This window comes from Dendrobates tinctorius, unplaced genomic scaffold, assembly GCF_039654945.1.
Source record: "Dendrobates tinctorius isolate UK_male_01 unplaced genomic scaffold, ASM3965494v1 ptg000060l, whole genome shotgun sequence".
Classification (NCBI taxonomy): Eukaryota; Metazoa; Chordata; class Amphibia; order Anura; family Dendrobatidae; genus Dendrobates; species Dendrobates tinctorius.
The window spans coordinates 24,743,554-24,887,732 of record NW_027361728.1 but is presented as its reverse complement, the minus strand read 5'-3'; the positions used below and the strand labels follow the sequence as shown (position 1 = coordinate 24,887,732).

Here is a 144,179-nt window from a genome sequence, read left to right as displayed (position 1 = left end):
TACATTTCTGACCATAAATGTATTTTCCATGCATTTCCCACATTCCCTTTGACCATATGGTCCAATGCAATATTTACTAACCCAAACCAATGGCTTTCGCAGTACTGCTATCCTCTACCTGTATATGTTGATGGCCAGGTAAACTGTGTCCTCTCTAATTCCTCCATTATTCCTCTGTATCCAGAAAGTAGGAAGTTTCATGTGCTACTGCTTCTACAGTTTAATGGTAAGTTATATATTGAATAATTGTCACGTCGCAGCCAGACTCAGGGCCTGCTGTTCCGGCGTCGGCCACTAGGAGGCGCCGGACGTCACTGCCAGACTCAGGGCCTGCAGTTCCGGTCTCGGCCACTCGGGGGCGCCGGACCGTCACGTCGCCGTCGGACTCGGGGCCTGCTGTTCCAGCGTCTGCCACTAGGAGGCGCCGGACGTCACTGCCAGACTCAGGGCCTGCAGTTCCGGTCTCGGCCACTCGGGGGCGCCGGACCGTCACATCGCCGTCGGACTCGGGGACGGCTATTCCTGCCTCAGCCACTGGGAGGCGCCGTGGTTCGCTCCAGGGTGAGGGTGGTGGCAGAGAGGGGGCTCCTGCACAGGCATCTGGTGGGCGCAGGCTCCGCCCCTCTGTCAGTCATGTAGGGCTTACTGCATGTCCATCTGGCCTGGTCCGGGGGCGGTCCTGGTTACATCATCGGGCCGGGAACCTGTGAGGGAGGACCTGATCCCTCAAATACCTGGGGACTGGTCTTGCAAGCCGCCGGATATATTCTTGGTTCCCCTGCGTGTTACTGTGTGAATTGCTATAGTGTATACTCTGACCTCAGCCTGGATTCTTGACCATTCTATTGCCTGCCGTTTTTGTACCTCCGCCTCTCTTCCGACTTTTTGATGCTGACCTTTGCTTGGATTCCTGACTCTCCTTCTGCCTGCTGATTCTGTACCTCGCTGCCCTCCTGGTTTTACTGACCCTGGCCTGGACTTTTGACTCTCCCTCTGTCTGCTGATTTTGTGCCTCTGCGGCGCCCTGGTCTCAGACTCCTGCATCCTGACCTTGATTACGGGTTTTAGTTTTGACCCCTTGGTGGCCGTCCTGCTCTGGTCCACTGCTAATCTAGACAGCTACCTCCTGGGCCTTGCTACAATTCCAGATCCCTGTATAGGGGTTAAGGGTCTCGGGGTTACTCGGGGTGCTGTCCCCACTGCAGCCCAGATTCGCAGACGGCCGTCACAATAATATTCTTGAAGCTCATCTTTAGGTAAAGATAATGGAATGGTTTTATAATCTACCAATATAAATGTGGTTATAGGGAAAAATTAAAATACATTTGGCCATTTTAATAATACATTAAAAAAAACACTTAAAGTTCTGATACATTAGAAATATAGACCTTTTTTGTGACTCATTTTCAGCACTTACACGCTTTCCCAAAACTCAAGTGGAAGAAATTTAAGGTAATTTATTGGTCCTTTTTATATCTCAATGACAAAGATACAATATGGTATCTGTCCGGGAAAGTGGTCATTTCAGACTTCATTAAATTACCCCCAAAGCCGTATAATTCATGCAGAGCTACCGGAGGGCTTCTTATACCATTTGCTCCAAAGAAAAATGTTTTGAGAATTCAGAAATAATCTATTTCATCCCTAGAATCAAGGGTTTATATGGAAACACCAATGACTCTGGGGCATGAGTGCATTCCAACTTTCAGACACTTTTATATTTGCCGCTAATGGGCAAGAATCACTTATTAAATATTAAACAGCAAAATTCAAAATTAAATTATACAAAAGCTAAAATTCCCTATATTTTATATATTTGTTATATACAGCATATATGCACGGTGTTTTTTTGCCAAAACATATTTAGACGTATATATATTTTATTTGGGGGTTTTATTTGCAGGAAAAATCCAGCAAACCCGCTTTTCCCCTCATTTAGCTTTGTAGCTATTATCACATCAATTTTCTTGTTATTTTTTCCATCGTTGATACTTCTGCTGGGATAACTGCAAGTTATTTTTTATTGAGATCTGTAATGAAGAAAATAAGTTGAAAGGCACAAAATAAAACAATAATGGTTATTTACGGAAATCTAGGAGTGTTCTGGGCAGATGATCATTATTTTGAGTTATTACTTTTCTCCCAGATATTCAGAATAACACAGTTTATTTACTGATCCATCATGCTTTTTTGCTTCGGGTCTAACAGTTTGGATATTTGTCATATTGAGAGTTTCTCTGCAGGAAAGTAATGATTATAATTTATCCTTTCCAAAGGAGTTTGCTTTACCTTAGTATTTACGCTCATCCATTTTGGACAGGGAATTAAAAATAGTGTTCATTCGAAGAGAAAAAAAATAAATGCTGGGATTGATTTTTCATAAACGCCGGGCAGCTTCTATCAATATGTTTTCTTTCGCATTCCGCAGCTAAGTCTTTTGACTTTTAATATGAAAGGCACTGTTATAAATCTACTAAAAAGCCAGTATGTTAAATACATGATCTAAAGGCCATTTTTACTCTTAAAAGTCTCTTTTGTGTCACAAATTAATGTTTTATGAAGAATTGCTGTAGCATGTCACTTACTCACAGACGAGAATCTTCAACATATTTGCTGAGTCTGACCTTTTTGGATGATAACTTATTAAAATCGGTCACCAGATCAGGAAGATTTGGGTCCCATCATTTACCCTGGCCACAAAACTATGGCCAGGAGGAGTTGAATGAAGTGGCAGGTCACCCATGTGCCCTGCTGCTCAGTTCAAGTCTTTGACACTGTCAGACATACCCAAGCACAAAGCTTGTCTATATTCAGGTAACTTTATTATCATAGAATTAAATTAAGCATCAGGGCGCATGTGCAACCTGCAGCCTATTCATCTTGAGCCAGAGAAGAAATAGCCAAAAAGGTAAGACACAATTCCACTGGTCTAGCCACTGTGTTTCCAGGGAATAGGTAATAAGGAACTCCCATTTTTAACATGTTTTCTACAGCAGTAATGCAGTTCCAATTTCATATATTCAATGTTTACATGTAATAGCGTTTCAGAGTGCATCTTTGGTTTGTCAATTATATACAATGGCTCACTTAGCTTGCACCTGTTCACACTTGTCTTTTTCTGTTTGGAAGTGACGCTTTTGATATTTCTAGCACACACCCTCTCACTGTGCACTTCCTCCCATCAGCCTAAGACATTTTTAAATAAAGCTTGATACTACCTGCCTATATAATTGTAGGCTTTTAGCCCAGGAGAGACATCAGGTAAAGTTTAGGGTCCCAACAAAGGGGTACACCTTGTCGTTGGCTGTTGGGCTAACATGATTCGGCCAATTTCTGCTCTAAGTACCTACATTTTTTTTAACATGTTTTCTATAGCAGTAATGCAGTTCCAATTTCATATATTGAATGTTTTCACGTTATAGTGTTTCAGAGTGCAGCTCTAGTGTAGCTTCAGTGTAATTTGTTAGTTATGTAGAGTGGCTCTCTTAGCTTGCACTTTTCACACTTGTCTTCTGTTTGGAAGTGCAAAGTTTTTTTTAATATTTATAGGTAAGGGTAGGTAATAACTTGTAAAAACAGAATACCCTTACAGGTAATTTTGATTTACTCACCAACATATAATCACAAATCAAAGCCTCCTATTTACACCATCAAATCATACTTCATGTGTAGTTGCAAAATTCTAACTGGATTTTACCATGATAAGGGATAAATTTATTATTACTGTGGGTACCCTAGCTTAGATCCCCACAATCAACAGCTCTGTTCAAACCTACTCAGGTTGACTCTAGCAATGTGTTTTGGGAGTGAAAAAACGCTTCAGGTAATTGGGTTTCCTCACATCAGACCTCTCCACTAGAGTTGGTCAAAAAGATTCACAGGACCCTGCTCCAACGGCCAAACCAGTAGTCCCCGAGTGCCCGACTATGGCACTGTGAACATCTGCCTGCCAATTGACCTACTTTACTTTATTTGACTAGTCAACCTGGTACATCAAGTAAGCCGACTAATCAAATGAAGAGTTGTGGCTGCCGAAAGATAAGGGGAGGTTTGCAGGGCCATGGTCCAGCAGTCATGGACTACCAATGTGGTTGCTGGACCAAGGCCTATGGAATCTTTTTAAACAATTGTACTTATTACATGCAGCACTTTATCTCAAAATGGATTAAATGTGTTTTACAGAACATTAATATTGATGACCCATTGGAGTCTGAATCAGCTGACTACATTTAGGTAGATATGTTATGGTGAAGCAAATTGCGACGATTTTTAATTGGCACAACCATCACACGCAATAGATGTCTTCCTCTATTTTCTATCAAATTTTTATAATATTCCATTATAGTTATAAACATAAAGTCAGTATAAAGTCTTTAGCAGATGGAGGTTGTTGCAAATCTCTTTTATATGCACCATAATGCTGCTTAGCAAAATACTTACTCTCCAAATATATTCCTCTAGGCATCCCTTAAGCTCATTTTCTAACTTTTATTTTAGTAAGCACTATGTTAGTTGTCATTTGTAGACATTTTGGAGAATACCATCTGTACTACTGGGATTTGTTCAGCTCTGCTATGTGTTGGCCCTATAGGCACAATATGATTTGGAGACTGTACTGCATTGGTGTCATGGTTTATTACTCATTTATCCTACTGCCCCAGAACTGCCCCAGACTTGATGACATAATTATAATGTAATGCTCCCAAGGGAAGAGTGAGAAAAAAATGAACCTGTTAAAATGACTTGTAACTATAACCAACTGGTGCACACTACTGCTATTGCATAGTTACACCAGACTTCTGCTGGCTGCGGAACGGAAAGTCTCCAAGTTCATAGGGAGAATAATCAGTTGTGAATAAGCAGGTAGGTACACAGCCAGCTGTATTCAGCAGCTCGATTCATCAACCCACAGAGATGTCAAGCTTGTATCAACTCAAAATATCACATAAATAAATGAGATAGAGGTAAAAAAACAAATCTATGATACTATATACTATGCTATATAATGTTTCTATGTTTTAAAAAAAAGCCTGCTCCCCCATTATTACTCACTGGAGTTTCATTGTCAGTACTAAACCTTGGACTAGTATAAGGAATTTCAGAACTTTTTTTAGCCCATTTCCTCTAAGTACATTGTGTCTTCTGAGAGATTTTTTCTACTGATTGCCTCTTATCCTATGACTAAGGCTAGGTCCACATTGCGTTTGTGGCATTAATGATAATGATGTTTCTTAGATTGGGAGGTTGTCTGTAACATAGCAAGGGGGGGTCTTTGAATAGTGTTTTTAACCGGTCATCCTTGTGTAGGATATGGTATTGAGTCCTGTGTGAATAGAATCAAAGATAGTAATGAATTTATGCTCCCACACTCTCCGATGAGTCTGTGATTTAAAATTATTGAGTCCTGTGTGAATAGAATCAAAGAGAGTAATGAATTTATGCTCCCACACTCTCCGATGAGTCTGTGATTTAAAATTAAGGATGACCGGTTAAAAACACTATTCAAAGATCCCCTCTTGCTATGTTACAGACAACCTCCCAATCGAAGAAACATCATTATCCGAAGTTCAATGCCCTCAGATTCACCAAGAGGAACATATCCTTGCAATGGGAGAAGATGCAAAACCTGCATTCATATAGAGACCAAAGACAAAATCCAAATTCCCAACACACAGCAGGACTATAAGATCCCAGGGACATTCACATGTTCCTCTTCCAATGTGGTGTATTTAATTCTATGCAATATATGTCCTGTGGGTGGCCATTATGTTGGAGAAACAGGACAGAGACTGAGAGCAAGGATGAGGTCTCATTGTCATACAATTACAGACAAAAAAACCCATTTACCTGTGGCTAAACATTTCTGTGGTCCAGGACACAACATAGGCAATATGAAAGTTGTCATTTTAAAAGGCAATTTTAAATCACAGACACATCAGAGAGTGTGGGAGCATAAATTCATTACTATCTTTGATTCTATTCACACAGGACTTAATTTGTCAGAAGGTTTTATGACCCATTACCATATCTGAGCTATCTACTCCAAGTAGCCCTTTGATCTTCAGAACTTTTCACCCTATCTAATCTTACCTAATTAAGGATTCTCTCTTCAAGCTCATTGTTTGTTTATTGAAATGTTGTGCTTTAAACTGTATATAAATAAGGTTTCTTCAAAAATTTTGTCAAATCAGCCTGATGAAGGGACATAAGCAGTCCCGAAAGCTTGCTTTGCGACAACATTCACTAATATTTGTTAGCCATTAAAAGGTATCATACCCACAAGATTCTTATTTTGTTTCTCTCACTGAGAGCACTTTATATATTTTTTTTCTACTGGCTAACACGGTACCAAACCACTTTTTTCATTTTAATAATAACCAAACAACTCAAAATGTACAAAAATACATTTCTTACGTATTAACCCCTTCATAGCATGCAAGGCACGTGTATGGTGCATGTCGGGTCTCCCCCTATGATGTGGGCTCCGGTGCTGAGTCCACACCTTTTCTGACACGTCCTCTGATTTCAGCAGCTGTCATGTGCCCCTAACAGCCACAGGTGGATTCGCGATCCACCTGCAGTTGTTAACCTGTTAAATGCTGCTGTCAATCTCTGACAGCAGCATTTAACATGATCGCGCCAGAAGCGCATCACTAATTGCTCATTGGAGCCCGTATTATATGACCGCGGGTCGTGATAGGTTGACATGACAGCATGAAGTTTGCAGGAGACCCCTGTGGTTGTCATTGCCGAATAATATAGCAAGTGAGCATTGTTATGTGTGGCAAAGGCGATGATCGCAGCTTATAGTCTGCCATAAAAAAAGAACCTAGACATGTTAGGTATTTACGAACTCGTAATGACTTGGAGAATCATAATGGCAGGTCAGTTTTAGCATTTGGTGAACATGGTAAAAAAATACACAATTGTGGAATTGCACTTTTTGTGCAATTTCAACGCACTTGGAATTTAGTTTTCCAGCACACTATATAGTAAAAACAATGGTGCTGTTCAAAAGTACATCTTGTCTAGCAAAAAATAAATCCTCACATGGCCATATTGACAGAAAAATAGAAAAGTTATGGTTCTGGGAAGAGGGGGAGCAAAAAAACAAACACAAAAATGGAATATAGCCTGGGGAAGAAGGGGTTAAAACAACTATCAGTAACCAATATAGCCACCCTTCTTTTCAATAACAGTCATAAGCTGGCGATCTACGGAGTCTGTCAGTTTCTTAATCTGTTGATCAACTTTTTGGGCAGCAGAAACCACTGCCTCCCCCCCCCCAGTCACTGTTCAGAGAGGTGTACTGTTTACTGTTTCGCCGTAAATCTCCCGATTAAGAAGGGCCTTCAAGTTCTCAATAGGGTTTAGGTCAGGTGAGGTAGAGGCCATGTCATTATTCGTTCAACGCCCAGTTGAACTACACTGTGTGCAAAATAATTAAGTGAATATTTTGACCATATCATCATTGTTATGCATATTTTCCGAATGAGAAACGACCAGGACGTGTTATTTTCCAGTGCTGTCATATTCTAGAACTGCAACCTCCCTGGAGTGCCTAGAAGTAACAGGTGCTCAGAGAAATGGCCAAGATAAGGAAAGCTGAAATCCGAAAACCATTGAATGAGACACATAAGTTGAAACATTAAGTGCTATGGACTGACCTGGGTTGGAGTAGTGGTATTGCCACCACTAGGGTCAGCAACGGCGGGTAACGTGGTCAGGTATAGCCAGAGGTCGGTACACAGGAGCAGCAATGTAGTTTGAAAGAGCAGTACGTAGCGTAGTCAGGGATAGCCAGTTGGTACATGGAGCAGCAGCAGAATCTTGAGGATAAGCAGCATGTTAAAGGAAGCTTGACTAGAGGCTGGTAGCGCAATAATCTTACAATGAAGGGAGGGCAATGCCAGGTTTAAATAGTGTTCAATCAGGGTGAAGCCAATCAGAAACTCAGGGTGGGGACCATCATAAACAACATAGGTACAAGTATTTGGGTTAGCAAAGAACTGTCCAACAAGCTGAATAGCTCAGAGGGAAGAGCTGCCGCCTGGTGCACAACAGCTGCTGGGTTCGATCCCTGACATTAAGACTGGGGCAAGAAATATATGTTTTGTTTTAATGTTTTATTTATTGAAATCTGCAAGTTACATCCGAAAGAAAGCAATCAACAGGGTAGCTTACAAAATTATTATATAACCTACAAATTCCACTTTTCGGGAGTTAAACAGATAGTTTGAAATATCAATTCATGGCAAAAACTATTGATATATAGAGGTTTAAGGACACCAACAGCCTTAAAGGAACTTCCAGCAGCAGGATTATCTGGGTTCAAATCTGGGTTCTTCCCATCCACACGCCCCTGCTACATCACATATGCCATGATTTCAAACAAAGATGAAGAAGAACAAAAAAGAAGAAAAGAGAAGAGAAAAAAAAAAAAAAAACAGTATAGGGAGTAAAGGGACAGGAGGTCAAGTAATTAGAGGAAGAAGTTGGGATATAGGGGCGGAATATAAGGGAGATAAGGGGAGGGGGGGGGGGAACACTAGGCAACAAGGATTTCGTCCACTCTGATAAAGCCAAGCAAGGAGGCCACCATAGCCTTATCAACTTCTACTAATGGATCTGAATCGGGTCCATGGGTGCCATACTCTTTCAAAAGCTGAAAGTGAGCCATTCACCAAGGCAGCCAGTTTGGCTACTTGATATAGCATATCTACCTTCTCTTGCAATTGGGATATAGATGGAATGGTAGTTGACTTCCAGTTCATAGGTATCAAAAGTTTCGCTGCTGAAAGAATGTGTTGAGTCAACAGAGCAGTATTTTTATGTCCAGTCGGTGACAGAAAATTTAAAAGCACTATCTCCGGTGTCAATGTAAGCTTTTTGCCCACAATTTCCCCGATATAATCCTCTACTAGTCGCCAGAACTGCAGCAGGGGTGGACAGGACCACCACATATGTAAGTATGTTCCCTCCGAATCACAGCATCTCCAGCATCTAGCAGAAGACCCCGTCCGCCAATAAGTGTTCTGCTGTGGTGTAATATACCATCTGGCGACTATTTTAAAGGAATTCTCTTGTGCTCTAACACATTGTGATGGGCCATGAGATGAATTATAAATGTGTGATATTTGATTTGGGGTAAACTTGAATCCCAAATCCTTTTCCCAATGTGTTATATAAGCTCTTTTGAGACAACAGTCAGTTATATTTAAAATCTGGTAAATAGACGACATTATCTTTTTGGGTTTATCCTTTGTTGCACAGAGAGTCTCAAATGCAGTCAGTGGGCGGGTAACGTCCGCTCCTAAAAGATACCGTGCCAAGGAGTCTCTTATAGAGCCGAATTGTATAAAGGTCAAGTTGGAAAGCCCTGGTTGCTTCTTCAGTTCCTGAAAGGAGGGGAGTGCCCCGTCCGCCAAGAGGTCATCAACCGCTACATTTGCCAGGGAACCGGGTTTGATTACATCATTGTCTCGGGAATAAGATGCATGTGGCATTATATCTGCCAACTTGAGTAAGGGGGACAAAGGGGGAACTAGAGTTTTCACCAATCCCTTCCATAATTTTAAGGTAGCTTTGGTGTGTATATTAGGTAGATTTTTGTTTATGTTTTTACAAGGATATGCCAAAAGGATGGATCTCAGGGGATAAGGTGCTAGGGCTTCCTCCACCTCAATCCACTGCTTATTGTTAGGAGACCGCAACAGGTCTACCACTCTGGTAAGCATTGTCGCTTGGTAGTACCTCATTATGTCTGGTGCACCCATCCCACCCCTCGATTTGTTTAATGTTAATGTCCTGTATGCTAATCGGGGCTTTTGCTTTTTCCAAACATATCTGCGGAATAATGTATTAATTTTAAAAAGATACGATTTGGGGATGGTTATAGGGAGCATTTGGAAAATATATATGAACTTGGGTAAGATTAGGCTCTTCAGTAAATTTTTCCTTCCCATCCACGACACATACGAGTCCCTCCATGATTTCATGATGGTTTCTACTGAGGCAATTAGGGGGGGAATATTCTGTTGAAAAAGGTCTCTATCCGATCTTCCTATCTTTACACCTAAATATTTGATATATTGTTTTGGCCAGGTGAATGGGTATGTACTTTTTAGTTTAGCTAAGGTATTCGGGGATATATGTATGTCTAGCGCTTCCGACTTAGACATATTTACTTTAAAATTGGAAATTTTGCTATATTGATCTATAAGAGCCATCAATGTTGGGAGTCCCAGCAAAGGATTAGTCATCAAGACTAAGAGATCGTCAGCAAATGCCGCTATTTTATAGTGTGTCTTATTGATGCGAATACCCTCTATTCCCTCATGTACTTGTATGGCCTTTAAGAGAGGTTCCATTGCTAGCACAAACAACAACGGGGAAAGGGGACAGCCCTGTCTTGTTCCGTTCTTTATAGTAAATGCATCTGTTGTAAAATCGTTAATCCTAATATGTGCTGTGGGCTTATCGTACATTGCCATTACGGCTGCTATAAACGCTTCGGGTATCTCAAACTTGATCAGCACTTCCCGTAGGTATACCCAGTCCACCCTGTCAAAGGCCTTCTCTGCATCTGTTCCAAGAAGCATCAATGGTAGTTTACGATTTTTTGCGTATTGAAGAAGGTGCAATACTTTATGGACATTATCCCTTCCCTCCCTTCCACCCACAAACCCGGTCTGATTTAAGGAAATCAAATTTGGCAATGACTTGGCCATTCTTTTTGCCATCAGCCCTGCTAGGATTTTTAGGTCCACATTAAGGAGAGAGATTGGTCTATAGCTACTACATTGTTCAGGATCCTTCCCCTCTTTGTGTATTAGGGATATTCTGGCTGTAAGCATTTGGTTTGGCAATGGGTGGCCTTGTAGAACTGCGTTGCAAACGTTCAATAAATGTGGGAGTAGGAGGCCAGAGAAGGATTTATAGTAAAGTGCTGAGAATCCATCTGGACCGGGCGCTTTCCCCTTCGGGCACTTTGACAGGGCGGACTGCAACTCCCCCAGTGAAAAAGGTCTAGTAAGATATTGTTTTTGGGAATCAGACAAGACAGGCAGATCTAAAGTGCTTAGGAAGGACCTAGTGTCCATGCTTCTTTTAAGTGCGGAATCGGCGTTATCTTCCGGACGGAGATTATATAATTTCTTATAGTAGTCAAGGAATGCCCGCTCCATGTGCTCAGGAGCTTGCGAGCTGAACCCTTGTTCATTCTTAATTGAGTTAATCAGCGTACGTGACTGCCGCTTCCTTAGTTGCGATAACATTAATTTGGATGCTTTGTCTCCATGGACGTACATTCTGTTTTTCCATGTTGCATATAGCTTAGCAGATCTCGAGTTTAATATGTCTTTAAGTTGCTGTCTTTTTTGTTGCAGCTTCTCTAAGCTATGTTGATCTATTTTATGTTTATGTGTAAGCTCCAGCTGTGATATACTATCATAAAGATCCTGGATTTCTTTTTGTTGCAGTTTATTTAGAAAGGAAGTGATAGATATCAACTCCCCTCTGACAACTGACTTATGTGCTTCCCATAGTATCTGTGAGGAAATTTCTGGTGAAGCATTTTGCTCAAAATATTGGGAGAGCACTTTGTTTATACGTGTCTGTACCTCGGTACTTCCAAGTACTGACTCATTGAGCCGCCATACTCTATGTCGGGGAAAGGCTTTAGATAATGAGAATTTTAACAAAACCGAAGAGTGATCGGAATAAATATTCGGAATTATTTTCGCCTGTTGTATATTGGCAAGCATTTTACTGGATATAAAAATATAGTCTAAACGGTGGTAAGATTTATGAGGGTGGGAGTAGAAGGTGTAGTCTCGGTCAGAGGGGTTTAGATATCTCCATGTGTCAATCAATTGTAGAGATCCCAGTTGTGACTTTATTCTGTAAAGATCTTTAGGTGAGAGCGAACTTTTCTGTTTAGTCGTGTCTAGCAAAGGCTCTAATGCAACATTCAAGTCCCCACCCACTATCAATGCACCCTCTCTAAAGCCATCAATTTTTTTCAGTGTTGAGAGTACCCATCTCAATAGTTTTTTATTTGGTGCGTATAAACTGCACAATGTTACCAGGGCACCGTTTAGTAGACCTTTGACAAAGATGTAACGACCCTGAGGGTCCGCCATAGTTTCTCTTAGCTGGAAGGGCACTCCCCTTGCCACTGCTATTGACACTCCTCTGGAACCGGACTGGGTGGTTGTCGCATGAAACCATTTATCATAAATCGAGCTTTCAAAGGAGGGCAATTTATCCGGTTTGAAGTGCGTTTCCTGAATAAGCAATACTGCTGCCTGCTGTTTTTTGAATAGTTGTAATGTGTGGCGTCTAGTGTTTGGAGAGTTCAGCCCATGTGCGTTAAAAGAGATGAATGTGTGTACCTTATCCGAATCCATCATGTTTCTGTACACAGCAGCATCCTTGCAGCTCACGACGGGGACGAATCCTTGTGCCTATAGGTGTGGGGAGGGGGTCTAGGACAAGTAGACCAGACGAAAGAAAGAAAAGGGTAGAGAAAACAGAAAGGTAAAGAGGGGGAGAACACAATATTAACATTATCCATGTTATTAAGTTGCACAATATCATTGACCAATATGCCAACGTACCATAGTTACCTACTGACATTGTTTCATAGAATGCCAGCTTGAGGAAAATTCCAATCAACCTTATAAACTAAATATGAAATATGAAATGCTCCATTCTAGGAGAATGCCCAGTTTGGGCTGTAACTAAATCTAGGTTGAAACCTTACAACGAATTATTGGATAGATGTGGCAGCAGTGCTTACCCATATTTGGAAAAGCACGCCAACCCCATCAGATTTGCTTCAACCACATTCAATACCCCAACTGGGGTAGACACTAAGAAAACTTAACTGCAAAATCTGGGTCTAACCCAAAGATCAAGTATTGTCTCTGGAGTCCTTAGGAAGCGAGGTCTTTGTCAGCTTCCTTTTCAGCCTTTGTGATTTTGGCGTCAGGGCTATCTGCCACGCCGAGTCATCTGGCAGCGGATGCAATAGGGTCGCCGAATGGAAGGACTCCAGGTCCGGGTAGGCCTCCAGCTCAATCCCCAAGGACTCACATGCCTCTTTGATGTCTTGTGATGTTCTTGCTGAGATACCTTTGTCTCCATTTGTGATATGTACTCCAAACGGGAACAACCATCTAAAACGGACGCCTTTTTTTATCAATGCTTCAGTGAACGGTTTCAAGATCCTCCGCTTCCTGAGAGTGCTGGCCGATAAATCCTGGAAAAGTTTAATTTGTGAGCCTTCATACGAGATCTCCTGCGCCTCCCGCGCTCTGCGAAGAACTAAGTCTTTTGCTCGATAATCGAGGAAGCGACAGATCACATCTCGTGGAGTTTCCCCTTGAGAAGGCCTCGGACGCAATGCTCTGTGTACTCTCACCAGTTCGATTTCCTGCGGATCTGATTCATTAAGTAGTTCTTTGAATATCTCTTGTGTTGCTTTCCATAACGCCTCAAAGGCCACCGTTTCAGAAAGGCCTTTAACTCTTATGTTGTTACGACGTTCTCTGTTCTCATGATCTTCTAGCACCGTGTGAATTGTATGTAGTTGGATTTCATGGACTTTTAAAGAGTCTAGTACAGCGTTCGAACTTTGCGTCATGGCAACTTGCGAATTTTCCAATGTCTCAAGTCTGTGGCCTTGAAGTTTTAGGTCGTGTTTTATCTCTGCAAGTTCTTGTCCTATTGGCTCAAGAGCTTTAGACAATATACGTTTGATGAACGAACGAGTGACTAAGGCCTCTCTCGCTGTGCTGCCCGTGTCAGAGTCACTCTCCGGTTCAGAATCTGAATCTCCTAATGAGGTCAAATCACGAAGCTTGGATGGTTTAAGAGAATCTGACGGAACCGTTTGTTTTGTAAGAAAGTCGTCCATGTCTGTTTGCGTAGTGGACTTTGTAGGTTTGGGCATGCTCTTTTGCGTTTTTACGCTGGATCTCCCCATTTTTGCAGTTATCTAAAGCAGAGAAGAATAGAGCAGTTTGAAGATTAGAATTCCTCTCGCTGGCTATGAATTTAGCTAATGTTCCATTTTATGCCCAATCTTATAAGTGATAAACAATGGAAAGAGATGTCGTTCTGGCTCTGGTCACTAGATGGCAGTCTATAACCTCTTTCTGCTGGTTTTCCAGAAAATCCTCTCTTATATTCGTACAGCTAGGTATAACATGGGTTAATTAGAAAGCAAATAAGGGGGGGATGAAAGATGTAGGGACAGCACTGGTGGGGGGGGAGCGCTTAATACAGATCTAAGGCTCCTTATATTACTCCCTTCTCTCCTCGCACCCCTCGGGTCAGACAGTCTCAGGCCCCCACTTGATTAATTGATTATCTCCTTTATTGCTACGGAGTTAGGGAGAATGACCATGCTCTCCTGGTCCTCTGTCCCCTGAATCAGACCCCTCTGCTTAAGACACTCCGTCACCTTGCTTCTGTTATTTCAATGTTACCTCAGCTCCAGGAGACGCTTGAATTCCTCAGATCTCTCTCACTGATTGCAGAGAGGGGAGGAGGCTGAAGCGTGCCGCTGCACGTCTATTCTAGGTCCCGGGCCGCGTGTCTTCTGCAAGCCCGACGGGACTATTTTCAATGCTGCGGCGTGATACACACTCTCTGTAGCCGTCCCCCAGCTATGAGAATAGTAGCGATTTTATGTGTCCTGGTCAGGGGGTTTCGCAATGGTACCTTATTTGCAGGGGAGGGTTAGCTCCGGGGTCTCTCTTATCTGACAGCCTTAGGTCAGGGGTGAAGTCCTCTACCCGAGGCGATGGTGCTGTTAGCAGTATATCCTTCCGCCACTCCGGCAATCTCCCGCCTGCAGGGCCACAGTTATATGAATCCCTTCTTTATCCCGAACGTGACTTGCCACCCAGGGTCTATGCGATCCAGTGGGGTCCTGGTTTGGGTTGTAATGCGGGGATGGTATAAAAAGAAGGCTCTGATGATATTAGAGCCCCTTTTGGTGCATTTGTCCGGGAGCTCAGGTTTCCTGCTTCTTGCTCCACCAACGTTCAGGCTCCGCCCCCCCGGGGCAAGAAATATATGAAGACAAATTTTCCAAAGGTTTTATGGACTGATGAAATGAGAGTGACTTTTAACATCAGCAAGGTGTGAGGTGGGGTACTGCTACTGGCTGGCATTATGAAAGATGAGCAAGTTAAAGATGAAAATGGTCTCAAAATCAACTCACAAACCTACTGCCAAGTTTTCAGAAAACATCATTTTCAAGCAGTCTGCCTCTTTCAAGAAAACCATGATTTTTATGCAGTACATCGAAGTAACCACTGCTTGGCTAACCTGAAAAGGCCTTACACAATGCTCCAATGCATACATCGAAGTCACCATTGCTTGGCTAACCTGTAAAGGCCTTAAAGTTGAATGAGCTGAGATCTCATCTCCCGAGATATTGGTGCCGAGATCTCCATCTGCGCATGTGCATACCCCCGACAGCCATTTTCCCGGAGTCCACCGCTCAGTAAACCATGTAAGCCCATGTAAGCACGGGGACTCTGGGCTTTAACAAAATGTCGGCAGAGCCCCCGCACCACCGAACACCCGCAGCGGCACAAATAGGAACACCCCCTCACCCCAGCCTGCGGCCTGCAGCAACGCTCCACTCTTATAATCCGCAAAATATGGTGTATATGGTATATACAGCTCTGGCAAAAATTAAGAGACCACCACATCAAAACCCTGTCATGGGCAGCCCCATTCTCCAGACCTGAACCCCAATGAAAACCTCTGGAATGTAATCAAGAGGATGATAGATAGTCACAAGCCATCAAACAAAGAACTGCTTAAAGCTATCAGCCAGAAGCAGTGTGAAAGGCTTGTGGCAAGCATGCCAAGACGCATGAAAGCTGTGATTAAAAATCATGGTTAGTCCACAAAATATTGACTTCAGAACTCTTCTTGATTTAAAACATTAGTATTGTTGTTTCTAAATTATTATGAACTTGTTTTCTTTGCATTAATTGAGGTCTGAAAGCACTGTTCTTTTTTATTTTGACCATTTTTCTTTGTCAGAAAACAAAATACAAAATTTATTGCTTGGAAATTCAGAAACGTTGTCAGAAGTTTATAGACTGAAAGAACAATTTACATTTTATGCAAAAATATACCTATAAAGAGTGAAATCAGACAAACTGAACATTTGAAAGTGGTCTCTTAATTTTTGCCAGAGCTGTATGTATGTTTATGTGCATTTATGTATGTGTACGGTATATGTATATATAATTATGTGTGCATGTACAGTATATGTATGTATGGTATATGTATGTGTATCTGTGTGTATGTCTATGTACGGTGTATGTGTATCTGTGTGTATGTACAGTATGTGTATCTGTATGCATGTGCTGTATATGTACTGAATGTGTATCTGTGTGTATGTACGGTATGTGTGTGTAAATACGGTATGTGTACGCATGTATGGTATACTGTATGTATGTATATGTATGTGTGTGTATATGTACGGTATACTATATGTATGTACGGTGTATGTGTGATCACTGGGGATTTGACCCCTGGGCCCCCCAGAGGTTCTGAGAAAAGGGCTCTGCAGTCTCGTCCTTGTTGGAGCAGAGTTGTGCATATGGCCTCTGCTCTATTCATCTAAGGAGCTGCTCTCAGCTATTTCCACCACTTCCATAGACAATGAATAGAGTAGATATCAGATGATACAGACACCACACACATGTAATATAATATATACATGGTTGGGCTCTGCTAGTTCCAGCAGTAATCACAAAACCACGAGGAGGTGCTCTGCACACTTGCTGTCATGTGCCAACTAGAGTGTCAGCCATGTCTACAGTGTTCTATTCACTGATAGTGAACACTAGTTATCACCTGACTGCAAGTCTGACTGCAATGGAGGCAGCAGAACTGAATGCTAACAGATTTTATATATATATATATATATATATATATATATATATATATATTATATATATATATATATAAAATCACACACACACACAATACATATCTCTATATCAGTGAGTGAAAAAATCTAAACATATATTTTTTTCTTTTTTAGAGGCGTGGGAGGCCCAAATAGAACTTTTGCTTTGGGGTCCTGTGATTCTTATGTATGCCCCTGCTTGCAGGGCAGTATTAATGAGGGCACTCTGCCTTGTTTCTCGGAGCCCGAGGCTCCAGGGTCCCTTTGCCAGATTGTCATCATCATAAGCAGCGTACCTGGCAGGGAGGGGGGCCCAGACACATTTCTTGCACAGGTGGCCCAAGCTATTAGAGTCGGTCCCTGCCATCTTTGGAGGGGATTTGTCTACTTTAGTGATTTTGAGGCGGCACCGTACTTCCTGCTGTGCTAAGCAGGTGACATTTAGTGGAGAATTTCTAGTATCCCTCATCATGCCATCTGTCATGGGATTTTCTTGTATAAATAGTGAAAAGAAACAGGTGTTTAGCATATTTTGATCAACCGCTTTAATTAAACCTGAAAGTGTCCATGTCAAATGCATCTCAGTTGTTTCATTTTAAACAAAAAATAGCAGCACACAGAAGTCAAATCACGGAGATTCGGTCACTGTCCAAATATTTCTTGACCTCACGGTGCTAGCAGGGATCTCACCGAGGTCACGGCAGTTCAGCCCAGCTGGGAACGGATCCTCAGTGATCGGAGGTAACCTCGATGACGTCATCTCCAGTCACTGAGGCTGCGCTCGCAGTTCAGTCACCAGTGGTTCTCAGCCTGGACGGTTGAACCTTGGCACTGTCCAGGTTGAAAACTGTTTTTCCTCCAGACATGGATTATGGCGTGGGACAAAACGACTGAGAGTTGAGGGACATTGTTGCTTTTTTAATTTTAGTTTTATTACAGGAGAACGAGGGCTTTGGTGGAATAGGTGTTTGGTGAGTATAACTGTGTTTGTTATTTTTAAATAAAAAAGTAAAAGTATGTTTTGCTTTACTTCTAATAAATGACTTTATTCTTGCTGTGTCTTTATTTACCATATAACTATAGGATTAGTAATGGATGGGTGTCTTATCGACGTGTCTTCATTACTAAGCCATTGGCTTGATGTCACTGGACAATACAAAGGTGACATCAACCCCACTTGTCACCACTACAGGGCAAGTGGGAAGAGTCAGGCAAATCACCAGAATTGGTGTATCTAATACATGTGCCTTTTCTGGGCAGCTGCAGGCTGCTATTTTTAGGCTGGGGGCAAAAAAATGGGCAGGACCCCAAGTTTTTTTTAAATTATTTAAATAATTAAAAAAAAACAGGATGGGGACTCCTCTATTCTTGATAACCAGCCTTGCTGAAGCTGACACCCGAGTATTGCAGCTCCCAGCTGTGAGTTTTGCCTGGCTGGTTATCAAAAATACAGGGAAAACCACGCCGTCTTTTTTTTTTAATTATTATTTATTTACAGAGCAGGAGTGGCTAATGAATACACACATCAGGGACTTCTGCTCTTGCTCTTATTAGCGGCAGCAGATGAGCAGGTGTCGGATGATGGGAGCTGTAGTCTCATCAGCTGACACCAGTGACCAGAAGTAAATTTTATACCTCCGATCACAACTGAGTGCTCATGCTGTCTTTTTACAGTGTAGGAACTGCAGCTCTCCTACTGGCAGGGATGATTTCATCGCCTATCAGAAGCGGTGTTTGCCGCGCTGTGATGCACATGACAGCGTGGCAAACACTTGATGTTCTGGCCCCCCATTCAAGTGAATGGGGTCCGGGTATTGTTCTGGTACCCGAACCAGAACTTTTTGTAACTGTTCGGCTGAATCCGAACGTCCAGGTGTCCGCCCATCTCTAATCACCATCTGTTTCTGATTCACAGGACTAGTTAATAAGCCAGTTACACAGATCTTCCCCTAGTTTCATTACTCTTATTTTATGCACCAATCCTTTGCATGGCACCTTAACAAATACCTTTGAAAAGTCATGAAAGACAACAGTCACGGCATTACCACTATCCTGTCTCAAACTAACCTCCTCATAGAAGCTGATCAGACTAGTTTGACAGGACTTATTCTTCACAAACCTATGCTGATGTTGGGTTATGAGGTTATTGTTACTGAGATACTCTCCAGGATGGTATCTCTTAGAAAATCCTCCAAGATTTTACCCAAAGTTGAAATTAATTATACTGACATAATTTCCAGGCTTAGATTTTGTCCCCATTTTAAATATTGGCACTATATTTGCTATACGCCAGTCCTGTGGTACAATGCTATTATTATTATTTTCTGAGTTCTAATTAATCGTCTCCTGTGTCTGGCCAGTCTCTCTACTGCTCCTCCCTCCTGATCACACCTGGTTTGTTTGATGTGCAATTGACTTCTTATGAATTCAGACTCAGAGGTCTGTCTGTCTTTCCAAGGATGTCTTCTAAGGATAATATCTGAAATAATGTCTGAAATGAGCCTGAAGTGACCAGAAGGTACGACTAAACGCAGCGTTTAAATGTACTAAATTTCTTTTGCCTTCTAAATTACTCTCACCATGCTGACATATTCTCTAACAGTTTTGGCTCCTTTAACCCTCACTCTCCAGCTATCCACAAACCCCAGCACCCGCTAACCAATAATAATCTCTCCTTCCCTCTTGCCTCCCCACCTGACCTCCTCTGCTGACCTGCTCCTCAACCTCAGAGCTCTCCTAATAAAATACAAAACAAGCCGCCCACTCTCCTCCCACATGCTCTCCCTCTCTCTGCTTCTCCTCACTGCTGGCGACATATCTACCAACCATGGACCCCCACAGCTCATACCTCCCATTATTACCCCCTTCTGTCGCTTCCAACCCAACACAAACACCAGAAATCTTTCCCACCTACAATTCGTGCCCCTGACAACCACCACCCTGCTCCCACTCTCTGGATCACTCTGGAATGCTCGCTCCGTCTGCAATAAACTCCATGTGATTCACGACTTCTTTACCTCGCGTAACATTTCCTTCCTTGGCCTCACCGAAACATGGCTGACACCCTCCAACACAGCCTCTACTGCTGCGCTATGTTACGGCGGCTTCCACTTCACCCACACTCCTCGCCCTGGCAACAGACATGGCGGAGGTGTGGGTCTTCTCATTTCTTCCAACTGCACCTTCAACCCAATTCCACCTCTTCCCTCCCTTGTCCTCCCCTCTTTTGAAGTCCACTCCGTCCGCATCTATTCTCCCTCCAACCTCCAAGTGTCCATCATATACCGACCTCCGAGCCAGACCACTGCCTTCATTGACCAATTCTCTACCTGGCTCCTTCACTTTCTCTCTGCTGACATTCCCACCATCATCATGTGTGACTTCAACATCCCCATTGACACCCACCAGTCGGCAGCCTCCAAACTCCTGTCCCTTACTTCATCCTTTGGACTTACTCAGTGGTCCTCCTCAGCCACCCATGCAGACGGACAGACACTAGACCTGGTCTTCACCCGCTTCTGCTCTCTTTCTAACTTCACCACCTCCCCTCTCCCTCTATCTGACCACCATCTACTCACTTTCTCATCTCTGTCCTCCTCTCCTGTCACCCAAGTCCAGCATCATGCGCACCCCCGCAGAAACCTCGCACATCTAGACAGTCGCACACTCTCTGACTCTATTCTACCACTGTCCTCCATAACTTCACTCCACGACACTGCCACTAGTTTCTACAATGCCACTCTTGCATCAGCCATCGAATCAGTCTCCCCTGTCATGCATAACAGAGTGCGACAAATCAATAGACAACCCTGGCACAATAACACCACTAAAAAGCTTCGGCAAGCATCCAGAATTGCAGAACGGCGCTGGAAGAAAACGCATTCGCAAGACGACTTCACTGAACTCAAACAAGCAACACTTGCATTCAAATCAGCTCTCACCTCTGCTAAACAGGCCTTCTTTACATCCCTTGTATCTTCCTTATCCCACAACCCCAAACAGTTGTTCAATACTTTTAGCTCCCTCCTCCGCCCACCACTGCCCCCTCCAAATTCCCTAATCTCTGCCGAGGACTTTGCCACACAATTCAAAAACAAGATAGACCAAAAACGGTAAGTCTTTATTGCCCAACCACCACAACCCCTTTGTATACCAGACCAATGCCCAAACCCCATAACCTCCTTATCTAACATCACTGAAGGGGAGCTTGCTCATCTCTCCAAATCACACCTCACCACTTGTGCACTTGACCCTATCCCATCCCACCTCCTCCCCAACATCACTCTTATCCCATCCCTAACCCACCTCTTCTGCTTTCAAACATGCCACAATCACGCCTATCCTCAAAAAGCCAACCCTCGATCCAACAGCAAAGTCCAGCTATCGCCCAATATCGCTGCTCCCATTCGCTTCTAAACTCCTGGAGCAGCATGTCCACACTGAAATTTCCTCCCACCTCTCATCTAACTTGCTCTTTGACAATCTACAATCTGGCTTCCGCCCCCATCATTCCACTGAGACAGCCCTGACCAAAATTACCAACGACCTACATACAGCCAAAGCTAACGGACAATACTCTATACTCCTCCTTCTATACCTGTCCTCTGCTTTCGACACAGTTTACCACTGCCTCCTACTACAGATCCTCTCCTCCTTTGGCATCAAAGACCTCGCCCTATCCTGGATCTCCTCATACCTTTCCAACCACACATTCAGCGTCTCCCACTCCCACACTATCTCCTCATCCCACCCTTTCTCTGTTGGAGTCCCCCAAGGCTCTGTTCTAGGACCCCTACTCTTCTCAATCTACACACTTGGCCTGGGGTAACTCATAAAGTCCCATGGATTCCAGTACCACCTTTTTGCCGATGATACTCAGATCTACCTCTCTGGCCCAGACATCACCTCTCTGCTCTCCAGAATCCCAGAGTGTCTATCAGCCATATCCTCCTCCTTCTCCCCTTGCTTCCTCAAACTCAATGTGGACAAATCTGAACTGATCATCTTTCCCCCATCTCACAGATCTTCCTTACCCGACCTTTCTATAACAATTGACAACATCACGCTTTCCCCCGTACCAGAGGTCCGCTGCCTCGGAGTAACCCTTGACTCTGCCCTTTCCTTCAAACCGCACATCCAAGCTCTCCACCTCCTGTCGCCTCCAGCTCAAACATATTTATAGAATCCGTCCCTTCCTCAACCCTCAATTTACTATAATGCTTGTGCATGCCCTCATCATTTCTCGCCTCGACTATTGCAACATCCTTTTCTGTGTCTTCCCTGCTAACACCCTTGCACCTCTCCAGTCCATCCTCAACTCTGCCACCCGACTAATTTATCTCTCTCCTCGCTACTCCTCCGCTTCTCCCCTCTGCAAATCTCTTCACTGGCTCCAATTCTCTCAGCGTATCCAATTCAAATTACTAATACTGACCTACAAGGCCATCTACAACTTTTCTCCTCCATACATCTCTGAACTAATCTCCCGATACCTTCCCTCACCTAATCTCCGGTCCTCCCAAGACCTCCTTCTCTCCTCCACACTTGTTCACTCCTCACCCAACCGCCTCCAAGACTTCTCCCGAATAGCCCCCATCCTATGGAATTCCCTGCCCCAACACGTCCGGCTATCAACCACACTTGGATCCTTCGGACGGAACCTGAAAACTTCAGGAAAGCCTACAGCCTGCAATGATCCCTACCACCTCACCATCACTGGAGCTGCTGCAACCCCCCAACCTACTGTCTCCTTCCCCACCATCCTGTAGCATGTAAGCCCGAAAGGGCAGGGTCCTCTCTCCCCTCTATATCAGTCTGTGATTGTTAGTTTGTTTACTGTAAATGTTATCTGTAATTTGTAAGGAACCCCTTCTCATGTACAGCACCATGGAAGCAATGGTGCTTTATAAATAAATAATTATGGAATGCTTGAATATTAGAAACAATAGTCTGTTTATCACAGCACTTAATTCTTACAGTACACGAGGCTGTATGCCATCCGGGTCTGGTTAATTGTCTACTGTAGTGATTTTGATGTGGCGCTGTACTTGCTGCTGGGTTAGGCAGTATGACATTTTATCAAGAATTTCTGGTATCCCCGATCATGTCATCTGTCATGGGATTTGCATCACTCGTCTCAATCATCGCAGTATGTTGTCACCTCTAACAGCGACATCAACAATTTGAGTGACTATTCTATACAAAATAGTAAGCCTAATCATAAAGTGGGATAATTTTTAGACCATTTCTTAATTTTAAAAATCAGTCATTGTCTCAAGTTATGAAATGGGCTGTTTATTAATAAAGCTTACTATCTGTTCTATGGTGAAATCACTTGACATTAATATGGCTAAATTTGTGTGAAAAGGCTTGAAATGGATTGGATACAGTGTGAGGAGACCTAACAGTTTTATTCCCATTTATTCAGGGAAATTAGAGTATTTGCGATTCATGGCAAATTTAATTGCCACAAATCAAAATTTGCTGAACCTGGCAAATTTGAATTTTAAAAGATTGGATCATCTGTAGTCATTACTATGGAGAATGGATTTTGGTTGATCGCTGACATTTGTATTTGTGTATACAATGAACAGCAGATAAAATTAAAGAAAAAATTTGTTTCTATTTTATTACTTTACACAGAGCCACAAGTCCAAACTAGTAGTTTATTCTTATATATTTCTGTACGTTATAAAGAAAAATATCATTTCATCAACATACATGAACAGCAAAACTACACATCCTATGAATAGACAGACCATATGGTACAATAATGTGCGGTAAGGTTAAAGAGAAAAACAGGTTGATGTCAAAATCCTTCATTTTGTAAGATAAAGGTATTACGCACTTGAGTGATATGTTAGATAAATCATTCGGGCCAGGATTATGCAGTCATGTGCAACAGAAGCAGCAATATTTTATTTGGTTGACCTCAAAATTTCTGCATTATAAATTGTGGATAAAAGAAGAGGCAGCCCATTGCAACCTTGTATCGCTTATAATGTGGTAGTCTAAGCCAAAAGACAGATGGGAAAATTCATCAAACTCCTCTATGAGTTAATACCTGATGTGACCATACATGATGATGTGACCATACATGACACAAGTCTTAATAGGGTTAAACAAGAAAGAACAGGTGCAACAGCAGAGCTGGTCATTTCAGCCCCAGCATTAAGAGACTGCGGGTAAGACAAAGTAGAGGAGGTGTTTAGAATATAAGTATATTATGCATTTCAGACATCACAAAAATAGGAAAGCTGTTTTATATAATGACCAAAATAGGCATTGTAACTTTTATATCACAAAAAAAGGAAATATAACCTCTCTTAACTGACTGGCTAAAGTCCCATAAAATTTTTCTGTCATTGATACAGTACCTACAGCAGCAAAAGATTTAAAAGGACTCTGTCAACACAGAATGACTGTTCAAACCAAGCATAGGCCACTGGATGCACCCTTGTCATGACCAATTTAGTACACCTTCCCAACTACCTTCGCCCTTCCTTGACTTTATAAAGCCAGAGCTCTCAATCAAGGAATGGGGGATGGGAATAGAGGGAAAATAAGTAGATGGCAAGGTCATCTTAACCACTCACAACCTATGACCTATATATACATCATAGGTCATGTCCTCGCATTCCATGCAGGCACAGAGGCTGAGACTGCATGTTTTCCAGCACTAGTCAGTTGATTTCTTCAGCTGAAATGTGCCAACAGCCGCTGGTGGAACTGTGATCCACCCGCGGCTGTTAACATGTTAAATGCCGCCGTCAATCTCCGACAGAGGCATTTAACATGGCCGCATCGAAAGCGCGTCACTAATCTCACCCCCTGAAAGCCTGCTTATGTGTAGCACAGGCGATCGGATGATCGCAGCTCAAGTCTCCCATGGAGACTATTAAAGCAAATGAAAAGTAAAACAAAAGTGTTTTTAAAAAATATTTAAAAAATTAAACAAATATAAAAGTTCCAATCACCCCACTTCTGCACCTTTCAAAATAAAACAATTAAAAAAATCCAAAATACACATAGTTGGTATTGCCATGTTCAGAAATGCTTGCTCTATCAAAATATAAAAATTTATCTAAATCGGTAAATGGTGTAACGAAAAAAATAATCAAAACGGGGCAAAAAACGGAAAAGCAAAAATGAAATGGAAAACCCCAAGTTCATGAAGGGATTAAACATTTGGCCATGCCAACGGTGCACCAAGAACCTATTCTTTGTGTGAAAAGTCATTCTGTGATGACAGAGTCCCTTTAAGTGCAAAGTGAAGAATATAAATTTAACCATCAAGAGACACATAAAATACAGTTCATTGCACAGTAATTGATTAAATGCCCAACAGCAACAATCCATTAAGAGAAATTATCTATTAAGGTTTGTTGGAAAACAAAGTGATGAGTTCTGGAGCGTTCCACAGGAATATACAACATACACAATTTTCAGAACCATGCTTAGATCTACATGCTATACATGTCTGTGCTGTCTCTGGTCATCTCATGGTCCATTTAGAGCAAGTAGACATTTTCCATCAAGGTGTTCATCATTTTCCAAAATGCGGTTCTTTGGCTACTAAGCACACAGTGTAAATAATAGTGTGCAGCGACAAATCGTACAATGCAAACCCAATAATCACTAGATCCATAGTGAGATCTCTACAGCAGACATATTTTGTACACATTAAACCCACAGTACATTTACTAGGTGTAAACTACTGCTTAAAGAATTTGGCTAAATCCCTTTAATAGCTGCATCCATTCTGAACAGGCCTTGACTGTAGTCAGGGACTGGGGAGTACAGAAGAAGCAATTTCCACAGTGAAATACGGTCTATCTCACCAAAGCATTGTATCTTATGAGCAGCTCGAAAAATATTCTACCCCCAGTAAAAGCACTGCAGGAAGACTGGCCGCCTTGGCATACCCTCATGAAAAGTATATGACAGTATATTGTCATGCTAAACCTACTACCCCTGGGAATGGTACAACTTTGCCTCAAGTTAAAACCAAAGATAGTAAAAGCAAGTCATCCCCCATATCTGCCAATCAAAGTCAGTATCTGGAAGGCTTCCAACTTGTGAAATGATTACAAGATAAATTTGTAGTAACAAAAAAGGATTAAAGCAACAGCTTAGAAACACCATCTGATCTATTTACTACATGTATCCCAAATTCTCCATCTCGCTGCGGTAGCGCTGCTCGGAAACTTTGCTTTTGTGCTGCTTGGTCTCCAGATGTTGCCTGAACTCCAGCTCCTCACTGGCTCCTGCGTTGCACATTGAGCAATAGAACTGTCCACTGGGTGTTACACACATAGCCAGGTCCCTAGGAATCCGCTGGCGAGAGCGAGGATTAAAATATGGACCTAAAGAAAAAAAAAAAAAAGAAATTATTTTATAGCAGTAAAACCTCAAAAAATATAACATAATATCTTGGGAAAAACTAGGAAGTGACTTTTGTAGAAAAAAAAGTCAATGACCTCATAAGTTTTCATCTGCATGCCCTACAACAAAGACAATTTGGATTGTTTGGTCCATTAACTTTGTCTATTTATTTGTAATTAGGGAAACCTTCATTTCGTGACACACGACTTTGATCTAAAGTGGCCTAATATTCTGTGTCACTCCAAGGAGCAATCTTATGAGCCTGATAGATTTGTCAAGACATTCTTTATAAAGACAGGTTTTAAGAGTTCCCATCTTCATAAATAGATATTTTCAGAGAGCACTTTTGCTGTTTACTGCATATTATAAATTGCAGACATCCTTTAGATACAGTGCCTTGTGAAAGTATTCGGCTCCCTGGAACTTTTCAACCTTTTCCCACATATCATGCTTCAAACATAAAGATACCAAATGTAAATTTTTGGTGAAGAATCAACAACAAGTGGGACATAATTGTGAAGGTGAACGAAATTTATTACCGTATATACTCGAATATAAGTCGAGATTTTCAGCCCAAAAAATTGGGCTGAAAGTCCCCCTCTCGTCTTATATTCGAGTCATATACAAAGGGGGTCGGAGGGGGCGGATGTGTCAGGTCATACTTAGCCGTCCTGACGCTGTGTCTTGAGCCCCCAGCTTCTCCCCGTGCTCTCTCTTCCTGCCTTCAGAGGTCACGTGGTGCCGCTCATTAAAACTCATGAATATGCGCATATTCATGAGTTTTAATGAGCGGTACCACATGACCGCTGAAGGCAGGAAGAGAGAGCACGGGAGAAGCTGGGGGCTCAAGACACAGCGTCAGGACGGGTAAGTATAGCGATACTCACCTGTCCTGCGTCCATGGCTGCTTGCTGCTGTCTGTCATCGGTCAGTGACTTCAGACAGCAAAGGGTGCGGTGACGTGGTTAGTGCGCGTCGCACCCCCTGCAGTCTGAACGTCACTGACTGATGACGTGGCAGATAGTGGTGAGCAGCCATGGACGCAGGACAGGTGAGAATCTGACACCCAGCGACGGAGAGGTGAGTATGTCTTCTTTTTATTTTTACATGCAGCAGCAGCATGGGGGCAGCATATGGGGGAACAATCTATGGAGCTTTTTCTGGGGTCAGCATATGGGGGAACAATCTATGGAGCTTCTTCTGAGGACACGATATGGGGGAATAATCTATGGAGCATTTCCCACCCTAGACTTATACTCGAGTCAATAAGTTCTCCCAGTTTTTCGTGGCAAAATTAGGGGGGTCGACTTATACTCGGATCGACTTATACTCGAGTATATACGGTAGTTATTTTAAATTTCTGTGGAAATACCAAAACTGAAAAGTGGGGCGTGCAATATTATTCGTCCCCTTTACTTTCAGTGCAGCAAACTCACTCCAGAAGTTCATTGTGGATCTCTGAATGATCCAATGTTGTCCTAAATGAGTAATGATAAATATAATCCACCTGTGTGTAATCAAGTCTCCGTATAAATGCACCTGCTCTGTGATTGTCTCAGGGTTCTGTTTGATGCACGTAGAGCATCATGAAGACCAAGGAACACAACAGGCAGGTCCGTGATACTGTTGTAGAGAAGTTTAATGCTGGGTTTGGATACAAAATGATTTCCAAAACTTTAAACATCCCAAGGAGCACCGTGCAAGCGATCATATTGAAATGGAAGGAGTATCATACCACCGCAAATCTACCAAGACCCGGCCGTCTCTCTAAACTTTCATCTCAAACAAGGAGAAGACTGATCAGAGATGCAGCCAAGAGGCCTATGATCACCCTGGATGAACTGCAGAGATCTACAGCTGAGGTGGGACAACAATCAGTCGTACACTGCACAAATCTGGCCTTTATGGAAGAGTGGCAAGAAGAAAGCCATTTCTCCTAGATATCCATAAAAGTGTTGTTTAAAGTTTGCAACAAGCCACCTGGGAGACACACCAAACATGTGGAAGAAGGTGCTCCGGTCAGATGAAACCAAAATCGAACTTTCTGGCAACAATGCCAAACGATATGTTTGGCATAAAGGCAACACAGCTCATCACCCTGAACACACCATCCCCTCTGTCAAACATGGTGGTGGCAGCATCATGGTTTTAGCCTGCTTTTCTTCAGCAGGGACAGGGAAGATGGTTAAAATTGATGGGAAGATGGATGGAGCCAAATACAGGACCATTCTTGAAGAAAACCTGTTGGAGTTTGCAAAAGACCTGAGACTGGGATGGAGATTTGTCTTAGAACAAGACAATGATCCCAAACATAAAGCAAAATCTACAATGGAAATGGTTCACAAATAAACGTATCCAGGTGTTAGAATGGCCAAGTCAAAGTCCAGACCTGAATCCAATCAAGAATCTGTGGAAAGAGCTGAAAACTGCTGTTCACAAACGATCTCCATCAAACCTCACTGAGCTCGAGCTGTTTGCCAAGGAAGAATGGGCAAGAATTTCAGTCTCTCGATGTACAAAACTGATAGAGACATACCCCAAGCGACTTGCAGCTGTAATCGCAGCAAAAGGTGGCGCAACAAAGTATTAAGTTAAAGGGGCCGAATAATATTGCACGCCCCACTTTTCAGTTTTTGAATTTCCACAAAAATTTAAAATAACCAATAAATTTTGTTCAACTTCACAATTGTGTCCCACTTGTTGTTGATTCTTCACCAAAATTTTACATTTGGTATCTATATGTTTGAAGCATGATATGTGGCAAAAGGTTGAAAAGTTCCAGGGGGCCGAATACTTTCTCAAGGCACTGTATTAACACTTTTGTTTATAGCTCGTTGCACAGGAGACCGACCACCGCTGCTGTTTATCTTGCAAGCATTGCACTGGAGCTGGCCAGGATTAGGAGGCTACGGCGATCCTGGTCATCTTAAAAAACATTCTTACAAGCTCAATAGAAAACAGCTTGTACTGTAAGTACTGTGAGTGTTCTGCTACCTAGCAGGTGTGGCCGGTCTCCAAGGCAGCAAGCGGTGAACAAAAGAAACGTAATATCTATAGAACAGCTTAAATTTTTTTATATGTAGGAAATTGCAAATTTGCTGGTATTTACAAGCACGTTCTAACACTACCCATTTATGAAGATAGGAATAACCAATTAATCTACCAATACATTGATTTTGGAGAAACATTTCCAAATGTCTAATCAGCTTTTTTTTTTAGCTTTTCTTTGAACCTTCTTACTGTATATCACATCATAGGATCCCTTTTAACTTTATGACCCATTTATTATAATTCTCCCTCATGTTCTAGATGGCATATGTTCACACGGTAAAGAGCTGAAGCAAGCTTTAAAGCATCCAAACGTTAATAAGATTATACCCAAGTATCTTCTGTATATGTCAGTGCTTATTGGCTTTTAGTTTACAGATTTAACTAAAAGCTGATTAAAATGGACAAAATAGGGAATACATGCCATAAATACCATGTGGGTCTTTCTCACTATGTTGTTACTGGGATTTTTTATGAATCCCAATAGCTTCAATATGAAATCTTTCAGTAGCATTTTTGAACAAGTGGGTGGAGAGGAAACATGAGAACATTTGATCTGCAGCACTTGGTGGGGGCTGCTACACATTGGAACAGAGCTGTGCAATACAGCTCAACCAATGTTGGCGATCAGATAACCTCTAAAAGGTAAAGCAAGTGTAGCTGAGTATATGAAGCCCAGAATTAATGTTTCTAAAAAGATAAAAAAGACAAAAAAGGATAAATAATACAGGATGTCTAGCAATCTTAGCTCCTCAGAGAGTAGGCCCCATTTAACAAAACTGTGGGTTCCTTTTACATCCCAAATGCCTCTGATTAATATATTGGTCAATAATATGTTGTATGACCAAAACTCAGCAACTGATTTTTTTTTTCTTAATGGCATTTACCTTATGGGTTAAATAATTTTATATTATTATTAGTATAGTATATACTACAACAGTACGGTATTGCAGTAGGTAGTAAAAATCACTGTCTCCTATGAGGTTCAATCAAAGGAACACCAGAACGGCAAAAAAGACTTTCAGCAGCCATGGCACTCCATCTGCACCGCTCAGTTGTGTTGTGCAAGTTCCAAAGTATTTTGACAAATGAGAAAAAAAAATGGATCCTAATTTTATACTCCTTTTATATAAATATATTCTTACAATTCTCACATTCACATAAAAATCCATTGTCTGCTTTGGATAATCCCCACTTGTTACAAGGGTTCCTTAACAATACGCTGATCAAAATCCCCCTGGTCAAGACCCTCCGCTTTCATCAGTGCAGTGAAATGTGCTGGAAACTATTAGTGATGAGCTAGTATACTCGTTGCTCGGGTGTCCGCCGAGAATTTTGGCATGCTCGGAGATTTAGTTTTCGTCGTCTCAGCTGCATGATTTGCGACTTGTAGACAGGCTGAATACATGTGGAGATTCCCTAACAAACAGGCATTCCACACATATATTCAACCTGTCTAGCAGCCGCAAATCATGCAGCTGAGTCGACGAAAACTAAATCTCCGAGCATGCCAAAATACTCGGACACCCGAGCATGCTCGGGAAAACCGAAGCAATGAGTATACTTGCTGATCACTAGAAACTATCAGTAAGTAGGAGTTTAACTTCTCACCATAGTGGAAAGTAGGTCTTACATAATACCCATTTAAATAATTTTTGTGTGTTAGCCAGGATAGGTCCATTAAGCGAGAGATGATCTTTGTGCCGTTGGACATCCCTACATTCCAAATTATTAAACAAATGCCATTTTTCTCTGATTTTCTTAAACAGTCGATGCAAATGACAAATGAAAGTATAATGTTCAAATCATCAACCGTTTGTGTATAAATAAAATTATAATGGACAAACCTCCCAATGACAAAAGTATTTTTTTTTTCAAAACTTCAAAATGCACTGTTCCAAATATGCACAAGAGAGTTTCCAAACATTTTAAAAGTTGTAAAGAACTGAAAATGGTCATTTGTTTAATTTGAAGCAATACGAGGTCACAACTGAACTGAACTCAAAAGCTTTTTCAATCAAAAACATCTTAACAGGACAACTTACATGTTAACATAGGACCTAGTGATGAGCGAACATGCTCGAATAAGGTGCTAACAGAGTGTCTTTGGCGTGCTCAAAAAATATGTACGGGTCCCCATGGCTGCATGTCTAGCAGTTGTTCGACAGCCGCAACACATGCAGGGACTGTTTACTAGGCAATTCCTGCATGAGGTGTGGCTGTAGAACATATTATTCGAGCACGCCGAAGTCACTCGGTTAGCACACGAGCATGCTCGGATAACATCTTATCTGAGCATGTTCACTAATAGGACTCCTTTGATATCACCTTTACAATTCTTGCATCCATTGAACCTGTGAGTTTTTGGATCGTTTCTGCTTGAATTTGTTTGTAAGATGTCAGAACTGCCTCCCAGAGCAGCTGTTTTAATGTGAACCTCAAACCTTCATGTGGTATCCCGGTACTCGTTCTACTGCTGCTGAATGAGTCAGTTGTCGTGTGGCAGTAGATTTGTTCCAGTGTGTCAAAATTAGTTGGGGCACTGAGAGATGTAATACATTGCATTGTATACAGACGATTCATAAATGTGCTTTGCTACCAGCTACAGCCCAATGTGTATATGAAAGTTAAGTGATTATTTGCCTCACAGGCTGCCATACAAATCATTGGGAGGAGCCTCCCAGCTTAGGGCCCACACTTCCTGAAGTAACTTCCAGTTCTGAGTGGTTCAAGCTGATGGAGGGAGCAATCACTACTGCTCTCATCATAATTTTCCATGCAAGTCCTTGCAGAGGGGATATCTTTCTCCACTAGGATTGATCAAATAGCTTCGAACAAGAGCTTATCCGAATAGCTATAGCGCTTACCAAATAGCTGCATCAGGAGCCCGGATACCTGGAGCACGCCCGAAGATCAGCTGTTCAGCTCCGCAGCAGCATGTGCCGAGGCTGTGTGACAGTCACAACACATGCATGGAGAGCCTGTTTATTGGGCTCTCCATACATGTGATGTGACAGTGAAACAGCCGCTACACATGTAGCTGCGGAGCCGAACAGCTGATCATCGGGAGCGCTCCAGGTTCCTGATGCAGCCATTCGGTAAGTGCTATAGCTGTTCGGATAAGCTCTTATCCAAAGCTATTCACTCTTCCCTATTCACCACATAATCTCCTCCACAAAGGAGAGAAGTCTTCTAGTCAGGAGAGAAATCTGCACATGTGCTCTCCTGCATGCTGGTTATCCTGTTTGCTTCTAGTCAGGACCAGACCCACGTGGCTGCCACGCCACCGACTTTGTTTAATCTACCCCCTGCGATAGGGAACGGTAGGCTCAAAACTGTGAGTACTTCCACACCTTAGTGTGTTTCCACAGAGAGCCAATCTGTGAATGTCCCTCCATCAGTGTAATATTTCTTGGACATCGCATAACACTTACTCTAATAGGAATTGAAGAGATCTCTGCTCCAGTAGCCCTGAGAGGCCATAACCTCGCTTGTCTCCTGAGGAGAAAATTATTACTTTCATATGAACAATATACTGTAACTTTTGCCTTTAAGAGAAAGACTGTACCCAGTTACCTCTTTCAGTAAAATTATGTTTACAAGTTCACCTGCGTGTCTGGCTGATTGAGACTGCACAAACACCACAGGCGCTCCAAAACATGCACCGACACCACCGCTACAGGAGTGCCCCCAGGGGGTCCTATAACATCCACAAATGCCACCTCCTGCTATTGACAATTGTTGTGGACATGAGGGAAGTGTTGAGGGGTCCAGCGACCACTTCAGCTACCGTGACATCATTATCTGCTGCCAGTGGGACTACATTCCCCAGCTGGCCCTTCTGCAACATCTGGCGCCTCAACAGTGGCTCACCACACTCCTAGATATTTTGCTGGAGGATATTCCAAAAGTTCTCAATATGGTCGATGTCAGGGGAGGATGGTGGCCACAGCATGCGTTTCTCTCCTTTTATGCCCATAGCAGCCAATGACTGCAGATGGTGCACTGTCATGCATGAAGATGATTTTGCTACAGATAGCACAGTTCATTTTGCACCATGGAAGAAAGTGGTCAGTCAGAAAACTCTATATAATTTGCCATGGTCATTGTCAGACCTTCAGGGACTCTAAAGGGGCCTTACCAACTCTATTCCCATGATTCTGGCCAAAAACATGACTCCGACACCTCCTTGCTGACGTTGCAGCATTTTTGCGACATCGTGGCCATTCACCAACCATCCAGGGTTGCACAGAACTTATCAGTAAAGAAGACTATTTTAAGATTAGTCTTCATGTATGCATGGGCCCAATGCAACTGTTTCTGTTTGTGATCACTGTTCAAGGGTGGCTGAACAGTAGGTTTATGCACAACTGCAAGTCTCTGGACGGTCCTTCAAGTTCGCAAGATTCCAGAGGAATCAGCAACTTCAAATATCTGTTTGCTGTCTTTGGCATTTTAGCAGCTGCTTTCTTAATCTGATGAAATTGTCTGTCAGAAACCTTCCTCATTATGCCTTTATTTGCATAAACCCATCTGTGCTCTGTATCAGTCACAAATCTCTTCACACTACAGTGATCACATTCACAAGGCATTGACTGATGGTGAAAGAAATTTTAATCTAAACCCCCATCTATTTAACCCCTTCATGACCCAGCCTATTTTGACCTTAATGACCTGGCCATTTTTTGCAATTCTGACCAGTGTCCCTTTATGAGGTAATAACTCTGGAACGCTTCAACGCATCCTAGCGATTCTGAGATTGTTTTTTCGTGACATATTGGGCTTCATATTAGTGGTAAATTTAGGTCGATAATTTCTGCGTTTATTTGTGAAAAAATCAGAAATTTGGTGAAAATTTTGAAAATTTTGCAATTTTCAAATTTTGAATTTTTATTCTGTTAAACTAGAGAGTTATGTGACACAAAATAGTTACTAAATAACATTTCCCACATGTCTACTTTACATCAGCACAATTTTGGAAGCAAAATATTTTTTTGTTAGGAAGTTATAAGGGTTAAAAGTTGACCAGTGATTTCTCATTTTTACAACAAAATTTACAAAACCATTTTTATTTAGGGACCACCTTACATTTGAAGTCACTTTGAGGGGTCTATATGGCAGAAAATACCCAAAAGTGACACCATTCTAAAAACTGCACCCCTCAAGCTACTCAAAACCACATTCAAGAAGATTATTAACCCTTCAGGTGTTTCACAGCAGCTAAGGCAATGTGGAAGGAAAAAATGGACATTTTTATTTTTCCAACACAAATTTCCTTTCAGCATCAATTTTTTCATTTTCACATGGGCAACAGGATAAAATGGATACTAAAATTTGTTGGGCAATTTCCCCTGAGTACACCGATACCTCATATGTGGTCATAAACCACTGTTTGGGCGTACGGCAGGGCTCAGAAGGGAAGGAGCACCATTTGACTTTTTGAATGGAAAATATGCTGGAATATTTAGCGCTTGCCATGTCGCGTTTGGAGAGTCGCTGTGTGCCTAAACACTGGAGCTCCCCCACAAGTGACCCCATTTTGGAAACTAGACCCCCCAAGGAACTTATCTAGATGCATAGTGATCACTTTGAACCCCCAGGTGCTTCTCAAATTGATCCGTAAAAAAAAAAAATACTTTTTTTTCACAAAAATTATCTTTTAGCCTCAGTTTTTTCATTTTCACGTGGGCAACTGGATAAAATGGATCCTAAAATTTGTTGGGCAATTTCTCCTGAGCACACCAATACCTCATATGTGGTCATAAACCACTGTTTGGGCGCACGGCAGGGCCCGGAAGGCAAGGAGCACCATTTGACTTTTTGAATGGAAAATTAGCTCCAATCGTTATCGGACACCATGTCGCGTTTGGAGAGCCCCTGTGTGCCTAAACATTGGAGCTCCCCCACAAGTGACACCATTTTGGAAACTAGACACCTTAAGGAACTTATCTAGATGTGTAGTGAGCACTTTGAACCCCCAAGTGCCTCACAAAAGTTTATAACATAGAGCAGTGAAAATAAAAAATCATTTTTTTTTCCTCAAAAATGATTTTTTAGCATGCTATTTTTTATTTTCACAAGGGTAACAGGAGAAATTGGACCAAAAAAGTTGTTGTCCAGATTGTCCTGAGTACGCTGGTACCCCATATGTGAGGGGGGGGGGGGCACTGTTTGGGTGCACGGCAGGGCGCAGAAGGGAATGAGCGCCATTTGACTTTTTGAAATGAAAATTAGCTCCAATCGTTAGCGGACACCATGTCGTGTTTGGAGATCCCCTGTGTGCCTAAACTTTGGAGCTCCCCCACAAATGACCCCATTTTGGAAACTAGACCCCCTAAGGAACTTATCTAGATGCATAGTGAGCACTTTGAACCCCCAGGTGATTCACAGAAGTTTATAATGCAGAGCAGTGAAAATAAAAAATCTTTTTTTTTTCCTAAAAAAAAATTTTTTAGTCTGCAATTTTTTATTTTCACAAGGGTAACAGGAGAAATTGGACCCCAAAAGTTGTTGTCCAGTTTGTCCTGAGTACGCTGGTACCCCATATGTGGGGGGAAACCACTGTTTGGGCACACGTTGGGCCTCAGCAGGGAAGTAGTGACATTTTGAAATGCTGACTTTGATGGAATGGTCTGCGGGCGTCATGTTACATTTGCTGAGCCCCTGTGTGCCTAAACAGTAGAAACCCCCCAACAAGTGACCCCATTTTGGAAACTAGACCCCCCAAGGAACTTATCTAGATGTATGGTGAGCACCTTGAACCCCCAAGTGCTTCACAGAAGTTAATAACACAGAGCCGTGAAAATAAAAAATCATTTTTTCCCTCAAAAAAATGATTTTTAGCCCGCAATTTTTTTTTCACAAGGGTAACAGGATAAATTGGACCCCAAAAGTTGTTGTCCAGTTTGTCCTGAGTACGCTGATACCCCATATGTGTGGGGGAACCATTGTTTGGGAACACGTCAGGGCTCGGAATGGAAGTAGTGACGTTTTGAAGTGCAGACTTTGATGGAATAGTCTGCAGTCGTCATTACGTTTGCAGAGCCCCTGATGTGCCTAAACAGTGGAAACCCCCCACAAGTTACCCCATTTTGGAAACTAGACCTTCCAAGGAACTTATGTAGATGTATGGTGAGCACTTTCAACCCCCAAGTGCTTCACAGAAGTTTATAATGCAGAGACATGAAAATGAAAAAAACATTTTTTTTTCACAAAAATAATTTTTAGCCCCCATTTTTTTATTTTCCCAAGGGTAACAGGAGAAATTAGACCCCAAAAGTTGTTGTGCAATTTTTCCTGAGTACGCTGATACCCCATATGTGGGGGTAAACCACTGTTTGGGCACACGTCGGGGCTTGGAAGGGAGTGAGCACCGTTTGACTTTTTGAACGCAAAATTGGCTGGATTCAAAGGTTGCACCATGTCGCGTTTGGATACCCCCTGATGTGCCTAAACAGTGGAAACCCCTCAATTCTAACTCCAACCCTAACCCCAACACACCCCTAACCACACCCTAACCCCAACACATCCCTAACCCTAATCCCAACCCTAACCATAAACCTAACCCCAACACACCCCTAACCCCAACACTAACCATAACACTAACCACAAGCCTAACCCTAATTCTAACCCTAACTCCAACCCTAACCCTCTTTTCAACCCCAACCATAATTCCAACCCTAACCCTCTTTACAACCCTAACCCTCTTTTCAACCCTAACCCTCTTTCCAACCCTAACCCTCTTTCCAACCCTAACCCTCTTTCCAACCCTAACCCTAACCCTGATGGAAAAATAAAAATAAAAATATTTTCTTTATTTTATTAGTACTGCCTACCTATGGGGGTGATAATCGGGGGGTTCATTTACTTTTTATTTCATTTTGATCACTGTGAGAGTGATCAAAATGAAATAATGGAATCTGCAGCCGGCAGATTCGGGCGGGCGCACTGCGCATGCGCCCGCCATTTTCCAAGATGGCGGCGCCCATGAACCGGTCCCGCCGGACACCGGGAGCGACGGGGAGACTTAGAAGGTGCCGGGGGCGGTGAGAGTGGGTGAGGGGGGGGATCGGAAGCTGGCGGGGAGCGAAGGGAATGGGAGGGGGGGCAGATGATGACAGCGGCGGCAGATCGCCGCTGTCATTCAGTGGCAGGGGGGGCGATCGCCAGTGGGGGGGGTCAAATCTGTGTCTCCAGCCATGTCCGATGCTACTGCAGCATCGGCCATGGCTGGATTGTAATATTTCATCAATTTTCATTGATGAAATATTACTATCGCTCTGATTGGCTGTTTCACTTTTAACAGCCAATCAGAGCGATCGTAGCCACGTGGGGGCGAAGCCACACCCCCTGTGGTGAATTACAAAGCCCCCTGTATCTGCAGGTCAGGTGACCTTTCATTGACCCCGGTCACCCGACCCGCAGGGGGGCTTTGAATTCATGACACAGGGTATGCGTCATAGGTCGGATTGGCACCGACTTTCATGACGCATACGCTGTCACAGGTCGGGAAGGGGTTAATGCCATAACCTAAACTGATTTCTAATATGTTTGCATTAAAAATTCTCTACCATACCCTAACTACATTAACTCCTATTGTACCTTCTTCTCTACTTCCTGTGTGATGGCTCTTCATTTGACAATGACAGTGCATGCTAGGATATTCAAAGGAAGCGCCATTAAGGGACAGAGGCTGTGGTCACTGTGCCACAGCCTTTGCCCCTCCCAGAAACAAAGCGTCATCAGTGGCGGGGCAAGTCCCTGCTCTATCCATGCGTGCGGTCATTGTGTGATGTGCACAATCACAGAGCACGCTCTGTGTTGCCTTCTGAGATCAGTAGTAACAAGTTGACAACACAGAAGAGAGCACACTGTCAGAGCGCGGTATCAGAATACCCAGGAGCGTGCAGAGAACAGCATGCAGAGTTTAGCCCCGCCCCTGAAATGAGCGTTACAGTGACTGCAGTGTATATAACATCAGAGCTTTCTTAAAGGTTATACAAAAAGAGGTCTTCTAAACCATATAACCCCTTTTTATTGAGGGTTTTTTCACTAGAAGACAAGGACAATTTTTACAACTCTGACCAGTGTCCCTTTATGAGGTTATAACTCTGGAACGCTTCAACGGATCCCATGGCTTTTCATGACATATTGTACTTCATGAGAGTGGTAAAAGTTATTTGATGTGACTCGTTTGTGAAAAAAAATTGTCAAATTTGGAAAATTTTGCAATTTTCACACTTTGAATTCTTATGCTCTTAAATCATCGATATATGTTACACAAAATAGTTAATAAACATTTCTCACGACTACTTTATATCACCACAATTTTGTAATCAAATTTTTTTTGTTAGGAAGATATAAAAGGGTTAAAAGTTGACCAACGATTTCTCATTTTCCAACAAAATTTACAAAACTTTTTTTTTCTTTTAGGGACCACATTAACTTTGAAGTGACTTTGAGGGGTCTACATAAAATACACAAGTGATCCAATTATAAAAACTGCAGCTGTCAAGATGCTAAAAACAACATTCAAGAAGTTTATTGACTCTTCAAGTGCATCACAGGAATTTTTGGAATGTGGAAAACAAAAATGAACATTTAACTTTTTACCACAAAAATGTTACTTTAGACAGTTTATTTTCACAAGAGTAACAGGAAAAAAAAGGACCCTGAAATTTGTTGTGTAATTTCTCCTGAGCATGCCGATACTCCACAAGTGGGTAAAAAAAAACACTGCTTGGGAGCACGGCAGAGCTCTCAAGAGAAGGATCGCCACTTGACTTTTTGAACGCAAAATTTACTGGAATCATTAGCGGACATCATGTCCCGTGTGGAGAGCCCCTGAGGTGCCTAAACAATGGAAACCCTCCACAAGTGACCTCCCCCTTCTGGAAACTAGACACCTCAAGGAATGTATTTAGATTTGTGGTGAGCACCTTGAACCCACAGGTGTGTCACAGAAGTTTATAACGTTGAACCATGAAAAAATAAAAAAAAATAAAAAAAAAAATCACATTTCCACACAAAAATGTATTTTAGCTCCAAATTTTCATAAGGGTAATAGGAGAAATTGCATACTACAATTTGTTGTGCAATTTTCCCTGAGTACACGGATACCCCATATGCGGGAAAAAACTACTGTTTGGGCTCACGAAAGGGTTCGGAAGGGAAGAAGCGCCATATTGGAGTTCAGAATTTGCTGAAATGGTTTTGGGGTGCAATGTCACATTGGCAGAGCCCCTGAGATGCCAGAACAAAAAAACAAACCTCATATGTGAACTAATTTTACAAACTACATCCCTGTTCTGTCCAGCCATATAATTGCTGTCTAGAAGGTCTAGTCATTTTTTATGTCCTCGATTATTACAGACATTGTATTTTTGTGTGTAGTAATCCTTCATATATTTCATACTGTAAGGTAACAGCACCACCTGCTGGCCGTTTAATGCATAGATTCTAGTTTAATTTGCAATGTATTGTGGGATTGTTCCTGTTACATCATAGTCTTGTTTATGACACTGTGAGGGGAACAGAAGCCATTATTCCTCCATGTGTCTTAGGAGAAACTACACCATTCGTGTTCTTCATGCTTCTTTAACAGCCTGCTCTAAGCATAGTTGGTAAGCACTATCTAGGTGTTATAATCCTGTGTTTATAACGTTTGTTGTATTAAATAGGTAATCATCAGCTATGTATTACCTCATGTTACCTATGTATTACCTCATGCTACCTATGTATTATCTCATGGTACCTATGTATTACCTCATATTACTGTGTGTTGCAGACTATCTGTATTTTATGCTTTGTGCAGTTATATATTCTGAAATGCTCCTGTTATTGCATCCTATAGTTTCACCCTTTCTTGTCTCATCTGCAATCAATAAAAGGAGGTTACAATTTTACAGCCTCTTTTCTTAAAGAAGACAGGGGGTTTGGCTACATGTCTCATTGCACACCCTGCTAACGTGTATGAGGACAGTATAGTGAAACAACTGCTGAGAACAAGCTCAGAAGATCTGACGTTACAGAGCCCGCCATTATCCAATCATACGGTTATTGCACACGGATATTGCAGCAACCTCCTAACGGTCGGACCGAATAATCGGACCATACGGAGCACGCCATTATCCACGCAGAGCCGACAAAGGGATATCACAGCGGTCGCCTAACTGTTGAATCATGTCTAAAGGACGAGCATCCTCTTTCAAGACGAGATCACGAGTTGATTCCTCCAAGACATCATCCGTCAGCAATGCCGCCGCTTTGCCCGCGCAAAAGCTGAAGCGGCAAAAGCAAGAAGCACCTTTGCTGAGCAAGAGATAGAATTGAAACTACAACAAGCATCCCTGGATGAAGAAAAAGCATGCCAACAAGCATGCCTGGATGCCGAAAAAGCGTCACTGGATGCAGAAAAAGCGCGCCAACAAGCATGCCTGGATGAAGAGAAAGCGCGCCTTGAAGCAACATTACAGAAACTTGCTATTTAAAAAGAAACAGCAGCTGCCATAGCAGAAGCAGAAGCCTTAGAAGCTGCCGTATATTCTGACGATGAACCGAGCAGACGCAGCAGTGTGCTAGGCCTACAGCAAGTTACTCACGATCAATTGCAGCGTACTGCAGAGTACGCCCATCAGCATTCTAAATCAAATGACGATCCAGACCCACAGGTGAAGACAAAGCATTTTGTCAACAAGTCAAGCCAACCAGATAATTCGGACCCCCAGAAAGTCAACTATCAGTCTCCCTACCAAAAGCAAGGAAATACACATTGGGATGATACTGACTACAATAATCGTTCTCCAGAACAGAAGATCCGGAATCTGTCCCGGCTTAAAGAGAATCCCTTCACTTCAGAAAGGTACTACAGCAGTTGGACCAAACCAAAGACATCTAACAGGTATGATCGCACAGCACACATGTACTCTGACAACACTCCATCAGCTAGCATCAGTGCCAATCAAGCCACGATGGACTTTGCCAAGTTCCTTGCTCGACGTGAGTTGGTCACTAAGGGACTTGTAAAGTTCAGCGATCGCGCTTAAAACTACAGGGCTTGGCTACCCTCCTTCAAAAATACCATAAGAGACATAGGTCTATCATGTAGTGAAGAAGTGGATCTCTTGGTAAAATGGCTAGGAAGTGAGTCTGCCGAACACGCAAAGAGAATCAGAGACATTAATGTAAATTATCCAGATGTCGGCCTCAAAAGAATTTGGAATAGACTTGATGAATGCTATGGCTCAGTAGAGGTTATAGAAAGTGCCTTGTTTAAAAGAATAGAGGACTTTCCAAGAATAGCGAACAAGGATTATTCAAAGCTCAGAGAATTAACCGAGTTGTGTGTAGCAAAAGCAGAAGGAGATCTTGTGGGGTTGACATATCTCGACACTGCTAGAGGTGTGAACCCCATAGTTCAAAAACTCCCATATAACCTGCAAGACAAATGGGTTACATATGGTTCTAGGTATAAACAGACTTACAATGTACCATTTCCTCCATTCAATGTGTTTGTAGATTTTGTCTCAGAACAAGCAAAAATTAGAAATGATCCTAGCTTTGATTTCATGCTGTCATGTGCCAATAACTCTGTTAGTAAACCTCGTAGAACAACTGTAGAGGGCCACAAAACTAACATTTCTTCCACAGGTTCAGTTCGCAAAGAGTTCAGCTCCGGTCAAGGAGAAGACAAATCCAAGGACCCAAGCAGGCAGTGTCCCTTACACAAGAAACCACATTCCTTACTTAAGTGCAGAGCTTTCAGAGAAAAGTCATTGGAAGAAAGGAAGGCCTTCCTTAAGGAGAACCGCATCTGCTACAAATGCTGCTCTTCAACATCCCACTTCGCCAGGGACTGTGAGGTTAGTGCAAGGTGTACCAAATGTGACAGCACCGCACATAATTCAGTTCTACACCCTGGACCACCATCGGATGCTTTGCCCCAAGAGCATAGCGGGGAGCTGATTGACTCAAATACTGACACTCCAGCCATTACTTCTAAGTGTACAGAAGTTCGTGGAAATCTCATAGGAGGCAAGTCCTGCTCTAAAATTTCCCTAGTGAGAGTCTACCCAGCAGACGAAAAGGACAAGGCCATCAAAGTATACGCGATTTTAGATTATCAGAGTAACAGGTCATTAGCCAAGTCTGCCTTCTTTGATAGCTTTAACGTCAGAGGACCCAGTGCCCCCTACTCTTTGAAAACTTGTGCCGGTATAGTAGAGACAGCTGGTAGAAGAGCAACAGGCTACGTAGTCGAGTCTATAGACTGCCAAATGTGTCTGCCCTTACCAACCATATTTGAATGTAACCAGATTCCTGACAACAGGTCAAAGATACCAACGCCTGAAGTGGCATCGTATCATTCTCATCTGAAGCGTATAGAACGCATGATTCCCAACCTCGACCCAGAGGCTCAAATAATCTTGCTCCTAGGGAGAGATATTCTACGAGTCCACGAGGTTAGGCAGCATATCAATGGCTCTCACAACGTTCCATATGCCCAGAGACTCGACCTTGGGTGGGTCATTGTAGGAGAGGACTGTTTAGAAGCACACAAACCGACAGTGGTTAACAACATGCTTACCAGTACGCTTGATCTCTCTCTCCTTCAACCATGTGAAAATCACTACTTCATAAAGGAGTTGCTACACAGCACTTCAGCACCAAGTATCTTAGTGAGTCGTGCCAATGATGATTGCATTCAGAATTGCGACCAAGATCACCTTGGGTGTACGGCCTTCCACAAGACCAAAGAAGATAATAGCACAGCAATGTCATTTGAAGATAGACTGTTCCTAGCGATGATGGAGCAAGGAATGGTGCAGGACAAAACGAAGAGCTGGATTGCATCTCTATCCTTCAAGCCTCAAAGACAACGCTTGCCTAACAACAGAGAACAAGTTTACAAACGATCTGTCTCCCTCAGGCATAGCTTCCATAATAAACCAGAGATGAAAGACCATTTCTTAACCTTCAAGGAGAAGATATGTAAGAACGGTCATGCAGAGTTAGCACCTACACTTCAAGACTTTGAGGACCACTGGCATCATGGTAAACACGTCCATACAACTCTACAGCTAGAGCAGTCGAAGAATATAATTATCCGAGCTGTACAACGGGAAAACTATGCCAAAGAAATCGACTGTTTAGCCAATCAACGACCAATACCAAAAGATAGTGTTCTGAGGAAACTCAGAGCAGCAAGAGAACTGCAACTCTCTTCCAACTTGGATATGAATGACGTAGAAAAATACCTAAGTGTACAAGGGTGTACTTGGACTTTTAACCCACCACATTCTTCACATATGGGAGGTGTATGGGAGAGAATGATAGGTGTCGCAAGGAGAATCCTCGCTGTAATCTTCTTACAGGAAGGATCTGCAAGACTGACACACAAAAGCGTGACAACATTCACGGCCGAAGTGTCAACCATCATAAACGCCAAACCGTTGACTCCAGTTTCCAGTGATCCTGATGACCCAACTGTTCTCACCCCAGCCCTGCTGTTTACGCAGAAGACCGACCCTAATTGCTCTCCACCTGGAGAATTTAATGTTAAAGACCGTTACAGGAGTCGATGGAGACAAGTACAGAGTCTCTCCAATGCCTTTTGGGACAAGTGGAAAAAATAGTACCTGCCTACTCTGCAACAGAGGAGAAAGTGGCAAACCAGCAAGCCTAACCTCCAGCCTGGCGATATAGTACTAATGAAAGACTGTCAGTCTCGAAGAAATGAATGGCCATTAGGTCTCATTACCCAGACATTCCCAAGTAAGGATGGAATCGTACGTAAGGTGGAAGTAAAAATAGGAAAACAAGGCGAGACCAAATTGTTCCTCAGGCCAGTAGGGGAATTCGTTCTGCTGTTCTCGTCCAATAAACACAATAGTGACGTCGGCTGACGTCAAGCGGGGAGTGTTCTGTCCAGCCATATAATTGCTGTCTAGAAGGTCTAGTCATTTTTTTGTCTTCGATTATTACAGACATGGTATTTTTGTGTGTATTAATCCTTCATATATTTCATACTGTAAGGTAACAGCACCACCTGCTGGCCGTTTAATGCATAGATTCTAGCTTAATTTGCAATGTATTGTGGGATTGTTCCTGTTACATCATAGTCTTGTTTATGATACTGTGAGGGGAACAGCAGCCATTATTCCTCCATGTGTCTTAGGACAAACTACACCATTCATGTTCTTCATGCTTCTTAAACAGCCTGCTCTAAGCATAGTTGGTAAGCACTATCTACAGTAGGTGTTATAATCCTGTGCTTATAACGTTTGTTGTATTAAATAGGTAATCATCAGCTATGTATTACCTCATGGTACCTATGTATTACCTCATGTTACCTATGTATTACCTCATGGAACCTATGTATTACCTCATGGAACCTATGCATTACCTCATGTTACTGTGTATTGCAGACTATCTGTATTTTAAGCTCTGTGCAGTTATATATTCTGAAATAATCCTGCTATTGCATCCTATAGCTTCACCCTTTCCTGTCACATCTGCAATCAATAAAAGAAGGTTACAATTTTACAGCCTCTTTTCTTAAAGAAGACAGGGGGTTTAGCTACAGTTGTGGCCAAAAGTATTGACACCCCTGCAATTCTGTCAGATAATACTCAGTTTCTTCCTGAAAATGATTTCAAACACAAATTCTTTGGTATTATTATCTTCATTTAATTTGTCTTAAACGAAAAAACACAAAAGAGAATGAAGCAAAAAGCAAAACATTGATCATTTCACACACAACTCCAAAAATGGGCCAGAGAAAAGTATTGGCACCATCAGCCTAATACTGGGTTGCACAACCTTTAGCCAAAATAACTGCGACCAACCGCTTCCGGTAACCATCAATGAGTTTCTTACAATGCTCTGCTGGAATTTTAGACCATTCTTCTTTGGCAAACTGCTCCAGGTCCCTCATATTTGAAGGGTACCTTCTCCAAACTGCCATTTTTAGAATCATAGAATCATAGAATCGTAGAGTTAAAAGGGACCTCCTGGGCCATCTGGTCCAACCCCCCTGCTCAAAGCAGGATTCGCTAAATCATCCCAGTCAGATGTCTGTCCAGCCTCTGTTTGAAGACTTCCATTGAAGGAGAACTCACCACTTCTCGTGGCAGCCTGTTCCACTCATTGATCACTCTAACTGTCAAAAAGTTTTTTCTAATATCTAATCTGTGTCTCCTCCCATTCAGTTTCATCCCATTGCTTCTAGTCTTTCCTTGTGCAAATGAGAATAAAGTTGATCCTTCTACAATGTGACAGCCCTTTAGATATTTGTAGACAGCTATTAAGTCTCCTCTCAGTCTTCTCTTTTGCAAACTAAACATTCCCAAATCCTGCAACCTTTCCTCATAAGACAGGGTTTGCAGACCGGTCACCATTCTGGTCGCTCTTTTCTGAACTTGCTCCAGTTTGTTGATGTCTTTTTTAAAATGTGGTGCCCAAAACTGGACACAATATTCCAGATGAGGTCTGACCAAAGAGGAGTAGAGGGAAATAATGACTTCACGTGATCTAGACTGTATGCTTCTGTTAATACATCCTAGAATTGCATTTGCCTTTTTTGCTGCTGCATCACACTGTTGACTCATATTCAGTCTGTGATCTATTAGTATACCCAAGTCTTTTTCACATGTGCTGTCACTTAGCCCTATTCCTCCCATTCTATATATGCTTTTTTCATTTTTATTGCCCAGATGTAGTACTTTGCATTTCTCCCTGTTAAAAACCATTCTGTTAGTTGCTGCCCACTTCTCCAGTTTATTTAAATCTTTTTGAATCCTCTCTCTCTCTTCTCTAGTATTAGCTATCCCTCCTAGCTTTGTGTCATCAGCAAATTTAATCAGTTTACCCTCAATTCCTTCATCTAAATCGTTGATAAAGATGTTGAACAATACAGGGCCCAGGACAGAGCCCTGTGGTACCCCACTTGAGACATTCTTCCAACTAGATGTGCAGCCATTTACGACCACTCTTTGGGTCCGATCACTAAGCCAGTTATGAATCCACCTAACAGTTGCCTTGTCCATTCCATACTTAGTCATTTTTTCAATAAGGATTGTATGAGAGACTTTGTCAAATGCTTTGCTGAAGTCAAGATATACTATGTCTACAGCATTTCCTTGATCCACCCAATCAGTGATACCGTCATAGAAGGAAATTAAGTTAGTCTGACATGACTTATTAGTTACAAACCCATGCTGACTCTGTTTAATCACTTCATTCTTATCCAGGTATTGACATACATGTTGTTTAATAATTTGTTCAAAGATCTTTCCTGGTATAGAAGTCAGACTCACCGGCCTATAGTTGCCTGGGTCCACCTTCTTCCCCTTTTTGAAGATAGGAACAACATTTGCTCTTCTAAAGTCTTCTGGCACTTCTCCTGTTCTCCAAGAATTTTAGATCTCTCCACAGGTGTTCTATGGGATTCAGGACTGGGCTCATTGCTGGCCACCTTAGAAGTCTCCAGTGCTTTCTCTCAAACCATTTTCTAGTGCTTTTTGAAGTGTGTTTTGGGTCATTGTCCTGCTGGAAGACCCATGACCTCTGAGGGAGACCCAGCTTTCTCACACTGGCCCTACATTATGCTGCAAAATTTGTTGGTAGTCTTCTGACTTCATAATGCCATGCACACGGTCAAGCAGTCCAGTGCCAGAGGCAGCAAAGCAACCCCAAATCATCAGGGAACCTCCGCCATGTTTGACTGTAGGGACCGTGTTCTTTTCTTTGAATGCCTCTTTTTTTCTCCTGTAAACTATGTTGATGCCTGAAAAAACACAAAAAGAATTGTCCTAAAGCCTGGCTGCAACCAAGTATTAGGCTGAGGGTGCCAATACTTTTGTCTGGCCCATTTTTGGAGTTTTGTGTGAAATGATCAATGTTTTGCTTTTTGCTTCATTCTCTTTTGTGTTTTTTCGTTTAAGACAAATTAAATGAAGATAATAATACCAAAGAATTTGTGTTTGAAATAATTTTCAGGAAGAAACTGAGTATTATCTGACAGAATTGCAGGGGTGTCAATACTTTTGGCCACAACTGTACGTGTCTCATTGCACACCCTGCTAACGTGTATGAGGACAGTATAATCCCCAATGAATTAATCTAGGGGTGCAGTGATCATATTGACACCACATGTGACTCACAGAATTTTACACCATTGAGCCGTGAAAGAATAAATTACATTGTTACCATTAATTGTTTTAGCAAAGAAGAAAGAAATGTGCTCCAGCGACGAAAAATCCACTTATGGAGTGAATAAAAGCAGTAGTTTATTCAATTCTTTAAAAACTTGCATAAACCTTTTCAGAAGTACACAAAACTGTGGCGCTTTTACACACACCTAAAAAGATATACACTGCCGGATCATAGGCCTCCATCTACCTCATTATAGGGAGTTGCGGGGGTTTCCATCTGAATCACATATTTCAGATATTTACATAGAAACCCCGGTGTAAGTGAGCAGCATAGAGCACAGGATATATGTGAGCATAGCCTTACTGCAATCTTTGGGAAGCAGAATAAACAAATCAACAGCAGGTGAAGCATTGTTTATTTTTTATTCTGTTCCTCGTCCGGTTTAAGTGATTAGGCAACTTTATTCTTTGGGTCGGTGCGATTATAGTGATATTAGATTAATATATCAGGTTTTTATGTTTGGCAGCTGTCACACACTAAAAGACACTTTTAATTGCAAAAATTAATTTTTGCATCACCATATTTCGGGAGGTATAACTTTTCCATATTTAGTCTGTCAGAGTCATGTGGTGGATTGTTTTCTTGTGGGACGGGTTGACATTTTTATTGGTACCATTTTCAGGCACATGGCAATTTTTTTTAAATCACCTTCTATTCCAATTTCTGGGAGGTAGAATGAACAAAAGCCAGCAATTCAGATTTTTTGGGGGGGAGGTTTTGTTCCGCGTGTGGTAAAATTGAAAAGGTAGTTTTATACTTCGGGTCAGTACGATTACAGTGATACCACATTTTTTAATATTTAATATTTTGGCGCTTTTACACAATAAAAACTTTTATAGAAATATAATTATTTTTGCATCGCTTTATTCTGAGAGCTATAACTTTTTGGCGCTGTATGGCGGCTTGTTTTTTGTGGGACAAGATGACGTTTTCAGCGGTGCCATGTTTATTTATATTTGTTTTTTATTGCGTTTTATTCATCTTTTTGTTCGGCGGTATGAAATGGAGCATTGTTTTTTTGCCTTGTATTTATTCATTTATTTTTAACGGCGTTCACCAAAGGGGTTCACTAGTGGGACAGTTTTATGGGTCGGGTCGTTTCGGATTCGGCGATACCAAATACGTGTACTTTGATTGTTTCTACATTTTTTTTCCATTTAAATAAACTGTGTTCCAAATTATTATGCAAAAAGAGTTTAGGAGTGATAAGGTTAGAATTTTTTTGTTTGTCATTTAAACTCATTGATGGTGATGTGTGTCAGGGCTCTTTATATCACTGAAAGCAATTGCAGATACCTGTGCAAATTAGTTTGGCAGGTGTGTACAAATAAAGGCAAGACTACTTAAGAAGGCTGCTCCACATTATTAAGCAGCCTACATTTTTTGCCAAAATGGGAAAGAAAAAGGATGTGTCGGCTGCTGAGAAGCAACAAATTGTGGAGTATTTAGGTCAAGGCATGACTACAATCAACATTGCCAAGACGCTTCATCGTGATCATCGCACAATCAAGAAGTATGTAGCTGATTCCCAGCACACACGTGTGCGTGCTGATAAGGAAAAATTGAGGACTCTTTCCAACAGGCAATTGCGTCAGGTTAAAAGAGCAGCTGCAAAAATGCCTTGTCATAGCAGCAGACAAGTTTTTGAAGATGCTGGTGCCTCCAACGTCCCCCGAACAACAAGATGCAGGGTCCTTCAGAGGTTTGCAGCTGTGCGGAAGCCATCCTGTCGACCACCTCTATCCACTGCACACAAGCAGAAACGGCTCCAGTGGGCCAAACGATACATGAAGACTGACTTCCAAACTGTTTTGTTCACCGATGAGTGCCGTGCAACGCTCCATGGCCCAGATGGATGGAGTGGAGGATGGCTGGTTGATGGACACCCCATGAAAACACGGCTAAGGCGCCAACAAGGAGGAGGTGGAGTAATGTTTTGGGCTGGAATCATGGGGAGAGATATTATCGGCCCCTTTAGGATCCCTGAAGGGGTAAAGATGATCTCCATAATCTATGTGGAGTTTCTAAAACAGCACTACCTGCCATGGTTCAAGAGGAAGAACCGTGCATTCCCCAGTAAGATCATTTTCATGCATGATAATGCACCGTCTCATGCTGCAAATAACACATCTGCATCTCTGGCTGCTATGGGCATAAAAGAGGACAAACTTATGGTGTGGCCACCATCTTCCCCTGACCTCAACCCCATTGAGAACCTCTGGAGCATCATCAAAAGGAGTGTCTATGATGGCGGGAGGCAGTTCACATCTAAGCAACAGCTCTGGGAGGGTATTCTGTCCACATGCAAAACAATTGAAGCACAAACCATCCAAAAACTGACAAATTCAATGGACGAGAGAGTTCAGAAGCTTCTTTCGAACAAGGGGTCCTATGTGCAAATGTAACATCACCTAGAATAAAGTTTTGACTTGAAAACTGTTTGATTTCATTTTGTAATAAGCTGATAATGCTTATAATTTCACAATTGACCATTTTTTTGTTCAAAATAAAAATAAAAATGTTAAACTCTGCTGTGCATAATAATTTGGAACATGCATTTTGAGTGTTTCTTATTTTTAAAAATATACTGATTTCATAGGCAGTTTGTTCAAAAACATTGCAATTATACTAGAATATTAGATGACTGGAAAATAACAATGACTGCAATTCATATAGATAATTTAGAGAAAATATGATGAAATATTTTTTGCATAATAATTTGGAAAACAGTGTATTTATTTATGGGTACAATATATGTGTATGTATGTATAATATATACACATATATATATATATATATATATATACCGGGTGAGTCATAAAGGACGGACGTTTTTAAACTAATCATAAAATCGTTAAATATTTATTAAATATAAATGTATTCACAGATTTGGTTACGTATACTAATAGCATTTGACAAATTCAAGTGTGGAAAACAACATCTGCCATGTGGTGGCCATTATCAGTGATGCATTTCCAAAGGCGTTCTTGGAAGTTGGCATCAACACGTTCCAACACAACTCTGTCGATTTGGGCAACTTCCACTCGAATAGCTTCCTTCAGTTCTTGTAATGATCGAGGCTTAAGCTTGTATACACATGATTTGAGGTGACCCCATAAGTAATAATCGCACATGGACAGGTCTGGGGACCTAGGAGGCCAATTAATATCGCCAAACCTGGAAATGATGCAACCAGGGAAGAGAGGGCGAAGAACGTTCATTGTTGCTCCGGCTGTGTGGGCCGTTGCCCCATCTTGTTGAAACCACACACTAGAGATGGGGATATGTTGCCGTCGTAACTCAGGAACAAAGAAGTTATTTATCATGGCGATATAACGTTGTGAGTTCACGGTAACAGTATTGCCATTATCGCCTTCGAAAAAGTACGGACCGATCACGCCATATTTGCCCATAGCGCACCACACCGTTACCTTAGGGCTGTGCAGCGGTACGTGCCGTTCGTGGAGCCCCCGGTGGTCGTTTGTTCATTAGTGTACCTCGTGTACGGAGTGCTTCAACCCAACGTAGGATAGTGTTACGAGCGGGAACAGCTTGATTTCTGTGAATATTGAAATGACGCCGAAACTCACGCTGAACGGCTGTGATACACTCATTATTCTTGACAAAACTGTCGTACGCAAAAACGCGATGTTCTATCGTCCACGGCACCATAGCTTAAACTGAAACTAAAATAAAAACAATGCTTTCACCTCACAAACATAACCCCGCCTCCCACACATCTCTACCTCCACCTGGTGGTGAGTTATAGCCACTTCAAATACATCCGTCCTTTATGACTCACCCGGTATATATATATATTTATTTATATTTATATATATGTATATTTATTTCCTGGGACATGTCAGCTGTTCAAAAAACAGATGTCCCAGGAAAGATGTAGGCTCACCGCCAGAGCCCACATAAAACGGAGGGTGTCCAACAAGGGCGTACTATTATGCCCAACATTGGAAATGGGTTAAAAAGACTTCTTTTGTAACTTTGCGGGGTCACTGCCTCATCACTGCACAGCGTGGATACCGCTGCACTACATATAGTGGAGAATGCGGGCAGTGTGAACTGAGGCATACCCCAAAGCATGCTGCATGTCGGTGAGCAAGTCGGCTGGAAAAATGGAGGAGCTTTTGAAACAGATGGTCCTCGTTCGATAGCAGTAGGAGCTGCTGGTGCAGCAGCCGCAGCAAGAGATGCTGCGGTTTCAACAGCAGCAGCAAGAGGTGCAGCAGTTCCAGCAACAGCAGCAAGAGGTGCTGAAGTTCCAGCAACAGCAGCCAGAGGCACTGCAGTTGCAGCAGGTTGTGGCCCTGCGAGAGGAGACGTGTAATGTGAGGGGTGATCAGCGGTGTCGAGGAAAGACTTCAAAGGTAAGGGGCGATCAGAGGGTGTACCAGTGGTCCTTTGCAGACTCATCCTGCCAGGTCTTAGACGTATGACCTTTTGCACTTGGTGGAGGAATGGCACCAGCATGAGACTTTGACCCTGGCCCAGATTTTATAGAGGGCGGTGGTCGAACTGCTGGTGAGGGCTCTGCCAGCTGCCATGCAGCGTTGAGTGGGGCACTCTGGACCAGCTGATAGTATTGATTGAGCAGTATACAGTCACTCAGGACTTTGTACAGGAGCACGGGAAAAGTCCACAAACCACTGTTGGGGCTAAGCAGGACCGAGCACGTGATGAGGGACTAACCCGAAGTGAGGGTGACAAAAGTTCCCTTTCCCCTTAAGCGGCTCCAAGGTATAGTCGCGTCACAGTGATTAAGTGTTGGCGTTGCCGAGGGCCCAGACATGTGGCTGCCAACTGCCCCCTGATATCTGAACCCATGGACTGCAGGGTTACTTGCAGTGTGTCTATGTATGCCCAGCCGGTCTGTACCGCCACTACAGGCACTGCCAGCGGCAAACTGCCGCTGTGCCGGGTACTCGTCAACGGGTGCCAAATGGATGCTCTCCTGGACTCAGGGAGCAGAGTGACTTTGGTCCATGGGACCTTGTTGCCAGGGACAACCCCAAAGGACGGAAAGTGGAGGTGATGGGTATACATGGGAAACTTCGGGAGTACCAGACTGCGGAGGTTAATTTTTCCACACAATGCGGAGACATTAAACATGCAGTGGGAGTGGTGAAGTCTCTTCCATATGGGACTGTGTTGAGAAGAGACTTGCCCCTGTTCTGGTCCCTGTGGGAGATCAGGGTTACCCCTCCCAAGGTAATAGTTGTTACGGGCGCAGACCCCGAACATCTCGAGTCAGGGAAACCTGCCATAGGGGTTGCCAATCTAGGGACAGAGTGTAACCCCTGATAGGCTTCCTCTACAGGTATTGGCACGAGAGGTTATGGAGACCCCAATGAACCCCGAGCTGGAAATGTCGCCTGGTAAGTTCAGGACAGTCAAGTTCCAGTGACCCACGCAGAAACGCGCAAATAAAAAGAAAGCCTGGAGCAACCGGGAGTGTGTGGTTGTGGAGGCGACTAGGGACATATGCATTTTTTCTGTGCTGTGTTGTGCATAAATGTGATTCTTCAGATTTTGTATTAGTCAGTGCCTGATGAAGAGACCTGAGTAGTCTCGAAAGCTTGCAATTTGTTACCATCTTTTCAGTTAGCCATTAAAAGGTATCAACCACTGAGGACTCTCAATTCCGAATATTTTTCGAGGAACCTTCTGGCACCGACAATGTCGGTGGTGGGCTCGGGGGGTGCAAAGTAGTACGGATGTATGCCTGGAGTTGCCAGGGCCAACCTTGGTGTTTCGGCGGGACGTAGTCACTGAGGCACGGGTAAGGGTACGGAGGAAATGGTACCAAGTGCCCGAAGGCAGGTACTTAGGTTACGGGATGAGCTGCGGGGATAGTGAACCCCAAATAAACTGGGTCGAGGCCACCCGAAACTGGCCCAACTCTACTGTCAGTAAGGAAAGGGGGCACGTTGTCTGCATCGAAGAACGGGGAGGTGGTTGGTCACATAACGAAGTATGGAGGAGAAACACAAAGGGGAGGGATGCTTGTGTCAACCGATGGTTCCAGTCCCTACTTTGGTTTCTCAGTACAGCGTCGGGTGGGGGTTACGCAGGGTCATGTGGATGTCCTGTCATGCGCCCACGGTGTCACATGTAAGGGTCGCTGTGTGTTCCCCCTAGGATGCGCATGGAGGCGCATTGAGGCCATGGGAGTGCACCACTGTCACAGGCGTAGCTGTGATTGCAATGCAGAATAAAAGTGAGCATAGGTCTTGGACATGCTATTTGTCCAGGGCAGATTTAGGGAAAACCTGCTCAGGGCTTTTGTGTTTTGAAACAGACTACAGGATTGCAGTGGTGCAGTCTATTTCTTTCCTGGTCCGGGTTTTCCATGTGCACCATGGCCACAGGTTCCAGTTAAAAGCCCTGCAGTAAAGGGTTTGGGTGTGTCAGGGTTAGTTTGGTGTTTGCAAGAGTGCAGAGCAGAAGGCTACGCAGAGCTCCACGTGTTTGAGGCAACATAGGCAAGCAGAGGCAACAGCCAAGGGAGCTGAAAGGCCTGGCACCCACAGCTTACAAGGCGGTGCAGTCCCCAATGGCGACAGGTCTCGGAGATGAACTATCTTTGTGCCCAGCTGTGAACCGGAGGTAGACGGTCCAGTGCACGGCTGCGATCTGGAGGTGGACTGGCCTGTTTATCGACTGCAATCCAGAGGATATTTTTTCCCGGCTGCGATCTGGAGGATACCGAGTGCTGTGTTTATGTGAGGTGAGCATTAAGCTCGACTGCAGTATTTAGGGGGGGTTGAAGTGCCAGGAGCAGTGCGGGACCACTCCTGGGACTGAGTGCCTGGGTAAGAATCAGCTGACACCTGGCGGCAATCGCACGCACAGAGTCTGAGTGCAAAATCGCCTAGACGTATCCATACGTCCAAAGAGAGTAAAGAACCAGGCCACAGGAACATATGGATATGTCTAAAAACGGAAAGGGTTTGTCCAATACAGGACAACTCACCATTAATTGCTTAAGGGCCCCACCAAAAAAAAAAAAAAAAGTTCCCAAAGTGACAGTGCTCTTGCGATGTGGGCACCCTGATTCAGAGATCACATGAGATTATTATGTGACGTGACCACTACAGCAAATTTGTGGTAGCCTTTTTGTATTCCATCAGAGTGGATGTCTACTTTGATAGGATAGTGAAGGCTGCAGCCAATTAGTGGCAACTGATTGGCTGCAGCAGTGCCATGATACAACAATGTCATGCAATGCACTGTATAGCCTTCATCTTGTTGTCAAGACTTACTATACAGAAGTACAACTGAAAGTCACAAGAAAAAGTATATGGCAAGGCAGAGTTTATTACGGTGATCTGTATCTGCTCTCTTACGTTATGCATATATATTTAGAATGAGAATGTGATAGTAGTAACTATAAAATCCACAAAAGTAATGAGGACTGTGAAGAGCTAAAGACTCTTCACAACTTTGACAATTAAAACCTAGCATAAATGTAAAGCGCGTCTGTCTCTATGCTGCGTATCTCCATTTGTAAGCGGGGAGAGAGCACTTTGGATCCCTGCCGTGGCACATACACAATATGGACTATAGGTTTACATTGTATTTCGTTCCATCAGTACATTTCATTTCCGCAACTTAAAACTCAACTTAAACAATAATGTAAAACCGATAAAAAATACTACCATGAAACAGCGGCCTGCCATATGGTATCAGCAGTGGAAAATAATTGTGATTAAGCTTGCTCCTGCAGACGCAGCATAAATACAGTACGCTTACTTCAGGTCCTGGGGATTTCAATAATGGTGATGTAAGGCGATGATTAGTTCAATTATCCTGGAGATCGTTACACAAAGGTAACAGATTGCAAAAGAAAAATCAGTTCTCACCAGCCAAGAAAGTTTACATCTGGAATAAAGATCGCTTCCTCTGAAATCTTGATTGAAACACGATTTGGGATTATATTTTAGTTTGTATCAGGTAGATGTAGCTCATTGAAATTCTATTTAATTCTACAGAAAAGTGCACCTCACTATACACTATGCATGTAACATGGCCCCAGCAAACACATTCATCATCTGTTACCATGGTGACCATAATCCAGTACTCCATCAGGCCTATTCTATAAACCAGCCTGGACAAGTCTCCCTCATAGAATACCTGTATTATTCTGAAGAGAGCAGCCATTTCTCCGATTCTGCATCATTTTATGCTCATTGCCTTCTTTCCGAGCTCTTCTCTTGCATTCAGAATCCCTAAGTGTGACAAAAATCACATTACATGGCATCTCTGATGAAAATACAAACAGCACATCATACGTGTTTGTATACCAATCAGAAGGGGTAATATTCATATTAGATGCAAATTAGTAAAAACTAACCAAGCACCAAGTTTTACTCCACGACTAGTATATACCGTATTTTTCGCTTTATAAGACGCTCCGGATTATAAGATGCACCCCAAATTTTGAGAAGAAAAATAGGAAAGAACTTTTTTTTAATAAAATGATGGTGCTTCTTACAATCCAGGCGTCTTATTGCTTACCGGGGGTGGTGGGAAGTGGGGTCCCAGGGTTGCTCCTGAAGAGGCAGGAGTGGAATGTTGCTGCTAGGATGAGGGGGTGTTTTGATGTGCGGCGCGCCTCTGTGGGTGTCCGATGCTGCCGCTGTGCTAAGTCCCCAGTGTTGCTGTCACCAAGCTCTGTACCTGTTGCTTCCGTGTGCTGACGCCCGCTCTGTCCCCCGGTGCTGCCACTGCGTTCTGTCCCCCGATGCTGCCGCCGCCCTCTGTCCCCCGGTGCTTGCCGCCGCGCTCTGTCCCGTGCTGCGTGGGGGGGCTATGCCGTTCCATCTATGCTTGCTTGCCTGTGCGGTGGATTCCTTCCGGGAAAATGGCCGCCGTGCAAGCGCAGATGGAGATCTTGGCAACTCCATGCCAAAGGAGATGAAAAGAAAAGTCTTGAGTGAGGAAAAGAAGGGCTCAATTCCGGATTTACTAGCTGAGGGATACAGTGAGCATCATGTTGCCTCCATCCTTAAAATTTCTAAGACGGCAGTCCATTACAACAAGGTCAAGCAGCAGACATTGGGGACAACAAAGCTACAGACCGGCAGAGGGTGAAAACGACTCTCCACTGACTGGGATGATCGCCATCTTATTCGAATGTCACTCAGCAACAGCAGGATGACATCAAGTGACCTACAACAGGAATGGCAAATGAAAGCTGGGGTGAAGCGTATGGCAAGAACAGTTCATAACCGGCTAGAGGCATGGCTCAAGTTATGTAAAGCAAGAAAAAAGCCTTTCATCAATGAGAAGCAAAGGAGAGCCAGGCTGAAGTTCGCCAAAGACCATAAGGATTGGACAATAGAGCACTGGACTAATGTAATCTTCTCTGATGAGTCTAATTTTCAGCTTTGCCCAATACCTGGTCATCTAATGGTTAGACAAGAGACCTGGAGAGGCGTACAAGCCACAGTGTCTTGCACCCACTGTGAAATTTAGTTGGAGGATAGGTGATGATCTGGGGATGCTTCAGCAAGGCTGTAATTGGGCAGGTTTATCTTTGCTAAGGACGTATGAATCAAGCCGCATACAAGATTATCCTGGAAAAACAGTTGATTCCTTCTGCTCAGCCAATGTTCCCCAACTCTGAGGACTGTTTTTTTTTTCAGCAGGACAATGCGCCATGCCACACAGCTAGGTCAATCAATGTGTGAATGAAGGACCATCACATCAAATCCCTGTCATGGCCAGCCCAATCTCCAGACCTGAACCCCATTGAAAACCTCTGGAATGTAATCAAGAGGAAGATGCATAGTCACAAGCCATCAAACAAAATAACTGCTTAAATTTTTGTACCAGGAGTGGAATAAGGTCACACAAAAGCAGTGTGAAAGACTGGTGGAAAGCATGCCAAGATGCATGAAAGCTGTGATTAAAAATCATGGTTATTCCACAAAATATTGATTTCTGAACTCTTCCTGAGTTAAAACATTAGTATTGTAGTTTCTAAATGATCATGAACTTGTTTTCTTAGCATTATTTGAGGTCTGCAAGCACTGCATTTTTTTGTTATTTTGACCATTTCTCATCTTCTGAAAATAAATGCAAAATTTAGTGCTTGGAAATTCGAAGACATGTTGTCAGTAGTTTATAGAATAAAAGAGCAATTTACAGTTTACTCAAAAATATACCTATAAAGAGGAAAATCAGACAAACTGAAAATTATGCAGTGGTCTCTTAATTTTTGCCAGAGCTATATACTGGTCAAAATTACTGTTATTGCGAACAGTTAAGCAAGTTGAAGATGAAATGATCTCTAAAAGGCCTAAAGTTAAATAAATATAACACATTTCCTTGGTATTTCAGGCCCATAACACAGTCTTTTTTTTTTTTCATTTTAAAAATTACAAAAAGAAAAATTGGCTGATGGAAAAGTTTGGGCACCCTTGGAGATTTGAGTGCTCAGATAACTTTGACCAAGGTTTCAGACCTTAATTAGCCTGTTAGGAAAGGCCAGGTGATGCAAATTTCCCAGCTTTATAAAAACCCAGCCAACAAATAAACCAACAAAAACATAGCCATGGGGTTTTCTAAGCAGCTGCGTAGCACACTGAAAATGGTGGAGGCCCACAAAACAGAAGGCGGCTATAAAAAAGATAGCAAAGCATTTAACTGGCAAAATGTAATTAAAAAATGGCAGTTAAAATGAACAGTGGAGGTCAAGATAACATCTGGAAGACTAAGCAAAATATCAGTGTTAGAGAGGCAAATCAGAACCCCAGCTTGACTGCAAAAGGCCTTCAGAAAGATTTAGCAGACTCTGGAGTTGTGGTACATTGTTCTACTGTTCAGAGACACCTGCACAACTATGGCCTTCATGGAAGAGTCACCAGAAGAAAACCTCTTCTGCGTCCACACCATAAAATTCAGCATCAGAAGTATGCAGAACGTCTAAACAAGTCCTGTGGACCGATTAGGATAAAATAGAACTCTTTGGCCACAATGATGAAAGTTATGTATGGACAAAATGGTACAGAATTTCAGGAAAAGAACATCTCACCAACCATTAGGCACGGGGGTAGATCAATCATGCTTTGGGGTGGTTTTGCAGCCAATAGCACTGGGAATATTTTACGGGTAGATAAAAAAATGGATTCAATTAAATTTCATCAAACTCTTGATGCAAACATCATTTGTAAAAAAGTTGAAAGAGTATGGCTTCTACAAATGGATAATGATCCTAAACACAACCACTAAAATCCACAATAGACTACCTCAAAAGGCGCAAGCTGAAGAAGTTACAATAGCCCTTACAGTCCTCTGATCTGGTCATCATTGAAAACCTGTGGGTAGACCTCAAAATAGCAGTGAATGCAAGATGACCCAGGAAGCTCACAGAACTGGAAGAATTTTCCAAGGAAGAATGGATGAAAATCCCTCAAACAAAAACTGAAAGACTCTTGGCTGGCCACAAAAAGCATTTTCAAGCTGTGATACTTGCAAAAGCGGGTACTGATAGGTACTAACAGTGCAGGGTGTCCAAACTTTTGCATGGGCCCATTTTTCTTTTTGGAATTTTTAAAATGTAGAAGATGAAAATATATATTTTTGCCTAAAATACAAAGTAAATGCGTCATCTTTAACATTAGGCCTTTTAGAGATCATTTCATCTCAAGTCTTTAATAAAAGTTTATGCTACACTATATAGGTTCAAAAATTGCATGAGTGCTTCTTTAAAGCCTTCTGCCACATATTCTGAAAGCGGCATAATGTAGACACAGACCCCGAATCCAGCATTGTGTCACTTACTGGGCTGTTTTCTGTAGTTTCGATAAATTCACAGTTTTATTGGCAGGAGTTTGTAAAGGACTCTGTATAGCTGTGCCTTCACCACTGGTAGTTTTCTGCCTATGCACAGTGTAAAGCTGCCTATCAGTGGTGTGGGCGGGGTTATACACAGCTAAGTATTCAGAGAACTGGTAGATCTGCAACAGATAAAACAGTGATTTTATCAAAACTGCAACAAGAAGCTCAGAAAGTGAGGCTTCACTGGAAACAGGGTCTCTGCCCCTGCATCATAAAGCTCTCAGATGAGGCAGCTAAAGCCTGGTAACTCTTTTAAAAGGAATCTGTCAGCAAGTTTTTTTCCTATCTCACCTGAGAGCAGCATGATATAGGGGAGACACTATGAATCAAACGATGTATCACTTAGTTTACTGGGTGCAGGCGTTCTGACACAGAGTTTTAAGATTTAGCAATGCAGCAGAGCTGAGAAAGCTAACTCTACCCACTCCGGGCTCCCTGTGTACATAGCTATAGATAGTGAGGTGCGTATCACGTAGAGGGTGCGGAGTCAGACCATGAGGCACGTGGTTCTGTAGTCCTGCAATGATAATCACAAGGTGATAAAACCTTGAGTCTAAATAAGCCCCAGCACACAGTGGGACATGTGACACATTGTTGAATTCTGTGTTTTAACCCCTACCTCATGCTGTCCTCAGATTACATAGCAAAATCATGCTAACAGATTTCCTTTTAAGACATGGTGATTTTTCATTTTTGCACTTTTGCTTCGTCATCCACTTCCCTCAAAAGCCATTTTTTTTTTTATTTTTCCATCCTCTTAGCCATTTGAGGGCTAGTTTTATGCAAATCAAATTGTAGTTTTGATTGACTTCATTTCTCTTACCATATAATGTACTAAAAATTAGAGAAAAATGTCAAGTGGGCTGAAATGGTGAAACAAAAGCAACCCCGCATCAATTGTTTTTACGGTGCTAATTGTGCAGTAAAAATTACCTGCAATATGATTCGCTAGGTCAATATGATTATTGCAAGTGACACTAAACCTATTAGGTTTATTTAAGTTTTAGTGGTATAAAGCATTCAGAAACCTGTAAAAGATGTTTTCTTTGTGTTGCCAGTTCATGAAACCTGTATCTTTTTTGATTTTTGCGAGATGAGATGTAGTTTTTATTTATGCTACTTTGGAGTACATATGTTTTGATTGCTTTTTACTTTAATCTACACTACGGTTCAAAAGTTTAGGGTCACTTAGAAATTTCCTTATTTTTGAAAGAAAAGCAGTTTTTTCCAATGAAGCTAACATTAATTGATTCAGAAATACACTCTATACATTGTTAATGAGGTAAATGACTATTCTAGCTTCAAACGTCTGGTTTGTAATGCAATATCTTCATAGGTCTATAGAGGCCCATTTCCACCAACCATCACTTCAGTATTCTTATGGTACTTTGTGTTTGCTAACTGTGTAAGAATGCTAATGGATGGTTAGAATACCCTTGAAAACCCTTGTGCAAGTAAGTTAGCACAGCTGAAAACAGTTTGGCTTATTAGAGAAGCTATAAACCTGACCTTCCTTTGAGCTAGTTGAGAATCTGGAGTATTACATTTGTTGGTTCCATTAAACTCTCAAAATGGCCAGAATAAAAGAACTTTCATGTGAAACTCGACAGTCTATTTCTTAGAAATGAAGGCTATTCCATGTGAGAAATTGCCAAGAAACTGAAGATTTCCTACAAAGGTGTGTACTACTCACTTCAGAGGAGAGCACAAACAGGCTCTAACCAGAGTAGAAAGAGAAGTGGGAGGCCCCACTGCACAACTGAGCAACAAGACAAGTACATCTGTAGTTTGAGAAATCGACGCCTCACAGGTCCTCAACTGGCAGCTTCATTAAATAGTACACGCAAAACGCTAGTGTCAATGTCTACAGTGAAGAGGTGACTCCGGGATGCTGGCATTTAGGGCAGAGTGGCAAAGAAACAGCCATATCGGAGACTGCCTAATAAAAGGAAAAGATTAATATAGGCAAAAGAACACAGACATTGGACAGAAGAAGATTGGAAAAAAGTGTTATGGATAAATGAATCCAAGTTTGAGATGTTTGGATCACACAGAAGAACATTTGTGAGACGCAGATAACTGAAAAAATGCTGGAAGAGTGCCTGACGCAATCTGTCAAGCATGGTGGTGGTAATGTGATGGTCTGGGGTTGCTTTGGTGCTGGTAAAGTGGGAGATTTGTAGAAGGTAAAAGGGATTTTGAATAAGGAAGGCTATCACTCCATTTTGCAACGCCATGCCGTACCCTGTGGACAGCGCTTTATTGGAGCTATTTTCACCCTACAACAGGACAATGACCCAAAGCAAACCTCCAAATTATGCAAGAACTATTTAGGGAAGAAGCAGGCAGCTGGTTTTCTATCTGTAATGGAGTGGACAGCGCAACCACCAGATCTCAACCCCATTGAGCTGTTGTGGGAGCAGCTTGACCGTATGGTACGCAAAAAGTTCCCATTAAGCCAAAACCAACTTATGGGAGGGGCTTCTGGAAGTATGGGGTGAAATTTCTCCAGATTGCCTCAGCAAATTAGCTGCTAGAATGCCAAAAGTCTGCAATGTTGTAATTGCTGCAAAGGGAGCATTCTTTGACAAAAGCAAAATTTGAAGGAGAAAATTATTATCTCAAATAAAAATCTTTTTTTCGAACCTTGTCAATGTCTGGACTAGATTTTAAATTCATTTGGCAAACTCATGTGATTAATAAAAGTATGAGTTTTCATGGAAAACACAAAATTGTCTGAGTGACCCCAAACTTTTGAACGGTAGTATATATTAGGAAGTGCAGCTATCGAAAATGGCAGATGTCATTTCAATTTGTTTTTCTTTTCACTATTTAACGTTCGATTAAAATATTTCTATTTTGATAGATTGGACATTTACAAACACAATGATACCAAATATGTTTATTATTTAAAATGATTTAATTTGCTTTTGAAGGGGAAAAAGGTCAATTAAACTTTTATATATTTTTTAAATTTGTTTTTTATGTTTTTTTCAGACATTTTCTGTATATTTCATTTATTATTTTAGTACCCTTAGGAGGATTTAAGCCTATGATCATTCAATCACTTATGCTCTGTACTTTAGCATAAATTATGTTCTCCTCTGTCTGAGCTTCATCAGAATGCCAAGATGGCAGTAATGGGCTTCATAGGGGAACGAAGATGGCAGCCATGGAGGCCTTCAGTAGGCATCCAGCTGACCTGGTAACCCGTCAGTTTTCTGCAATCCTGTCGATGGGAGCCAGTACGCATGCGTACAGGCAATCACTACATTTAAAAACTGCTGTTAGTGATTGGCATCGGCATCTAAACGGTTAAACAGCAGTTATCGGAGCTAGCTCTGGTTACTGCTGTTACAGGCAAATGCCGGGCAGTGCAACACAGCCAGCATTTACTTGGTATGGAGTGAAACTACCCCACTCATGAGTGACCAGTGACGAAAATGTATATCATAGGTCATCAATGGGTTTAAGGGTCAAGGAAACTGCAGCACAATCATGCCAAGCTGCAGTTGTGCAGGGGAAACAGAGCGCTTTATCCATTCCATTAACAGGATCAGTGATGGCTTGGCCCTGGATGTCTGCCGCCACCTGTGCACAAAGCACAAGAACGATATGTCCTCACTTATAAGTTCCAAGTAGGAAAATTGCAGGATGTGAAAACATCCATTTCATAACGCTACTGCACAAGTAATCTTATCGATGGAAGTCCTCCACACATCTTTTGAGCAACTATAGACCCTCCTCTTCCCAGGTTGCGATTAAAGTTTTATCCCTTCCACTCTTCATCCACACCTCTTTTATGCCCACTCTAAGTCACGTCTATGCCCCCTGAATGTGCATTTGGAAGGAGCATCTGGCATCAAGCACAAAAAACTACAGGAAGCCCCGCTTTCTGGGAGACCTCGGCAGCATGTGGAGGACTTGCCAGCTCTTCCACGTGGACTCCCCTTTGTACGTGGCATTCTGGGAGAGTTGGAGTATGTTGTGTAGAAGGGGAAGTAGACCAGAACAGAATTGTAACACATCTGCTACTCTACTTCTAAAGTTCTGGCCTTGTCACATTTAACCCTGCGACGATTGCAGTAGGAGAACAAAAAAATCAATTTTGACACAGGTACAATATGTCAAGAAATCCACATATCAAAAAGGAAAACAAAAAAGAGCCATCAGGCTAACAGGGTGGGTGCTGTGTCCCACAATGAGCGTCACAGAGAAAAGGATTTTACGGTGGGTACCACAAAAATCCCTATTTCTCCTTCTCATTGGGGGACACAGGACAGTGGGACGTCCCAAAGCAGTCCCTGGGTGGGAAACTGACCCAACGGATTAAGCCACAAGTACCAACTGTTTATTGGGGTGCTACCGCTGCCTGGAGAATCCTTATCACCAGACTCACATCTGCTGAAGTCTGAGTGTGGATATTGTAGTGCTTTGAAAATGTATGTAGACTAGACCAGGTTGCAGCCTTGCAAACCTGTTTTGCTGATGCCTGGTGCCAAAGGGCCCAAGAGGCACCCACCACCCATGTGGAATGTGCCCTGATCCCTGCTGGAACAGGTGTTCCACCTGAATCAATCAATCAATTAGCATAAAAGAAAACGCACGCCCATCCAACAACTATGTCATTAGAGACTGCTCCTAATCTGTGTCCCCTGATGAGCCCTGATATCTGGAGGGGGTGAAACGCGTAGGGACGATGCTAATGGGACTGGATTCAGATAAGTAACCTATTATGGTCTGAGCTGGGCATGCGTTTTCTTTTATGCTAATTGTGGACTTTCAGATTATGATATAGTATCCCCACATTCAATGGGGACTATGTGCCATTGAGAATGCTTAGATATTTATTGACTGAGTGGCTTTATACTTTGGGTTTATTTATTTCATGTGCAGTTTATTGCAAAAGCCCATTTTTTGACGGAAAGCTTTAGACTAGTAATCTTTCCAGGTAGTGGAACTCTTGGCCAATTAGTATTTTATATGGCCCAGTTTACGGGATAACTACTTGGCGAAGAATACCTCTGATTGAGGGTCAGTCTTTATGGGCACGTCTAAAATTGATATGTGCAATAAATAAGTAAGCCATTTTTGAACTCACAGTGTCCTATTTTTGGTAAAAGCATTGTCTTTTTCAAAAAATCCTCATTGTCCACTTAGTCTTCCTCTTTTTTGTTTGGGTGGTGATAGGTTTGTAGATTTTGTTTTGATCGCATCCCAACAGGATTTTTATATGATGAAATAAAATTACTGTTTTTATGTAATGGAGAGGGTACATTGTGCTAAATTTTCCTGTTGGGTTAGTATATATTGCTTTTGCGACCTATCCTAGGTGGTCTTAGTTAAATATTTGGTTCTATATACATTCAGTCTATTAAGGTAGGAGAATTTTTTAAAAATAAAATTTCATGGGTTTTCGTTATGGTAGTGGAACAGGTGTGCCCCTGACCCGGTAAGATTCCTGAATAGCTAAATGAATCCACCTGGCTATTGTCGACTTTGAGAAAGAGAATACCTTCCTGCGACCCTCGGGGGGCACAAACAGCATCTGTCTGGCGAAAACATGCTGTCCGTGACGCATACCTCCTGAGACCTCTCACTAGATGCAACGTATGAAGGGCCTTTTCCAAGCAGTGTACTGGTGCTGGCCAAAACGAGGGCAAGACGATATCCTCGTTAATGTGAAAAGAGGAAACGACCTTTGGCAGAAAAAGAGGGGATGGCCTGAGAACCACCTTATCCCGGTGAAAAATCAGAAACAGGGCTCAACAGGATAGGGCAGCTAAAGCCCCCGTCACACATAGCGATTTCGCTAGCGAGATTGCTGCTGAGTCACAAGTTTTGTGACGCAACAGTGATCTCACAAGCGAGATCGCTGTGTGTGACACTGACCAGCGACCGGTCCCCCTGCAGGTTATCGCTGATCGTCCTGGAATGGCCAGGACATTTCGCTGGTCTCCCGCTGGCCAGCACACATCACTGCGTGTGACAGGCGGGAGACCAGCGAGCAGGAACTGGTAACTAAGGTAAACGTCGGGTTTCTAAGCGGCGCGCAGCTCTTAGAAACCCAATGTGTACCTTAGTAACCAGCGCGCTGGTGCAGGGAGCTGGTAACCAAGGTACACATCGGGTTTCTAAGTACCGCGCGCTGCTTAGAAACCCGATGTGTACCTTGGTTACCAGCTCCCTGCACCAGCGCGCTGGTAACTAAGGTACACAGTGGGTAACTAAGCGACGTGCGTCGCTTATTACCCTCCTGTCGCTGGTGCTGATCGCTGGTGAAGCTACCTGTTTGGCAGCTCACCAGCGATCATGTAGCAACACACCAGCAATCCTGAGAAGGTCATATCGTTGTCGGGATCGATGGTGCGTCGCTATGTGTGACGGGGCCCTAACTCCGAAACCCTCCTGATTGACATTATAGCAACGAGAAAAAACACTTTCCAAATGAGGTACGTTAACGAAACATCCTGCAGTGGTTCAAAAGAGATTCCTGCAGAGAACTTAGGACCAGGTTAAGGTCCCAGGCATCCAAGGGAGCTCTATAGGAGGTACCATGTGGGAGACCCCTGAATGAAAGTCTTTACCTGCAGGTTGGAAGCAATCCTGCACTGAAATAGGACGGATAAGGCTGAGATCTGTCCTTTGTGGAAGCTCGATGCTAGATCAGAGTCCAGGCCGGCTTGTAGGAAGTCTAAAATGTTGGGAATGGAGAAAGTGAGGGGAGGACGACCGCGGTCTCTGCACCACGCAAAGACTTTCCAGGTGTGGTGATAGATACGCGCTGAGGCGGGCTTTCGGGCGCTAATCATTGTAGTAACCACATCCCGGGAAAACCCGGCTTGGGTCAAGATCCAGGACTCAATGGCCAGGCCATTAAACAAAGGGGCCCTGGGGGGCGTGGCTATGTAGCAGAGGAGTGAAGATGCATATTAGGAGAGCTCCTGGAATCCTGCCTTTATCTTGCTGTATGGACTCCTGTTACCGCGGCATACTTACCAGCTTCAGGACCCCCTAGACGCCGGGACATCTCTGGGCCCCTGCGGGAGAACGTGGAAGGACTTTGGTGATCCGGGAGCTGAAGAGGCCTGGGCGGGCGGCAGGGCCTGCATGAGACGGCAGCCATCTTCTAAGGCGCGCGCTCTAACAGAGGGAGACATGGCGCCAGCCCCCATCACTGCAGCGCTGCTCGGACGGTGAGCACACATCGTGAGGATCTGAGGGGGACGCGTGGTGAGTGCTCAGAAAAATTGGTCCCCGCGCTCCCCCACTGACAAGTCACTTAACCTGCCGGCGCCATTACTTTAGGGGCCCCTGGACCCCAACATCCCCCTCTGCTGCTGTCTCTACGGGTCCTGTAGATCTCTCTGGCCACATGTATTCCTGGTAATGACTCAGTACCTGTTATTATCGCCACAATTTACATGGCCCATCTGCTTTGAGCTGTTCTTGGGACATTAATATTGCATAATAGACCTGCTGTGTTTATAACTGGGAGTGAGAGATCACCAGAGCGTATAATTTCAGTCATCTTGCTGTGCCATATTGCTATTGATCATGAATCGCCCCAGGGGGTCAGGAGCAGCCGAAAAAATTAAACACAGGGCCCCTGAGTTCTGGTGGTAAATCGGACCTTGGGAAAGTAGGTCCGGACGATCCGATAGCCGCCAAGGGACTTCGGCAACTAGTTGCACTAGCTCTGCGTACCATGCCCGACAAGGCCAGTCTGGGGCGACCAGGATTACTGGGACCCCTTCTGACTTGATCTTCCTGATGACTTTCGGGGGAAACAAATAAGGCGCAACTGTTTCCACGACAGAACCAAGGCGTCCACGGCGATGGCTTCTGGATTCCGGAACCGAATTACAAACTCGGGCTCCTTGGCGTTTAACCTGGAGGCCATCAGATCCACATCTGTGGTTCCACAATGTTGACAAATTTGTCAGAAAACCTCGGGAAGGAGAGACCCCTCCCCGGACGCAAGACCCTGCCGGCTGAGAAAGTCTGCCGCCAAGTTCCTTACGCCTGGAATATGAACTGTCGAGATCACAGTGATTTTTCTCAGCCCAGCGGAGAATGTGTTCCACTTCGCGCATGGCCGCCCTTCTGCGGGTGCCCCCTTGGTGATTGGTGTAAGCCACGGCCATGGCATTGTCCGACTGAATCCAGACGGGGCGACCCACCAGGAGATAGTGAAAATGCCGTAAAGCCAGCCGAATGGCCCGAACTTCTAGGAGGTTTATTGGGAGGCGTGATTCTCAAAGCGAGCAGCGTCCTTGGGCTGTGTGGTGACGGAAAACAGCTCCACAGCCGAGGAGACTGGCGTCGGTATTGACCACCAGCCAATGGTCCGGTGGAAAGGACTTCCACTGAAGGAGGGAAGAACTCAACGTCCACCATCTGAGTGCCTGCCTGACCTGAGCGGACAGCCGGCATGGTCGGTCGAGAGAAAACGGGCTTCTGTCCCAAGTTGCCAAAAGGGCGTGCTGCAGGGGATGAAAGTGAAGCTGGACAAACGGAACTGCTTCCATTGCTCCCACCATTTTCCCCAGGACCCTCATGCAAAAAGGGATGCCACATGGAACTGGCTGACGGAGTGCCTGCACTCCCTAACGGAGGGCTAGGACCTTGTCCCGAGGGAGAATCACGAACCCTCGGGAGGTGTCGAAGATCATTCTTAAAAAGGAAATTTTTTGTGCTAGTACAGGGGATGATTTTTTCAAGTTTACCAGCCACACAAGGCGGGAAAACATATCCAGCATGATGTTGACGCATTCATCGCAAGCTCGAAAAGACGGTCCTTTGACCAGGAGGTCATCCAAATATGGCAAGACGACTATGCCCCAAGAATGCAGGATGGACATGACGGCCGCCATGACCTTTGTGAACACCATGGGGGTGGTGGCTAGCCCAAAAGGCTGGGCTGTGAACTGGTAATGTAGGCCAAGGACAGCAAAGTGTAAGAACCTTTGAGGGAAAAATGGGGATATGAAGGTAGGCGTCTTGGATGTCGATAGAGGCCAAAAATTCTCCCTTTTCCGTTCTCAAAAATGACGGAGCGAAGGGACTCCTTCCAAAAATGCCCGATTTTGACAAATCTGTTTAAGAGCTTTAGGTCCAGAATGGGCCTTACAGTTCCGTCATTCTTCGGGACAACAAACAGATTTGAATAAAACCCCTGGAATTTTTCGTTTTCCGGTACGGGAATGATAACTCCGTCGTGACGGAGTGACTCAATGGCTTTGAAGAAGGACCGAGCGAGTGCTTCCACTCTGGGAGGACGGGAGAGAAAAAAACGTTTGAGGGTGCTTGACAAATTCTATTTTGTACCCAGAGGACACCAGATCTCTGACCCAAGCATCGTGCACGACAGTGAGCCAGACATGGCGAAACCAGAGCAGGTGACCGCCTACTCTGCTGGTGTCGACCAGAAAATGCCTCGAGTCATTTGGATGAAAATCTGTGGGACCTTGATCCCTTAGATTTGGACTGGTGGGGACAGTTTTTCCCCAACGGATTGGATCTATATGAGATTTGACGATCTCTGTCCTAGGTGGAGCGACCTGAACAGGCAGGATTGGTCGATGTGGTCCGCCCAGGGTTTGCGAAAGGACCGAAAGCGTGCCTGCAGTTGGTGAGGAGTTGATCGCTTAACCTTTTGTTGGGGAAGAAGGTTACTCTCCCCCCCCCCGGTGGTGTCTGAGATGAGTTGATCTAGCTTCTCACCAAACATCCAGCCGCTCTGGTAAGGCAGAGAAGTTAGGGATTTCTTTGATGTTGCATCTGCTCACCAAGTCCTTAACCACAGAGCTCTTCTAATGGAAATGGCATTCGCGGCCGCAAGTGCCGCGCAATTCGCCGCGTCCAAGGATGCATTAATCAAGTAGTCTCCGGCCAAAGCGATCTGATTTGTGAGATCTACTAACTCAGGTGGAAGGTCAGTACCCTGCAGGGCTCTATTTAAAGACTCTGCCCAGAATACCATGGCCTTAGCCACCCATGTTGCAGCAAAGGAAGGGGAGAGAGCTGAACCCGAAGCTTCAAAAACTGAACGAGCAAGACTCTCTCTTAAACGGTCAGTGGGATCGTTGATAGAGGATCCGTTAGGTAAGGATAGCAGGGTTTTGGAAGCCAAGAGTGGCACAAGTGGATCTACTGGAGGGGATTCTGCCCATTTTTTGCGGAGATCAGAAGCAAACGGGTATCTTGCTTCAAGCGCCCACTGACCTGAGAAACGTTTGTCTGGCTGTTCCCTATGCCGCTGCACTATGTCCTCAAACTCTGGGTGAGTGCTGAAAACTCTGAGGCCATTTGACCCGTTTAAATGACACCTTGTGGCCTCTGGCCAGGGTGGATTCATCATCAATCTCCAGGGTTTGATTGACAGCTTCAATGAGACTATCAATTGTCTCCTGATAACCAGGCGCATCCAAATTGAGGGGCCCATATGAATCGTAATCAGAGTTCTGCTCGTTATCGTACACTGGTGAGGGTGAGCGAGAGAGGGAGCTTATGGATGCTGAGGCGCCGGATGGCCCGGGAGACGCCGTATGGGTTTGTTTCCCCTGCGTCTGTCTAGTGTGACAGCGGCCCCTGCAGGCCGACAGCTCCTATGAGGTGGAGGATCTTTCCAAGACAGGTGAGCCGCTGTCCCTACCCCTATTGGGGGTCTGAAGGGACTCGATTGCTCTAGTTAGTGATGCCATGGACTGCGACAGAGACAAAACCCATTCAGGGGGGCTAGGTACACTGGGCTCGGACGCAGAGGAGGGCTCCTGGGCACGTTCGGAATCTCAGGCTTTGCATAATTGTTTATTCTGCGCTTGCGGAAAAGCAGACCAACAGGAGGTACATATGGTGAATAACACCGTATGAGTCTTGGCCCTTCTGGACATGCTGTACCTCTTAGCTAATATGGACTGTCAATTGCTGGGGCAGGGACAGAGTATAGCTGTAAAAATGTCAGCACTGTCTCTGAAAAATGGAGCAGCATATAGTGCTGCAGCATTTACCCCGGTCCTTTGTCCCAGAGAGTCCTGGAGGGCTGCAGCAAGACCTGCGGCTTGTTCGGAGGCCAGGATTCAAAAGCGGCGCCACTCTGTTAAGCGCCGGTGGGTGGGAGGGGCCACGGCAAATGTACACGACTGGGGGAGGGACATCCGGTCTGCGGCCTTGTACAGGCTGAAACCGGGGCCTAAAGTTCAGGCACCGTCCAGAAGACACGGGGATTGCGCGCCGGAAGTGGTGTCAGTGCTGTGGCTGGAAGCTGATCCTGAGGATGAGGACGCCGGCCTCGCCGGGCCCTTGCCGCTGAAGAGGAACGCAGCGCTGCAGGAGCCTTCCCAAACCACCCTACGTCCCCATGCTCCCTCAAAGGAAAATCCGCCAGGTTAGAGGGGAGGAGGGCTGTTTAAAGGACGGTGCAGGCACCCTTAATCCGTCTTCCCCCTATGGGGGATGAGGTGTCGGACCGTCCGCCTCCTTCCATCATCGCAGTTTTCAGCATTGGTGATGCAGTGGGGGCCGCACGGACTATATTTATGCCTCTGTACAGCCTAGGGTTTCTCTACCTTAGGGTGGTCAGGGCTATGTTCGGAATAGTGTTCCACGTCACAGGAGAGGATACGTGGAGGCGACACTCCACGTGCTGGCCTGTTGTTGGTTTGGGGAAATCGGACCCTTTCAATAGGGTCCGTCGCACCTATCTCGTCTTCATGGTGGGAAAAGAAAAAAAAAAAAGAAAAAGAATGGTCTGAGAACCAGACTCGTGCCTCCTATGGACACTAAGCATGAACTGGTTCGCTTAGAGCCAGCGTGAGGGTGTATACTGCGGAGGAGCTAACTTTTTTGTGTTCCCTTAGTGGCAGCCCCCTAGTGGCAGTAGCATACACCCACGGGTCCTGTGTCCCCCAATGAGGCGAAGGAGAAACGTATTTCATTGTACAAAGCAATGTACATATCATTGGATGAAAAAAATGTCTTAGGCTGGTTTCACATTCGCGCTTTTTAAGCGCACGCACGGCCGGGGGTAGCTCCGCCCCCGAGCCGGCTCTCTGCCCGGCGTGCCCGCCCCTTCCTTGTAGCGCCGCCTCCTAGCGCACAGCGGCGCCTGCGATCGGCGCACCCTATCTTTAGCATAGGGTGCGCAGATCGTGCGCAGGCCGTGCGCTAGTTGCGCTTTGACCTGCGCTGCGCACTTTTGACGGTGCGCCGTGCGCGCCAAAATCAAACTTTTCGGATTTTGGCGCGCACGGCGCACCGTCAAAAGTGCGCAGCGCAGGGCAAAGCGCAACTAGCGCACGGCCTGCGCACGATCTGCGCACCCTATGCTAAAGATAGGGTGCGCCGATCGCAGGCGCCGCTGTGCGCTAGGAGGCGGCGCTACAAGGAAGGGGCGGGCACGCCGGGCAGAGAGCCGGCTCGGGGGCGGAGCTACCCCCGGCCGTGCGTGCGCTTAAAAAGCGCGAATGTGAAACCAGCCTTATTTAGCGATGGAAATTGTTAACCCCCAATTAGCCAAACATCATTTTTCAATGTGGAACTAGTGCAGATTTGTCACTTATGAGTATTTCAAATTTGCATCACATGTGAATTTACACTGCAGATTTCCTTTCGCCGTGCATGAACAAGTCTCCTTCTAAGACTTCATTCACAATGTTGTAAAGATGCAAATTTTCTGCCTGGATACCAGCTGTGCATATGTCCTATGTATATGTACCATTTGTTTAATTAAAGATATGTGAGCTCTTGAAAATATTACATTTATTAGTCATCAGGCTGCATTCACAGATTACTTCATCAGTTTGCAAATGATGGCTGTTAAAAAAGCACTTACACCCAGGTTCATCAAGAAGTTATCACCAGAATTTTGTCTGTAAATATCTCTGAAATGACGCAAAATGTTTGCGCAACTCAAAATCAGCAAAAACTTAACAAGCCATCTTTGGCAATATTAATGTGCCAACATTATGACCTGGTCTGCAGACAATCTAATTCAGTGGGTAAAACAAGGAGGCAGCACATTGGACATCAACGTCTTTCTGCCACAGTTCTGGGAATCGCCAGCCACTGTATTTGTGTGACCATAGTGGTAAAGACTAGTGATGAGAGCAAGTGCTCGTTACTCCAGTTCGCCTATGGTGCTCTGGTATGCACACAGGGGGCACGAGTGACATATTCAAGTCTCCGCGCCCTCACGTTTCGCTGCTGTTATGCAGCCACAAAACATCCGGGGCTTTCCTCACAAGCATGAGCAATCCCTGCATGTTTTCTGGCTGTCTAAAAGGCAACACATCCAGCCTAGAGGATACTATTAAAAAATAACTTTTAATTAAATCATAGCTTAAAAATCTATCAGAGCATCAAGAGCCCAAATCCAAACCTAACATCTACAACCAAGATACTACCAACCACAAAAAAGCATTCCCATCCTTTAGTAAGAATGCTAGGTAACGTATCTTACTACCATTGCTAGGACTAAATGAGTAAAGTGTCACAGTGCAATAAAGTGAATGAAAAAGAAAGAAACACCGTGGATCTCACCCAACGGAAGTGCGGACTCTTCTCCGGGTCACATCCATATGGGTAGAAGTATACCTCACTCTGCTCTGTCGTGCCCTTTGCATTTGCTCCTGCCCTAACAAGGGCAGTACCCAAGTGGAGCTATTATCCCAAAAAGAAGTTCTCTCCCGACGCGTTTCTTTTGTCCGTTAGGAGAAGTCAGGGGAGTGTACTTGCTATTGGGAGGCACCAGCATGCAGACACCTTGGATTTGGGCTCTTGCTCCTCTGCTGAATTTTTTAAGCTATGATTTAATTAAAAGTTAATTTTTAATAGTATCCTCTAGGCTGGATGTGTCAATAATACTGAGGTGCCCTGTTAAAGACAGAAAGAAGGGCCTTTAATGCTTAATATTGTCTAACAGGAAAGCTGGAGTAACGAGCACCTGCGCTCATCACTAGTAAAGCTATATGATAGATGGCTTATGACACTTATAGTTTTTCCCTACTCTAATAGGAATATGTATAATGCCCAATGCAATTTTTACTTCATAAAGTGATGGAAAATATAAAAGAAATTTGTTTTTATGGGACAGTTTTATTTATACCTACATAAAAGCATTAGCTGGTGTCTCGGCCAGACGCAATCTCTTGGCATGGTTCTTTCCTTGGTAGTGTGCTTGAGCAACGACTGGGGAGCTGAATGAAGCGTCGCAGAGCTTGCAGTAGTCATCTTCAGTAGCAAGAATCACTCGCCCCCCACTTTTTGGGGCTGTCACCTGCATGGATTAAACACATCACTTTCATTTTTGAGCTAAATAATCAAAAACAATGAACATACAATTTATCTCGATACATAGGGGGATGTCTCACATCCAATCTTCAGGAGCACACGGCTTCCCTGCCTCCAGGCTTCCTGCTAGATGGGGAGTGGTGTGCTCCTGATGACTGCTGGTGGCATGGTCGTGCCCATGGTCCGATCTGCAAGGAGAAGCAGTTTTACATCTACAGTATTAGAGAAGGTCAGAGGCACCGAAGCCGGCAGGATCCTGTGATCCAGCCAACTTCAGAGCCACACTTACAAACTCTACAACGAAAAGCTCATAAGTGCTATGCCCCTTGCCTAGGAGACTGACCACTGCTGATAGACAGCAGAGGTGACCGGCAATCTAGGCAATGGTAAAATATACAATTACGATTTTGACAACAGAGAGAATTTTAATAAGAGGTCAATTGCAAAGCTGTTTGTTTTTACAACCACGTTGCAATTTTACCCATTTATTATGATAAGGAAACCCCTTTAACTGATTATTAACAGTGTCTACATTTAATAGAACAAAGTTTTTACATTTCAATCTGCAGAAAAACTTTTGGTTAGAACTATTCCCAGGGTCTGATAATTACAACGATAGCCGTTAATGGTCTACAATCTACATCACTGTAGTCTGCTGCCAGTATAAAACACATTACATTAGGAGAGCCGCAAGATAATGATTAGTAGGTGCCTTTGTATCAACTAAATGGCACCCAAAGGGCAAATTCAGGGACCAATTTGCATCTACTGCATATAAAGGTGGCCATAGGCATTATAGACCTGCTGGCTGAGAGTTGTCCTGCTGGCGGTTATCACTCTCAGTCTCCCCATAAACATGCATGTTCATCCGCACAGAATGTGTACGTTCAGTCCAAAAGAGAAGTGAAGGGGAGAGAATACATTACGTCTCCAGTGCCGTTTCCGTCAAGGAGGAGAAATAAAATAATTATCTGAAAAACTTCAGAAAGGATGCCATAATGGATAATACACATACGGCACATTAAGAACCAGTCAACATAATGGCATTTCTGAGCGTTGCATTAGTACATGTATATGGTGTATATAGTATATATTGATGTATTTAGTATATCTTCCTCTCCAATAAAGATTCTTTGCATTGTACTTAATGAATGCATTACAGCTTTCAACTGAGCTTTATTATGGCATGGTCCCTCCTAATAAAAGGCTCTGTTCGGCTGACAGGCTTTATTTTATTCTCCCTATAAAAAAAAGTTGTTTTTATATATATTATATACACACACACACACACAGATACGAAAAGTATTCAGACCCCTTTAAATTTTTCGATCTTTGTGTTATTGCAGCCATTTGGTAAATTCAAAAGTTCATTTTTTTTCTCATTAATGTACACTCTGCACCCCATCTTGACTGAAAAAAAATACATAGAAATTTTTGCAAATTTATTAAAAAAGAAAAAATGAAATATCACATGGCCATAAGTATTCAGACACTTTGCTCAGTATTGAGAAGAAGCACCCTTTTGAGCTAGTAAACAATGAGTCTTCTTGGGAATGATGCAACAAATTTTTCACACCTGGACTTGGGGATCCTCTGCCATTCTTCCTTGCAGATCCTCTCCAGTTCCATCAGGTTGGATGGTGAATGTTGGTGGACAGCCATTTTCAGGTCTCTCCAGAGATGCACAATTGGGTTTAGGTCAGGGCTCTGGCTGGGCCAGTCAAGAATGGTCACAGAGTTGTTCTGAAGCCACTATCTTCTATCTTCGTCTCATCAGACCAGAGAATCTTATTTCTCATAGTCTGGGAGTCCTTCATGTGTTTTTTAGCAAACTCTATGCAGGCTTTCAAATGTCTAGAATTGAGGAGAGGCTTCTGTCGGGCCACTCTGTCATAAAGGCCAGACTGGTGGAGGGCTGCAGTGATAGTTGACTTTGTGGAACTTTCTCCCATCTCCCTACTGCATCTGTAGAGCTCAGCCACAGTGATCTTGGAATACTTCTTTACCTCTCTCACCAATGCTCTTCTCACATGATTGCTCAGTTTGGCTGGACGGTCAGGTCTAGGAAGACTTCTGGTGGTCCCAATCTTCTTCCATTTAAGGATTATGGAGGCCACTGTGCTCTTAGGAACCTTGTGTACTGCAGAAATTCTTTTGTAACCTTGGCCAGATGTGTGCCTTGCCACAATTCTGTCTCTGAGCTCCTTGGCCAGTTCCTTTGACCTCATGATTCTCATTTGGCCTGACATGCACCGTGAGCTGTGAGGTCTTATATACACAGGTGTGTGCCTTTACAAATCAAGTCCTATCAGATTAATTAAATACATTTGGACTCCAATGAAGGAGTAGAACCATCTCAAGGAGGATCACAAGGAAATGGAAAGCATGCGACTAAAATATGAGTGCCTGAGCAAAGGGCCTGAATACGTAGGACCATGTGATACAGTGGGGAAAAAAACTATTTAATCAGCCACCAATTGTGCAAGTTCTCACACTTAAACAGATGAGAGAGGCCTGTAATTGATATAATAGGTAGACCGCAACCATGAGAGTCAAAATGAAAAAACAAATCCAGAAAATCACCTTGTCTGATTTGGCAACATTTATTTTTAAAATTATGGTAGGAAATAAGTATTTGGTCACCTAAAAACATGTAAGATTCCTGGCTCTCACAGACCTGCAACAACTTCTTTAAGAGGCTCCTCTGTCCTCCACTCATTACCTATAGTAATGGAACCTGTTTGAACTTGTTATCAGTATAAAATACACATGTCCACAACCTCAAACAGTCACACTCCAAACTCCACTATGGTGAAGACCAAAGAGCTGTCGAAGGACACCAGAAACAAAATTGTAGGTGACCAAATACTTATTTCCCACCATAATTTGCAAAATATATCTTGCCAAATCAGACAAGGTGATGTTCTGGATCTGTTCTCATTTTGACTCTCATAGTTGTTGTCTACCTATGATGTCAGTTACAGGCCTCTCTCATCTTTTTAAGTGGGAGAACCTGCACAATTGGTGTCTGACTAAATACTTTTTTTCTCCCACTGAATTTCAGTTTTTCTTTAATAAATTTGCAAAAATTTCTACATTTGTTTTTTTTTCAGTCAAGCTGGGATGCAGAATGTACATTAATGAGAGAAAAAATGAACTTTTGCTTTCGTGAATTTACCAAATGACTGCAATGAAACAAAGAGTGAAAAATTTAAAGGGGTCTGAATATTTTCCGTACCCGCTATATATATATATTTGTATATTATATCTCTATATATAACACTGAATGTATGTATGTATGTGTTTATTACCAACCAATCACGAAGCATTTTTCATTTCACCAGAGCTGTCCAAAAGAAGCTGAGCTATGATTGGTTGCTATGAGCAACAGTTTTCCTTGCAACCAATCACTAAGCATCTCTCATTTCACCAGAGCTGGTTAAAAGAAGCTGAGCTGTGATTGGTTGCTATGAGCAAGTTTTCCCACTTGACAACACCTCAGCAGACACCGACATGGTGGGAGAAATCTAGCATCCCTGGGAACATAAGCTCCCAGCCATTGTCTGTCCCCCAGATAGGAGCACAGAGCACATAACAAAAATAAATCCCCCCCTCCTTGCCCATATCCCCATCACACATCCTCCATCACATAGGCACATCTTCCCTCTTAAATGGATGTTCGGTATGGAAGGGCAAATCCATCCAGCGCCTTGGTTTTGACCCCAGGCCTCTCTTAAAGGGATCCCCGATATGGAAGTTAGGACTGTTCCACTCAGCTCTGTGGTTCTGACCGCAGGGTCTCTTAAAGGGATCATTGGTATGCAAGTTAGGGCAAATCCACTCAGCGTTTTTGTACTGACCCCTGGCCTTTCATAAAGGGATCTCCGGTATGAAAGGCAGGGCAAATCCATCCAGTGCTTTGGTTCTGACCCCATGCCTCTCTTATAGGGATCCCCGGTATGGAAGTCAGGGCAATTGCCTTCAAATGCTCTAGTACTGACCCCAGGCTCTCTTAAAGGGATCTCCTGTACAGAAGTTAGGGCAAATCCCTCAGCGCTCCGATTCTCACCCCAGGCTTCTATAAAAGGGATCATTGGTATGCAAGTCAGGGCAAATCCACTCAGCGCTCTGGTTCTGATCCCAGGCTTTCTTAAAGGGATCTCCGGTATAGAAGTTAGGGTAAATCCCTCAGCGCTCTGATTCTCACCCCAGGCTTCTATAAAAGGGATCATTGGTATGGAAGTCAGGGCAAATCCACTCAGCGCTCTGGTTCTGACCCCAGGCCTCTCTTAAAGGGATCCCCAGTATGGAAGTTAGGACCGTTCCACTCAGTACTCTGGTTCTGACCCCAGGCTGACGGGATGATGTGGGATATTAGGGGTAGTAGTCCTGTGGCTCTGGCTGACGGCATGATGTGGGATATTAGGGGGAGTAGTCCGGTGGCTCTGGCTGATGGAATAATGTGCGATATTAGGGGTAGTAGTCCGATGGCTCTGACGGGATGATGTGGGATATTAGGGGTAGTAGTCCGGTGGCTGTGACGGGATGATGTGGGATATTAGTGGTAGTTGTCCGGTGGCTCTGGATGACGGGATGATGTTGGATATTAGGGGTAGTAGTCAGGTGGCTTTGACGGGATGACGTGGGATATTCGGGATAGTAGTCCGGTAGCTCTGGCTGACGGGATTATGTGGGATCAGGCTCGGTGTGGCCTGGCGAGGTACCGAGTAAATGCACGGTGGGCCCCGAGGGTCCTTTAAAAATGCTGCCCCTTTAAGTGCGTGGGCCCTTTAAAAGAGTGTCCCATGATTTGAAGGGACGCGCGCGTGCACATACCATAGCGCGAGGCGGCGCGGGCCCAGCATACCCCCGTCTGAGGCGCTGACGCGGCGTCGGGCGATCCCCTTGCTGGCTCTGGGTCTCTCTGATGACTCACCCAGCCCCATGACCTTGCCACGTGACGTCAGCGCTGTTCTTGATGGGCGGTGAAACGCCCCGCGCTCTGCTTTCCGGCTCTGTAGCTGGCTGACTAATAGTATAGCAGCCAGCGTGTGAGAGAAGAGGACGCCGCTGAGATCCGCTCTCCCTGCTGCTGCTCCCGCTCCTACTCTGCTCTGGTCCGGTGAGTAGAGTCTAGAGTGAGTGGGTGACAGGTGGTCTGTGTCCCTGAAGAGGAGGGGAAGCAAAGTCTCCATGGTAGAGGCCAGAGGGGTCCGGAGGAGGAAGAGGAGGGAAGAGGGGTCTGGAGGAGAAAGAGGATGCCAGAGGGGTCCGGAGGAGGAAGAGGAGGCCAGAGGAGGAAGAGGAGGCCAGAGGGGTCCAGAGGAGGAAGAGGAGGCCAGAGGGGTCCAGAGGAGGAAGAGGAGGCCAGAGGGGTCCAGAGGAGGAAGAGGAGGCCAGAGGGGTCCAGAGGAGGAAGAGGAGGCCAGAGGGGTCCAGAGGAGGAAGAGGAGGGAAGAGGAAGAGGAGGCCAGAGGGGTACAGAGGAGGAAGAGGAAGCCAGAGGAGGAAGAGGAGGCCAGAGGGGTCTGGAGCAGGAAGAGGAGGGAAGAGGGGTCCGGAGGAGGAAGAGGAGGCCAGAGGGGTAAAGAGGAGGGAAGAAGGGTCCGGATGAGGCCAGAGGGGTCCGGAAGAGGAAGAGGAGGCCAGAGGGGTCCAGAGGAGGAAGAGGAGGAAAAGGAGGCCAGAGGGGTCTGGAGGAGGAAGAGGAGGGAAGAAGAGGAGGCCAGAGGGGTACAGAGGAGGAAGAGGAGGCCAGAGGAGAAAGAGGAGGCCAGAGGGGTCTGGAGCAGGAAGAGGAGGGAAGAGGGGTCAGGAGGAGGAAGAGGAGGCCAGAGGGGTCAGGAGGAGGGAAGAGGGGTCTGGAGAAGTAAGAGGAGGCCAGAGAGGTCCGGAGGAGGAAGAGAAGGGAAGAGGGGTCCAGAGGAGGAAGAGGCCTGTGATGTATATCATGTGGGGCTGTGCTGTATACCATGGTATTGTATACCATGTGCTGCTTTGCTGTATACCATGTGATGCTGTGCTTTATATCATGTGGGCCTGTGCTTTATACCATGTGGGGCTATGCTGTATACCATGGGGCTGTGCTGTATACCAATGGGGGGCTGTGCTGTATACCAATGGGGGGCTGTGCTGTAAACCATGTGATGATGTGATATATACCATGTGGGGCTGTGCTTTATACCATGTGGGGCTGTGCTGTATACTAATGGGGGGCTGTGCTGTATACCAATGGGGGGCTGTGCTGTATACCAATGGGGGGATGTGCTGTATACCAATGGGGGGCTGTGCTGTGTACCATGTGGGCCTGTGCTTTATACCATGTGGGGCAGTGCTTAATACCATGTGGGCCGTGCTGTATACCATGGCGCTGTGCTGTATACCAATGAGGGGCTGTGCTGTATACCAATGGGGGGCTGTGCTGTATACCAATGGGGGGCTGTGCTGTATGACATGGTGCTGTGCTATATACCATGTGGGGCTTTGCTATATACCATGTGGAGCTGTGTTATATACTATGAGGCTGTGTTATATACCATGGGGGGTACATTATACATTATATTCTATGGGGGAGGCTGTGTTATATAATATCGGGGGCTACATTATATTCTATGGGGAGGTGGGCTGTATTCTATTCTATTCGGGGCTACATTATATTCTATGGGGGGCTGTATTATCTTTACTATATTCTATGGTGGTGATCGCATCATTCTATGAAGGGGCTACCTTATACTATATGAGGAGGCTGCATTGTATTCTATGGGGGCTGCATTATATTTTATGGGGGGCTAGATTATATTGTAGGGGGGCTTTATTATACTTCATGAGGAGGCTACATTATATTCTATTGGGGCTGCATTATACTATATGAGGAGGGCTACATTGTATTCTATGGAGGGGCTACATTACACTATATAAGGGGCTGCCATATATTCTATGGAGGGGCTGCATTATACTATATGAGGGGGGCTGCATTATATTCTATGCAGGGTTGCATTGTATTCTGTGGGGTGGCTACATTATGCTCTAAGGGGTGGCTGCATTATACTATAAGAGGGGGGCTGCATTATATTCTATGGGGGTTACATTATATTGTATGGCAGGGCCGCATTATACTCTGTGGGGTGGCTGCATTATGTTATATGTGGGCTGCATTATACTGTATCGAGGACTATGGGGAATACATTACACTATATGAAGAACTATGGGGTGCATTATACTATGGGAAGTGAATTGTACTACATGGATGACTGGCGGTCTATTATACTATATGGAACACTATGAGGAGTGTATTAAACTATATGGAGGACTGAGCAGTGTATTTTACTATATGGAGGACTATGGGGCAGAATATATTATATGGAGGACTATGGGGGACATTATATGGAAACTGTAGATGTGCTGCTGATAACATGATACTGTATGGGGACAGATTAATCCATTAGTGATTGTTCTGTCCCCATCATTCTTTCTCAGACGGTGGAAAGAGGCCGGGAAACAAGTGTTGAACGACTTCAATATTGTCGATCACACTGATACAGCGTCCTGAACTCAGCGCATGTAACTACAACCGAAATGCTTCTGTGTGATGTGCAATATGTTATCATTTGGGGCCCCATTTTAAAATTGGCCTAGGGCCCCACTTTGCCTAAACCTGGCGGTTTTAGGAAGTTTCGTCCCCAGCAGTTCGCCCCCAGCAATTTGCCCCCAGCAGTTCGCCCCAGGTACATTTCGCCCCCGCACATTTCACCCCCAGCAGTTCGCCCCCGGATTTTTCGCCCCCAGCAGTTTGCCCCTGGGTGTTTCACCCCCCAGCAGTTCGCCCCTGGATGTTTCGCCCCTGGATTTTTCGCCCCTGGATTTTTCGCCCCAGCAGTTCGCCCCCGGATATTTCGCAATATAGGCAAAACATGGCAAAACAGGGTACACATCCGGGGGTGAACTGCTGGGGTGAAGAATCCGGGGGTGAACTGCCCGGGGTTAAAAATCTGGGGGCGAAATATCCAGGGGTGAACTGCTGGGGGCGAAAAATCCAGGGGCGAAACATCCGGGGGCGAACTGCTGGGGGCAAACTGCTGGGGGCGAAACATCCAAATCCCAAATCTGGCCCTGGTCATACACATGACATGATGCAGCATCACAGATCACAATCTCTGCCAGTGCCTCCTAGATAAGATACAGACGCACCACACTCTTATATGGCCTAAAATGTCATGAGGCCAGTATACCGACCGTACAGACCGCACTATCATCCTCCTGTATGCCGTACATAGGCAGAGAGTGCAGTCTGTACAGAGGCCGACACTCAGTATGTCTTATAGGGGGCCTAATAGGAGGCCAACAGTCTGTAAGTCTTATAGGGGGCCTAATAGGAGGCCAACACTCAGTATGTCTTATAGGGGGCCTAACAGGAGGCCGACACTCAGTATGTTTTATAGGGGCCTAATAGGAGGCCGATAGTCTGTATGTCTTATAGGGGGCCTAATAGGAGACTAACAGTCTGCATGTCTCATAGGAGGCTTAATAGGAGGCTGACAGTCTGTATGTCTTATAGGGGGCCTAATAGGAGGACGACACTGTCTTATAGTGGGCGTAATAGGAGGCCGATAGTCTGCATGTCATATACGATGCCAATATGCCGTACATACCGCAATATCGGCATCCTATATACTGTACATACCACACTCTCAGCCTCTTATAGAAAGTATCTGTTATAGGAGACCGAGAGTGCGGTCTGTATGTGATATAGGATGCCAAGAGTACAGTGTGCACGATATATAGGAGGCTGAGAGCGTTCTCTTTTGCACACTGTACAGCTTGCTAAATGGCACACGTTTTAGTGGGAGAGGCCAAAAAATGAACACGTAATAAAACCATTTATGGTAGCCATGGGGTGGGCCCCTAGAGTCAATTCCCCTGGTGGGCCCTAGGCACCCCAGTCCGACCCTGTGTGGGATATTATAGTGACTGTGGCTATGCGGAGTGAGCGGGGCTCGACACTCAGCTTTATATATACAGTCATATGTTAAAGTTTGGGCACCCCTATTAATGTTAACCTTTTTTCTTTATAACAATTTTGGTTTTTGCAACAGCTATTTCAGTTTCATATCTATAATAATAAATGCCCTAAGCAGCTTCCGGTTGTAACAACTTCCGTCCAGTTGTAACCGGTGACGTCACCGCACACCTCTTTCCATGTTAACCCTCAACACACACACTCCTCTCACCTTTCACCATCTCCACTCACTCTTTCACTCCACATATGACCCCTTCTCTCACTCCGTCTCTCATACTCACGCCATCATCGCCGCTGATCCACGATCCCCGACATCATCTTCCGTCGGCGCCATCCTGGATCCAGACGTCCTCCACGCCGGCGACATGTTCTTGCGGCGACGCCATTTTGGATCGGCGAAATCCCGCGATAGTCAAGATGGCGTCGCCGCAAGAACATGTCGCCGGCGTGGAGGACGTCGGGATCCAAAATGGCGTCGGCAAAATCTCGCGAGATTTCGCCGACGCCATTTTGGATCCCGACAGCATCCACGCCGGCGACATGTTCCTGCGGCGACGCCATTTTGGATCGGCGAAATCCCGCGATACTCAAGATGGCGTCGCCGCAAGAACATGTCGCCGGTGAGGACGACGTCGGGATCCAAAATGGCGTCGGCGAAAACTCGCGAGATTTCGCCGACGCCATTTTGGATCCCGACGTCGTCCACGCCGGCGACATGTTCTTCCGGCGACGCCATCTTTAGTATCGCGGGATTTCACGATACTCAAGATGGCGTCGCCGCAAGAACATGTCGTCGGCGTGGACAACGTCTGGATCCAGGATGGTGCCGGCGGAAGATGATGTCGGGGATCGTGGAGCAGCGGCGATGACAGCGTGAGTATGAGAGATGGAGTGAGAGAAGGGGTCGTATGTGGAGTGAAAGAGTGAGTGGAGATGGTGAAAGGTGAGAGGAGTGTGTGTTGAGGAGTGTGTGTGTTGAGGGTTAACATGGCAAGAGGTGTGATGCTATCGCATCCTCCCGATGCGATAGCATCGGGCCATAATCTAGTATCTAATAACTGATGTTTATATGGTTATATTTCTGGATTCAAATGAGGTTTATTGTACTAACAGAAAATGTGCAATCTGCATTTTAACAAAATTAACAAAATATATATATATATACATACACACACAAACAAAATGGAGTCAGTGTCTACTTTGTAAGTATATGTCATATTCTAGGAGTTAACAATGTCAAATATAATGAAATGTATGGTCACTGGCCACAGAACAAGCAATGAAGTGATCCGATCCTCAATATCAGGAGCTATAGGAGAGGTATCTGCTACATATATTGGGTATTAGAAATGATATAAGAATTCATTCTATATTATTACTTCATGCAGGACCTTATCCATCTGGCCTGCTTGTACACCAATGCAGTAAGCTGTAAGAGGGCAAGGGTTTTGTGTCAACCCCATGCAGCTGGAGTATGCAGAAGGGTGTTGTTCTAACGCAGAGCTAAACTCTAGGCGCCCTCCAGTGGACACTGCTCGATACAACTTCTCCGCATTTGATCAGCATAATAATAAAATTCTCTCTTCAAAAAAGGCAGCGAATCTCTACAGATTTGTGTAAAATGGTATGATATCGATTACTTTATTTATAAAAAAAAAAAAAATGGCTAGGAGGAAGCTGCACTTAAATGGTCAGACATGTATGCAACTTGCAGAAAATATTGTAGAGTATAAGGCTACTTTCACACATCAGGTTTTCGGCGTCAGGCGCGATCCGGCGTCGTGCCGGAATGCCGGATCCGTTTTTTTTTGTAAAACCTGATGTGCCGGATCCGGTTTTCTGCCGGATCCGTCTTGTTCTTGACAGACAAAACCGGATCCGTCTCATCCGGTTCATCCGTTTTTCTATCCGTTTTTCGACGGATTACGCCGGATCCGGTTTTTAAAATTGACCCTTGTGGCCTTCCGAACGGGATTGGCTACTGGAAAACTATATATAGCATGTTCCTACAGCCCTTCTTTGACAGGTTGTAGAGAAGAAAGTGCAGGTTGGAGAGAAGAGCAAGTTACTGGCGAAGATGGATGTTGTCATTGGAAATATTACCACTAGAAGTTCTGTGACGGTTTCAGTAATGAGGGACAATTTTGCACTATACTTTATGTCACCTCAAGGCAGAGTACACTGGCAGGATGACAGAGTGTGAAAGATTTGTGCCCTAACCAAACTTGTGTACCTTCTGGACCAACAGTATATACCTTTGCCAACCAAAGTTGGCTATCTTGTCATGGTCTTACTATTTTTAGCTTTAGGCCACAGGTGTGTACCTGGTTGTGTTTTATGCAAAGTATTTCACCTTTTAACAAAAGTTGTGTACATTGTTAGGAAATCACCAACAATAAACACAACTTTTTAGGTGAAATACTTTGCTTCAAACACAACCAGGAACACAACTGTGGCAAAAAGCTAAAATTTACCCACAGTTATATACCTGGTTTTGAATACCTTTTTACCTTTTAAATACCCTGTATTTAACCGCAGAAAGAAATGACAGACAACCAGTGTAAACAATAATTTAACTTTTATTTAAAATATTTTTTTTTGTGTAAACTGTTTTTAAAGTTAAAAAAACTTTTTTAATAAAGGTTTGAAACCAACCAAATGGGCATTTTTATTACAAAAAAAACATTATAACTCGGTGTAGTGTGGGGTGGAAATACTGCTGGAGGGGCTGCGGGACACTTCGACAATGGGAGTGTGGAGAGAGGACTGGGATCGTGGTGGGGAAGGAACAGTTAGAGGTGATGGTGTGGAAAAAGCTACAGACTGGGTGGACATGTGGGAGGCAGAAGAGGTGGTGGGCGGTGGAGTGGAGGGTTGGGCAGGGACTGTAGGAGCAGATGATGTTGATGGAAAGTTGTATGGGGAAGGAGTTTGGTACGGGGAAGGAGTTTGGTACGGGGAAGGAGTTTGGTACGGGGCAGGTTGCTGGAAGTGGGGAGATGTCTGGTACTGGGGAGGTTGCTGGTACTGGTGAGGTTGCTGGTATGTAATAGGAGGGGGAGGATGGAAAGTGGCTGGAGGGGGTGCAGATGTAATAGGAGGGGGAGGATGGAAAGTGACTGGAGGGGGTGCAGATGTAATAGGAGGGGGAGGATGGAAAGTGGCTGGAGGGGGTGCAGGTGGAGGAACTACAGTGGTGGGAGGTGGAGGTTGGGAGGTAACCTGCTGTAGAGCACCGTGGCACGAATGCATTACATGCATCTGCTGGGTAGGAGATAGTGTTGCCATGCGCTCCACAACAGACCTGAAAAAGGTGTGGTTTGGCGAAGATCTTGCTGCTGAATGCATGGTTTGCAGAAGTGTCTTCACCTCCAGAATGCTGGAGTTGATCTGCTGATAGCCTGCGGAGATTTGCTCTGACAAGACTTTTAGACAGTTCTGGAAAGATGCATTCAGATGCAAGAACTCTGGCGCATAACTCTTTTCCTGACCCCTCTGCCGCTGTCGCCCAGTACCCGCAGGTGTACTAGAGGTGGCAGGGGCAGAAGGGTGGGGTAAAGGGAAAGCGATCTCCTCACCAGCAGATTCATGTAATGTAGGCGGCCACGATGCTCCTGTGCTGGTGGATGGGACAGATGGGTCGAATGTGTGGGAAGGCTGGGAAGGTGCAGATGTACCGGGGCGGTCGAAGTGTCCCTCGGTGCCGGTCTCCTCAGGGATCGCCTCAGAAGGGTCCAATCGTGCAGGCTCCCGAGTGCTGCTCACCGTGCTGTGGAATAAAGAGAAAAAAAAAACAATTAAAATACTGACATGGTATGGCCCTGGCTGAAAAAAAAAAGTTACATCTAACATTTTTTTTCACATGTGGTGTGTAATATTTACCTTCTAGTGACCATTGTTTCCCGGAGGAACGACAGGGCTTGTGCGTACTTGTACTTGCTCCTGCGTCCTCCAGATCCACTCGGGGCCCGCATCTCTTTATTGAACTCCTTCTTGAAACGATCCCTCACAGACCGCCACCGATTCACAATTCTGTTCCCTGAAACAAGAAAGGAGTGGTTAGTATACAACATCAGTGTTTCCCAAACTCCAGTCCTCATGGTCCCCAGGGGTCATGTTTTCAGGATTTCCATAGTAAATAGAAATCCTGAACACATGATCCGTGGGGACCATGAGGACTGGAGTTCGGGAAACACTGGTTTACATCAAGCAACCGGTACTGTATATACTTACGCTCTTTAATCTGGGCCCGAACATCGAGGTCCTCCCAGCGGCCCACAAGGAGCGAACAGATTTCCTCCCAGAGTCGTCGGGTAACGATAAGGTCAGCGTGGCGGCGGTCAGCCATATTCCAGAGCGGCTCCCTTTCTCTGACGTTATCGATGAGGTGGTCCACATCGAGTCCTCCATCCTCACCGTCAGAGTCGGGAGCACGCTGTGAAGGCTGTTAAAGAAAAAGACAAAAATAACATAATTAGCCTCCACAAAAGAAATGAAATAAAAAGTGCAAAAAAACAAAGCAAAAATATTTATACTTACACGCTGGTGACCGCCGCGTTGCTGTCGCCGACGACCCTGGGAGGCACTGCGAGGACCTCTTGGCCGAGCACCAGATTGGGAAGACTAGAGAAGAAAACAAAAAATGTTATGTCTTTGGATGTAGGCATTTGTTTGCTGTGTGTGGTCTGCAGAACATTGTTTTCTATGTGTTGTGTGTAGTGTGATGTTGTGTTTCTGCGTTTGATGCAAAAAACTTACCAATTGTGAGCCCACTCCAAGTGTCTGTCCACCCCTTCCTTCTTCTTCTGGGAGCTCCTCTTCATCTTGTGAATCCTGTTTTGAAATAAAAGGCAATGAATAGACATATATTACAGAGATGATGGATTTTGGAAATAAAAACTTACCGTCAAACGCTGACGATGCGAGGGAGGGCTCCCAGAAGATGATGTGCTGTCTTCCTGGTGGCCACACTCCATGCCTGTGGGTGGTGTTCCAGCTGCTGCCATTGCTGCTGCTGCTGCATCTATTGGGCGGCTGTTGAATAAAGAGAAACAAAGGGCCAATGAATATCTTGATATTCAATAGCCCTAGTTTGGAGGAATGGGGGATTTGATAATTACCGTCTCTCATCTGCTGCTGGCCTCCCCTCCTCAGCATGTTCCATTTGCTGCTCCATTTGGGGTGGTGGTGGTGCTGATGGTGCTGCAGTGGTCTCCTGCCTTCTCCTGCTGCGCTTGGTTGCTTTCTTGGGTGGCATGTTGGGTGTGGCTGTGGGTCCCACTGTCTTGCTTTTATATATGTCTTGTGGGCAGAGCTACTGAGCATGCTCAGACCAAAAAAACCGGATGAAACGCATGGCCATCCGGCGCGATCCGGCGCAAATGCAAGTCAATGGGGGGGAAACCGGATCCGGCATTGCATTTCGCCGGATCCGGTTTCTGTCAAAAGCGCCGGATCGCGCCTGACGGCGAAAACCTGATGTGTGAAAAAGGCCTAAGACGTCAGTATGTCCAAAGACATACTGATAGGGAATTTTAGATTGTGAGCCCCGTCGGGGACAGTGATGAAAATGTGTGCAAACTGTAAAGCGCTGCGGAATATGTTAGGGTGGTTTCACATTAGCGTTTTTGTGCGCTGCGTTTGCGGCGCATCCATGCGCATGCGTCATGCGCCCCTATCTTTAACATGTGGGGCGCATGGACTTGCGTTTGCACGCGTTCGTATGCGTTTTGCAGCGCATGCGTCGTCTGGGCGAGTGCGTCGTGTGGCACCAAACGCAACATGTTGCATCTTTCTGGCGCCAATTTTCAGTCGAAAAACGCATGCGCACTCTTGAGCAAGGAGTGCGCCAAAAAAACACAAACGTCTATGGGAGCGCTTATGTGCACACTGACATGCGCACGACTGCGTTAGCGTGCGCTTGTGTTGTCTGAGCAGGGACTGTCTAGACCAACCCCCAAATAAAGAGACATAAATTTTGTGGGTGGGCATTGTTTTTCCTTCACTATTCTTCTGACTCTGGAGACGACAGCACAGCTTTGGGACATGTAAGTATACCAGCTAATGTTGTGTTTTTTTTTGCTGTGCAGTATCTTTATTTTTTTTCTGGTTTAATTTTATTCTTGCAGAATTCAGGAGGATCATGGCATCAAACAGTGATAATTCCCACAGTGGACAACCAAGTGAAGTGAGTAAGTTATCAACTGTTCCAAAGTATTCACTGTCACTTCTACACATGTGTAAAATTACTTTGTCCTCACAGAGGTCTTCAAGTGGTGAGGAAGGACAGGAGCAGCCAACTCGGGGCCGAGCATCGGTGGCAACACGGCATGTAAGTATTTTTTTTCCCTTTTTTAACCCCATGAGGAAGCCTGCAGCAGTGCCTGTGACAGATTGCCATTATCGTCCCTTCCGTAACGACACGCCCTATAAAACTGTCACGTTAGTTAACCCCTTTAGCGAACCACGTTAAAAAAAAAATAAAAAAAATTACAAACCAAAAGATAATGCTTTATTATCATAAAAAAGTGCTATATTGCGCAATCAAAAAGAGGATTATAAATAACCATGGTACCGCAGAAAACGTCATCTTGTCCTGAAAAAAAAAGAGCCATTACACAGCATATAATCAGCAAAAACATGAAAAAGTTATAGCGCACAGAATCAAGTGATGCCAAAAAAATGAGACCTCACATGACTCGATGGGTCAAAATATGTGAAAATTCTAGCTGTCAAAATATGGTGCTGCACAAACTATTTTTACAATAAAAACTGTCTTTTATTGTGCGATAGCTGTCAAAAAGCTGTCATAATTTTAAAAATTGGCCCAGGAATTTACATGCAAACCCGCCTTTGCGAGTAATGGGTTAAACTATTATATCATTCAAACACTCATGTCGTTTTTCAATTATAGGTTCCACAGCGGGACGAGGAAGAGGAGGTGAATAACGACCTCCTCATCACATCTGTCCATGAACGAGTTCCGTTGTGGGACAACCGTGATTCTCTTCATTCCGACGCAGTGGTGATATGGCGGCTGTGGAACGAGGTGGCCAAATCGCTGTGGGATGGATGGGACAAAGCCTCAGCTAGGGGTCAAAAGGACTTTCGTAAGTATTATCACTACGCTGCAGTGATAGAGTTGGCCGTGATCACACAACCGTGTGTGATGTTATGAACTCCTGCGAGTTTATTGCATCACATACGGTTGTTTTATCATAATCAAAATTGCTATTGTTAAATTTTTTTTTGTTCCTTTCACAGTGAAGAAAGTTAAAACTAGATGGCGTTCCATGAAGGACCGCTTCAATAGGGACCTGAGGCAGGAGGGCCAGGTTCGAAGCGGTGCTGGGGCAAGGACCAAGAAGTATAAGTACCATCGTCTCCTCAGCTTCCTGAGACCGGTCCTTGCTCGCAGAGTGTAAGTATTTTCTTGTTGGATTCCATTGTGTTGTGTTACCTAATCATGATTTGTTGTATTCCACAGGAGTTGGCGAATTTCAAATTGAAATTTTTTGTGTAGTAATGTTTCGTTTTCTTTTGTTTTCACAGAACCCATAGCAGCACCTTAGAACCTGGACCGGCATCAGGATCTGTCCTTCATGAAACACCATCGGACCCGTCCCAGACATCCCACAGCGAAGGGGTAAGTAGGCCTGTAGCACAGTCTGGAGAACCGGCAGCCGGTCCATCCGGTCTTCCCCTGTCCGAGTCCTCTGCCCCTCCTTTTTATGGCTCTTCCCGCCAGCGTCAGCGGGCTCGGACAGGCCACTCATGCCCAAGTTTGTACATTTGGGCACGGTCTTCCAGAATTGCTTCAAGGCGCTGGGTGACACAGTGCAAACTGGTTTTGCAAATGTCACCCGACGCCTTGAACAACTGGAAGTCGAGCTCCAGAGACCGGCAAGACATTTCTTTAGGCCATAGAGAAGGGCATGTTGGAAAACCTAACGCCAGAACTCCAGCTTACTGTGATGCAGGCCTGCAATGAAGCATATGTGAATGCTATGCAGCAGACCCGGTTCATGCAGCGACCAGCAGCGGCACCCTTTCCACCAGTACCACAGCTGTCAAGTATAATACCGAGTTCTGCTGCATATCATTGTGCGTCCACCACCATGCCCACGGCCGCCCAACACCACTACACAATGCCGGGTGCTGGGGACCGCCACTACACCACTCCGCCGAGTCCTGTTCATGCAAGGACGTCCACCACCACAATTCCTGCCCACCACACAGACGCTGGGTCATGGTCATACAAGGAGGTCCACCACCACCAGGCCAACCCACCAAACCGAGCAGACGCTGGTTCCTGGTCATGCGCGTAGGTCCACCACCACCAGGCCAGCCCACCACACCGAGCAGACGCTGGGTCCCGGTCATGCGCGTAGGTCCACCACCACCAGGCCAGCCCACCACACCGAGCTCACGCAGACGCAGGGTACATTGACCACACCCACCACCAGGCCGTGTACCCAAACACAGCAGAGCCACCGTTCCAAAAAAAGGAGAACTGTCCATGTATCTCCACCATCACCTCCAGCATCACCTACCCCTTTGTCTTTCCCTTCCCATGTTTCACCTCCCAATGTTTCAACGTCCAGTATCCAAGAAGTTCCGGCTAGTATACTTGGCAACTCCCCTTCGTCCAACTCAAACTAATAATGCTGACAAATTAAAAATTTTGTTTTTTTTTTTACACAACAAATGACTGTTCTTTGACTCTCCCGTCGCCGGCAACACACCGTGCGCCGTATACACAAAAGTTTTTTGACACCTCAGATTTCAATGTCAGTTCCAATGTACAATATAATCCTTAAAGGGAAGGTGCCATCCAAAAAAATTTTTTTCAGCAATTGAAAAAATGTAAAGAATTAAGGTTTACATTTTCTTAAAAAATATTATCATTTGTTTTTAATTTTGCAAAATATGAAAAATAATTTTAAAAAGTTTGGCATTTCCACTTGTTAACACTAGGGGGAGCAACTACTGAAATTTGGCACAAAAACCTAGTGTACAACTAGCTCACATTACTGCCCTGCAGAAATTATGGGCAGAATCTGCTGACATGGGTGTGATGTCACTCCTCTCCTCCCCTTCTGGGTGTTTGCTAAGTCAAAAGAGAGGATGACATCTAGGAACACAGTGAGCAGCCATTTTGATGGGGCCTGCAAAGTTAATGACTGTCTTTGCATGTGAAGTCTAGATCAGAACAGGCCATCAATCAGCAGAAATGGGTCCTGGATTTCTGTGGAGCAGACAGTCCATCCATGTGTATAAAACACAGCACTCTATGTACAATCCCTGGCACCGAACAGGGTGCCCCCCATAGACCAGCACACTGCACTCCTAAAATACTCTGTGCTGCTGTCACCCTGCTCCTTCCACCATACATCAGGCTCCTGTCGCCTCGCTTTCACACATCGCCAGGACAGGATCTGAGGAGAGGAATGGAGTCTTTGGTCACTGAGCATGGCAGGCAGCAAGGATTCTGGGAGCAGGGTGACAGCAGCACAGAGTATTTCAGGAGAGCAGTGTGCTGGTCTATGGGGGGCACAGAGGGAGATATATGGGGAGGAGTAGAGTGACAGCACCACAGAAATCCAGAAAACATTTCTGATTGATGGCCTGTTCTGATCCAGACTTTGCATGCAAAGACCACATTCCCCTCCTCAGATCCTGTCCTGGCGATGTGTGAAAGCGAGGCGATAGGCACAGTCTGGGGTGACGCTTGGAAGCAGGATGGGGGGAAATGTAGCCATTCAGTAGCGATAAAAATGAGATCCCTCTCTTCAGCTGCCTCACCAGCCCTCCCCTGACTGCACCTAACTATTACCCCTGACCCGTGTGCAGGTGCTCAGTCAGAACCACCCTAGAATGGGTCCCCTTTCAGCAGATAATACTGCCATAGTGTTCTCACATAATACCACCATATACTTCACACATAATACCGCCATATAGTTCATACACAATACCACCATGTAGTTCACACATAAATCCAGCAGGGTGACAGCAGCACAGAGTATTTCAGGAGAGCAGTATCACACGGGATAGGATTAGATACACGGCTCAGCAGTCAGTATCACACGGGATAGGATTAGATACACGGCTCAGCAGTCAGTATCACACGGGATAGGATTAGATACACAGCTCAGCAGTCAGTATCACACAGGATAGGATTAGATACACAGATCAGCAGACTGTATCACACAGGATAGGATTAGATACACAGCTCAGCAGAAAGTATCACACAGGAGAGGATTAGATACACGGCTCAGCAGTCAGTATCACAGGAGAGGATTAGAAACATGGCTCAGCAGTCAGTATCACACAGGATAGGATTAGATACACGGATCAGCAGACAGTATCACACAGGAGAGGATTAGATACACAGCTCAGCAATCAGTATCACACAGGTTAGGATTAGATGTCCAGCAGATGGCCAAGTGTTTTGAAACAGCAGGGAGCAGCTCCTCCTATATTTTGCAAGAGCAGGGGCTGCAGCTGGTTGGGTGTTTTGGAAAGAGCAGCTCGGTCTCCAGCAGCTCGTCCTGGTTCCTCTCCTGCAGCTGGTATGTGCAGAGTGAACATCCAAGCCGTTATGCTGGAACAGTACAGCATCCAGGGCTTGCAATGGAGTGTAAATGGAGCTAAAAGGAATGCACTGAGCTCTAATAAGATGGTGCCTGGCCACACCTACAGCTGTGAATTGAGCTGCCCACAGAGGCGTGCCCAGTTCACTCCTGATGCTGCTGCAATGAAAGAGATAGGGTCGGGAGCCGACTGTTATGTCTTATGCCCAGGGACTGCCGTAAATGAGCATGGAAAGTGTCGTTCAGCAGCCAGAAAGGTAAGATGGCAGCCCCCAGTGGCTGCATTAATACCGTACAAAAAACAAACCATACACACCACTGAGTCAAGCTTAGGGGACAATATCTTTTTATACTAATTTTTTTTTACACTAAATTATGAAAAAAGACGGCACCTTCCCTTTAACTTTTCTTTGTTTTTAGCTCACCAGCTTTAGGTATCTTTCATTGAGCTATGAGGTGTCCAAAACAACACAAAGAGGAGGGGGTCAGATCACCTTGCCAGTTGTCGGCACTATTGCACTCAGGATAGTACATTTTTAGATTTATTTTTATTTAAATATGTTTTCAAAATTTCACAAGTGTTGGAAAATTTCACTAGGATTAATGAAACATAAAATGGAAATTTTTGTTTAAAAAAAGGTGTATTTTATTGGTAGCAACATTACCAAAAATGGTAGTAGGTTTTTTTATGAACAGCACAGAAAAGTTACTATAATAAGGCCACAAACACTATACCATTTGATCTTGCCATGACAAACTCCCAACATCGGAAACAAAATAGGCCGCAAATCTATCCCTCATTTGTCCTATTTCAACTGTTGACCTCAGAGGGTGTTGCTGGTAATCTGGCAATGGGTTAGAAAGAGGTTCATCAAGTTGAACGTTGGGTCGCTCTTTAGCCATGATGTAGTTGTGGAGAACCACACACGCCTTGACCACCTCATCCACTGTTTCAATTTTTAGATTAATTGATGTTTGCAAAATGCGCCATTTTGAGACTAGGATACCAAAGGCGCACTCCACTGTTCTTCTTGCCCTGGACAGTCTGTAGTTAAAAATCCTTTTAGTATGGTCCAAGTCACGAGTAGAATATGGTTTAAGGAGATTAGCGCACATCTGAAAGGCCTCATCCCCAATCACAACAAACGGCATTGCAGGTCCTTCAGTGATGGGAAGTGGTTGTGGCTGAGGGAAATTGAAATTATTCAGATATAATCGCTGGCCCATGTCTGAGTCTTTAAATGTTCTCGAATCATTAGCACGTCCAAATGATCCAATGTCCACGGCCAAAAAGCTGCAGTCCGCACCGGCAATGGCCATGAGCACTATTGAAAATTATTTTTTATAATTGAAGTACTGAGATCCAGTTCTTGCCGGTTTGGTAATCCGGATATGTTTGCCATCTACTGCTCCAATACAGTTGGGAAAATCACAAAATTCTTGGAATTTGGCAGCTTTGTCCTTCCATATTTCAGGGGTGGGTATTGGTAAAAATTCAGCACGAAGAACGTCCCACAAAGCCCGGCAGGTGTCTGCAACAATCCCAGAAAGTGTTGAAATTCCTATCCGGTACTGAAAATGGAGCGATGTTAATGTCTCTCCAGTAGCCAGAAATCTAATAAAAAGCAAAATAAAAAAATAAGTACATTGCCAAACAATAATAGTTATCAGAGGCATTTAGTTTGAAATATTACGTACCGTAGAGTCACCAACAGACGCTCCTCAGCAGGAATCGCTCTGGTGATGGCTCCTTCAACGCGTCGAAGCAAATAATAAAAACTGTCTTGACACATCCTCGTGTAGTCATAATATTTGTCTGGATTGTTATTTTGCTCGGTGAATAAAGAGTGGTAAGCTCCAAAGCTCTCCCTGACTTCCACAATAGGGTGTCGCCAAAATCGTCTACGCTGGCTTCTCCGTCTTTTTCTCTTCCGTTTTTCGTCACAAGCTACTACAAAAGCAAAAAACAAGCCAAGATCCAAATCAAGATTGCGGTACAAACTATCCATTTGAAGATCCATCTTGACGCAGGAGACAGGAGCAAAATGGGAGGATTTCTTCTCTGCAATGGTATATTTACAGTAATCTCATGAGACCCGCCCACTTATGTCCCATTGGTTGTGTTTTTATCATTGAATTTCACATCTGTCCTTTTTTTTTCCTTTGATCGCATGCGCATAAAAACGCAAACACATGCAAAAAACGCATACGAACGCGTGTAATCGCTGCGCTTTTAAGCGCATGCGTCGGAAAAAAGATGCGTTGTCATGCGTTTTTCACACGTTTTTCGGTGGACATGAAACGCCGCACACAAAAACGCTAATGTGAAACCACCCTTAGTGCTATATAAAAATAAAGATTATTATTATTATTATTATTATGACGCAGGGTAAACTTTTGGGCTCCAAGTCAAGAAGCAAGCAGTACAATGCTTTTTTAATATCATCTTTCACAAATTGACATACAACATATTCTTTGCAGTTGCAGACTGTATAGGAAGGTGAAGCAAGCTAAACTTTCCTAAATAGTGAAAAAACGGTATGCCAACTATTAACCTAATAGGCTTCCTGGGGTCCATAAGGTCTATAGGGGTCTAGGACCCATTAAGCCTATATAGGATAAGGGTGTTCTATTCAAATAAATAGGACAGTTGTTCGATACTCGCTGATCGGGGTTAGTGTGTAGACGAGATGTCATCACCACTGCGGACCTCCTTATGCGGAAGTAATCGGCACGGAATAACACCAGTGAGTAATAAGAAAGTCAAATTGTGAATTTAAGGGTAAAATAGAAACATTGGTCCAAAGAAGATCCCCTGATAGATTACATCAATTGGATTGGTGATCAATGTTAGGTTGGCTTGACCCCCATTGGTCATCTATTTAGTGGATCAGCTACGCACCAGCATTGCTTGCACTGCACCGCCTTATACCTTTAGTATCACACAAGATTATTATTGCCGCTCAGTCCCATTCCACTTGATGGCACTTACATTTGGGGATTCAGATGATACTGTGTGTAAAGTGTGCCTTGATGACGCTGGACAACTACTCGATGCACTGAAATTCCGTAACTTCTTGCTGTGGTTTTTGCCCTAGAACACATAGGTTACATTATAAATATATGGGTATACATCTACACTACATAATACACAATCATGGCCGAAAGTCTTGGCCCCCTTGAAATTGTTCAAGAAAATAAAGTATTTCTCCCACAAAATTATTGCAATTACACGTTTTGTTATACACATATTTATTTCCTTTGTGCGTAGTGGAACAACACAACAACAAAAAAATAGAAAAAAGGGCAAATTGGACATAATTTCACACAAAAAAGCCCAAAATTGTTGGCACCAAAACTGCGGGTACGAAACTGCTTCAAGCACGTGATGCTTGCTGAAACTCACCGGTGGCAAGTAACAGGTGTGGCAATATGAAAGTCACACCTGAAACCAGATAAAAAGGGGAGAACTTGACTCCATCTTTGAATTGTGTGTGTGTGCCAAACTAAGCATGGAGACCAGATAGAGAAGAAAACTGAGGACTTGAGCACCAAAATTGTTGAACAATTGTTACTCAATATAATCATTAAGTTTACAACCCACGGCACTACAGTTAATGTCACTGGACGTGGACAGCAGAGAAAAATTGATGAATTGATAAAAGGTTGCAACAAAGGATAGCTGGGATGGTGCATAAGCAGACCCAAACAAGTTCCAAAGAAATTCAAGCTGTCCTGCAGACTCCGGGTGCATCAGTGTCAGCACTAGCTATCCGTCAACATTTGCATGAAATGAAACGCTATGGCGGAGACTCGGGAGGAACCCACTGCTAACAGAGACATAGAAAAGCTAGACTGCAGTTTGCCAAAATGTATGTGATTAAACCAAAATCTTTCTAGGAAAGCATCTTTTGGACAGATGAGTTTGGAATCTGTTCATGAAGAACAATAAGACTGACAACAGATGAACAGACGGGGCTGTGGCTCAGCTGTGGGTGTCACTACTAACTCCCAAAAATGAGGGGGGTTTTCTCACAAACTCAGTCACATCGTCTGGTAAAGTACACAGCTCTAAATTGAAACTATGAAAAAGGTACAAAAATGAAAATGTTCTGAAAAGTGTGTTGGAATCAGAGCTGAAAGCCACAAAGCATACTAGTTTTTGATGCTTCTTTGTGGCTAGGTATGTGGCACTGCAGATGCATGTCTTTCTCAGAGCCTGGTCACCCTCACTGCAACCAAAAATAATTTTTTAAAAATTACATTATAAGATGCACTGGACCATAAGAAGCACCCCAGATTTTGGGGAGGAAAATAGGAAAAAAATGTTTTAAATAAAATTGTGGTCAATCTCATACTGTAGTTCGATTTTACGGTAGCTTACGTGGGAAAGTTGCTGTGGTGGAGCAGGGTCAAAGCCTCTGCTGTGTGAATGAGACAGCTCTGTGTCACTGATGTCTTCACACAGCAGCAGATTTGGTGCAGTGTATGTGCGAGCACTGTGTCTCTAATGACTCAAATACTGGTGGGAGCAGCCTGTCCAATCCGCAGCTGTAACAGTGTGAAGAGTTGGGGGTGTATGTATGTATTGTGCTGCTTTCACAAATACAGGATCACTGCTGTGTTCTTTCCAATGCTGAAATAATGATAAAGATGAGTGCTGGTGCAGTTTACTGCCAGCCAATGAGTGGGCAGTGGGTGGTGCTGGTCACTGGAGCTTGCTGGGAGTTTGGAGCTTCGCACATACACTGCACCAAATCTGCTGCTGTGTGAAGACATCAGTGACACAGAGCTGTCTCATTCACACAGTAGAGGCTTTGTCACAAACAGATTACATCAGTGACTGCCATCCCCTGTGCAGATTAGAAGCTGCAGACCCCCATCACTGGCCATCACACAGTCTGTTCTCACTGCTGCCAGCAGCCTGGGACAGTGAGGGAAGGAATTACTGATAATGAGTTATGTATTGTAATCATGGAGTGTCGCAGAATACAGGACGATTTCCCTCCTCCTCACTAGTTTCACTTTCCATAGATAACTGTTCAGTGTGTGTCTGGGGGAGGAGCAGCTGCTCTCTGCAGTGAGGCTGCTGGAGGGGAAGAATTCGTTACTGTGTGATGAGGGCTGCTTCATGTGGACGGGGAGGGCCTGTAGCTATGGAGGGTGGGGTTGTTGCTATAAAGGGCATGTTTTGAGTAGAGTAGGAGGTTACGACTAGTTCTCATTTCAATGCCATAACACACCCCCCCTTGGACGTTCTGTTCAGAATATCTAGAAAACCGTCCAAACTATTGACAGAAAGTAAATTACATATTGTCATAATTCTGCAGCCCAGATATGTACTGAGATTATGTGAAAAGCCCGGACAACCCCTTTAACATAGGCAAAGTGGTACAACCTGAGTGGTAGCAGTACTGGCCCCAACGCACATTTCGCATTTAGCTTCTTTCTTATATGTTTTTTATATATGTGTTTTGCATCAATAAAGAACAATTGTATATTAACGAGTTGAGAGTGCAGCAGATTTATGCCTCGCTTCAGACTCTGACGGCACAGCTGCAAACCACCCGCTTCTTGTTGTCAGGACATTGTCTGAAGAAATCACACTCCAGGGAGCTCCTTTGCGCTGGGTTGGGTGTGCTCATTTCCTTGGCAGGGTGAGCAGTAGTAGCCGACATACTGGCTACAGGCTGACAGCTGTGCTTTTCCACCCTGCTTCCTTTTTGGCTGTGATGCTGGGGCAGCGAGACAACCTCCGAACTGAGCATGTCACTATGATGACCTTTGCTTCATGTGGGGTCTCATCATCCCCTGCACCATCTTCAAACGACTCTGCACCCCTGCCCTCCTTCCCGGTCGGCACACTGCAAAAAGACGCACCAGTTGGTACCTCTGTTTCCTGATCCTCTGTCATGTGCTGCAGTGTTCCGCTGACCGTGTGAACTGGCCCTCCCATGTACTCATCCTCCGGCATAACATGTTATTGGGCATCAGTGCACTCAAGTCTCTTTCACTTGTGGGGCAGGGCCAGGTGAATGGGCCATGGAACCACAGCCAGCGGAGTCTTCAAACAGCAGAAGAGACTGCTGCATGATTCATGGCTTAGCTTGGCTGATTTGCAAGGGGGTGAGGTAGAAAAATATTCATGACCATGGTCCTCAGATACCAAATCTGCGCTTTCTGCATGGGAACGGGTGGAAGACAATGCCAAGGAACTAAAGTAATTTTCAACCATCCAATCCACCATCTTTTCAGCATCTTATGGCCTCTTCATTCTGCCATCATTACTCGGGCCTACAAAAAGATGACGAATGTCCTGGTGCCTGCATGTAACAGAGGAAGGTGTTGTACTTTGGGACGTAACAGGTACAGAACTACTACATTCCCTCCCTGCAGCAGCTCTGCCATCACAACTATCCGTAATGGCCAATCACAGGCAATCGCCACATTGGCATCGTATTTATCGTCAATCAGAGCCGGTGTTTCTTGTGCTGTCTCACAGATGACAGCGTGGGAAACACCAGGTGTTCTGGCTGTCAAACAGTAACATAGACTTCAGGGAGAAGTCCGTGTTCAGGATCCGTGGGTACCGATACTTGGTGTTCAGTACGGACCCTGAACATTACCGTTCGGGTTCGCCCATCCCTAGTCATTTTGCCTCGTGTAATTGTGTTGCCTTTATACATGTACTGATTCTTTGTTATTTTACTGCTTTTAGTTTCACCGAATAGATTTACTAAAGTTCAGTAAACTTACTTCAGGAAACAGTCTTCCTATTGGACTATAGTAGATCGGTTTAGCTGCATGTCCGTGTAGCAAGGACAGAACAGAGGGACTGAATACAAATGCATGTCACAATGTTCAGATTTATATATTTCTTTAAATAATTAGAAAACCATGCTTCATTTCCTTTATACTGCACAAAATACTTGCTAATTTGTGTTGGTATATCACATAAAGTCAAATAAAAAACATTTAAATCTGTGAATGAAAAGTGAAAAAATGTGGAAAAGTTCACGAGGTATGAATACTTTTTCAAGACGCTGTATATCTTGTGTAATATTAAATACCTGCTGTTTGTATACATATGAGTCCAGTGAGCGGTTCTACTCTGTAATTGACAGCTTAATGCATAAAAGGAAAGACTATCAATCACTGAATAGGACCCACCCACTGGACTCTTATGCATACAAACACCAGGGATTTCAATAAATATTATGTAAGTTTTCCTTTATAAATGTATATAAGTATAAATCTGATCAGCGCCTCCTTTATAACATTCTGACTGCAGATCAGGTACCAATTTTAACACAACAAGTTCCCTTTAAGCTTTCTTCTGTGTGCAAACCTTAACATGAAGACTTAGCTCCTATCACATCACTTGTGGGGCATCACTGGTCTCTGCACACCAGGTATTCTTACAACGTGCATTGACAGTGCGCTCTCTTGCCGTTTTGCTACTTCTAATATCATAGTTCGCGTCGGAGAGCACTGTCACTGTGTATAATGCAGAGTGACAAGAATCTACTGGAAGCGACAACCGACACATGCTCACTAGAGTATGGACTAGCCCAGCCAGTGACATTGACGTCACTGATGAAGCTTAATTTCAGGGAGGGGTCAGAGCCTACGACAGTGACAGCAGCCTCTGTCCCCTGATGGCGCTTTGTTTGAATATCTTAGCATGCCCTGGGATTCTCAATCGAGCATCATCAAAGAGGAAGTTGAAAAGAAGTAGTGAGGGAAGAATAGGGATTTTTTAATTAAAGTGTAATAGAATAAAAAGAGTAGATTATGTCATCAAATAAATAGGCATTTAGAATTCAAAATAACGCGTTTCGGATCACCCCTTTAAAAGACCACATATATTCAATTTTGCCAACAATTTTTAAAGATCTGAAAGCTCTTTTACCCAAATGTCAATCCATTACCAGGACAGCTAGTCTCTAGCAAAGTCTGTACACTACCAATGTATGCCAGGAAAAGCTTTAAATGCCTCCGCTCTCCTTACCTGATAGTGTGCCTGAGCTTGCTGTGCAGAATTTAAAGTGACATTACACAGCTTACAAGAGAGTGGCTTGCACAGGTCTTCTAAGGACGGATCTTGCTCCACAACTTCTTCCTGGGTGATTTTTAGAGATGGAGGAGGAGATGCGAGAGCAGGTCTTCTGTCTGAATGAGGCTGCACAGGAAGTACCAATTGCTTATTGCCAATTCCTATGGTGGCTGGAAACACAGACAGCTCTGTTTGAGGTGGTGGCCGGGCATGCTGTAACACAATCATTTGTCTGGGTATTGTGTAAAGTCAGAATTGAATGAAGGAGTTTCCTTTGCCAGTGATTGTGAAGATTACTTGAGGGAAAAACAGAAACGACAAAAATAAAAATTAATAAATTAGTCCTTAAGACATTTATCCAAATATTTTAAAGATACTTTGCTAGAGTTAATTAATTTAAATAAAATCACAACACAATTTTCATGCATTTATATTGTAAGCACTAGCTTTATCGAGAAGGTCCTTCTATTACTACATCAGGAGGACAGGGTTCTCTGACTGGGACTGGCTGCTAGGGAAAATAAGGAAGGAATCTTTGGTTGAACAAATGACAAATTAGCCCCCCCCATGAGAGCTAATATGGCTGACAATGGTAGTTGTCTCGACTGCTAGGAGCCCAACTGATAGGGAAACTGGCAGTCACAGTGCTTGGCTTTCTCCATCACTCCCGCAAACAATGGAAGGAGATGCTGTGCACACATGCAACCGTGCCACTCCATTCAATCTCAACCAGCATGGAGAAAAGGTGATTCTGGTGATCACTGGGGGTCCAAAAGGTGGAAGAGAAATCAGATATTTGTCATCTCTCCTTGGAATACATTTATATTCTGAGAAATATACCATTAAAAGGATTCTACAGGAGTTGAAAAAAAGAATAAAATATCAAAATGAATAAAAAAGACATTTAAACAGGGAAATTATCTTTGTATAAATTGTATTTGTTAAAATTACCACTGTCTCGTTAAATGACAGAAACCTATGCAAGAATGCCAGTGAGCATGTGCAGAAGGTAGCTTTGGTCCAATGATTTGCAAGTAACCTATACCGTGATTTGTTAAGCTTTCGCCAGGTCACAGTGACTGCTCAATATTTAGAAATACAGAGTGGACAGCAGTGTGAGCAGCCTCTTTTGGTATTTGCAATTTTAAATCAATACGACAGAGTGGAATGTTGTGTGAGCAGCCACTTCTTACCTCAGCACCCTGATATCACATTATTATATCATAAAAACAAGATGGACAGCAGTGTGAGAGGCATCTTCTTACCTCAGCACCCTGGTATCACGTGTATTATATAAGTAAGACAAGGTGGACAGCAGTGTGAGCAGCCTCTTCTTACCTCAGCACACTGATATCACCAGTATTTTATCAGAAAGACAAGATGGACAGCAGTATCAAAGGCATCTTCTTACGTCAGCACCCTGATGTCACCAGTATTATATCAAAAAGACAAGATGGACAGCAGTGTGAGCAGCCACTTCTTACGTCAGCACCCTAATGTCACCAGTATTCTATCAGAAAGACAAGATGGACAGAAGTGTGAAAGGCATCTTCCTGCCTCAGCACCCTGGTATCACCAGTATTATATAAGAGCAGCAGTGTTAGCAACCTCTTCTTACCTCAACACCCTAGTATCATCAGTATTATAAAAGAAAAACAAGGTGGACAGCAGTGTGAGCAGCCTCTTCTTACCACAGCATCCTGGTATCACCAATATTAATTCATAATACCACAGCATCCTGGTATCACCAATATTAAATCATAAAGATAAGGTGGACCAGCAGTGTGAGCGGCCTATTCAAACGTCAGCACTCCTGGTATCTCCAGTATTAGGTAAAAAAAAAACAAGGTGAACTACAATGGGACCATGCAATTCTTACCTCAGTATCTCAGATACTTTCAGAATTAGGTACAAAAAACAGGGTGGAATAGCAGCGTGAGCAGCCTCAGCCTACTTCTGCTTCCCTGGAATCTCCAGTACTGTATCAGAAAGACAGGGTGGACAGCAGTGTGAGCATCATCTTTTTACCTCAGCACTCCTGGTATCTCCAAGTACATGCATGAAGGGGGAGATGCACACAGCTGTGGCAATGCAGAAAACTCAAAGCAAGTCCATACTGCCCATGTTTACAAGCACTTGTTCAATTAACATTGTAAGACAAGTATCTTTTCGGAGTAACAAGACAGCAGACAATTGAATGTTATATAGTGATTACCCACACAAACCAAATAACTGAAGCGATTTGGAATGAATTGAGGCTTGAATTGAGGCTTGCAAGAGATGTCAAAAGCAATAATAAAGGATTTTGGGGATATGTCAAAAGTAAAAGAAAAGTCAAAGATGCTATAGGATGTTTACAGGATAAAAATGATGAAATGGTAAGACAGGATGTTAAGAAGGCCGAACTTTTAAATTCCTATTTTGCATCTGTTTTCTCTCAGAAAGGAAATGTAACATCAACTGTTCTTCACTGTCCTATTAAGGGAATAGAAGAATCCAGGATATCTATAAACAGAAAGATAGTGAGGAAACACTTAGCTAACCTAAATGAATTCAAATCTCCAGGTCCAGATGAATTACACCCCAGAGTACTGAAGGAGATAGCAGAAGAAATTTTTGAACTCCTCTCCATAATCTTTGAAAATTTTTGGAGAACAGGAGAAGTCCCAGAAGACTGGAGAAGAACAAATGTTGTTCCTATCTTCAAAAAGGGGAAGAAGGTGGACACAGGCAACTATAGGCCGGTGAGTCTGACTTTTATACCAGGAAAGATCTTTGAACAAATTATTAAACAACATGTATGTAAGTATCTGGATAAGAATGAAGTGATTACACAGAGTCAGCATGTGTTTGTAACTAATACGTCATGTCAGACTAACTTAATCTCCTTCTATGACAGAATCACTGATCGGGTGGATCAGGGAAATGCTGTAGATATAGTATATCTTGACCAGCAAAGCATTTGACAAAGTATCTCACACAATCCTTATTGAAAAAATGGCCAAGTATGGAATGGACAAGGCAACTGTTAGGTGGATTCATAACAGGCTTAGTGATCGGACCCAAAGAGTGGTTGTAAATGGCTGCACATCCAGTTGGAAAATGTCTCAAGTGGGGTACCACAGGGCTCTGTCCTGGGCCCTGTATTGTTCAACATCTTTATAAACAATTTAGATGAAGGAATTGAGGGTAAACTGATTAAATTTGCTGATGACACAAAGCTAGGAGGGATAGCTTATACTCTGAGAAGAGAGAGAGAGGATTCAAAAAGATATAAATAAACTGGAGCAGTGGGCAGAAACTAACAGAATGGTTTTTAACAGGGAAAAATGCAAAGTACTACATCTGGGCAATAAAATGAAAAAGCATATACAGAATGGGAGGAATAGGGCTAAGCAACAGCACATGTGAAAAAGACTTGGGTATACAAATAGATCACAGACTGAATGTGAGTCAACAATGTGATGCAGCAGCAAAAAAGGCAAATGCATTTCTAGGATGTATTAACAGAAGCATACAGTCTAGATCACATGAAGTCATTATTGCCCTCTACTCCTCTTTGGTCAGACCTCATCTGGAATACTGTGCCCAGTTTTGGGCTTCACATTTTAAAAAAGACATGAACAAACTGGAGCAAGTTCAGAAAAGAGCGACCAGAATGGTGACCGGTCTGCAAACCCTGTCTTATGAGGAGAGGTTGCAGGATTTGGGAATGTTTAGCTTGCAAAAGAGAAGACTGAGAGGAGACTTAATAGCTGTCTACAAATATCTCAAGGGCTGTCACATTGTAGAAGGATCATCTTTATTCTCATTTGCACAAGGAAAGACTAGAAGCAATGGGATGAAACTGAATGGGAGATGACACAGATTAGATATTAGAAAAAACTTTGACAGTTAGAGTGATCAATGAGTGGAACAGGCTGCCACGAGAGGTGGCGAGTTCTCCTTCAATAGAAGTCTTCAAACAGAGGCTGAACAGACATCTGTCTGGGATGATTTAGCGAATCCTGCTTTGAGCAGGGGGTTGGACCAGATGGCCCAGGAGGTCCCTTCCAACTCTACGATTCTATGATTCTAGAACTTTATATTTTCTTGCTTTATTTTTTTTTCTATTCCCGAAGAAACCATTTATGCATATTATGTTAGGGGTTGAATAAAATATTAAATGGGCCTATAAGCTGTACAATTTAGTAAGGAATATGACGTACAACAAATCAAAGAATATATTATTATGTTTTCCCCATTACAACATGTACCTTTGTATTTTTACCTTTTCAGTAAACAAGTTAACTCCACAAATTGAAGCCTAGTTTATTACCCTAGCACATAGCTGTGGTAATAGCGCCCATCATGCAGAATACTTACACCAAGTCCACATGCAAAGAGAACAAGTCCGTATGCCAGGAGGCCACTACAATGATTAGCAGACCCATGCCAAACCATGACTGTGTCCACTTCCAGTTTCATCATTAAAGAGGATCTGTCACCCTTTTTATCCCCTATTAGCTGCCGGCATAGACATCGGGGGCTTATCTACAGCATTCTGTAATGCTGTAGATAAGCCCCCGATGTAACCTGAAAGAGAAGAAAAACACATTATATTATATTCACCGAGGTGGGCGGTCTGGTCCGATGCGTGTTGCGGTCTTGCGATGACGTCCTCTTCTCCCATCCTGAAATGGCTCCGACGCAGGCGCATTGCTCTGCCCTATTGAGGGCAGAGCAGAATTCTGCAGTGCGCAGGCGCCAGACCTCTCCCGACGCCTGCGCACTGCAGGACTCTGCTCTGCCCTCAACAGGGCAAAGCAGTGCGCCTGCGCCGGAGCCATTACAGGATGGGAGAAGAGGATGTCATCGCATGAAGAAGGGAGGTGCCGGACGGGACGGCGACACCCATCGGACCGGACCGCCCACCTCGGTGAGTATAATATAACATGTTTTTCTTCTCTTTCAGGTTACATCGGGGGCTTATCTACAGCATTACAGAATGCTGTAGATAAGCCCCCGATGTCTATGCCGGCAGCTGCAAGGCCAAAAAAAGGGTGACAGATTCCCTTTAAAGGGAATCTGTCAGTAGGATCTACGCTCCTATATGGTCATACAGGTCATAGAAAGTTTAACAAAATGATACCTTGATATCTGTTGTCTTATTCGAGAGTAATCCGTGTTTTTTCTAAATATGTAAATGAGCAGTTAAGATCTATGGGCCGGACACAGATCTCCCCAAGAATCTGCATCCAGAGCTAATTTTCAATTAAAGGGGATGTTAACGTGAGACACATAGATTAGGAGAGCAGGCTGTCTCACACTGCTATCGCCCCCTATCGATGCAGATCAGTGCATGATCTAGCTCAATTACATAGAATGATGTGGACTTCTCTAGAAAAAGACCTCCGATCGCAGATATCATGATATTATTTTATTCAACTTTCTATGACCTGCATGCCCATTTAAACGGCTTAGGGGAGTTGATCCTACTTATACCCATCAGACTAAGAGGTTACTCTTTAAAGGGAAACTAACTTTTTGATCACATGAACTCTGACCTCGGGGATCTTAGTAAACTTGAATCGAGCTTTCAGAGCCCGAGAACGCGATTTTGCAACCCTATCCTGATTGTAGGGTAGATTCACATGTGAGGCCTCCATTTATTGTCTGTTGACAGCCAAGTACAGTGCTAGGCTATTTCCAGCAGTCCCATAGACTGTCTATGGAGCGGAGGAAGTGTGCACCCTTCTGCTACATTCAGGACAGAGCTACAAAGCTATGTTCTCAGGTTCCATAGATCTGATCTTGGGATTGCTGAATGTCCCAGTGATTGAAACCCCAGTGTTCAACAATTTACTCCCTATTCTACATATAGCGAATAACCGTCAACATTTTCTCTGCACACATCATCAAGTTCAACGGCAGATAATGATGTTAATAGTCACAATACTAAACACTGACATGTCAAAAATAAAGGAATAGGAATTTGGTTCATTCTCAAATGTCTTCAGTTCCCAACATCCAGACCTGACTAATTAGGCGAGCAGATTCCACGGTTGCATGCAGAGTGCATCTACATCCCTTCTGTGCAATCTAGAACGTTACATTCTGGGGGTCACTTATTTTAAGCCTTAATACAGTTACACAGCTTTGACTATGCAAACCAGAGACCAACAAATATGCAGAGCAGTCCAATAACATTTCCTTGTGATAAAAAACAAACCTGAGTCAATTTACACTTCCTGGGCCCAGCACTGTGTCTGCAGCGCTGTCCCCCCGACACTGTTGACTGGCAACAGCAGCGAACAGGGCTTCAGCCGCTGAGCTCAGTGATCGGCTGCAGTCTATACACAATCAATAGAGAAACACAGGAGAAACAGCAGTAGGTCATGTAAAGCATGGTTTGCTTTTTTACAATGAACTGAGCCAACAGACAAGTTTTTTTTTTTTATAAAAAGGGGAAAATCCTTTAATGAGTTGATTTATTAAGACTGACGATTTGTGCGCCAGTTTTGATGCAGAGATACAATGGAGTTAGATGCGCCAAATTCAATAAGAGTTGTGCATTTCTTAATGAATATCGCACCTGCCATGCACCAGACAGGAGTATCCTCTAGGATTAAAGCATGTCTGCTCTAATCAGCACCACTTTTGTGGTGTAAATTTTAATGAGTTTGTCAGCGCACACAAGGTCATGACCCCTATGCTAAATTCCACCCACTTGGCAGAGCTAGGTTAAAAACATCAATAGCTGCAAAATGTTGGTTGCCACGGTAACAGCTCCCCCCACACACCGAAGGCCTCATGTCAGCCATGTGAGATGTGTTATGAAGCTGACTGTTGGTATTGCAGTGTATTGTATAGGGGTTTATCCCCTTCCCAACATGGCTATTTTCGGTTTTCGTGTTTTCAATTTATCCTCTCTTTCATCAAAGAAGTTTATTTCTCCACTGACATAGCCATATAAGGGCTAGTAGTTTTTTGTGGGATGAGTTGTACATTTGAATGACACCATTCTTTTTATCATCTAAACTGTGTTCCAAATTATTATGCAAAAAGAGTTTAGGAGTGATAAGGTTAGAATTTTTTGTTTGTCATTTAAACTCATTGATGGTGATGTGTGTCAGGGCTCTTTATATCACTGAAATCAATTGCAGATACCTGTGCACATTAGTTTGGCAGGGGTGTCCAAATAAAGGCAAGACTACTTAAGAAGGCTCTTCCACATTATTAAGCAGCCTACATTTTTTGCCAAAATGGGAAAGAAAAAGGATGTCGGCTGCTGAGAAGCAACAAATTGTTTAGTATTTAGGTCAAGGCATGACTACAATCAACATTGCCAAGACACTTCATCGTGATCATCGCACAATCAAGAAGTATGTAGCTGATTCCCAGCACACACGTGTGCGTGCTGATAAGGAAAAATTGAGGACTCTTTCCAACAGGCAATTGCGTCAGGTTAAAAGCAGCTGCAAAAATGCCTTGTCATAGCAGCAGACAAGTTTTTGAAGCTGCTGCTGCCTCCAACGTCCCCCGAACAACAAGATGCAGGGTCCTTCAGAGGTTTGCAGCTGTGCGTAAGCCATCTTGTCGACCACCTCTATCCACTGCACACAAGAAGAAATGGCTCCAGTGGGCCAAACGATACATGAAGACTGACTTCCAAACTGTTTTGTTCACCGATGAGTGCCGTGCAACGCTCGATGGTCCAGATGGATGGAGTGGAGGATGGCTGGTTGATGGACACCCCATGAAAACTCGGCTAAGGCGCCAACAAGGAGGAGGTGGAGTAATGTTTTGGGCTGGAATCATGGGGAGAGAGATTGTCGGCCCCTTTAGGATCCCTGAAGGGGTAAAGATGAACTCCATAATCTATGTGGAGTTTCTAAAACAGCACTTCCTGCCATGGTTCAAGAGGAAGAACCGAGCTTTCCGCAGCAAGATCGTTTTCATGCATGATAATGCATCGTCTCATGCTGCAAATAACACATCTGCATCTCTGGCTGCTATGGGCATAAAAGAGGACAAACTTATGGTGTGGCCACCATCTTCCCCTGACCTCAACCCCATTGAGAACCTCTGGAGCATCAGCAAAAGGAGCGTCTATGATGGCGGGAGGCAGTTCCCATCTAAGCAACAGCTCTGGGAGGGTATTCTGTCCACATGCAAAACAACTGAAGCACAAACCATCCAAAAACTGACAAATTCAATGGACGAGAGAGTTTAGAAGCTTCTTTCGAACAAGGGGTCCTATGTGCAAATGTAGCATCACCTAGAATAAAGTTTTGACTTGAAAACTGTTTGATTTCATTCTGTAATAAGCTGATAATGCTTATAATTTCACAATTGACCATTTTTTTGTTCAAAATAAAAATAAAAAGGTTGAAAACTCTGCTGTGCATAATAATTTGGAACATGCATTTTGAGTGTTTCTTATTTTTAAAAATATACTGTTTTCATAGGCAGTTTGTTCAAAAACATTGCAATTATACTAGAATATTAGATGACTGGAAAATAACAATGACTGCAATTCATATGGGTAATTTAGAGAAAATATGAGGAAATATTTTTTGCATAATAATTTGGAACACAGTGTATAATATAATACTAGGTGCGTCACTCTGTCCGAAGCCTTTATAGACTTTATAGACTGTGCAAGCGCGACGTGCCTGCGCAGTCTGGACCCCACAGTTACGCCTCCGGGGATGAGGATTGTGGCCCAGGCACAACAACTTACCTATCCGGTATTGCCGCGGGGTCTCTTCGGGCTGGAAGCCGGGACATGAATCCTCCGTCGGAAATGACGCATGCGTGTAGTGCACTTCAGGAACCCTTTGCTTTTCTATTTGGATTTCTACGTTGTCTACATAGTTGTTCCGAGCACCTGTTGCAGTTACTGGTGAGCTGGCTAAATTCATTTTTTTGGTGTTGTCTGGTTGATTGTGGTGCCCCCAGGATTTGTTCTCATACTACATATGAATTTATATTTCCTCTAAGACATTATTGTGTGCACTATTAAGTGCAATAATACCATGGCTACTAATCTCAGCAGAGATCGTTCCAGCAAAGCTGCAAAAGTTTTTCCAATGAGTTGGATACTACGGTTGCTACACCTGGTCTCAATGAAAGTCTCATCAAATTGGAGAAACTTCTCACGCAAGAGACCCTTAACAACTATATTGCAAAAAACGATACCTAGGGGTTTGCGCATTAAGAAACTCCCGACGACTGTTTACTCAGATGAGTTCTCGAAGGAGTGGAATGTCATTTTGAGCAATTGCTCATTGAATTTAATGAAACTGATTCTCAAATATGAGGACATTAAGTTGAAAGAAATTCAAAAAGGAAATAGAAACGGTTAACTTTTCATTGACTGAATTCAAATCTTTGGCACAGTTTGACTCCTTAATTGCCACTATGAATGATAAAATCAAAGCATTAGAAGATGATACTATGGATCGTAAAAAACGCAAATTTACCAGAGACTTGAATGATTACTCTACTGATAAGGTGTATGAGTGGGGCAGCTGGGAAACCGGCAATAAAACACCCAAATCTATATTAAAAAATAGCCATGCTCAGTACAAACGTAACAACCAGAAATCTAAGGTAACCAAGCCACATGTGAATTTTTTGTCATCTGACCCGGAGTCATCTGATAATTATCACAGTGCATCGGATGTCTCATTAAACAAGAGTTTTTCTAATGCCCCAAAAAAGGATTTTCGCCTGCCAAAAAACATAAAAGGCGCGGGGGAAGAAAGCATTGTGCAAGATCAGGGAATAGCTACCCACAGGAAGAAATATCAAACGAAGTAAAAGGATTTACAAATGTATTAAATTTGTCCTCTAGAGATTTAACTCCTGAACAAATACAGGTAATTATCTCTAGGTTTGAAATTTGTGCCAGACAAAAAATTTTGACTTATTCCACACTATATTGGACATAAATAAATTTATACGGAATCTGACGGTTAAAAAACACTTTTTAAATGATGCCCATATAGAGGAACATTCTGAACCAAGGACTGATCCAGTTATTAGTGTATCTAATGAATTTATGGACCTAAACTTCAAAGAACAAGTATCGTAGATCGCTTTACAGGAATTGGATCAAGAGTCATGCATACGTCGTGACCTTGTACACCACGCCATCAATTTTACCACAAAGAACCCCTATTTTTATCCTATTCAAACTAGGTCTGACTGCATGGGACGGTTTCAAGATATGTTGGAAAGAGAGTTGCAATTACTCTTTAAAAAAGTAAATTCTGAAAAAATGGATCGTAGAAATTTCTCCAACATACAACAACGATCACTTAATGAATTGCAACAAATGTCAGATCTAGTTATTAAAATGTCTGATAAGGGGGGTGTGGTGGTGGTGCTAAATGCAAGTGATTACAATGATAAAATGATTGAATTATTATCAGATAGTACTGTTTATGAGAAATTGAAAAGCAATTCTATAAATGAATTTAAAAAGGAAAGTGATAAAATTATACAAGAGGGTAGAAGTTTAGGTGTATTAACACAAAAACAAATGGATTATTACAGGTTAATAATCCAGTTCTCCCCATTATATATGGGGTTCCTAAAATTCATAAAAGTGATGGTATTCCTCCTATGCGTCCCATTGTGTCCGGAATAGGATCAGCTAATGAGCTTCTGGGGCAGTGGGTGGATTCCTTGCTTCAGCCCCTTGTCCAGAGAGTTCCTGGATACATTAGGGACTCAAAACAAGTTTTAAGTACATTTGCTAATATTGTGTGGTCAATGCAGTATTCGTGGTTGTGTTGTGACGTGGTGTCATTATACACTTATATTCCCCATGACTTAGCAATACGAGCGCTGCGATACCATTTAATTCGGCATAGTAATTACTCGGATAATTTGAGTGATTTTATTCTGCTGGTCACTGGTTTTCTGTTATCGCATAATTTTTTTTCCTTTGACGGAAATTATTATTTGCAAAAAACAGGCGTGGCGATGGGGGCTAAATTTTCGCCTTCCCTCGCCAATCTTGTCATGTCCTTTTGGGAAATGGAATACGTCTTTTCTGCGTCTAATCCGTTCCTGGATCAGATGGTCTGGTATGGCAGATACATCGATGATACCCTCCTAATTTGGGGAGCAGAGGTGTCTGCCATACCAGACTTTATCCAGTATATCAATTCCAACAACTATAATATCAAATTTACTTATAGACATGATCACACTAATATGTCTTTTTTGGACCTGGACCTTACAGGTAATGGATCAAGCTACTATTACCACTAAAACGCATCACAAACCGCTATGCGGTAATACCATTTTGCATGCTAAAAGTAGCCATAATAGACATACCATCAAATCTGTACCAGTGGGAAAATTCACAAGGATAAAGCGCAATTGCAGCACAGAATTAGATCTTGACAGTGAATTCTCATATGTATCCAAAAAACTCAAATATCGCAGTTACCCAAATTGGATGATTGATAGGGACAAACAGATAACTAGTAACAAAAATCGCAGTGATCATATTTCCTTTTCTCATAGTAGGGCAGATAATTGTAATGCTAATAAGCCGTACATTTGTTTTCAGCAAAGTCCTCAATTTTCTAAAATAAAACAAATAGTGAATATTTACCGATTTTGTTTGAGGACGAAAAACTTGCTATCATCTTGAATGAGGGAATAAATGTAGTATCTCGCAGAGCTCCTACTATTGGTAATAAAATATCGCCCAGTGAATTTTCTTTAAGAAGATACCTCTTAAAACTTGGCTAAGGATTCTACAAATGTGGGAGTAATTATTGCAAAACGTGCAGACATGCAATTGTAACAAAAGACTTTCAATCCCCACATAATCCTGTGAGCTTTAGTATCAAGCACTATATAAATTGGAACACCTCCAATGTTATCTATAAAATAGACTGTAGTGCCTGCAAATTGGGCTACGATGGATGTATTTCCAGAAAATTAAAAGTAAGAGTCAGGGAACATTTGTATGACATCACTAATATCACCAGTCAGAATCGCAGTGTTTCTGCTGCGTCAAAACATTTTATTGAGAACCATGAACGGAGTACAGGTTTTTTTCAGGTGCAAGGTATAGAACATATAATGAGACCTCCAGCGGCGGCTCCTTACACGCGAGGCATTTTGGATTCACCAGCTAAATACCCAATTTCCAGCAGGCTTAAATAAACGCAACGATCTTATGCTACATTATTGAATCTCTATTGAGAGATTTTATATTTGTAATTGTATATGTTTTTAGTTTTTCCTGTTTGCAGGACCTGTGTATATGTCATGTGATATCTTCATACATTTCTCTCAGCGGTTCCCATCTATTTAAGTGAGCTATGTACAGACGGTGATATGGCTTGACAAAGATCTTTCCGATCGAAACGCGTTGCCTCTGCTATGCCATGGTATATACTTATATGAGAACATGCCATCTATTATCTATTTTAAGATGATGAAATAAATTACTTGATTTTAAGGAGCTGGAACCCTTTGCTTTTCTATTTGGATTTCTACGTTGTCTACACGGCTGTTCCGAGCACCTGTGGCAGTTACTGGGGAGCTGGCTAAATTCATTTATTTAGTGCACTTCAGGCGCCATTTTGTTGGTGGGCGGAAATTATAGAAATAAGGCCATGATGTCAGGACAGGGTGGGTTGTGGCGCCGGAATCGGCGTCTGCACAGTCAGCGGAGCAATCCAGCCACTTTCTATTGAATATATATAAGGCACAGGAAGAGAGTAGCACATGACAAGATGGAGGCACACAAAACAGGATGAGGGCGCAGTATGGGGGCTGCACATGACAGGAAGGGGGCGCAGGATGGGAGCAGCATATGACAGGATGGGGGCGCAAGATGGTAGCGGTACATGACAAGATTAGGGCACAGGATGGAAGCAGCACATACCAGGATGGAGACCATATACCAATATAAATGTGTGCCACCCGGGGGTAGAACGGGTTCAATAGCTAGTGTGATATATTGGAAAAAAAAATCTAAGTGCGGCGAAATTGCGAAAAAGACGCAACTCCGCAATTGTTTTTTTTCTCTGCTACGATAAAGGAATAATGGAGATAACAAATATGTAGATATTTTTTAATTTTAGTAGTGAAAAAAATGTTGAAGTTTGTAAAAGAAAAAGTAAAATCTGCTTGTAGTGTCATTTGGCGACAAACATTGCATTTTACATTTTCGGTTGCTGGAGCTTTGGGAGGGCTTATTCTCTGTGCCCTGAGCCAACGTTTCTATTGATACCATTCTGGTGTAGATACAATGCTTTGATCACCTCTTATTGTATAGCATTGCAGTGTTGTGACAGCCAAAAAAAATATAATTTCTGCCGTTTAGATTTTTTTTCCTCATTTTGCCATTTACAAATTAGGTTAATTAATTTTACATTTTGAGAGATCAGACTTTTACAAAGCAGCGATTCCAAATGTGTTTTTTATAATTATATATATACTAGATGGTGGCCCGATTCTAACGCATCGGGTATTCTAAAATATGTATGTGTTTATTTAAAGGGAATCTGTCACCCCATTTTTACCCCATAAGCTGGGGCCACCGCCATCAGGGGCTTATCTACAGCATTCTGTAAAGCTGTAGGTAAGCCCCCGATGAAACCTGAAAAATAAGAAAAACACAGATTATACTCACCGGTGGGCAGTGCAGGTGGGTGTCGCGGTCCGGTGCCTCCCATCTTCATACGATGATGTCCTCCTCCTTGCTTCTACCTCGGCCCCTGCGCAGGTGTACTATATCTGCCCTGTTGAGGGCAGAGTAACGTACTACAGTGCGCAGGTGCCGGGAAAAGTCAGAGGTCCGGCGCCTGCGCACTGCAGTACTCTGCTCTGCCCTCAAAAGGGCCGATAAAGTACGCGTGCGCAGGAGCTGAGGGAGAAGCAAGGAGGAGGATGTCATCGTATGAAGATGGGAGGCGCCGGACGGGACGGCGACACCCATCGGACCGGACCGAACGCCGGGGTGAGTATAATCTACCTACTATATAATCGTCTAATTATGTCTGTCTGTTTGTAATGGAAATCCCGCGTCGCTGATTGGTCGTGGCCGGCCAGGTGGTTTATTCAGCAGCATAAACCCATAGAAGCAACATAAAGTTCATATACAGCATAGCGTCACTCTGGTTATCCTTATATCACACAGGTCAAGCAAATGTCCATTACACAGGCTCTTCAGCCTCAGCGTTATCTCACCCACATCAGGGTCACTCATGGTTCCTTCACCATCATGCAGCAGACATCCATTTCCTCCAGGGAACTCTCAGGCACGTGCAGCCAATAACACAGCGTTCACTTGCTGTCAGAAGGCAGCCCCATCTCACTCAGACGGGACCTTCCACACTGGACCAACCAGGTCCCTGCATTCACCACCTGTGACCTACCCTGGCTACATTATATGGTTCACAGCCACGCCCACCGGGTCACATGACTGACCTCATCACAGGGCCTTCAAGCATTTACACACTCTTTCCAACAGTGCTTTAAACCAGGGCTGTGGAGTCGGTAAGTCAAACCTGCGACTCCGACTCCTCAATTTCCCTTACACCGACTCCAACTCCGACTCCACGACTCCGACTCTGACTCCCACACATATTGCTTATATTTAAGTGAAAAATTTATTGTAGTACAATGTGAACCTCAGACATTTAATCATTTTTATGATCCAATAATCAAGATATTTAGATAGAACAGAATATATATTGGTGTACTACCTGGTTTTCATTCTTTTGGTACAGATACGATATGGATAGACAGATATGGATTTCTAATCTGCTTTTGCTATTGAAAACATTATCTATGAGCTCAAAAATCTTTCAGGTGATGCAGTTTTTTAAAAAGATAATCAGCTTTTGCAGCTGAAAAACGTATCCTCAAAAAACACAGGAAAAACGCTGTGTGTGAATGTAGCCTTAGATCAGGAATATAACAGCCATTTATAGGACATTTCATAACTTTCCCAAACTCCTATGAAAAAATATTCAGCACATCCTGCATTGAATTACTGTACCCAATTTATTATATATTTTAGGAGTCGGAGTCGGTCCATTTTATACCAACTCCGACTCCACCAAAATGAGCACCGACTCCACGACTCCGACTCCACAGCCCTGCTTTAAACACACCCCCTGGGTGGGTTTGTAGGTAACCAGGCTCACGCATCTCTCTAGTTACCTGGAGACTTCTCCCTTACACATTGAAACAACACCTCAGCAATATCATTGCTGAACAACACATAAGTCTCCATCCCAAAGCCACCCACTTTGGAATACCTAACGGCCATTCCATATTCTGCCATTCATCCTTTCTCCTGGGACATCCACACAGCGCCCCCTAGGGGACTCAGTGGTTACTACACCACAACATATATACACACACATACATACACTAATATATATATATATATTAGAAAAAAAATGGAAAAAAAATCAGGCAGCACTCCAGTTCAAAGAAAAACTGTGGACCTTTAATCCAGCGCCAAATGGTGCAACATTTCGACCTCACAACACATTATGTATATATATATATATATATATATATATACACACGCACCCGTAGACGTGTATGGGTGCGTGTGATCTGATACTCAGATGCACAAGCAGCATGCTGTAAATCGGTATGAGAAAATAATTGCAGATCTGCACTGCCCCATAGTGTAACATTAGTCAGAACACAATCCGATTTTTATTCTTATGTTATTTGATGATACGGGTTAAGTGATTGCAGGTTCAAATCCTTAAAATTACTATAAGAAAAAAATTTTAAAAAATGGCAACACCAATTTTTTTCCCCAAATCTGATTTTTTTTTAACTCCTAAAATGTTGAAAAAAAAAAAAAAAAAACCTTATAAGTTCGGCATTGCCTTATTCCTACTCACATGGAGAAATGTGACGTGTCCAGCTCATTTTTAACACAGAATGATCGCCGTAAATAGAAAACAATATTAAAAATGGTAGTATTGTGTTTTTTTTCACTAATTTTCTTGTACATTGAATGGTAAAAAAACAAATCAATTTGCAGCAAAAAAACAAAAACAATGTTATGATGATGGAAAAATTAAAAAAAAACTTGCGGCCCTTGGAATAAGGGGAGGGAAAAAATAAAAGCACAAAAAAAGGGCCAGAGGTTAAAGCGGCTCATATATACCATATTGAGATTGGACTATCACACGTTGTTTGTGAATTATACATACAGCATGTCCGTGTTACTTTTCTCACATCTAAAATAACATCGCACCATTACTGGCTCTCTAGGATACTGTGTACACGGGCAAGGGCTGAATAAGTAATAGGTCAGCACCAAATTCGTCTTCCCATGAGAGTGATACAAGGAACATGATGAGTGGAGATCTGGCATGACTCATCTCCTTCTGGCAGTCGTGGGTTACTACAAAATGATTGCATCCGATGTGCTATATGAGAGGACTGGAAAAGACTGCAAACTATTCTGCGCTTATTGTAAGTGCAGCTATCCTGCTGTTTCACACCGTTAGGGCAGAGACAGACTACAGTATAACTCGTGCGAGGGTCACATGGTAAACCTCGCACTGGCTGTCTGCTCCCCTGACCTGAGCTTGACAGCTGCATAGAAATACATCTCGCTGTCAAGCTCAGGTCAGGAGAGGTGCAGTGCGATGTGATCCTTGCACGAGTTACACAACAGTCTGTCTCTGCCCGTACATGAGACATCTTCTACAACCTCAACCTTACTGGTCCTAAGGGCTCGTGCAGACGACCGTATTTTCGTTACAAGTGCGACGTGACAAAAGATCAGGTCGCATTCCGACAAATGTTCTTCGATGGGGCTGCGCACGTCTGATGTTTTTCATCAGACCAAATCTGTCTGCAAAAGAAGAAAAACAGCAACATGCACGATCTGCATCTGTGAAACTCAATGAGTCCGTGAAAAAAATCCGACCGCACTCATATCACACCTTTGTGAAAATCAGACTGCACTGACTGACTGAATAGAGATGGAGCATTTTTTGCCCCATGTGATAAATTCGGAACACACTATGATCAGGGCCGGTTTTAGGCAAAGTGGAATCCTGGGCAAAAGTTTAAAAGGGGCCCTAAATGCTAACATATTGCACCATCACACAGAAACATTTTGGTTGTATTTACATGCGTTGAGTTCAGGCGGCTAAATGAATGTGATTGACAATATTGAAGTCGTTCAAGACTTCTTTCCACCGGCTGAGGAATAATGATGGGACAGAACAATCACTAATAGATCAATCTGTCCTCATACATCATCATGTTATCAGCAGCATATCTGCAGTTTTCACGGGGCGATGTGCTGCTGAGAACAATGATTTTTGTTCGGCTTAAACAATCCAATCACTCGATGAATATGCAGCATTTTGCTTGTTTAGTATAATACACACCATAGTCCTCCATATAGTATGTGTACCACAGTCCTCCATATTGTATAATGCACACCCCATAGTCTTCATATAATATAATGTGCCCCATAGTCTTCAATCTAGTATTATACACTCCCTATAGTCCTCCATAAAATATAATACACTCCCTATAGTCCTCATTATAGTAAAATACACTCATCAGTTCTCCATATAGTATAATACAATCCTCATAGTCCTCCATATAGTATAATACAATCCTCATAGTCCTCCATTTATTATATACTCCCCATAGTCTTTCATATAGTATAATACACTCCTCAGTACTCGTATAGTAAAATACATGCCTCAGTCCTCCATATAGTATAATACACTCCTAATAGTCCTCCATATAGTATAATATATTCCTCATAGTCATCCATATATTAAAATACACTCAGTCCTCCATATAGTATAATACACTACTCAGTCCTCCATATAGTACAATACACTCCTCATAGTGCTCCATATAGTATAATGCACCCTCATAGTCCTCCATGTAGTATAATTCACTTCCCATAGTATAATGCACCCCATAGTTCTTCATATAGTATAACATATTCCTCATTGTTATGAATGGGTCACCGAGGAGAAAAACGCAAAACAAGCTAAGTCACAGAAAACCAGAGATGTTGGTAACTATGCATATTGCAGATCCCTGATCCTACCACACAACTAGCAGCAGCCGTGGAGCGTACCTACGATGTTCCTAGACGCTTCGTCACAGCCGGAGGACTAAATAAGCCTGAAGCATGAAAAGGGGAAAACTAACTGCCCCAGAGCAGATCCCAAAGGAATAGATAGCCCCCACACATGTATTGACGGTGAAACAAGATGAAAAAACAAACACAGGCAGGAAAATAGGCTGAGCAAACGATGGGGCCCAAACTAACTAGAAAGGAAAGGAGAGGAAAGACACTCTCTGCAACCTGCAAAAAACCCTACAAAAATAATGTCCAACACTTCTGAGAGCAAAATTAACCCTGAAGTCACTAGACTTCCCACTATATCAGCACTCTGAAATATTCTGAGACAGAGCAAAAAGAGACCAAACTAGTAAGGGACAAAAAGCAAATTGGCAAAATACTGATAAATAAGAGTGGAAATTCAGCACAACCCCCAGCCGGGGCTGGCTGACCACACAAAAAGCTGAATAGACCAACAAACTCAAGTGTGAACATTAGCAGAAAAACTTAGCTTTAGATGACTGGAACAGAGCTGAAAACCAAGAGCTGACAAGCCAGAAGGAATCACCAGCAACTGAACAGGGCGTCGGCTGTCTTAAATCCAATCTGAGACTCCTGAGGTTCAATCGTCATCCTCATTCTCAGGTGGCAGATCTCCACCGATCAAATCAGCCTCACTACCTCCTGTTACCACCAGATGGAGTCTGGAAGGAGAACTCACAACTGGTGAACCAGAGAATGAACTCACAACACCTCATAGTCCTCAATACAGTATAATACAGTATAATGCAACCCCCATAGAGCATAATGCAGCCACTCCAGAGTATAATACAGCCACCCCACAGAGAATAATGTAGCCCCCTCAGAGTATAATGCAGCCCCGTCATACAATATAATGTAGATAATGTAGCCTCCATAGAATATAATGTAGTGCCCTTATAAAGTATAATGTAGCCCCTCCATAGAATATAATGCAGCCCCCCTCATATAGTATAATGTAGCCCCCCCATCGAATACAATGTAGCCCCCCTCGTATAGTATAATGCAGCCCCCATCAAATACAATGTAGCCCCCTCATATAGTAAAATGTAGCCCCCTCATAGAATATAATACAGCACCCTACAGAATATAATACAGCCCACCTCCCTATAAAAAAATAATGTTGCCCCCTCATAGAGTGTGATGCAACCCCCCTCAGAATATAATACAGCCCCCCAAAGAATATAATGTAGCTCCCCCTTACACCCCCCTCCCTGAGAATAGAATTCAGCCACACAGTCCAGTACTCACTCACTGATATATTTAAAAAAAAAAAAAAGACAATCCTCACCTCTCCTCCCTGTTCCCTGTGCTGCTCCCGGCTCGGCTCTGGTATTAGCGGCTGCACTGCCCGTCATTGCGCACCTGCAGTGTCAGAGGCAGAGGGGAATGATGGAAGAGGGACGCTCTCTCCTCCATCATTGCTTTTAACTGTATCAGGGTAATGACGCCGATATAGTTGAATGTGGCACGCGGGGGAGGGGGAATCAGCGCTGACTCACGGGTCCCATAGCAAATGCGTGGTGTGCAGCTATTAGTGGAACACCACTGGCTGGTGGCCCTTGGGGAAGCGGGGGCCCTAAGCAGCTGCCTAGTCTGTCTGCCGCAAACGCCAGCCTGTGATCAGTGTCATTTGCATAATTGAACAGATTTTCTCGGATGAGAGACAATATAGTCGAGTGACCCAGGCCTAATGATGAGAAGTAGCTAGTATGGGTGGCAAAGATTCTAGAGAAGAATACCTCCATGCAACGACATTTGCCCCATTTTCTAGGGATCTATGTGGTTGACAAATTTTAGTTACAAGATGGAGGTGTAGCTGAGACTTTAGGCAGGTCTATCATACCACTATCACAGTCCGCACATTTGAGCCTTATTATGGCAGTGCGTATGAGCCAGTAATCTAGAGAAAAGTTCCTAGAGTATATGCAAAGCACATCTATGGGTCCCAAACACCCTATCAAGGCCAAAGAGTGGACTTTTAGCCTCCACTGGCCTGGTATACTTTTGTAGACTATACTATTCCATACAGAGGTATACACAGTAAACAATAGTATCTTTATTAAAGCTCATCCATGACGTACATCATTGTATGCCTAGTCCACAGTGGGACATGTCACCTGTCCAGAGACATACCTGGATAGAAGGATTGCTGTTTCATCTGGGCCCCGAAGCCTAGGTAGGCCCAAAACATCCCTTTGGTTCATATGAAAGACCAATAATATTAAAGACCAGGGGTAGTTGTGGGCCCTGATGAAGATTTTGCATTGGAGTCCATAAGATTAAAGCTTTGCCTTTGTTTTTATGTCAGAGGCTTAAAATCTGATGTGTACAGGTCTTCAGCTGCTGTAACCCAGACAAATCACCAATTGCCCATGTAACACAGGACAGGACAGGTCCTCCAGAGAGAGATGCTCTGTAGAATTGTTCTCCACTCAGATCCATTCTACCTCCATAGCTATTGCCATAGGGCTGAATATACTGCTGTCATACACCAGTCATTGTCAGGATTCTCTCCTTCACAGCACTGCCGATGTGAAAGATCGGGCAGACATGTGACGAGACCATATTCCACAGTCCATGGGTGCAGCTTACACTACAGCTGCCCTCTATGTATCATAATGGTCAATAATCTAAAGTCACAGCCCTCCCGCTTAGCTACTATGGTCATCTTCATAGCGGCTATTAGCCAACAGTGTGATTTGTAAGTCAAGGTTGGAATTACGGTAAGTATTCAGCCTCTAAAAATTCATTAAAAACGTCATCCATGACTGTAGAGGTTGTAATGGCCACCATATTTTCTATATAAATCTGAAAAGCCCAACATAAGAGGATGGCAAAAGATATAAAGCTGCTTATTTTTCGTTCAGAGATATTGCGCTGTAAGCACGGTACATCATTTCTCTAAACACTTCCGATCTAACACCACCTACTGACACCCTAAATGGAGAAGGCTTAGAACCAGCCGGTGCCAGTAGACCACCAAATAACGGATGACCGTTTGGGTCACTGGAATATTGGCCAACACTCAGTACCCTGTGGCTTTATAGATTTCGGATATCTCCCAAATAATGATTGTTACCCCAATATAGTCAAGGCATATTATATAAGCATGCTGAGTATACGCTGCAATATGTACCTGATAAAGGCATATTATACAAGCGTGCTGAGTATAGGCTGCAATATGTACCTGATAAAGGCATCTATTTATATACAGTGCCTTGCGAAAGTATTCGGGCCCCCTGGAACTTTTCAACCTTTTCCCACACATCATGCTTCAAACATAAAAATACCAAATGTAAATTTTTGGTGAAGAATCAACAACAAGTGGGACACAATTGTGAAATTGAACAAAATTTATTGGTTATTTTAAATTTTTGTGGAAATTCAAAAACTGAAAAGTGGGGCGTGCAATATTATTCGGCTCCTTTTACTTTCAGTGCAGCAAACTCACTCCAGAAGTTTATTGTGGATCTCTGAATGACCCAATGTTGTCCTAAATGACTAATGATGATAAATATAGTCCACCTGTGTGTAATCAAGTCTCCGTATAAATGCACCTGCTCTGTGATAGTCTCAGGGTCCTGTTTGATGCACAGAGAGCATCATGAAGACCAAGGAACAAAACAGGCAGGTCCGTGATACTGTTGTGGAGAAGTTTAAAGCCAGATTTGGATACAAAATGATTTCCCAAACTTTAAACATCCCAAGGAGCACTGTGCAAGCGATCATATTGAAATGGAAGGAGTATCATACCACTGCAAATCTACCAAGACCCGGCTGTCCCTCTAAAATTTAATCTCAAACAAGGAGAAGACTGAGCAGCGATGCAGCCAAGGGCCCATGATCACTCTGGATGAACTGAAGAGATGTACGGCTGAGGTGGGACAGTCTGTCCATAGGACAACAATGAGTCGTACACTGCACAACTCTGGCCTTTATGGAAGAGTGGCAAGAAGAAAGCCATTTCTCAAAGATATCCATGAAAAGTGTCATTTAAAGTTTGCAACATACCACCTGGGAGACACACCAAACATGTGGAAGAAGGTGCTCTGGTCAGATGAAACCAAAATTGAACTTTTTGGCAACAATGCCAAACGATATGTTTGGCGTAAAGGCAACACAGCTTATCACCCTGAACATACCATCCCCACTGTCAAACATGGTGGTGGCAGCATCATGGTTTGGGCCTGCTTTTCTTCAGCAAGGACAGGGAAAATGGTTAAAATTGATGGGAAGATGGATGGAGCCAAATACAGGACCATTCTTGAAGAAAACCTGTTGTAGTCTTTAAAAGACCTGAGATTGGGACGTAGATTTGTCTTCTAACAAGACAATGATCTCAAACATAAAGCAAAATCTACAATGGAATGGTTCACAAATAAACGTATCCAGGTGTTAGAATGGCCAAGTCAAAGTCCAGACCTGAATTCAATCGAGAATCTGTGGAAAGATCTGAAAACCGCTGTTCACAAATGATCTCCATCAAACCTCACTGAGCTCGATCTGTTTGCCAAGGAAGAATGGGCAAGAATTTCAGTCTCTTGATGTACAAAACTGATAGAGACATACCCCAAGCGACTTGCAGCTGTAATCGCAGCAAAAGGTGGCGCAACAAAGTATTAAGTTAAAGGGGCCGAATAATATTGCACATCCCACTTTCCAGTTTTTGAATTTCCACAAAAATTTAAAATAACCAATACATTTCGTTCAACTTCACAATTGTGTCCCACTTGTTGTTGATTCTTCACCAAAAATTTACATTTGGTATCTTTATGTTTGAATGTGGGAAAAGGTTGAAAAGTTCCAGGGGGCCGAATACTTTCGCAAGGCACTATAATTGTCTTGTAATGTTTTCATTTCCTGTTCTGTCTAGATGTCACCGTATCCCAGAATTCCAAGAGGAGGAAGTTCACCGACCACCATATTGGGACACCCAAGTGATGGGTGTCTCAATATGGAAACTGCTTCTGGTACCAACCTATTGCGCGGTACCACCAGCGGAACACTCTATACGCCGCACACACTACACACACATTCAGACTCTCACACTCAGACTCACGCCTCTTACATGGTACCACCAGCGGAACACCGTCGCACTGTGCCTGCGTGAATTCCGCGCAGGCGCAGTGAATTATGTAGTTGATCCCGGCGGCAGATGCGTGAAGTGTCTACAGGCAGAGGAAGCTGGTCACATTAAAGGGGTTTTCCCCACAAACGAAAGTTCATTTTAAAAATTGTCAGTCTCGACCATGTATGGAGCATACCACATCTCCTGGCCAGGGGAGGAAGCAAAAGACAATACTGACATTACAGCAGGGGATCACAGAGGATTCATTTTGTGAGGTAAAATATTTCACTGACTGCTTTTAAACAATATTTTACTTCACAAAATGTATCCTCTGCGATCTCCTGCTGTAATGTCAGTATTGTCTTTTGCTTCCACCCCTGCCCAGGAGCTGTGCTATGTTCTGTACACGGTCAGACACAGGAATGAGTGAGACAGAGCACAGGGGGGAGACAGCTCAAACGGGACAGCCCATGAATTGAGAACACAGTACAGGAAGGAGAGAGACAGCAGACAAGGGGGATAGCACATGGGGTAGCAGGGCTGCCACAAGGAAATTCGGGCCCCATACTGGCAAAAAATTCGGGGCCCCCTTGAGACTCCGCCCAGGCTCCACCCCAGCCCCGCCCTCCACCCCACAAACTGTCCACAGTCCCACCGCTATCTCTTGGAAAAGCTCCACTTCTCACCAATCACACATTAACAGTTCCCATCTCCAGATCACACACATAGCCAGCAGCTCTTGTTTTGGCCAAAAGATTTTTTATCTGCTACCACGACAAGGTAGACTCTTTTGGCCAAGCCCTACTCTACTCTAACTTATTAAACATTTGTTAAAATATTCAATACAATTTAAGTATATTTATTTATTTTTCAATTTTTAAAATGACCAATAATATCACATCCAAAGGACAAATACCACCGCACCATGACCAGACACCATATTACCGCCACATGGTGACCAATAATAACACATACAAGGAACAAATAGAGCCACACCATGAGCAGACCACATATTACCACCACCGTGACAAAATAATAGCACATACAAGGGACAAAAAACACCGAACCATGCCCAGACCACATATTACCACCACATGGTGGCTAAATACTACAATACTGATCAATAATAAAAAAACAATACTATCACCATAAGTGCCATTATACACAGGAGATCTGTACTTAGTATGCAATGTCTGTGTACAGGTAATACAGTGATCACCAGTGACATTATACACAGGAGCTCTGTATATAGTGACAGTGTACAGGTAATACAGTGATCACCGGTGAAATTATGCACACCTCTGTATAAAGTGCCAGTGTACAGGTAATGCAGTGATCACTGGTGACATTGTACACAGGAACTCTGTATATAGTGTATAGTGTCAGTGTACAGGTAATACAGTGATCACTGGTGACATCGCACAGAGGAACTCTGTATATAGTGTATATTTCAGTGTACAGGTAACACACTGACTCACCAGTGCCATCTCTAGGTGAAGTCTTTCAGCTTCACTTTTCATCTTTCATCCAGCACAGACCGCCATCACTTTTTCCATCCAGGGCTCGTCACTGCAGGAAATAACACAGTTATCTAGAGCTCCACTTTCAGAACACATTACTTAATTTTTCCCAACTTCTACACTACACCAGATGAAGAAAAAAAGGCAACAGTTTCGCTCTACACAATAACAGGACCTCCCTCCATTTAAAACAGTATCCTCAAAAAAATTAAATAAATACATCACTGCAGTAATAATATCTGTTAATTAGCCCCTATGGTAATAATATCCCCCATCCTGGCCCCCGTGTGTCTCATTCCTGGCTCCAGCCATATGTTCTCTCATCCTGCCCTCATGAGTATCTATGCTGCCCCTATATGATCTCCCAATCCTGCCGCCCCATCTGTCTCCATCGTATCCATCCTGCACCATGTGTCTGCCATCCTGCCCCCTCCTCTGTCTGCCATCCTGCCCCCTCCTGTGTCTCACATTCTGCCCCCATTGTCTCACATTCTGCTCCCGTGTCCATTCTGCCCCCTCCTGTGTCTCACATTCTGCCCCTTCCTGTGTCTCCCATTCTGCTCCCGTGTCCATTCTGCCCCCACCTGTCTCACATTCTGCTCCCGTGTCCATTCTGCCCCCTCCTGTGTCTCACATTCTGCCCCCACCTGTCTCACATTCTGCTCCCGTGTCCATTCTGCCCCTTCCTGTGTCTCACATTCTGCTCCCGTGTCCATTCTGCCCCTTCCTGTGTCTCACATTCTGCCCCTTCCTGTGTCTCACATTCTGCTTCCGTGTCCATTCTGCCCCCTCCTGTGTCTCACATTCTGCCCCCGTGTCCATTCAGCCCCCTCCTGTGTCTCACATTCTGCCCCCGTGTCCATTCAGCCCCCTCCTGTGTCTCACATTCTGCCCCCGTGTCCATTCAGCCCCCTCCTGTGTCTCACATTCTGCCCCCGTGTCCATTCAGCCCCCTCCTGTGTCTCATATTCTGCCCCGTGTCCATTCAGCCCCCTCCTGTGTCTCACATTCTGCCCCCGTGTCCATTCTGCCCCTTCCTGTGTCTCACATTCCGCCTGTGTCCACTCTGCCCCCTCCTGTGTCTCACATTCCGCCCCCGTGTCCATTCTACCCCCTCCTGTGTCTCACATTCTGCCCCTTGTCCATTCTGCCCCTCCTGTGACTCACATTCTGCCCCTTGTCCATTCTGCCCCCTCCTATCTCACATTCTGCCCCTTGTCCATTCTGCCTCCTCCTGTGTCTCACATTCTGCCCCTTGTCCATTCTGCCCCCTCCTATCTCACATTCTGCCCTTTGTCCATTCTGCCTCCTCCTGTGTTTCACATTCTGCTACCGTGTCCATTCTGTGTCTCACATTCTTCCCCCGTGTCCATTCAGCCCCCTCCTGTGTCTCACATTCTGCCCCCGTGTCCATTCAGCCCCCTCCTGTGTCTCACATTCTGCCCCCGTGTCCATTCAGCCCCCTCCTGTGTCTCACATTCTGCCCCCGTGTCCATTCTGCCCCCTCCTGTCTCACATTCCACCCGTGTCCATTCTGCCCCCTCCTGTGTCTCACATTTCACCTATGTCCATTCTGCCCCCTCCTGTGTCTCACATTCCGCCTGTGTCCATTCTGCCCCCTCCAGTGTCTCACATTCTACCCTTGTCCATTCTGCCCCTCCTGTGTCTCACATTCTGCCCCTTGTCCATTCTGCCTCCTCCTGTGTCTCACATTCTGCCCCTTGTCCATTCTGCCTCCTCCTGTGTCTCACATTCTGCCCCTTGTCCATTCTGCCTCCTCCTGTGTCTCACATTCTGCCCCTTGTCCATTCTGCCTCCTCCTGTGTCTCACATTCTGCCCCCGTGTCCATTCTGCCTTCTCATGTGTCACATTCTGCCCCCTCCTGTGTCTCACATTCCGCCCCGTGTCCATTCTGCCCCCTCCTGTGTCTCACATTCCACCCGTGTCCATTCTGCCCCCTCCTGTGTCTCATATTCCACCCCCGTGTCCATTTTGCCCCCTCCTGTGTCTCACATTCCACCCCCGTGTCCACTGTACCCTTCTGTGTCTCACACTCTGCCCCCTCGTCCACTCTGCACCCTCCTGTGTCTCACATTCTGCTCCCATGTCCATTCTGCCCACTCCTGTGTCTCACATTCTGCCCCCATGTCCATTCTGCCTCCTCCTGTGTCTCTCTGTCACATTCTGCTCCCGTGTCCATTCTGCTCCTCCTGTTTCTCACTGTCACATTCTGCTCCCTCCTGTGTCTCACATTCCACCCCCCGTGTCCATTCTGCCCCCTCCTGTGTCTCACATTCTGCCCCCATGTCCATTCTGCCTCCTCCTGTTTCTCACTGTCACATTCTGCTCCCTCCTGTGTCTCACATTCCACCCCCCGTGTCCATTCTGCCCCCTCCTGTGTCTCACATTCTGCCCCCATGTCCATTCTGCCTCCTCCTGTGTCTCACTGTCACATTCTGCTCCCTCCTGTGTCTCACATTCCGCCCCCCCGTGTCCATTCTGCCCCCTCCTGTGTCTCACATTCTGCCCCCATGTCCATTCTGCCTCCTCCTGTGTCTCACTGTCACATTCTGCTCCCTCCTGTGTCTCACATTCCGCCCCCCCGTGTCCATTCTGCCCCCTCCTGTGTCTCACATTCTGCCTCGTGTCCATTCTGCCCCCTCCTGTGTCTCACATTCTGCCCCCATGTCCATTCTGCCCCCTCCTGTGTCTCACATTCTGCCCCCATGTCCATTCTGCCTCCGCCTGTGTCTCACATTCTGCCCCCATGTCCATTCTGCCTCCTCCTGTGTCTCACTGTCACATTCTGCTCCCTCCTGTGTCTCACATTCCGCCTCGTGTCCATTCTGCCCCCTCCTGTGTCTCACATTCCACCCCCGTGTCCACTGTACCCTTCTGTGTCTCACACTCTGCCCCCTCGTCCACTCTGCACCCTCCTGTGTCTCACATTCTGCTCCCGTGTCCATTCTGCCCACTCCTGTGTCTCACATTCTGCCCCCATTGTCTCACATTCTACTCCCGTGTCCATTCTGCCCCCTCCTGTGTCTCACATTCCACCCCCGTGTCCACTGTACCCTTCTGTGTCTCACACTCTGCCCCCTCGTCCACTCTGCACCCTCCTGTGTCTCACATTCTGCTCCCGTGTCCATTCTGCCCCCTCCTGTGTCTCACATTCTGCCCCCATTGTCTCACATTCTACTCCCGTGTCCATTCTGCCCCCTCCTGTGTCTCACATTCTGCTCCCGTGTCCATTCTGCCCCCACCTGTCTCACATTCTGCTCCCGTGTCTATTCTGCCCCCTCCTGTGTCTCACATTCTGCCCCCACCTGTCTCACATTCTGCTCCCGTGTCCATTCTGCCCCTTCCTGTGTCTCACATTCTGCTCCCGTGTCCATTCTGCCCCTTCCTGTGTCTCACATTCTGCTTCCGTGTCCATTCTGCCCCTCCTGTGTCTCACATTCTGCCCCCGTGTCCATTCAGCCCCCTCCTGTGTCTCAAATTCTGCCCCCGTGTCCATTCAGCCCCCTCCTGTGTCTCATATTCTGCCCCGTGTCCATTCATCCCCCTCCTGTGTCTCACATTCTGCCCCCGTGTCCATTCTGCCCCTTCCTGTGTCTCACATTCCGCCTGTGTCCACTCTGCCCCCTCCTGTGTCTCACATTCCGCCCCCGTGTCCATTCTACCCCCTCCTGTGTCTCACATTCTGCCCCTTGTCCATTCTGCCCCTCCTGTGTCTCACATTCTGCCCCTTGTCCATTCTGCCTCCTCCTGTGTCTCACATTCTGCCCCTTGTCCATTCTGCCTCCTCCTGTGTCTCACATTCTGCCCCTTGTCCATTCTGCCTCCTCCTGTGTCTCACATTCTGCCCCCGTGTCCATTCTGCCTTCTCATGTGTCACATTCTGCCCCCTCCTGTGTCTCACATTCCGCCCCGTGTCCATTCTGCCCCCTCCTGTGTCTCACATTCCACCCGTGTCCATTCTGCCCCCTCCTGTGTCTCACATTCCACCCCCGTGTCCATTTTGCCCCCTCCTGTGTCTCACATTCCACCCCCGTATCCACTGTACCCTTCTGTGTCTCACACTCTGCCCCCTCGTCCACTCTGCACCCTCCTGTGTCTCACATTCTCCTCCCGTGTCCATTCTGCCCACTCCTGTGTCTCACATTCTGCCCCCATGTCCATTCTGCCTCCTCCTGTGTCTCTCTGTCACATTCTGCTCCCGTGTCCATTCTGCTCCTCCTGTTTCTCACTGTCACATTCCACCCCCGTGTCCATTCTGCCCCCTCCTGTGTCTCACTGTCACATTCTGCTCCCTCCTGTGTCTCACATTCCGCCCCCCCGTGTCCATTCTGCCCCTCCTGTGTCTCACATTCTGCCCCCATGTCCATTCTGCCTCCTCCTGTGTCTCACTGTCACATTCTGCTCCCTCCTGTGTCTCACATTCCGCCTCGTGTCCATTCTGCCCCATGTCCATTCTGCCTCCTCCTGTGTCTCTGTCACATTCTGCTCCCGTGTCCATTCTGCTCCTCCTGTTTCTCACTGTCACATTCTGCTCTCTCCTGTGTCTCACATTCCACCCCCCCCGTGTCCATTCTGCCCCCTCCTGTGTCTCACATTCTGCCTCGTGTCAATTCTGCCTCCTCCTGTGTCTCACTGTCACATTCTGCTCCCTCCTGTGTCTCACATTCTGCCCCCCGTGTCCATTCTGCCCCTTCCTGTGTCTCACATTCCGCCTGTGTCCACTCTGCCCCCTCCTGTGTCTCACATTCCTCCCCCGTGTCCATTCTACCCCATCCTGTGTCTCACATTCTGCCTCTTGTCCATTCTGCCCCTCCTGTGACTCACATTCTGCCCCTTGTCCATTCTGCCCCCTCCTATCTCACATTCTGCCCCTTGTCCATTCTGCCTCCTCCTGTGTCTCACATTCTGCCCCTTGTCCATTCTGCCCCCTCCTGTGTCTCACATTCTGCCCCTTGTCCATTCTGCCCCCTCCTGTGTCTCACATTCTGCCCCCTCCTGTGTCTCACATTCCACCCGTGTCCATTCTGCCCCCTCCTGTGTCTCACATTTCACCTATGTCCATTCTGCCCCCTCCTGTGTCTCACATTCCGCCTGTGTCCATTCTGCCCCCTCCCGTGTCTCACATTCTGCCCCCATTGTCTCACATTCTACTCCCGTGTCCATTCTGCCCCCTCCTGTGTCTCACATTCTGCTCCCGTGTCCATTCTGCCCCACCTGTCTCACATTCTGCTCCCGTGTCCATTCTGCCCCCTCCTGTGTCTCACATTCTGCCCCCACCTGTCTCACATTCTGCTCCCGTGTCCATTCTGCCCCTTCCTGTGTCTCACATTCTGCTCCCATGTCCATTCTGCCCCTTCCTGTGTCTCACATTCTGCTTCCGTGTCCATTCTGCCCCCTCCTGTGTCTCACATTCTGCCCCCGTGTCCATTCAGCCCCCTCCTGTGTCTCACATTCTGCCCCCGTGTCCATTCTGCCTTCTCATGTGTCACATTCTGCCCCGTGTCCATTCTGCCCCCTCCTGTGTCTCACATTCCACCCGTGTCCATTCTGCCCCCTCCTGTGTCTCACATTCCACCCCCGTGTCCATTTTGCCCCCTCCTGTGTCTCACATTCCACCCCCGTATCCACTGTACCCTTCTGTGTCTCACACTCTGCCCCCTCGTCCACTCTGCACCCTCCTGTGTCTCACATTCTCCTCCCGTGTCCATTCTGCCCACTCCTGTGTCTCACATTCTGCCCTCATGTCCATTCTGCCTCCTCCTGTGTCTCTCTGTCACATTCTGCTCCCGTGTCCATTCTGCTCCTCCTGTTTCTCACTGTCACATTCTGCTCCCTCCTGTGTCTCACATTCCACCCCCGTGTCCATTCTGCCCCCTCCTGTGTCTCACATTCTGCCCCCATGTCCATTCTGCCTCCTCCTGTGTCTCACTGTCACATTCTGCTCCCTCCTGTGTCTCACATTCCGCCCCCCCGTGTCCATTCTGCCCCCTCCTGTGTCTCACATTCTGCCCCCATGTCCATTCTGCCTCCTCCTGTGTCTCACTGTCACATTCTGCTCCCTCCTGTGTCTCACATTCCGCCTCGTGTCCATTCTGCCCCCTCCTGTCTCACATTCTGCCCCATGTCCATTCTGCCTCCTCCTGTGTCTCTGTCACATTCTGCTCCCGTGTCCATTCTGCTCCTCCTGTTTCTCACTGTCACATTCTGCTCTCTCCTGTGTCTCACATTCCACCCCCCCCCCGTGTCCATTCTGCCCCCTCCTGTGTCTCACATTCTGCCTCGTGTCAATTCTGCCTCCTCCTGTGTCTCACTGTCACATTCTGCTCCCTCCTGTGTCTCACATTCCGCCCCCCCGTGTCCATTCTGCCCCCTCCTGTGTCTCACATTCTGCCCCCATGTCCATTCTGCCTCCTCCTGTGTCTCACTGTCACATTCTGCTCCCTCCTGTGTCTCACATTCCGCCTCGTGTCCATTCTGCCCCCTCCTGTGTCTCACTGTCACATTCTGCCCCCTCCTGTGTCTCACATTCTGCCCCCATGTCCATTCTGCCTCCTCCTGTGTCTCACTGTCACATTCTGCTCCCTCCTGTGTCTCACATTCCGCCCCCCCGTGTCCATTCTGCCCCCTCCTGTGTCTCACATTCTGCCCCCATGTCCATTCTGCCTCCTCCTGTGTCTCACTGTCACATTCTGCTCCCTCCTGTGTCTCACATTCCGCCTCGTGTCCATTCTGCCCCCTCCTGTGTCTCACATTCTGCCCCATGTCCATTCTGCCTCCTCCTGTGTCTCTGTCACATTCTGCTCCCGTGTCCATTCTGCTCCTCCTGTTTCTCACTGTCACATTCTGCTCTCTCCTGTGTCTCACATTCCACCCCCCCGTGTCCATTCTGCCCCCTCCTGTGTCTCACATTCTGCCTCGTGTCAATTCTGCCTCCTCCTGTGTCTCACTGTCACATTCTGCCCCCTCCTGTGTCTCACATTCTGCCCCCATGTCCATTCTGCCTCCTCCTGTGTCTCACTGTCACATTCTGCTCCCTCCTGTGTCTCACATTCCGCCCCCCCGTGTCCATTCTGCCCCCTCCTGTGTCTCACATTCTGCCCCCATGTCCATTCTGCCTCCTCCTGTGTCTCACTGTCACATTCTGCTCCCTCCTGTGTCTCACATTCCGCCTCGTGTCCATTCTGCCCCCTCCTGTGTCTCACTGTCACATTCTGCCCCCTCCTGTGTCTCACATTCTGCCCCCATGTCCATTCTGCCTCCTCCTGTGTCTCACTGTCACATTCTGCTCCCTCCTGTGTCTCACATTCCGCCCCCCCGTGTCCATTCTGCCCCCTCCTGTGTCTCACATTCTGCCCCCATGTCCATTCTGCCTCCTCCTGTGTCTCACTGTCACATTCTGCTCCCTCCTGTGTCTCACATTCCGCCCCCCCGTGTCCATTCTGCCTCCTCCTGTGTCTCACTGTCACATTCTGCTCCCTCCTGTGTCTCACATTCCGCCCCCCCGTGTCCATTCTGCCCCCTCCTGTCTCACATTCTGCCCCATGTCCATTCTGCCTCCTCCTGTGTCTCTGTCACATTCTGCTCCCGTGTCCATTCTGCTCCTCCTGTTTCTCACTGTCACATTCTGCTCTCTCCTGTGTCTCACATTCCGCCCCCCCGTGTCCATTCTGCCCCCTCCTGTGTCTCACATTCTTCCCCCATGTCCATTCTGCCTCCTCCTGTGTCTCACTGTCACATTCTGCTCCCTCCTGTGTCTCACATTCCGCCTCGTGTCCATTCTGCCCCCTCATGTGTCTCACTGTCACATTCTGCTCCCTCCTGTGTCTCACATTCTGCTCCCTCCTGTGTCTCACATTCCGCCCCCGTGGCCATTCTGCCCCCTCCTGTGTCTCACATTCCGCCCCGTGTCCATTCTGCCCCCTCCTGTGTCTCACATTCCGCCCCGTGTCCATTCTGCCCCCTCCTGTGTCTCACATTCCGCCCCGTGTCCATTCTGCCCCCTCCTGTGTCTCACATTCCGCCCCGTGTCCATTCTGCCCCCTCCTGTGTCTCACATTCCGCCCCGTGTCCATTCTGCCCCCTCCTGTGTCTCACATTCCGCCCCGTGTCCATTCTGCCCCTCCTGTGTCTCACATTCCGCCCCGTGTCCATTCTGCTCCCTCCTGTGTCTCACATTCCGCCCCGTGTCCATTCTGCCCCCTCCTGTGTCTCACATTCCGCCCCGTGTCCATTCTGCCCCCTCCTGTGTCTCACATTCCGCCCCGTGTCCATTCTGCCCCCTCCTGTGTCTCACATTCCGCCCCGTGTCCATTCTGCCCCCTCCTGTGTCTCACATTCCGCCCCGTGTCCATTCTGCCCCCTCCTGTGTCTCACATTCCGCCCCGTGTCCATTCTGCCCCCTCCTGTGTCTCACATTCCGCCCCGTGTCCATTCTGCCCCTCCTGTGTCTCACATTCCGCCCCGTGTCCATTCTGCTCCCTCCTGTGTCTCACATTCCGCCCCGTGTCCATTCTGCCCCCTCCTGTGTCTCACATTCCGCCCCGTGTCCATTCTGCCCCCTCCTGTGTCTCACATTCCGCCCCGTGTCCATTCTGCCCCCTCCTGTGTCTCACATTCCGCCCCGTGTCCATTCTGCCCCCTCCTGTGTCTCACATTCCGCCCCGTGTCCATTCTGCCCCCTCCTGTGTCTCACATTCCGCCCCGTGTCCATTCTGCCCCCTCCTGTGTCTCACATTCCGCCCCGTGTCCATTCTGCCCCCTCCTGTGTCTCACATTCCGCCCCGTGTCCATTCTGCGCCCAGCTTGCAGCTTTCAATAAAAAAAAAAAAAACACTTTCTCCTTACCTTGCCACGCTTCTGCGGTGAAGCTCCCTCCATGCAGCTCAAGCGCGCACTCGCTGGCGAATGACAATGACGTCAGCGACATGGGCGCTGCGGCTCACGTCAGCTGCCAGCCTCCGATTGGCTGGCGGCTTTTAACTATTGATGTAAGAGCCCGAACGTCAATAGAGTTGAACTGCCGCTAGGGACCGGTTTAGCCTGCCGCTAAGGCCCGGTGAGCCGATGAGATAGGGCTCGATGTGGGCCCCCTCTGCCCACCGGGCCCCATACGCCAGTCAGGGCAGTAATGCCCTGATGGCGGCCCTGTGGGGTAGACAGGTCAAAGAAGAGAGCACAGACGGGAGAAGTCAGCACATGAGGAAAGAGAGAGTGGATAAGTGGGTGAGCATATGGGGGGGAGAGATTCTCAACGCTGCAAAGTCTGCCCCCATCATGATTTTACCGCTCTCCAGATACTGTACAGCATTGGGCCTCCATCTAGTATTATATAAGCATGCTGAGTATAGGCTGCAATATGTACCTGATAAAGGCATATCTTATAAGTGTGCGGTGTACCGACTGCAATATGTACCTGATAAAGGTAAATTATCTAAACCTGTACTCTATAGGTTGTCACATATACCAGATAACGCCATATAATATAAGCTTGTGGTGGATTGATTTTGATACCTGATAGATAGATAGATAGATAGATAGATAGATAGATGTAACTGATAGTGCAGCGCCACGGAGCATGTTGGTGCTATATCTCCTCCCGTCGCAGTGCTGTGTACAGATGATGCGTCTCTGTGCCCGGTAACATACGATGCTGCACTCTGGACCAGTACATACCCATGTGGTGATGGACAGGGCAGGATGCGGACACTACTCACACACAGCGGCAGGGAGCCGTCTCCACGACCCGCTCTCATTGGGCTTTCTGGGGCCGTGCACTCATCCTCCAGAGGCCCCGCACACGCCGGCTGCTTTCCTCCTGTGCAGCGGCTCCTGTGCTCCCAGCAGCCGCAGAGCCCCTTCCTCCTCCCCGGCTGTCTGTGTGTACGAGCTTCCGGGGCCTCCTGCCCTCCCATTGGCCGCCTGCCATAGACAGTGCAGGGAGTGAGGCTGGAGGAGCTGTCACACTGCGTGGTGGTGAGGGCATCCCCACGTGTGCAGGGGACCCGGCAGCTACAGAGGGCAGCAGCAGTGTACTGTGCCATACGGGCTAACACTGTGACATACGGGCTAATACTGTGCCATACGGGCTAATACTGTGTCCCTGGGCACATAGGGACATGATGGAGGGCAGCAGGGTTGCACTGTGCGATACAGACTAATGCTGTGCCACTGGGCACATGGAGTCATAGGGACATGATGGAGGGCAGCAGAGGTGTACTGTGCCATGCAGACTAATGCTGTGCCACTGGGCACATCGAGTCATAGGGACATGATGGAGGGCAGCAGTGGTGCACTGTGCCATACAGACTAATGCTGTGCCACTGGGCACAGGGAGTCACAGGGACATGATGGAGGGCAGCAGTGGTGTACTGTGCCATGCGGGCTAATGCTGTGCCCCTGGGCACATGGAGTCATAGGGACATGATGGAGGGCAGCAGGGGTGCACTGTGCCATACGGGCTAATGCTGTGTCCCTGGGCACATGGAACCAGGAGCATGATGGAGGGCAGCAGGGTTGCACTGTGCCTTACAGACTAATGCTGTGCCACTGGGCACATGGGGTCATAGGGACACGATGGAGGGCAGCGGGGGTGCACTGTGCTATGCGGGCTAATGCTGTGTCCCTGGGCACATGGAGTCATAGGGACATGCTGGAGGGCAGCAGGGGTGCACTGTGCCATATGGGCTAATGCTGTGTCACTGGGCACAGGGAGTCACAGGGACATGATGGAGGGCAGCAGTGGTGTACTGTGCCATACGGGCTAATGCTGTGCCACTGAGCACATGGAGTTATAGGGACATGATGGAGGGCAGCAAGGGTGCACTGTGCCATACGGGCTAATGCTGTGTCCCTGGGCACATGGAACCAGGGACATGATGGAGGGCAGCAGGGTTGCACTGTGCCATACAGACTAATGCTGTGCCACTGGGCACATCGAGTCACAGGGACATGATGGAGGGCAGCAGGGGTGCACTGTGCCATACAGACTAATGCTGTGTCCCTGGGCACATGGAGTCATAGGGACATGATGGAGGGCAGCAGGGGTGCACTGTGCCATACGGGCTAATGCTTTGTCCCTGGGCACATGGAGTCACAGGAACATGATGGAGGGCAGCGGGGGTGCACTGTGCCATATGGGCTAATGCTGTGTCCCTGGGCACATGGAGTTACAGGGACATGATGGAGGACAGCAGGGGTGCACTGTGCCATACGGGCTAATGGCTGTGTCCCTGGGCACATGGAATCAGGGACATGATGGAGAGCAGCAGCGGCGTACTGTGCCACATGGGCTAATGCTGTGCCACTGGGCACATGGAACCAGGAGCATGATGGAGGGCAGCAGGGGTGCACTGTGCCATACGGGCTAATGCTGTGAGACTGGGCACATGGAGTCATAGGGACATGATGGAGAGCAGCAGAGGTGTACTGTGCCATACGGGCTAATGCTGTGTCACTGGGCACATGGAGTCATAGGGACATGATGGAGGGCAGCAGTGGTGTACTGTGCCATACGGGCTAATGCTGTGCCCCTGGGCACATGGGTTCATAGGGACATGATGGAGGGCAGCAGGGGTGCACTGTGCCATACGGGCTAATGCTGTGTCCCTGGGCACATGGAACCAAGGACATGATGGAGGGCAATAGCGGTGTACTGTGCCATACAGACTAATGCTGTGCCACTGGGTACATGGAGTCATAGGGACATGATGGAGGGCAGCAGCTGTGTACTTTGCCATATGGGCTAATGCTGTGCCACTGGGCACATGAAGTCATAGGGACATGATAGAGGGTAGCAGCGGTGTATTGTGCCATACGGGCTAATGCTGTACCCCTGGGCACATGGAGTCATAAGGACATGATGGAGGGCAGCTTTTCTTTTATTCCTGCAGCTCCTCTAAGAATTCCATTTTTGTTGTTTGTAAATTAACTATACTATTCCAGAGATATGGGCTCTTTTATTTAGTGCTAATTTTTATGATCTTCCCAAGGGGCGGCACTCATAGGATTCTCTGGGGGGGTCTTTAGGCTTCTCTGCATTATTACCCTTTGCCCCCTCAGTAAAGACCATAAGAGGTAGCCCGAAATAAAAAGGCCCATATCTCTGGAGCAAATAGAAAAAAGATCTGGCACTCTTAACAGACTTCAATACGACATTTATTCAGGGTAGAACAATCCAAAGTAATAACGTTTCGGTCTTCAACTTAGGCTGCTTTTACACCTACTGTGGTTTTGCTGGCCGATTTTGCACTACCAATAGATTCCTATGGGGCCGCAAAATTGGCCCGCAAAAATTACACGGTGTGCTGTACGGCCGTGGGGGCCGTATTTGCGGCCGTGATAAAAAATCAAGCTTGCTCCATCTATTATCCAGCGTACGGACATGGCCCCTATTGAAAAATAATGGAGCCACAAAAACAAACGGAAGTTTGATTTTGCGGAGCACCGTGACTTCCGGTTTTGCGGAATGCTTTTTTTTTTCCCAATACTATTTCAGTAGTATTGGAAAAATAAAAAACAGCGATCCGCAAGCTTTTTTGCAGCGGCCCGTAAAAATTGCGGCGATACGGCCCGCAAAAACAGGCCACAATAACGGGCTGCAAAAAATGCGGTAAGTGTAAAAGTAACCTTAGACCCTCTTCAGATTAGACTAAATATATATAAAAGAAAAACAGAAAATAAATTCATTATTATCACAAAAAATTAATATATAGAACACAGTATGATAAGTGGCATAGCATATATCACAATAATGGATCAAAGTAACATTAGGCTAAGGGGTACAAAAAGAGGGTCTGTAGAGACTGCAATGTATTCAAATGAATATCAAACAAGGTGAAATAGAACATATACAGATATATAGATCTAGCAACAAACAAGTGAAAATTTCCTATTTTCTATATAATATTTCTTGCATTTATCTGGTATATTTATCATCCCTGAACAAGATTATTAGCCTAATGCTATTTAGATCCATTATTCTGATATATGATATGCCACTTATCATACTGTGTTCTATGTATTAATTTTTTGTGAGAATATTGAACTTAGTTTCTGTTTTTCTTTTATGTATATACTAGCTGAAGAGCCCGGCGCTGCCCGGGCATAGTAACTAACTGTGGTTAGTTATAGCAAATTATAATTATCCTCCATCCCATAGTCCCGTGCCCATATACCCATCATACATATCCACGATCCCATAGGCCCGTGCCCATATACCCATTATACATATCCTCTATCCCATAGTCGAGTCCCATATACCCATCACACATCCTCCATCCCATAGTCCCATGCCCATATACCCATCATACATATTTGCCATTCCATAGTCGAGTGCCCTTATACCCATCACACATCCTTCATCTCATAGTCCCATGCCCATATACCCATCATACATATCCTCGTGCCCATATACCCATCATACATATCCGCCATCCCATAGTCCCGTGCCCATATACCCGTCATACATATCCTCCATCCCATAGTCCAGTGCCCATATACCCATCACACATCCTCCATCCCATAGTCCTGTGCCCATATACCCGTCATACATATCCTCCATCCCATAGTCCAGTGCCCATATACCCACCACACATCCTCCATCCCATAGTCAACCATTATGACATCATAATGAGTGGCGAGGCATGCAACCTATGATGACATCAGCGTCGCCATGGCAACAATTATGACATCATAATGAGGGGTGGGGCTTGATACACACACACTTTTTCCCCATTATGTAGATAGGGGCAAAATTGCTTGGTGAATTGGAACGCGCGGGGTTAAAATTTTGCCTCACAACATAGCCTAGGACACTCTAGGGGTCCAGACTTGTGACTGTGCCAAATTTTGTGGCTGTAGCTGCGACGGTGCGGATGCCAATCCCGGACATACACACATACATACATACACACACTTGAGCTTTATATATTAGATTTAGTATAATCTGAAGAAGGTCTAAGTTGAAGACTGAAACGTTATTGTTATGTCCCGTGTATGAGACATTTTACAGACTGTCCTGTGCATTTTACATGCTGTATTGCAGTCTCTCATATTGTTTACTGTTGCTATGTGTTCCTGTGTTTTGCATAGCTGAAATCCTCCCTCTCCATCAAGTTTGTCCCTCCTGTCTCCCTCTTCTGGTGCGATGTCACTTCCTTCTTCTTCCCCCTGTGTCTCATTCTCCATCTTGGCTTCATTAGAAGCACATGTGTTTTGAGCCTGTCTGAAGAAAGTCTTTTTTACCTGCTGCTGTTTGTATGCATTCAACAAGAATTCTTAAAGAAATCAAAGTCTCTTCTGGATTCTTCATAACGTGTGCCGGCAGCTGTGTTGAGCTATCTGTGACCATCGCCAATTGTAAGTAAGGTGAAGAGATTCAGCATCTCACAGAGCCATATTTGCAGCCACAGGCCCCGGGGACAGAATAGTAAAAAAAAGACCAGATTCATCTGTAAAGCCCACAGCTTCTATAAAGCTACAGAACTTCCTGCAGAGCACCTGCTCTCGGCATATAAGAGACTATACAGCTCCCCTTCTCCCGGAGAATCAGGACGGCTGACGGAATGACTACACGGTCTCTGCCAGACCCATTGTTAGAGGAAGAGTGCATAGAACTTAATCCATTATTTAGTGAGAAGGCTAGACATCCCACAAAGCCAACATGGAAAGTAAGGGAGAATCTAGAATCCAGTAAACATGATCTTCTCCGTGCTACAGCAGAGCTATGGCAAAAACTACTGATTCACATAGCCTGTCTCAGCCTGCTTCTCTCCAACGATCACCAGAGGGAACCCTTGCACAACTGTGTTCAGACTATCAACGTTATGCAAAAATAGCAGACCAGTATATCTGTGTTAAAGAGAATTAATCCATTAGTTACCTGCAAAGAGCTACAAGCTTTCCAACATCTTAACTCTGAGAGAGAAAACATGGTGCGCAACATAAAAGCCAAGACAGAGGCAAGAATCGCGCTAATAGCCGAGATGTCATCTTGTATTTCTGGCTCAGCCAGACAGTCAAAGTGATCATCTAAGTCACGCTCCTCAAAATCTTCAACCCTCAGCAAACAGCTCGTAAAAGCACGTGCAGAAGCGGAGGCCACTAAAATACAAACTGCCTTCTCTCAAAAGGAAACAGATGAAAATAGAGGCAGTCGAAGCAGTGCACAGAATAGAGGCCCTAGAGAAGGAACGTGAACTAGCCATGGCAAGGTTAAAGGTCCTGGAACAAGCCATCAGTGGGAGCCAAAGAGACTGTTAGGGCTGGCGGAACGCACCAAATTATAAAATAATAGTAGGTGCATTCGCAACCCAGGGTCCACTGTGCAGAGGTGGTACACTGCTGCTAAGTAATGGCGGAAGAATAGAGCGGCGTAAAAACAGTCACACGTGGGTTACGTCACCTAATGTGAACAGGTGCGAACTCTGTTAATGCACAGAGTCGCACAACCGCTGAACGTAAATGCCGAAGCCTGTTTAGCTCACAGAGCCCGGCCAACAGAGCGCACAGTGTACGGCCACAGAACTCTACCCCAAGGACACGGGGTTAGAGTCCCTCTAGGCCCACTGAGCGCGCGGCGTCGCTGCCGCAAGCGCCGCTATAGACGCTGGCTATGAAGTGGAGCACGTGCACTGAGGTGTGCCGAGTCCCTGGTGAGGACTGATGCCTGACTCAACCTCTGTCCTACCTACACCTAAGTCAGGGCGCTAGCAGGCTAGGCTGCACAACACATGCGTACCAAGGGTAGGGGTTTCTTAATGAGTCATTCACCAGAGACATTCATACGTGCATACATCACTCCACATAGTCTGTAAATACAGTCTATCCTAGCGCATGGCCGAGCGGCCATGCGAACCATTTATAGCCGCGAGCGTCCGGGACCTTCCTGGCTTCTCGGATGGGCCAATCCGAACACGAGCAGGACCTGAGCATGTGACCTTCGATCTCCAATGGGAGATCACTCCACGGGCATGCTCAGTGGCCTGACATGGGGACTTAGACCCTGGAGAATCTCGCTGCTGAGCAGCATGTATTGCCATAGATGTGCCAGAGGTGGCAGCAGCAAGCAAATCCACGGAGCTGGTCTGGGCAGAGCGCCTGGACCGAAGAGTTTGCTGAGCAACCTCCTCTGCGGCTGGAGAGGAATGGGAGACCGCTGGAAGCAAGGCTCGGGATTCTCGCTGTGCAGCGACAGAAAACCGACACCTAAGGCCGGTTTCACATTCGCGCTTTTGAGCGCAGCGACGGCCTGCGCACGGCCGCCGCTAAGCCCCTGCCCCGCCTCCACCGGTATCTCCGCCTCCGGGCGCATGACGTTGCATGCGTCGTGCGTCCCCTATCTTCATCACAGAGGGCGCAGGCCGTGCGCAGTCTGCGCACAGTCTGCGTTTTGCGGCGCATGCGTCCTTTTGACGGTGCGCCAAGCAGCGCCAAACGCAACCTGTTGCATTTTGGTTGTGCTCGGCGCACCGTCAAAAGGACGCATGCGCCGCCAAACGCAGACTGTGCGCAGACTGCGCACGGCCTGCGCCCTCTGTGATGAAGATAGGGGACGCACGACGCATGCAACGTCATGCGCCCGGAGGCGGAAATACCGGTGGAGGCGGGACGGGGCGGGGCTTAGTGGCAGCCGTGCGCAGGCCGTCGCTGCGCTCAAAAGCGCGAATGTGAAACCGGCCTAACAGAGACAGCATCAGCTTAAGTGATTTTGATACTGAAGACCCTCTTAAGCGTACTAGAGACTATGTACAAAGCCAATACAGCACTACCCCTGCTCCTACAATCCTTCCTGACCGCACAGATGCTCGCCTTAGACAACAGGACACAGAGTGTTTACCCGCATCCTGCACCCAAAGTCAGTACAATACGCTGCCAACCTTGCATCCTGATCCTCCTCTGTGCACCGAAAAGTACCAGAAACTTGTACCTCACCAAATCTTATACGCAGAAACATATGTGCAGGCAAGTCACCACACTCCAGTCAGTCACACAATTCCAGTCCCATGTGTGGCAGAAACCAAGCTCATTAAGCCAGTTAATGGACTGAATGCCTATGCTGTCCCATATGTACCTGCATTCCCAGGTCAAAGCACAGACTGTAGGAACAATGCTATCCAGCCAGCGACGGTCCTTCCAAAATCGGAGAATGCTGATTTGACCGGCCTTGCAAGGTACATGATTCGGCGTGATCAAACTAAGACTGGTCTTACAAAGTTTGACGATAAACCTGAGAACTACAGGGGTTGGAAGTGCACCTTTAAAACCACAATCAGTGACCTCGGCATCACCGCCGCTGAAGAGCTAGACCTGCTAATCAGGTGGCTTGGGCCACAATCCACGGATCAGGTCAAGAGGCTTAAATCCGTCAACATCAGTAATACCATTGCGGGTCTCACCACTGCATGGAAGAGGCTAGAAAGAAGCTATGGCAGTCCTGAGGCCATAGAAAAGGCCCTGTTCAAGCGACTAGAGAATTTTCCAAAGGTATCTAATAAGGACAGTACAAGGTTCCAAGAGCTCAGCGACTTCCAATTAGAGCTTCAGCTGGCCAAAGCAGACCCGTACCTGTCTGGCCTCAGCTACCTAGACACTGCTCATGGGGTAAACCCAATAGTTTCCAAGCTGCCGCCCAATATCCAAAATAAGTGGGCCATGCTTGGATCAAAATACAAAAGGGAAAACCAAGTCTCCTTCCCTCCATTTTCCTACTTCTGCGAGTTCATCGAAAATATTGCAGAGTGTAAGACCGATACAAGTTTTTCCTATGGAGAACACAGCGACTCTGTTTCATCTCCTAATCACGACAGTTCACGTCTTAACTACAGGAACCGCCGAGCTCCAATGTCCGTCAACAAGACGGATGTTCTTCCCACACCTACAGTATCACAAGATAGGAGTAACAAAGGTGAGAAGATTGAGAATCCTAATCGTATGTGTCCCATTCACAAGAAACCTCATCCCTTAAAGAAATGCATCGGCTTCAGAAAGAAACCACTCCAGGAACGCAAAGAGCTTCTGA

General features: G+C 44.9%; 1 protein-coding gene across 3 annotated transcripts; it reads right to left on the bottom strand.

The window, feature by feature from the left end:
- Nucleotides 1-23,599: 23,599 nt before the first annotated feature.
- On the bottom strand, nt 23,600-136,139 carry ZMAT3 (zinc finger matrin-type 3). 3 transcript variants are annotated; one of them, XM_073578807.1, is made up of 6 exons: nt 135,836-136,134; nt 101,364-101,704; nt 96,345-96,446; nt 73,564-73,730; nt 55,742-55,836; nt 23,600-26,313 (listed from the first exon to the last, which is right to left on the bottom strand). In XM_073578807.1, the coding sequence occupies exons 2-6, from the start codon at nt 101,634-101,636 to the stop codon at nt 26,105-26,107; spliced, it is 846 nt and encodes a 281-aa protein (XP_073434908.1). In that variant the 5' UTR covers nt 101,637-101,704; nt 135,836-136,134; the 3' UTR covers nt 23,600-26,104. The 3 variants fall into 3 exon arrangements, with proteins under 3 accessions (XP_073434908.1, XP_073434907.1, XP_073434909.1); XM_073578806.1 differs by having other exon boundaries at nt 135,877-136,132; XM_073578808.1 differs by lacking the exon at nt 96,345-96,446 and having other exon boundaries at nt 135,877-136,139.
- Between the last annotated feature and the right edge of the window lie 8,040 nt (nt 136,140-144,179).

Coding starts and splice junctions, on each gene's coding strand:
- ZMAT3 (XM_073578807.1), bottom strand. CDS start 101,636: ATGATTGTGTTACAGCATGCCCGGCCACCACCTCAAACAGAGCTGTCT. Junction 73,731..96,344: donor TATCATCTGAATCCCCAAAT/GTAAGTGCCATC, acceptor TAATCCATGCAG/GTGACAGCCCCAAAAAGTGG. Junction 55,837..73,563: donor ACACCAGCTAATGCTTTTAT/GTAGGTATAAAT, acceptor TGTCACACTTAG/GGATTCTGAATGCAAGAGAA.